Source organism: Apis florea, unplaced genomic scaffold, assembly GCF_048593485.1.
Source record: "Apis florea isolate Af1SG1 unplaced genomic scaffold, ASM4859348v1 contig_3772_pilon, whole genome shotgun sequence".
NCBI lineage: Eukaryota > Metazoa > Arthropoda > Insecta > Hymenoptera > Apidae > Apis > Apis florea.
The window spans coordinates 2055805-2198288 of NW_028256845.1; the positions used below are offsets into that span (position 1 = coordinate 2055805).

General features: G+C 37.4%; 13 protein-coding genes across 47 annotated transcripts; 6 read left to right on the top strand and 7 right to left on the bottom strand.

Moving 5' to 3' along the window:
- Window positions 1–6157: 6157 nt before the first annotated feature.
- TfIIA-S (general transcription factor IIA subunit 2) lies at window positions 6158–8858 on the top strand. Of its 3 annotated transcripts, none has more exons than XM_086915325.1 (5): window positions 6158–6306; window positions 7417–7593; window positions 7876–7980; window positions 8041–8170; window positions 8304–8858. In XM_086915325.1, exons 2-5 carry the CDS (start codon window positions 7522–7524, stop codon window positions 8333–8335), a joined length of 339 nt encoding a protein of 112 aa, XP_086771451.1. In that variant the 5' UTR covers window positions 6158–6306; window positions 7417–7521; the 3' UTR covers window positions 8336–8858. The 3 variants fall into 3 exon arrangements, with proteins under 3 accessions (XP_086771451.1, XP_003691351.1, XP_086771450.1); XM_003691303.4 differs by lacking the exon at window positions 6158–6306 and adding an exon at window positions 6947–7128 and having other exon boundaries at window positions 7248–7593; XM_086915324.1 differs by lacking the exon at window positions 6158–6306 and adding an exon at window positions 6953–7128.
- An 8-nt stretch (window positions 8859–8866) lies between these two features.
- S2P (membrane-bound transcription factor site-2 protease) lies at window positions 8867–11845 on the bottom strand. Its single transcript, XM_003691302.4, has 6 exons — window positions 11225–11845; window positions 10765–11043; window positions 10160–10510; window positions 9687–9845; window positions 9343–9600; window positions 8867–9244 (listed from the first exon to the last, which is right to left on the bottom strand). Exons 1-6 carry the CDS (start codon window positions 11297–11299, stop codon window positions 8876–8878), a joined length of 1491 nt encoding a protein of 496 aa, XP_003691350.1. The 5' UTR covers window positions 11300–11845; the 3' UTR covers window positions 8867–8875.
- On the top strand, window positions 11420–14168 carry LOC100862975 (8-oxo-dGDP phosphatase NUDT18). Its single transcript, XM_086915323.1, has 4 exons — window positions 11420–12063; window positions 12405–12936; window positions 13558–13663; window positions 13750–14168. Exons 1-4 carry the CDS (start codon window positions 11961–11963, stop codon window positions 13987–13989), a joined length of 981 nt encoding a protein of 326 aa, XP_086771449.1. The 5' UTR covers window positions 11420–11960; the 3' UTR covers window positions 13990–14168.
- Window positions 14169–15011: 843 nt separating this feature from the next.
- LOC100872999 (uncharacterized) lies at window positions 15012–17536 on the bottom strand. Its single transcript, XM_003691300.4, has 3 exons — window positions 17186–17536; window positions 16743–16958; window positions 15012–16560 (listed from the first exon to the last, which is right to left on the bottom strand). The coding sequence occupies exons 2-3, from the start codon at window positions 16956–16958 to the stop codon at window positions 15691–15693; spliced, it is 1086 nt and encodes a 361-aa protein (XP_003691348.1). The 5' UTR covers window positions 17186–17536; the 3' UTR covers window positions 15012–15690.
- Window positions 17537–18166: 630 nt separating this feature from the next.
- On the top strand, window positions 18167–23672 carry LOC100872879 (transmembrane protein 39A). 22 transcript variants are annotated; one of them, XR_015294488.1, is made up of 11 exons: window positions 18167–18268; window positions 18767–19085; window positions 19210–19349; window positions 19434–19532; window positions 19649–19758; window positions 19858–20110; window positions 20288–20495; window positions 20599–20658; window positions 20966–21076; window positions 21240–21375; window positions 21833–22129. XR_015294488.1 is itself a non-coding variant. In XM_086915338.1 (9 exons), exons 2-8 carry the CDS (start codon window positions 18825–18827, stop codon window positions 21050–21052), a joined length of 1158 nt encoding a protein of 385 aa, XP_086771464.1. In that variant the 5' UTR covers window positions 18167–18268; window positions 18767–18824; the 3' UTR covers window positions 21053–21076; window positions 21240–21873. The 22 variants fall into 22 exon arrangements, 14 of the variants coding, with proteins under 14 accessions (XP_086771464.1, XP_086771455.1, XP_086771459.1 ...); XR_015294484.1 differs by having other exon boundaries at window positions 18188–18268; window positions 18680–19085; window positions 21932–22431; XR_015294490.1 differs by lacking the exon at window positions 20599–20658.
- On the bottom strand, window positions 21595–23929 carry LOC105737465 (chymotrypsin-1). Its single transcript, XM_086915340.1, has 5 exons — window positions 23717–23929; window positions 23354–23504; window positions 22814–23054; window positions 22479–22622; window positions 21595–22047 (listed from the first exon to the last, which is right to left on the bottom strand). The coding sequence occupies exons 1-5, from the start codon at window positions 23766–23768 to the stop codon at window positions 21808–21810; spliced, it is 828 nt and encodes a 275-aa protein (XP_086771466.1). The 5' UTR covers window positions 23769–23929; the 3' UTR covers window positions 21595–21807.
- Window positions 23930–25476: 1547 nt separating this feature from the next.
- On the top strand, window positions 25477–30142 carry LOC100872759 (transmembrane protein 8B). 4 transcript variants are annotated; one of them, XM_012483305.3, is made up of 13 exons: window positions 25477–26055; window positions 26325–26496; window positions 26581–26794; window positions 26886–27013; window positions 27087–27370; window positions 27457–27731; window positions 27823–27951; window positions 28019–28224; window positions 28363–28520; window positions 28602–28834; window positions 28991–29185; window positions 29264–29404; window positions 29482–30142. In XM_012483305.3, exons 1-13 carry the CDS (start codon window positions 25974–25976, stop codon window positions 29671–29673), a joined length of 2409 nt encoding a protein of 802 aa, XP_012338759.2. In that variant the 5' UTR covers window positions 25477–25973; the 3' UTR covers window positions 29674–30142. The 4 variants fall into 4 exon arrangements, with proteins under 4 accessions (XP_012338759.2, XP_086771467.1, XP_086771468.1 ...); XM_086915341.1 differs by lacking the exon at window positions 25477–26055 and adding an exon at window positions 26061–26080; XM_086915342.1 differs by lacking the exon at window positions 25477–26055 and adding an exon at window positions 26062–26080 and having other exon boundaries at window positions 26415–26496.
- Window positions 30143–31837: 1695 nt separating this feature from the next.
- On the bottom strand, window positions 31838–35561 carry LOC100865016 (uncharacterized). Of its 6 annotated transcripts, none has more exons than XM_086915345.1 (10): window positions 35323–35561; window positions 35035–35111; window positions 34391–34637; window positions 33753–33983; window positions 33332–33614; window positions 33101–33266; window positions 32848–32990; window positions 32454–32781; window positions 32220–32392; window positions 31838–32073 (listed from the first exon to the last, which is right to left on the bottom strand). In XM_086915345.1, the coding sequence occupies exons 1-10, from the start codon at window positions 35435–35437 to the stop codon at window positions 31983–31985; spliced, it is 1854 nt and encodes a 617-aa protein (XP_086771471.1). In that variant the 5' UTR covers window positions 35438–35561; the 3' UTR covers window positions 31838–31982. The 6 variants fall into 6 exon arrangements, with proteins under 6 accessions (XP_086771471.1, XP_012338790.3, XP_086771470.1 ...); XM_012483336.3 differs by having other exon boundaries at window positions 33332–33410; window positions 33753–34085; window positions 34298–34637; XM_086915344.1 differs by having other exon boundaries at window positions 32586–32781; window positions 33753–34085; window positions 34298–34637.
- Window positions 34408–37948, top strand: DhpD (guanine deaminase). 2 transcript variants are annotated; one of them, XM_003691388.4, is made up of 9 exons: window positions 34408–35105; window positions 35686–35837; window positions 35989–36231; window positions 36314–36532; window positions 36618–36725; window positions 36915–37022; window positions 37085–37250; window positions 37319–37465; window positions 37534–37948. In XM_003691388.4, exons 2-9 carry the CDS (start codon window positions 35727–35729, stop codon window positions 37731–37733), a joined length of 1302 nt encoding a protein of 433 aa, XP_003691436.1. In that variant the 5' UTR covers window positions 34408–35105; window positions 35686–35726; the 3' UTR covers window positions 37734–37948. The 2 variants fall into 2 exon arrangements, with proteins under 2 accessions (XP_003691436.1, XP_086771474.1); XM_086915348.1 differs by having other exon boundaries at window positions 34943–35105; window positions 37573–37948.
- On the bottom strand, window positions 37750–38858 carry LOC116413839 (low molecular weight phosphotyrosine protein phosphatase 1). Of its 2 annotated transcripts, none has more exons than XM_086915350.1 (4): window positions 38722–38858; window positions 38531–38640; window positions 38235–38396; window positions 37750–38077 (listed from the first exon to the last, which is right to left on the bottom strand). In XM_086915350.1, exons 1-4 carry the CDS (start codon window positions 38759–38761, stop codon window positions 37985–37987), a joined length of 405 nt encoding a protein of 134 aa, XP_086771476.1. In that variant the 5' UTR covers window positions 38762–38858; the 3' UTR covers window positions 37750–37984. The 2 variants fall into 2 exon arrangements, with proteins under 2 accessions (XP_086771476.1, XP_003691435.1); XM_003691387.3 differs by having other exon boundaries at window positions 38450–38640.
- Window positions 38859–38968: 110 nt separating this feature from the next.
- Window positions 38969–40101, bottom strand: LOC100872518 (low molecular weight phosphotyrosine protein phosphatase). The gene is made up of 5 exons (XM_003691297.4): window positions 39820–40101; window positions 39558–39748; window positions 39335–39496; window positions 39159–39237; window positions 38969–39084 (listed from the first exon to the last, which is right to left on the bottom strand). The coding sequence occupies exons 1-5, from the start codon at window positions 39854–39856 to the stop codon at window positions 39077–39079; spliced, it is 477 nt and encodes a 158-aa protein (XP_003691345.1). The 5' UTR covers window positions 39857–40101; the 3' UTR covers window positions 38969–39076.
- Window positions 40012–42341, top strand: U3-55K (U3 small nuclear riboprotein factor 55K). 2 transcript variants are annotated; one of them, XM_012495641.3, is made up of 8 exons: window positions 40012–40190; window positions 40320–40432; window positions 40503–40597; window positions 40672–40899; window positions 40986–41095; window positions 41175–41371; window positions 41437–41774; window positions 41856–42341. In XM_012495641.3, exons 1-8 carry the CDS (start codon window positions 40140–40142, stop codon window positions 42086–42088), a joined length of 1365 nt encoding a protein of 454 aa, XP_012351095.1. In that variant the 5' UTR covers window positions 40012–40139; the 3' UTR covers window positions 42089–42341. The 2 variants fall into 2 exon arrangements, with proteins under 2 accessions (XP_012351095.1, XP_012351094.1); XM_012495640.3 differs by having other exon boundaries at window positions 40043–40190; window positions 40500–40597.
- Window positions 42342–51454: 9113 nt separating this feature from the next.
- Window positions 51455–96892, bottom strand: Ephrin (ephrin). The gene is made up of 5 exons (XM_086915349.1): window positions 95238–96892; window positions 58370–58511; window positions 57169–57472; window positions 54799–55104; window positions 51455–52454 (listed from the first exon to the last, which is right to left on the bottom strand). Exons 1-5 carry the CDS (start codon window positions 95354–95356, stop codon window positions 52297–52299), a joined length of 1029 nt encoding a protein of 342 aa, XP_086771475.1. The 5' UTR covers window positions 95357–96892; the 3' UTR covers window positions 51455–52296.
- Between the last annotated feature and the right edge of the window lie 45592 nt (window positions 96893–142484).

The following is a 142484-nucleotide window of genomic DNA, read 5'->3' on the forward strand; positions in this document are numbered from 1 at the left end:
CTCTGTTCGCGCATAAATGGACCGAACTTCAGGCAAAGCGGTGAAACCATCGTGTTAAGTACCGATTCAGAAACTCGACGACGAGCCAGCTTAATTCGTGCCTGCGCTTTTTATACGAACGCTTGAAAATCGTTTTGCAATTTTTTTGATTACAAATGGGTTGGGACGTTGTCGAATGTACGGTCGACATAATTTCCTGAGTTCGTATAGCGTTGCCATCTCGTAAACCGAACGATATAGATTTTACTTTCAAGCAGTAGGTCGCGTTGAATCAGACATTAATATAACTACGACAGTGATTTATCAGACATATATACACAAGGTAAGACGTTTGATCAACGTAAATTTTCGACGCATGCAGCAAATTTAACGCATTCACGAACACAGATTAGATCGTATTGCGGACGTTAATGCGCTATTATAGCCGTGTAATGCGCTAAATGTAAATGTATTATCATAATTGTATAATGAACGAAATATGATCAAATAAAAACCGATGCAAAATCTTTCCTCGTAACTCAATAAAATTTTGCACGAAAAAATTAATCAATTCAAATTACAAAACTTGATGCTCCTGAGAATCCCTTATAAGCTATAAAACATTTTCGTAGAAACTAATATCAAATTTTATTGCAATTGAAAAACTTTCGAACAAACGGCGCAACTTTCTTATAAAAAAAAAAATATTCAAGCAACTCATTGATAATAGAAATTTAGAAGAACATCCGATAATAATAATTTTCAAAATCGTATAAAATTAATTTAATCAAAAATTTTAATAGATTCTAGTCTTTGAGTAGCACGGAACATGATTTGATTCGACTCCACTATATTCATCGATGCTCAAAAAAGATGGAAAAAATTTTTGCAAATACGTCACACGGATCGAAGAATCGTGAAAAGCAGCGAACCAACACTTTCCACGTCAGAAAAATTTTACATGTGAATCATAATGCGGTAAATCTCATAAGTCCAACCGACTGCGTCGAACGAGAAAACGTCTATTGTAGTGTGCATGCCTTAAGCAGTGGCACGCTTCGACAAGGGTGGAAGGGAAGAGAAAACGGGGTGTGCGCGTGGCCGGACGTCGTGACGCCTGCGTCAATCTGCGATTCATTGCCCTGGCAACGGCGACGCTCATCGTCGTGCCTTTTTCTCTTTCCCACCGAGCTCAATCGCCGTTTCACTTATCTCTTTCGACATACGGATATTCCCATTTTCCTTTCCTACCGACTTCCGTCTCCGTCCCACTAGTCGCGTTTCTCCCAACTTAGCTAGCTACCTCCTTATCCTCATATCACGGGGACAAACCGTTGAAGTTTCTGCGACGTAACAAGTGGATATCCTCATTTCTTACACGATCATTTCCCGTACTTGTACATCTTTCACTGTCTTCGCGGATTTCGTTTCTTCTATGAGAATTCGATTCGAAGCGTTGCCAGTCGTATCGTTTTTCGATAATCGTCGGTATTCGATACAATTTTCGACGGATACGAAGCTATTCGGAGCACGATTTTGATTCAACAAAAAAAAAAAGTCGAAAGATTATTATTTCAACGATGTTTATCCGACGACGCGACTGCAAACTTAATTCCTGTGCAATTAAAGGAAACCGTGTTGCGTCTTTGTCCTTAAACAATGTAAAATAATAAGCTATTTTCACTTTTCTGATTCACAAAGGGAGTGCTATCATAAGAAAAGTGCTATCATTTTTCACCCTTTCAATGGGGAATACATATTTTCTATATTTGATAAATTTACAGAAAATAGTACGAGTTATTTCTAAAGAGACGTGATATGAATTTGAAAAATATCTTTATATACGATACGATAAAAATATCTTTATATACGATAAAATTCATTCTCATCGATCTTTTTCATATATAATTGAATTAATTAGATTCCTTTTAATAATATTTTCAAAAATATATTGTTATTTTGATAAAATGAAAATCATTTCGATGATAAAACGGGAATAAGACCAATTAAATTATGACTTACAAATAATATGCATATTACACGATATAATTCTATAATATATAACCAAAATAATATAACCAAAAAAAGAAGTTTTCCAGCCCAGAATTCGAATCTTGTTCCTTTTCGACGAAAAGATGAGACTTGATTTGAATTGAAAATTTCTAGCATGTTTTTAAGTACGTCATCAAAATTTTGTTTCAAATAAAAACTTTACTTTAATGTAACATATCCCGGACGGCCTTTAGAAGAATCGATTTAAATAGACTGCTCACGCTGCAATAGACTTATCTAAATTTATATATAGAAAACAGTTTCATCAGATTCGCAAAAGAAGAAAAGACTCTTTCGTTTCCTCTGCTATTATATCCAGCACTTTCAACTTCCATCGATTGAATAACGAAGTCTACCCCCCCCCCTGCCATTCCCTTTATCACAGATAAAGTTCTCTGTCATAATAACTTTGGCGTCTCTAAATGGTACGTATATCCGTAATAAATTGTTCTTGCAAACTTTCTGGATGGCAAGCTATATAAATAGTCTCGTAGAATCTTTCCCGTACCGTGCGTTCCCTACAACCCACCATCACCCCGAACCAACCTCAACCCCTCTTCGAGACGCGCTATACTACTCTTAAAGATGCTTTTCATTGCACTCCTACACAGTGAAATCCGATCGATGCGAGTATCTCGCTTTATCGCATGGCCAACTTGTTCCGTTCAATGTCCTCCTCCAACAAACCGGACCTCGAATCCTACTATACGCATCTTCCATTGTGTATTTCGCGATACTTATCTTCTCTCGTTTTCTCTATCCTTTAAAATCTCTCTATTTTCTTTCTGCATTTCGTTTTTCTTTTCTGTCCTATTCTTTACATATGGATACGAACTTTGGAGAAAGATAGATAGTTTGATGTGGTATTGTTTATTCCATAAGTTCTATAATTTTGTTATTATTTTCAAAAATTTTATCACGATCTGTTAAGCTTTCTTCGTTGGTTTTTTTCAACCTGGTTTTTTTGCACAAAACCTATTACGATTTTCCTTCTTGTAGCTACATTTTGATCTTCTTGCCCGACTCGTTTATTCATTTCCATTGTTACCATTCGTTACGGTTTATATCGATTTAATTGACTTTTACTTCGCTTCAACCTGTGAGATCTCGACATGGTGGTAATTGTGTGTGCGCGCGAAAGACTGATTGGTACGTGTCGTTGGTTTGTTCGAATATCAATTCGAACGATCAACAATTTGAATCGCTGAAAAGTTCAATCGATGCAGTATACACAGAGAGATATAAACGACGAACCATTTGCAACGAGGGAACATTTAAATAACTTCTATTAATAAGATATTGCTAACGATTCTATCAGAGTCGAGTACTCTTTTCGTACCTTTGATCAACACCTTTTATAAAACTGAAAAGCGATCAGGATTAAAAATTTCACACCTTTAATTGAATCGAATACAAAGAATGCTCAAAGAATCATTTGAATCTTACAATACGTTTTCAAGTGATGCGGTAATAATAAATCTGAAGGAATGTAAAACTCGTAAAGGGATGAGATACAATTTTCGTGAGCTAAATTCATGGAAACTGTCTATTCATTTCCACCTCAAGAGATTTTCTGCTTCTTTTGGTTTACCGAGAAAAGTTTTACACGCGCGCTGAAGTTTTCACCCGCAATTACTTGGGCATCTAAACTTGCTGGATAGTAATAAAGGCTCCCCCTCTTATACATATATCTACTTATCTGAATTAATAAAGTGAACTTATTTTTACTTATTAAATAGAAACTTTTGTGTCATATTATTCATCGAATAAGAATAAAAAAAATTAATGACACATTCTTGTAATTACATTTTTTTACATCTATTATCTTTTATTATTCATATAGCTTAATTCGCTGTTATAAAATTTGTCATGATGATTAAACCGCTTGAATATTAAAAATGTTAGTAATTATAATAAAACAAATGTATTACTATACTATATTAATGCAATTGTTTATATTATTATACAAACAAGAAATTAAAATAATATAAGTTATTAAAACAAATTCAAAAAAATTTTAAATTATTATCTTACAATCTAAAATCAATTCAACTATTATTATCATAATTTATCAATTCTTAAAGACATGAATAATCATGAACATGAGGAACTAATTCTAAACAATTGATGCATGCAATTATTATCACCAATATGTCATATTGCATAATAATTTATCAATTTAATGTATTTATAAATTACAAATTAGAGTTTATAGAATTATAATAGAATTGTTTATAAATATATAAATATATATTACTAATATCATATATAAATTGCAAAATTTTATTTATTTTATTACTAAACTTATTACTATTGTGTAAAAAAATTTATTAATATTAATAAGTTATAATTTATAACTTGTAAAATTCACTGATAATATTAGCTGTATTGTAAAATTCACTGATGATATTTTTATGAGAATAAATATATTTATTAATTTAAATTCTGGTGAAATCGCTTAACAGCGCAGAAAAAGAAATAATATAACTTATAAAAGAAATATCGACATTATCAATGATAATAATAATTCGAAATTTGAATAAGAAAATGATAAAAATACCAATCATATCAGAATATATTCAACAATATCACAATGGTATTAGCAATAGCAAAAATAATTACCTATCTAATAAACAATTTGTAATACTCAATTTCCTAACAAAAATTTTTAATAATGATTCATATTATAAGTAGAAAAGAATAAAAATCTTAAAATTCTTTAAGTTAAAAAACTGAATTTATCATAATATCTGAGAAATTATGAAAGCCAAAAAAAACCTGTCTAATAAAAGTTGCACGATACAAAAGACCTTGTGATGACAAGGATTTTTTCCTATATGAAGATACTAAGACATGAAAATCTATTTATCTTAAGTCCAATGACATAATGCTCTTATAAAATAAAATAAAAATTCTATAAAAAATATAATAATCTATATTTGTTATGCAAAAATTTAACTTACGCTTATATTACGATTTTAATGTATTTAAAGTATTAAATAATTCAAATAATATTCCGTTTTATTGCAAAACAATATTTAAGGATATATACACAATATAGATTTTATATATCATTTTTTAGAATTAATTTTTTAAGAAAAGTATACGAGAAAATTCTCGTAAAAAAAAAACTCAAATAAAAAATTAATCTTATAACTTTTAAAAATATCTATTTTGTCAAAAACATCTTTAAAATATATATCCAATACTTTTTTAAAATTTAATCAATTTGATGTAAATTTATTTTAGAAAGTAAAACAATGTTAATTCATCAGATTGTTTAAAAATAAATTTTTAAAAAATACATAAAATAATTATATATAAAAACAAAAAAACTTACCAAAATAGAATTTCAATTCGAGGAAAGATAATTATATTTGCTCTTGATTTATAATTTAATGTAGTTTAGTTTAATTTAGTTTTTTTTTTCTTTTGTAGCACCTAATAATATGAAATGTATGTTAGAATGATCTTCATGTTAGAATGATTTTCTTAGAATGATCATATGAATCTTACATATTATTGGCATTTCTTACAACCAGTATTTATTATACAATTTATACTTCCAACATAAATTTTCATTACAAATTATTAACATACCATTATAAACTTTGCGATAAACTTTTTTTATATTACTTTCTTCATTTTTCAATTAAATTCCAGATTCGATTATTAATCATCACTTATGAACGACTCTACTTATGATAGTAAACTCAAAATTAATAAACACGCAAACATTCAACACAGCAAAAACAATATGTAATTATAGCATTCTTTAAATTCCATTAATATATTTTATAATATTTTATAATATATTATTATATTTCACATATAAAAATAAAACAATCACACAAAACATTTAATTTAAATGTTCAAGCACAAAAACGTCACATTAATTGATATATTATTACTAACATAACCGCGTTACCGTTATAACTTGCATTTCACGAAAGTTTTAAAATTGCTCTCTAAATTTTGATTTGCTGCGCAGAAAATGGTGGGGAGCACCAGTAACGGAACTACCGCAGTGTTGCACATTGTACCACGTGTCTGCTTGAAAAGTTCGCGGGATAAGCAATGGCCACGTTGATGTTACAGTTACCTACCGTATTGACCATCTTCAGATAGCATTATTAAACATTCACAAGGTATACGTGTTGCATATATGACTGGAGGATAATGTTATACTACTTTATTGTGCACGTAATACTTTTACTTTATATTTTCAGTAGAAATATTATTTTTGATTTTTTATATGTATGTATATAATGACATGTAAGTATTATACATTTAAAAAATATTATTCGAATTATTACATTGACACTAATTAAATATATAATTTATCATAAATTATATTATCAAGCAAAGTAAATTTATTATTTTATTTTAATAGTTAATTATTAATATAATGTTTTTTTTAAAATAATTTTATATTTTAAAAAATATGAAACACTTTCGATTATCGCGCAGTATCATTCCATATATATATATATATATATATACATTTACAATACCATAGATGAAATATCAAATAGATTCACATTTCGCATCATAGATGAATTTTATTTGTGATTAATATATTATATTTTTTATAATAAATATTTTTTAATAAATTTAAAACATATAACTATAATAAATAGTTAATAAGTATATTAATAAGTATAATATAATAATAAAATTTTTATAAAATATAATAAGTTTTTTAATTCTAAACATAAAATAATGAAATCAGGTTTTAATTCTAATCGCTATTAACGCTATAATCGTTTTCTATACTGAATCGATAACATTGTACGTGACATGAAAATGGTAAGAGGATCAAATAATTCTCAATATAGATTAGATATAAATATAATAAAATATAAGAAATATAAAGGAATTTTATATTTAGGGATTTATATCTAGAGACTCATATATAGTCTATGCCATATCTAAATTCTTAAGACACGAAAAAACATTGCATATTATATCTATTTTGTATATTGTCTATGCCATTATTACTATACTTGTACTAAAAACTATACAGTTAAAATATAAATTTCTGAATATTCTTTTATATAAAAATTTTCGAAATTATATATAAAAAGAAATAGTTAAGTAAGTTTATTGAATGAATATATTATTATTAATAATTCCTTCTATCAAACGATATGTTATATATCTTTTTCTAATATTTTAAAATACTAACTTAATGATAAATAAAATCACATTTTTAGCATAAATGTAGTTTTGATATGATTATAATAGTATAAGATTTGTATTGAAGAAAACAACAAATTTTATCTTGAATTTAAATCTATCGCAATCGGCAATATCATTTTCTACTATTACGAATTCATTTATACAAATATCGTTCAAGTAATGTACAACTTTATCTAACAACAGTTAATCAACAAATATCGTTTCCTATTTTCGTTACGCATGAGGTTTACTGTTGCATTATCAAAGCTCAATTTACTATAATATTGTGCCTATTATACATTAAGGACAATGTCTTATCAATTATATCGAAACACAACATTAGGTAATACATTACAAGAAAGCCTGGATGAATTGATTCAGGTAGGTGTAAAAATATATTGAGGTTAAGATTGTCACTTAATCAATTTTTCTATTATTATATAGATATATAATTTCTATTATTATGTAGAATTTATTGTGTACATTTCATTTTAAAAGAAAAAGTATTTCATTGATATTATATCTTTACACAATGTCACTTAAATTTAAAATAGATAATAAATTTTAATTTTAATATGAATTTTTTAATTATAAATTAAATATAATCTAAAAAAATTATAAATTATATATAATCTAAAATATTCAATTTATATAATGTTGTAGTATGGACAAATTACACCTCAATTAGCAATTAAAGTACTATTACAATTTGATAAGGCAATAAATCAAGCACTTGCAACCAGAGTTAAATCACGACTTACATTTAAGGTATTGATATAATTGTAAATAATAATTATTATAATTTATTTATTAATTTAAATTTTTTAGGCTGGTAAATTAAATACTTATAGATTTTGTGACAATGTATGGACTTTTATGCTTAATGATGTTGAATTTCGTGAAGTCCAAGAAGTTGCAATAGTAGATAAAGTTAAAATTGTTGCTTGTGATGGAAAAAGTAAGTAATCAATAAGAAAATCTTATTTTTATAATTATTTATATAATATTTGAATAGTTTATAATATATCCATTTTAAAAAAAAAATTATCTCTAGAAAATATTATGATAATTATTGAATTTTTATATTACAGCATTGGATGGAGATGCAGCAACAAAGCGATAACATCACTTACACATTTGAATATATTATTATATTATAAATAAAAAAAATACTAGTTATAAAGAAATTTCATAATAGATAATCAAAACAAAGTATACATATAATATATCCAATATAGATATATAATTTTCATTTATTTTATAACAATTTAATTTTGTTATACACTATATCTTAAATATCATTAAAAGTGTGATCATAATATTATGTTGAAAATAGATATTTAAATATTAATTGCTTTTTTGTCATATCAAAACTTAGCATTAGCTTTATTTTTGTATTGTACCTACTTGGGAATGGATAGATTTTACATATTATATTTACTATAACTTATCTTGAAAAATATAAAAATATATTGTATAATATAATCTTTCTATGTGGTCCAATCTGTTGTTCCAAAGATGTAAATAATTTTTTAAATGAGACTGTAAGATTTATTAGGATTTAAGTGATACAAAGTGGCATTAAGGCTATATAAGAATGTAATTACAGTGTACTTTGTATTATAAATAGAACTTTTAAATATTAATAACATTCTTTTATTATTTATAATAATTTATTCATAAGTAAATACAATAAATTTATAGTAAGAAGTAATGTACCTATACTTGTTATCATTAATATAACAGTTTGTCTAATATTTTTATTATGAGGTGTAAAATTTAATAAATAAAGTATAAGTATATTTATGATATATTGTCCATCTAGAAAGAAACAAGGCACGATATTAATAACTGCTAATCCCGCAGAAAATATCGTAATATATTTGCAAAGAAGAGTTAAAGCTTCTGGTAATTTAGGATTTAAAAATGAGTATTTGGGTATCCAATCAGATACATCAATTGTCCTATAAATATCTGCTGGATATCCAAAAAATAGGACATCTTTTCCTTCTTTTCTTTTTATTTGAACAATCTACAACAGAAATAAATTTTTTAAATAAATTAATTTTCAATTTTATTTAATTATTATTTAAATGCTTTTCTAATTTTAAATTATTTTTATATACACACCTTAGTAATATTATCAAGTGAAGGTCTTAAACAATGAGTATCATGAAAAATGCATTGGTAACTAGCATGACAAAAATTTTGTGACTGATTGATCATAGTTCTAGCTGGAAGACAGGAATAGGGTGGTAAATGTAAAGGAGCTGCTTGTGGCCCTTCTATATATTCAAAACATAAATTTCCAATTGCTTCACTATCTGGTGTACAACAATTAATAACACCATTAGTTTTCTGTTTTGATGGGACTGATTCATCATATTCCTATTTATTAATTTAAAATATAAAAATGAAATTTATTATAATAATAAAATTAAATAATATTAAAAAAAATTATACACAAAGATTACCTGAATAAATGATTGTTTAACACAATACCCAAGAGCTGGTTGATTAACTGTATTCAATATACAATCATACCAGTCTTCAGCATGTTTTATAGAACAGTCATTTATCTCGTATATTACATCCTGTTCAAGAAGTCCTGTAGGACCTAATACAGGTGAATTCTATAAATTAATACATAAATTTTTATAAAAAGAATTTACAATTTTTAATTTTATATTTCATCATTGATTTTATCTTAATCAATTTTTTTATTTACATTAAACAATAAATTTATAATATAATTAATATAATATAATATAATTTTAAAATATGAAAATTATTAATATATTTATTATTTCAAAGATTACCAGCATTTGAAAAAAATAGATATTATGAAATAAGTTATAGCATTTTAATATTATAAATATATACATTAATTTATATTATTTCATATATATTAATTTGACAGTTTAAAATGTATAATTAATCAACTTACAGGTAAAATAGTTTTTACATAAATTCCATTTCCCACTGCATAAAATGGTGCCCACAACCATGTAGAAAGCATAAGAATAGTGGCAGCCACTGTAGCAAGTACTACATTATGCCAAATTCCTGCACAAGTAACTCTTAGTTGATTTTTTAATGGTAATGAACTAAGTTGTTCACTGCTTATATGTACATAAGCTATAGGTATTGTAAATGCAATTAGTATTCCTAGACCAAATAGCTGAACATCTTCTCTTGCTGCAGCCAATGCATGTCCTAACTCATGCATAATGCTGCAAACTGCTAATGTAATGATATAATATCCAATTTCATTAAAGGGTACGTCTATTCCAGGTAACTGTAAAAAATAAAGATGTATATATATTATTTAATTTTCAAATAAATTCAAATAAAATTTATTCTTTTATTAAATTTATTAGTAAACATAAAATATTATTAAATATAACTTGTATATTTGATATATTTTTACTATATTGAAAAAAAAATTAAATTTAAAATACAATTTTCTTACAAAAATTTATCTCGTTAAAATATCTTAAAAAATTATCTCATTAAAATAAATGTTAAAATGTTACATTAAATTATAATTACCATAGGTTCCAATAAAGGTTCAGAATTAGTATTATCAATAGATGGTCCATTAGTCCATATATTGAATGTCATTCTTAAAATTGCAATTGTAGCAATAGGTAAAATAATAACACTAACAATCACTCCTGCATTAAACCAAATAGTCCAAAATTTAGAACGATCCATTCCCCATTTAATTATCTTACGATTAAATGCTGTGGTAAACCATTTTATTCGTAATATTTGAACTTCTAAACCAGTATTTTTCAAAAAATATAAGTAAGGATAATGTGAACATGTCTGTAAAATAAAATTCATAATTATTTAAAGATATATAATTGAAAACATTATTAAGATTAATATCTTTTTTCAAAAGAATTATTTAATTTATTTAAATTAATTATTAATTATTTAATTTAAATAAATAATTTATTTTTTCATAATTCTAAAAATATTTGAAAATACATTCAATAAATTATACCTTAAAAATTGTATCAAAAAAGAATAGTGAACAATGAATGAGACCTATTATAATTAATACATTTAAAACTTCCATTTTCGAATATTTTATTTTTATTTTTTATATAAACACTTTTCATATCACATTACATCTTAAATGTTTCTTTGCTAAACTTCAGATCGTATAACTTATATAAAACTATCTGATTTGTTATATATAGTTGATATGAATATGCTAGCAAAATATAACTTTGTGACAGTTGCATTCCCTAGATAATAACTTTCTATTATTATGATTATATTTATATTAAAAACAATATTCATTGAACTTTAAAATAATATAACATAATAATTTAAAAACTTTTTGTTAACTAGTTTGTTTATAAATTAAATTTATTATTTATTTTTTTATTTCTATAAATATATTTTTCTCTTTTAAAACAATTTTATTAAATATTATTTTTTTTTTTTGTATTTTGTTTTTTATTATATTTATATATATATTATTTTATAAAAAAAACTTCTAAATATTATATAGGGAATTCAATATGAGAATAGTCTGACTGAATATAGTAGTAATAACTTAGATACATCTAGAATAGAATGCCAGTCGATCATATTTGATCATTATCACTTTTACTTTGTTTATAACCTTTATTATTAAATTAATAATGATATATGATATTTAACATATAATTTGGTATTTAATAATAATTTTTATTTCGTGTTTATTTTAAAATCATTATTGTTATACTGACATGCCGTTAACTATCGAAAAACAAATTGAATTATTATTAACTGGTCATCCTTTAGAAATTGATGATACGCATGAAACCATCCATGCCGTACAAAATGAAATAGGTAAAAATAAAATTTATAAATAATTAAATATCGAAAACGATATTTTATTGATATTTTTATACGTTATTTTATATATATATGTTGTTATATATATATATATATATATGTATGTTCATTTTATATATATATATATATAATTAATTATAATTTATTATATAGTGTTATAAAACTTATAAGTAAAAAATATGGTAGAGAAAAAGAAATTATAAAACTTTTTAATCTTTTTAATCTTTTTAATTTTTAATTTATATATTTAATCTTTATTTAAATGATTTTTTGATAATCTTAATTTTTTTATATAATCATTATTTATTATTAATAATATACAATAAAAAATATAGGAGAAACAGGAGTATCTAGTACTTATATACCAATTTGTCAGAAAACTGTAACATATATTGTTGCTGCAGTAATAATAAATAATCAAGGAGAAATATTAATGATGCAAGAAGCTAAATCTACTTGCAATGGAAAGTGGTATTTACCTGCTGGTCGAGTTGAACCTAATGAAAATTTATTAGATGCTGTTAAAAGAGAAGTTTTAGAAGAAACAGGACTTATATTACAACCAGAAACATTGATATTAATAGAATGTGCAACTGGTTCATGGTTTCGATTTGTATTTACTGGCAAAATAATTGGTGGTAAATTGAAAACATTAGAAGAAGCAAATAAAGAATCATTGCAAGCATGTTGGATAAGTAATATAAATGATTTGACACTGAGATCACATGATATTGTATCTTTGATAGAAAGAGGTAAAATTTATATCATGAATAAAGATGTTTCACAACATCCGAATTTAATGCCGATTAGTACACCATTAAACAAATTATTATTACGGCTAATAATCACCTCAAAAAAAAAAGCAACGTAAGTTATATTCATTTGAAACATACTTTTTTTAACTTTATTTTACACTAAAGTTTGAAATTTATTTTTAAATATATCACTGCTTATGCTTGATTCTTTAGTATTTACGCTTTCAGTAAGGTCACTGGTGATAGTTTTCATAACAGAACAGCAACAATCTGATTATGACTGTGAATATGGATGAAGGCTTAGGTTGGAGTATAGTAGGTACACTTACATGCACATGCACTTGTACATATACATTTATAACAATAAATATAATTTTTTATTTTTATCATTTTTGTTAAAACTCATAATACTAACAATTTAGATTTTTACAATTAAATCACAAATATCCTTAGATTTATTATTAATTACTATAATACATATAATATAATAATATAATAATAATATAAATTTTATTATAATATATATATTATGAAATTACTAATTATATTTTGTTATAATTATAAATTTGACTAATAAAAAATGTAAATAAATTAATATTTTCTTTAAAACATTTTTCTGTAAATAACACATTCAATTGTGCAGTGAAAATAATATTTATCAAAATTTACTATTTTATTATCTTTTTATTTATAAATTAATATATAATTATGTTATAATATATTTTATTAACAGGAATAAATTACATATTCTTGTATCAAATGCAATGCCATTTCATTTACCAATTTGTGAAATTAATCCAAATCGCAATCTTCTTTCGACTCTACATAATTTTATGAAGGTAAATTTTTATTTTAAATACATATTATATATTATTTTGATATAATGTAAATAATTTTATACTGTTATTTAATATAAATAATTTAGGAATTATTTGGAAATGAAGTAGCACAACATAAACCACATGGAGTACTTTCTCTAGAATTTAGTGGAGGACAAGGAGGAGATGGACTTTGTTTAACATTATTAGTATCATTTAAGTTACCTGTGGAAAATGTACCTGCTAATGAAAAATTTATTTGGTACGAATTGCCCGAAAATCTTGCTACAAGTATCACTCGTCGATTACCGCGAAATATGACTGTGCCTTTAAGTGTAATACGATAATCAAATATATAATCTAAGTGCACATTAGATGTGTATAATATAATTGCATTTCAGATTTTAATTTATTTTTTTAGAGATAAAAACATTTTGGATTAGCACATTATATTTTGATTAAAATTGTGCATTTAATTAAACTTTTATAATTATTTCCAAAAATATATTTTAAAATTTTTTAATTATTGCGTGTTATGAATTTTGTAATTGGAAACAAAATAATATATATACATGCACATATGCACATAATTTTATATATATGCATACACACTTTAGATATATTTATCTCGTATTAAAAGTATCTAACAATTTCTAATTTAAAAAATATTTATGTCACATATTTACATTTTTCCTAGTCTATACCAATGATTTTTTAACAAGAATGAATATATAACATTTTTTTTGACTTTATAATATTAATTAAATAATTAATTTTACATAATATAATATTATATATTAATACTTATTATATATAAGTTATATATATTAGTTTATTTTGTTAAAAAGAAGTTATAAAAACTTCCAGTTGTTACCAAAAATTATTGAAGATCTCTGTTTCAATTTTAAGAGTTATGTAAAAATTTTTATAAAAATAATCATAATCTAGAAAAATTGGAAAATTGAAACATTGTAGAAATTTATTTTTGTATATTACAAAAAAATATTCCAAATATAAATACGTAAAATATATATACATATATATAAAATTATAAAATAATTGTTATATTTAAACTCGAAAAATAATAATATAATACAAATATATATATATTATATGTTATATTATGGAAATTATGGAAATGTATTGTATTTAATAACAAGAAAATTTGAAATTATTTTTAATGTTACTTAAATAACATTTTTTTTTAATTTTTTTGAGATCTTTATGTAATAATAAGCAATTTTTTATAGTATATATATTATTTATTAACAATGTAATAATCGAAATAAAAAATATTAATTATAACTTAATATAATTAAATTTAATAATTCTTGTATATCACGTAAATAAATACATTATTAACAAGTCAGAATTTTTATAGCAATTTATTTAATATTTTATTGAAAAGTACAGGATATGTTAAAAGAATGAATATAAAACATTTATATCAAATTTAAAAATTTTAAATATCACAGAATGTACATAATTATTTATACAAAATTTTTCAGTATATTTTCGATTTTTTTATACATAACAATAATAAAAATAAATTTTGTACAAAAAAGTATATATTTAATATATTTTTTCATATTACATTCTTTAAAATAGAATATATATAATAAGAGTTTTTTAAATATTTAATATTTGAATAAGCATTACACATATGCATAAATAATAAAATAAAAAATTATTATTATATATATATAAATAAACTTATATAAATGCTTAATGTATTATATAAAATTGCACATATTTTTAATTATATTCATAATTATAACATGATTACATATTATATATTATCTAAGTAGATCTTACTTTTTATAATATAAAACTTACATATAAAAAAATATATATTTATATACTCATAATCATTGATATGATGTTAATAATAATTATTACAAAATTTAAACTCTGATAATACATTTTTACAGCAATTATAGTTATAAAATAAATTTATAAGTTGAACTATCATTAATATATTTACTCAGTATATTAAAATTTTTGTTGGTGGCAAAATTTTAATTATATTAGAATAGTTTACTATTATTTTATTCATCATTACTTTCATTTTTTATAGGAACAATATTGTTTATATTAGACATTATTTTAATATCAGTAGTTTGAGTTAATGGTAAATTATTGAATGAATTTCTAGTTGCATTAAGATTTACTGCATCACTCATTTCTTGTTTTTCATTGTTATCATATTGATTGTTAGTGTTAATATTTATAATATGTTTTTTCATATGAGTTGTTAAATTTCCACTATGATAAAAGTCTTTTCCACAAACTTTACATTGAAATGGTTTAATTCCAGAATGTATCCTTTCATGAATTGATAAATTTCCACTATGTCTAAATTCTTTACCACATACAGCACATTTATATGGTTTTATACCTGAATGAGTTCTTAAATGTGTTGATAAGTTTCCACTATGACTAAACATTTTTCCACATATTTGACAACCATAAGGTCTTTCACCAGAATGTGTCCTCATATGGATAGCTAAATTTCCACTATGGGTAAAACATTTCCCACATTGATTACATTTATAAGGCCGTTCTCCATTATGAGTTCTCATATGTATAAATAAATTACTTTTATGTCCAAATTCTTTAAAACATATTTCACATTGACATTTAAGTTTTTTTCCTACATTTAATTCTGAAGAATTTTTAGATGGTCTTCCAGGACGATTAGATTTTGTAGAAGATATAGGCTCAGAAATTGTTACTATTTGATTTACAAATTTTGTTGATTGTATATTGTTGATTTGAGGAAATTGTGATTGTTCAATTTTTTGAGTCATATCTATATGATGTCTTTGATTCATTTGATTCAAACTTTCTTCCTGATTAACTTGAAAAATTGTATTATTTTGTACATAATTTTTCATATATGCTAATGAATTATTTTCCTAAAATATTTAACATTTATGATTAGTTTCTTAATAGAATATTGCATAAATTATATGAATTTATATTTAGAATTATTTGAATTTAATATTAATAAATTAATAAATCAAATAATGTATAATTTTAAATGAAATTATATATTTTTAAATATTTATAATATTTATTGAAATTAATGAAAACCCACTTCAGTTTGAAATAAACTGCATTGACCATGGATTTGATTTTTGGAATGTATTTCATTAGATAACTGTGTATGATTCCAAAATTGTGATAATTCATTATATTTATAATCTTCCTCAATAAATGAATATTTGGAATTATTTGGAGTATTAACTTTATCATCAGAGTTAACATCTTCTATTCTCATACATTCATGTTTTATTTGTAGAGGATGAAACATCTATACATGTACATATATTAAAAAATAATTAAAATTAATAATATTTTTATGATATTTATTGAAAATAATTAGAAGAATTTTAATTTATTAATTGATTTATCAAAATAAAAAGGCTATATTTCAAAGAGAAGATATTTTTTTAATTAGAAATTCAAAATTATTAATATTGAATAATTATTTGCAAGACAAATAAATAAACATTTAAAATTTATATAAAATACACGTACATTTAAAAAAAGATATTTTAAAAGTAATAATCACTGCGCTATAAGTTTCAATTCTTCATAATTTAGTCAAAAAATCAATTTTAAAACAAACAACATGACTGACATACACTGTCACTTAAACACATTTATTATATATATATCTTATGCAAAGAAGTAATTACTTATAAACATTTTTGTAAAATATCAATATATCAAATAATTAAAGGGCTGTTTTATTACATTAAAAAGTTCAATTTATTTCATAAATAATGTAAATTTTTTATATCATCAAATAGTGCCATCTAGGAAACTACTATCTTTTGGAGGGTTAAATTACTAATTTTTGAATTTTATTAGCTTTTATGCTTAACTAAATATTTTAAGTACTTTTAAATTTAAAATAGATTTAATATACACATTAATGTATAATAAATCTTAGAATAAATAATATAAGCAATTAGAAGATAATTCTACGTAAAAAAATAAATTAAAGAAAAAAAATAAAATTTTTTTTATTTAAGATTTCAATTTCAAATAGATTAAAATTAAAAATTTTATTCTATAATTATTATTTATATAAAATTTATTATAAAATCAATAAAATATAAAATATGTATAATATATATGAATAAAATTCAATATATAAATATTTATAAATATTAATATATATAAATTTTTCAAGAAATCATTATATATATTCATATCTTTTTTATAATCTTATTTATAAAATGTCTTTATATCTGTTATTTTTTTTAATTATTTGATTAAACTATAATTTTTAATTATATTTATAAAAACAATATATAAATAGTATCTTTTTTTTCTTTTTATCTATAATATCAAGTATATTATAAAAATATTCTATAAAGAATAACATGTTAATCATTTTATTTTTGTTATTTTTATTTAAAAAAATGAATATATACATGAAAGTTTATTTAAAATCTAATAATTTTAGTTATATAAATAAATTAATAATATATATAATTATATATTTTTTTTAATCAAATTTATAATTTACTCACTTTCCGTATAGAGTGCGCTATTTATTATCGTATCATCGTACTTCAGGAATTCTATTTTATTTTACAAATTAATATTCTAGTATATCGTATATATAAATAATATATATAAATATATAGTATATATAAATCATATATATATATATATATATATATATATATTTTATTTGTGTACAAAACAAAGCGTAAACACTTGTATCGATTAATCTCGTATATATGAGAAATTATTGATTTTTATGTTTCTTTTGTTATTAAAAATAATGTTATATTAATACTCTTAAAAGAAAATAAAAATAGAAAAAGAAAGTAAAAATATATATAAATTTAAGTAGATAAAAATTATATTCTATATATATATAGATAACATATATATATAGATTTTGAATATTATATCTCTTATAATTGTGCAAAAATATAAATTGAAATACAACTTTGTTAATTAATGACTATTAAATCCAATTATATTGTTATAAAAACCATTTTTTATTTAAAGGCAATTAAAAACACCAAATAAAAGCAATAATAAATTATAATAAATTAGAATAAATATCTGAAATGTAAACTCATACATTATGCCTAGTGGAAGACGTAATGCAGCTAGTAGAAATGGACAAGCTAAAACTCAAACTAATTTTACTATGTCTTCAAATAATGGTATCCGAAGTAATAGTGGAGAAAGAACAGCAGGTAGTGGTGCAGATGATAAAAAATCAGAAGAACCTTGTGGAATAAAAGCATTGGTACCAAAACATGTACCTATACCAATTGTACCTGTGGATGGTCATTTATCATTTGAAGCATTATCTTTAATTATATCAATTATTGCAGCTTCTTTGCAAATGCTTAATTTATATAGAAGTGTATGGTGGTTACCTCATTCTTATAATAATTATAGTATGGTATGTAATTTAAAATATTTTATATTCAAATCAAAATTCATATTTTTCATATTTTTACTTCATATTATATTTATTTTATATGTATTAATAGAAGCATATAATTAAATTTTATTTAATTTTTCAGAATTTCTATTTAATAGATCCTTATTTACTTATATTTATTATAACTATGGTAGCAAGGCAATTTATTTATTCTTTATTGCGTCGAATTATTGATATTTCATCACCAATTCGTTGGTTATCTACTGCTCAAAAAATGATGAGGTATACTTTGCTATAAATTATATTTGTATTTCAAATAAATTATATTTGTATTTTAAATAATTCTAAATATTATTTATTTTACAGGATAACCTTGTTAATCATTGTAATGAATATATTGTGTTGGTGTCTTTATCATATGGCTGAAAGACATAACTCAATGAAAATTTTTTATTTATGTTATCCGTTTGTATTATTTTATTAAATTATAATTTTTCATTATAATACATTATATTAATTTATATGTGTAATATATATAATATGAAATATCAGAAATTTTTATTATGCATATTTTGTTTCAGAAGTTTATCTGTATATTTTGTAATGTTTGGTATAAGTGCAGCACCTTTTTTTGATATATCAGCAATACCTTTATATGGCAAAGATGAAAAAAAAACAAAATTTCTAATGGGTATATATTTTACATATTAATAATAACTATAATTATTATTATATTTCTAAGTTGATTTATTTATACATTTATAAAATATATAATTTTTTTCTTTTATAGATAAACCTTTACATAATTGTTCATTAAATGCATCGGCAATTAGAGCAGAAGTTTCAACATTAAGATCTGATTTTAATCGTCGTTTAAAACGAGCTTTATTTGCATCCTCTAGTAGTGCTTATGTATGTGGTATTGCACCTATCATATTTGTACCTCAACATTTACATTTTAATGTTTCATGGGTTGTGCAACATGTTATTATGTTTTGGCTTGAAAGAATAAGTGCTCATTTTACACATGCTTATCCTGTCAGGTATGTATTTATATGATCTTATCATGACCTTATTTATATAAACTTATATTTCATATAAATTATATAAGTTTTATAACAATTTTTTTGTTGTCTGATGAAGAATGTTGTATTAAACAATATGAATGTTGTATTAAAAAATTCATTTCCAGAAATTTGATGAATACTGTAATTATTTAGGTATTGTGATGTTTTACATAGAGCAGCATTACATCTTGGTCGATGGGTTAAAATTGAAAATCGAAATAGTCACACTTATGCTCAAGCCTGGAATGATTCAGTGTTATGGCCTCATGGTTCAGTTGTTAGACATAACAAAGAAATTTATCGTTCAGAAGGTTTATGTACTGTGGCAGAACCAGGAAATTCAAATCATTATAGATTTTATGTATGTGATAAACATTAAATTATTTCATTAAAAATTTTATTTTAATTACATTTATGAATTTATTATGAAAATTGTAAATTAACATTTTAATTATTTTATATAGGCCTTATTTAGTAATCCCACAATGTTACTTTGTTCAATGTTGGGCTTGCAGCTTCTTCTTGTATGTGCACAATTATTTATTTTATTACGCACAACTGATTGGTATCAAGTATTATCAATAACATTGCTTCTTCTGATTAACTATTATACTTTATTTAAAATTATTAGAGATTATCTTATTTGTTGGAAAGTATATCATGCTGAGCAAATAATACAAGAAAAATCGCAAATGATTGCAAATTCTAGTGTACAATAAATAAAACAAATTTTTAAAAAATGTTTGCATTATTATATTTATCATTTTTCAATATTAATTAATTTACTATTTTTATTTTATTTTAATTAATTTTAAATTATAATTCTTTTAGAATTTTTATCCCAAATTCAAATTAAAAATAATTTTGATTCCCCTGGCAAAGATATTCTTGCTATTTCAAATAATGGATATACAGTAATTCAGTTCTATGCAGACAATTCAGGTATATAGTTTATATTTATCTCTAAAAAATTCTCTAAAATTAAAATGTTTCAAATATATTTAAAAATGTTTGAAATATAAATATTATAGATATTTTAAAATGTTAACATTTATCATTTATTATTTATTATTATTGATAAAATTAAACGATATTTTTTTTCAAGGATATTGGTTACTCCATTGTTACTTCATTTATTATCAAATAATTGGTATGGAGATAGTTCTTAATGTTGGAGAACGAAATCATTTACCTGTACCTTCTCATTTTCCAAGATGTCGTAATTACAAACCTGAAATTAGGTAGGAAATACGAAAATGAATTAAATTGAATAATGAAATAGATATTTTGATAAATTGTATCTTATAATTTTATTTTAATAAATTAAATTGTACTAATTCGTAATTATTATTTTTTTAATTTTGTTTTTAAAATATTGTAAAAGAACATATCTTTTATAATATTATAAATAAGTATCTTTGTGAAAAAATAATTTTTCTTTTTCATTTATTATGAAATTATACAATATATAAAAGAATTTATTCACATATAAATTACATAGTACAATATAATTTTATTATAATAATATTTTCTATTGCATAAATTAAGTTATTAAAAAATATATTTATCTTTTCATTTTTGTTTTTCAATTGCATAATAGCTAATATTTATTCTGATTTAAACTTAATATTAATTGTATTTTTAATTATAACTTGTATTTTAATTATAACTTTTTATGATTTATATGAATGTAAACAGGATATCATCGTTGATGCTATAAACATTAATAAGACAATCCATATATTTGGATTTACTTGAGATCCTATATTCCAACTTTTTATCTTCTCTTTTATCCAGCTTTCATAAGAAAGTACACTGGTATACACATCGGGAAAATTTTTCGCGCATGGTATACCGAAGGAAACGATTCCCACTTCTGTGCCATTTACGACTAAAGGACCGCCAGAATCGCCCTAAAACAAGAAATTTTGAATACAATAAATTTACAATAAATTTAGAATATAATCAGTATTAAATAAAAATATGTTATTCGAATATGATATCATTCATTAATGATTAAGAACGAAAATTTATGTTATTTTTAAGAACAGGGATTTAATATTTCAATTCTTAGATTTTCAATAATATAATATTGAAAGTATAATTTAAAGAATGAAACAACAATAATACACAATTAAAAATATTAAATACCAATCATAAAATATTTTTCACAAGAAAATTGAATTCTATAGAATTTTAATAAGAATTTGAAGTTTCATAAAATTTGATTCTGTTAAAAGAAATACTTGTATTAAAAAGAAATATGTGAAATATTAAAAATGCAAAGCATAACAAAATTTTTCATTATTTAAAGTACTTAAATAATATATAATGGATAACTTACCATACAAACTCCTTCGTTTATCTTATTTAACGTGCATATATTATCTTTCATTGTTCTATTATATATATATTCGCATTTTTCTTGCGATATTACAGTCAGATTTAATACTTGCAATGCACGAGGAATTACAGGTTTTAATCCATCCTATAAAAAATATTAACATACATTTTAATAAAACTATTCAATATTTTAATATTTCTAAATTATTCATTATAGTAATAAATGTTTTCGAATAGAACTCATATATATTATAACAAAATACAAATAATTATATTTTATCATATAAAAAGTTACTTTTGTTCATATGTATAATTTATATTTTAAAAACCACTTACTAATTGTCCCCAACCAGTTAGCACAGCAATTGTATTTTCAGGTGTATAATTCGATGCAAGTGAAATCGGCTGAACATTTTTATTATATTTTATACGATTTTTTACACGTATTAAACCGATATCATTTATGATCATGGTTTCATTATAATTTTCGTGCCAAATTATTTCCTTAACAATATAAATAATACCAGAAAATAAATAATTGGTTCCAACAGCAACTGTTATTTCTGATGATTTTTTGCTAGAAGTATGAGATTAATGAAAAACTAAATAATAAAAACTACTTTGCTATTATTCTTTTTTCATTTTTTTAAATTTCATAATTCAATATTTTACTTTATGATTTTTCAATAGTAAAAATAATCTATAACAAGTATCTATAATAAATTTTAATATATATAATATATATATATCAAATGATTATTAATAATATTTTAATCATTGTAATATTCCAACAAAAATAGATGTAAAATTAACATAAATTGATTTTTTAATTATTATATTTTTAAAGCAATTTTTTTTTCTTATAGATTTTCTTACCGATAAATACAATGCGCAGCAGTAAGGATTGTATAATAATTAATAATAGATCCACCACATATATGATAATTGTTTAATCTAATTGATACTTGATAAGGATATTCACCATCTCCAGCATTATGACCGCCCACTATACGTGGAATTACAGATTCTGAAATTAAAAACATATTATTAAAAATATTATTAAATATTATATACTTACAAATGGAATTTCAATTTAAAATTAAGAACGTAATTTTTTTACTATTTCTATTATTATTTTATTATATTGTTTATGTAATTAAATATTTTTATAATATATTTTTAGATTTAAAACAAATAATTTTTTAAAAATTAACTATTTCAAATATCTTGAAAATTTACCACTGGTCACGTCAATAATTAAAACTGTAATTAATAAATGATAAAACGTCATGACGATAAAAATCAAAATCTATACTATTTGTTAATCTAATATTTTCATTATACTGATACTTTAACAGACATTTATAAAAAGTTATCTTATTCATTTTAAAATTCTCCTTTATATATTTCTTATAAAAATGTTTTAAATAAGATATCTAAATAATCATATCTAAATAAGATATGAGTGTGTCTATAGATAGATATTAGATAGATTAAAAAATGGATGTTAAGAAATAAAAAAAATTATTTTAAGATTACAAAGTTTTAGATAAAAATGATAAACAACTTAAAATAATCGATCAACCGATTGTTTATAAAAATAATCTATATCATTATAAATCAAATTTCATATATGTATTCTATATTACAAATATATATTTTCATTATTTTAAAATGTAATAAATTAATTTACACATCTAGAAAAATAGAAATGAAATAAAGAAGAAAAAATATCTATATATCCATTCCATGAAAGCAATTTCAAAGATTAATAAGAAGAATTCTGCATCAATTAAACATACCAAAATTGCAACAATTAAACGTATTATAAATATAATATTTAATAAATCAAATCATCAATCTTAAAAGTTCCAACTTCATTGGAAATTTTTCAATATAATCTTTTATTTTTATATTTATAATTTATATCAAGATTTGATAGAAAAAAAGAGTTACCTAATCGGATTACGATTTCATTATTTTATTTGTATGATAAATTTTATTTGTATATATATTTGTATATATATATATATATATATATATATATATATATATATATATTTAACAGACATATATGTATTATTGGACAAAGATGTAATTAAGAAAATGATGTGACTTTTAAATGGTATTTTTTGTGCATAAATTTGTACAGTATAAATAAGCAGAATAATGAAAGAAAGATAAATATAATACAAATTATGAAATCATCTCAAGAATGCCACAAATGAAATAAAATAGGATAACGAATATCAAGAAAGAAATAGAAATAGAACAAAAATTAGCAACAATCAACATTATCTCTAAAGTATTAAAAATATTTTTTCAAATAGGATAAGCAGATTAAGAATTAAAAATTAGCGACATCTTCTGAAAACTTTTAGAACTTATTCTGATTTGAAGAGATAGCATTCAAGAGATGGCATTGATCAATTTTTACTGTATTTTTATCCTTCTGTTATTATTTGCTCTTCTTACTTATGTTAGTTTCATTTGCGGCAATCTGGAAATGATATTGAACCCCATATACTTATCCTATATCTTTTTCTAACTATTTGCTTTTTTTATCTATTTATTCTAATTTTATGCGCTCAAAAGATGATATTGATTTCTGATTAACATTTTTATATTAATTCAACATATGGATTAAAAATCTTAATAAAAATCTTTTCCATTCAAACTTTATATGTCATAAAAATATATATTTTATATATGAAAATTTTTCCATATTTTTTCAATTTTGATGCAAAATTTTTGTTCAAATTTCAATTTTATATTATAAGTATATAATTGAACAGATGGCACAATTTTTATAATTCTTCTATTTCCAAATAGAATTTTTATTAAATTTTTCATTTTTTGTTAAATTTTATTATGATTTATTTCAAATTTTTTAGACTTATTTAATTTTTATGTTAAGTTTTTTTTTATCTCTTTCTTGTTTTTGTTTCTTTCGATATATTTAATGACAAAAATTAAGAAACAAACTAATTCTTTATGAATTTCTTTATTTTTTTATTCTTTGAGATGAATATGTCGAAATTAAAATTAACATAAAAAAATTATAATATATGTATATACATCAATAAATAATAATTTTTTTCAAATATGTTTGTATAAAGATTAAGTAAAAATAGAAAATATAAATAAATTTATAAATGATTAATTTGTTTCTTTGTCAGTAAATATATTTCTGTGATTTGAACTAATGACCAACATCATCTGTGTGTAAATATATTAGCCTGTCGGTAAAATCATTATATATCTATATTCCACCCTTTATTTCTATTTATATGTTTACCACTACAGCTGATCGAAACCCATATAAACTGTTAGACTAACATGCAAATATTGTAAGATAGTTATATACAGATATTTATTATCTGTGCAAAATGTACAGAAATTATCACAGGAATACAAAATGATTGATAATTAATAAAAAGTGAATAGAGACAATTAGAAGAAATTTCCATTTTTTTGTAATGTCAAAAAAGTTATCATGCTTCCAATATGTTATTTTTCTAGACGATATTTTATGATTCTACAATTTCACGTCCTTTTAATTTTATTATTTTTTCCAGGTAAATTTATACATATAATATATAGGTATATATTTTCTAAATATTTCTTTTCATCTTTTAAATTTAACTTTTTTTTGTAAATTTATAATTTATATTATTTTAAGAGTTATATTTTAAAATGATTTTATATTTCCTTTTTTTTGTTAAAAATTATATATATAATTATATATCTAAATATTCAATTAAGTATTAGAAATTATTATATTTATATATAATTTTATACAAATAAATTTGTTTAATTTAATATACAAATAAAATTATATTTATAGTTAAAGAATGTATTATGCCAGAAGCAAGTCAAGAAGGATTACTACATTCTTTTAAAAGTTATTCAGATGTAGTTATGTTTCATTACACAGTTCCAAAAGAGGTACTCAGAGCTACTTGGCAATTTGCAGCATTTATGGATGGTCAAGATTGCTTAGAAAGAAATGTACATATGTAAATATTTTTTTATTTTTACTTTCATGAATACATACATAAGAGATATAATATGATATTTATTTCTAATATTGTAATTTTTAGATACTTGCAATGGGGTAGTTACCCTGTGATATTTATAAATAATGATACATTTCCTAGTAATATGTATCCCAAGCGTAATCATACTATTATAGTTTCTACAATTACAACATTTGAACCAAAAACAACTGCAATTGTTCCAGTTTATGGGCCAGAAGCTGGTGATTGGTTTGTAGGAGCATATTTATCTCATTGGGATGAAAAGGTTCAACAGCAGGTTTGATATTTATTTTTATTATACTTTGATATTTATTTTTCCTTCAATGTAAGATTATTTTATATTAATTCTGCAATTTTTTATATTTTAGGGACTTGGTCATAAATGTCATTATAGTATAGGTTCGGTAGCTATATGGACACAAATTAATAGTATTGAAAATATTCCTATTGGTTATCAACAAACTTTAAGAACAAAAGAAACTACTTCTTACTATAAGTAAAGAGTATAATTTCTCTATACAGTTCATACAAAAATTTGAAAATGATTAATATATTCGATTTTTATCTAGGATATATATCCCATCAGGAACATGGAATTTTCGCTTAGATATTTGGGGTTGTAATTTTACTGTGCTTAAATTTCATAATATACATGAACCTTGTATAAAAAATATGGTTCTACAAGGACGTTCTTTGCCTGTTTTTAATCATTCTCAACCAATTAAAAATAGAAATTTAACTATGTTAGATTCATATACTTTTACAGAATCTTCTCCTTATGAAGATAGTTATTATTATTTGATGATTGTTTCAGATAGCATTATTGAAGTAAATGTCAAAGTAGTCACTTTTGGTAACTTTATTATCTTTATCTTTAATTATATTTATTTTAATTTATATGAAATTTATATATTTTTTTCATTGTATTTCATTTTACAGAATGTCCAATCAGAATAACAGAAAAATCTTTTGTAAGACAATATTTAGATGCGCCTTCATTTTCTAAAGCATTAGCTCAATTGCATATGAAAGATTTAATAAATCATTTACATTATAATGAGAATAAAAGCAATGGATCATTTTATAATGGAAATAACTTTATGAAAAATCAATTTCATGTGTTAGATGAAAATTTTGATGATTCATGTGTTCCAAGATATCAACTTGTTAGAATTAAACATTCACAAACATTTTCAGGATCCTATCTATTACAAGTATTAAATTTATAATAAATATAAATATAAAATATAACTAATAATAAATATAAGAAATATATTAATTATATGCATATAAAATGATTTTAAGGGTAGAGAATGGTTAACTTCATGGGTGATGTTAACTGATATACATCCAGTAATTACACAATTTAATATTTTACCATTAATTGATATTGGTGGCACACTTGATATAAGTGCTCGTTTGGAAATGGACAAAGTAAGCTAATAATAAAAGCTTTTCACTATAATTTTTTATATCATTTAATTTATTATATGTTTTTTAGATAATAACAAAGCAGTTAGTAAAAGTTATACTTTGTATTCGGCGTGGACGCATTCCAAATAGAATTAAGAATAATATTATATGTGAGAATTCAAGAATGTCAATGATCTTATCTTCATTTGATAAACATAATGAAAGTTTATTGATTCCATATCCACAACCAGATACTTGGTATGTTACTTTAGATGCAACATGTTATTTTAATGGGTAAGATTATGTTGTTATATTATTTATTAAATATTAAAAATACATTAGATACATATATATTTAATAAAAATAAATTTTATATATACAATTTATTTTTATTTATAATAATAAAATAAAATAATGTTATTAATTAAATAGAAAACCAGTAAATTGTGAAATGGAAGAAATTTTAGTATCATTAGATATAAGGACTAGACAATGTGTATTTCCTGGAAATTATCCATGTGGTCACCATGGAACCTGTCAAGAAATTCATCGTGATATTCTTTATTATACAACGTGTAAATGCTTTGAAGGTTTAATTATTATTTAACATATTTAATATTATAATTTATGTAATTATTATTTAAATATATATAATGCTATATATTACATAGGATATAAAGGATGGGGTTGCACTGATGGTACTAGTGCTAATTCTGAATCTTCTGTTCTCATAACAACATTGATGCTTACTTTAAGTAATGGTTTTTTTATACCTGCTATATATTTAGCTGTTAAACGTGGATTGTATACCGAAGGATTAGTATATTTAGCAACTATGCTTTTTTCCTCTATGTATCATGCTTGTGATCAACATGTTATGACTTATTGCATTGCAAAGTATGAAGTACGTAAATTATTTTATAAAACAATTTTAAAAATTGTTTCATATGTTTATTTTGCAATTATATAAAATAAAATAATATTTTTATAAAATGATTTAAAAATTTATATTATTTATAATATAATTAAATATTAAAGATTTTTGTTAAATTTATTTTAGGTTTTACAATACAGTGATTTTTTTTCAAGTATATTAGCATTTTGGGTAACACTTATTGCAATGGCTGAATTACCGATTCATTTTATATCTGTATGTCATATGTTTGGAGTTTTCATTATAGCTTTTGGTGTTCAATCCAATAAGACAAGTCTTATTAGTATATTAATACCTTTAGGAATGGGTATTATGATTCCAGTAAGTAATTTAAAAGAAATATTTATAATAATATGATTTCTTTTTTTTTTCGAATATATATATATTTTTTTTTTTCAGATGGGGACATATGTTTATCGATGTTTTCACTTTAAAAAGTGGAAAAAACCTATTAGAACTTCAAAATTATTAGCTGGTTTAACACTTGCAATTATAGGTTTATTGCTCTTTTCTTTAGTTGAAACAGAATCCAATTATCAGGTATACAACAATATAAATTATAAAATGTTAAAGAATAATTTATAATATTATATAAATTACTAATATTTGTTTTTTAGTATGTCCATAGTGCATGGCATGTGATAATAGCCATCTCATTGATATTTCTTTTACCTCCATCGCGATTAGAACAAATTGATTCTTCAGCTACCAGCTATGATAGTGAATTACTTGATTATAAGGATCCATCAAGTAGTCCAATTTTTACAATAACAAATGGTCAGGAACATTTAGTAATTGCATCAAATTGAAAATTACAATAAGAATTAGTAAGACAAACAAACCAAATACATACTGTTATTTAAGTTATTTGTGCCAAAATAGTGTTCTACTTCTCTAAGCGAAAAGAAGATTAAAAAAGATATAATATATATTATAGTCTATATAATATAATATAATATAATATATTATAATAATCAAAGTTGAAATTATTATAATAATATTATAATATATAGTATATTATAATCAAAAATGAATGTATATATACAAGTATCATATATACATATACATAAAATATTTATGTATAAATTTTATAGTTCCTAAAATAAGGATGTATAAGAAATTATAGGGTAATCTATGTTAGATTATATAATTCAATATAACATATAACTGTTTTGATTGTAAAAACTGAACGAACTTATAAATGGTGCTATTTTATTAATATTATGTTATTTTTAGAATATAATAAATAATTCTAATAAAATTATTTTTATATATTTTTATTGTTGAAAACTATATTATATAATATTGAATATACCAGGAAAGTAAAATAACATATATTTTTTCTAGAATGTTATCATTAAATATACCATTTAAAAATCGATGACGATTTACTGAATTTATTATATTAATATTAAAATTAATATTTGCATCTTATATGTATATTTTATAGTTTTTTTTTTTAAATATAATAGAAGAGAAATTTATTACAAATTTATTACATTATCAATACAGTTATAATATTTTCATAATAATTGGAAGTACTTAATATATCATTTTCTTCATTTTTTAAAATAATTTATTTCTTTTAAAATTACTTTTTGTATAACTCATATATTTTATATTTATCTCATATATCTAATAGTATATAAAAAGTATATTAATTGCATAGATTACCCTATATATATTCCTATTGATAAATATAAAAATATTTATTAATTATATTTTATTTCTTATTTTTTAAAAATATATTTTGTTATATAAATAATATATATTATGTGTGTGTTCTGTATAACTAGTATAACTTTGGGAAATATGAAAATATAATACATTATATCTTAATAATATAGAGATACATATTATATGTTAAATATTATTACATCTATTTTTTACATTTAGTCGTCTAAGGGACCACAGAATGTAATAAAAGATATTAATAACATATTAGAAAATGAAAGTATGAATATTGTGCCTAAATATAGGTAAATTATTCGGAAATAATATTCAAAAGTTAAACATCTTAGAATTTGCAAATTTTATAATTTTTTAATATATAAATCTTTGTATATAAGATATAAAAACATTCATTTTAATTATTTTAAACAAATATTATTTGATTTCCTATTATTTAAAAAAAACTTTTAAATAAAAAGTAAAATGTAAATAAAAAAATCATCAATTGCTATAGATATTATATGAACATTAAGTAATTGTTAAAAATTCTCAAAGTTAATTAGTTTTAATACAGAAGATTCACTCACAATTTTTAAAAATAAATTAAAATATTATATATATAAGTTTTACAATATTTTAATTTCATTATAATAAATTTCATTTTTTTATTTTATATGATATGCAATATTTTATTTACAAAAGTTTTTTTTTTTTAATTTAATAGAGTATAATTTATTATTATTATTAATTATAATTAATATTTCAAACTTTAAATATATTTATATGATTTCATTTTGATATGGTAAATCATTAAGATAAAATATTTATTTTACTATTCAAATACCTCATAATATGTAAAGTGCCATCTAAGATTTCTCTTTCATCCTATGCCTTATATTATAAATCTTATTTTTACACTATTAAAAAAGGCAGGATGATTGATAAAAAAAAATTCATACAATGTAAATCTTTAAGGGAATTATATATGGTATATTATTTTAAAATAAAGGAAGATTTTAAATATTAAGATAAACAAAAAAAAAATGTAGAATGGCCGTTAATCTTAAGGAGAATCATAATCTTGAAAGTATATTATCAATGTGAATTGATAATGTATTGTAAGTCTGTCATAAATTCAGAACAAATATAAATAATATAATATTTCATACAAATAAAATATAAGCAAATAAATATTTCATATTATATTGAATGAGTTAATTAACATATCAAATAAACTTTTTAATATTTACTGCATATTATGTAAAATTTTATATAATAACATAATGAATATAATATCATGTCCAAAAATATTATTATTTTATTATTATTTTCATAATAATGTAATAATTTAATCATAAAAAAAATTATTTTGATTCTTATACAAAATTTTTATAAACAATTTTTATTATTTCATTTATATCTTTTATTGTAATCTTAAAAAATTTCATTAGTATATTGTATTTGTATTGTAAATGTTAAACATCTTTTGTCTCTTGTCAATTACATTTAATACATGTTCATATTGTTGCAAAACACACCTGAAACCATGCATGATACGTCCTCTTTAGAGATATAAATATAGATAAATTCAAATAAAAAAGATGTTTAGCAGAAGTGAATAAAATATTTAAAAAAAAAATTTATCATTTAAATAAATCTGAATAATTTATATCTTCTTACTAACTTTTCAACATTACAATCTCCTATCCAATCTAATGCATTTATAATTATAGAATATTGATTTTTTAAGTATTGTGAAATGCATAACAAATTCACATCATTATTTATCTTTTTTTTTGATTGACGAATTACATTAATGTAACAATGTTCGATTTCATTACTAAATATTTTCCATATCTAAAAATTTTTTATTATAAATAATTTTTTCTAATTATTTAAAGATATATGTGAATTATACCTGTATCCATTTATTTTGTAATATCTCTTGTAAACTTTTTTTTTTTTTAAATTTTTGTAAAGCGTAAATTGCTTCGATTCCTTCTTCTATATTTTTTACATTTTTAAATATATTATTAATCAAATTAATTACCATATTTTCTAATTGTAAAATTGTATATCTAAATTGTTTCATTTTATTAAGCCATACAGGTTTTATAATAGTAAAAATGATATTGCGAGCTGTTATAATTTCATCTAAACTTTCGTAAAACAAAAATTCTATTTGTCGCCAGTATGCTTCATAATCGACTCCTTTTGGACCTCCTATTAATCTTATTTTACCATCTCTATAAAATATATAAAAATTACAATTAAATCTGTTTTATTTATTTATTTTTTTTCTTTTACTTTACCTTCCAAATATTGTTAATGCTTCACATATTTCAATGATATCATAGCATCTTTGTTGAAAAATATCAATTTTATTAAAAACTTCTTTTCGATTTATATTCCATTTTTTATTAGAATTAGTATAAGACGTAATGTTCGTCATAATCTACAATAAATTTTAACAAATTACTAATGTAACTGATATACGTGATATATAACAATAATACATAATGATTATTAATATGAAGAATATTATTTGGTAAATTATTTACATACGTGATCATAAATTGTTTTATAAATATTGCAACAAAATATACACTTTTTCAACATCTCTATTCCTATTTTAGGATCATCTCTAAAAGCAATATCTAAATTAATATAGTTTATACATTGTTCCATTATTTGTGAACTTAATGCTTGACATAATATTTCCATATTATTCCTAAAAATATTATGATTTTAAACATATTTATTTCATTATTTTTTTAATCGATTATATATTCTTACTTATTAGAATAAAATGGCGATTCTGTCCAAACAAATAATATAAGAAGCAATATTTCTGTCACAGAATTTTCAATATTATCTGGAATTTGTAAATTTTTACAAAAATTAAATACAATATTCAAATAAATTAAATTTGATGACGCCTCTTCAAATTTTGTATCAGTATACATAATTAATTCTTCTAATTTAAATGCACTTGGAGAACGCAAATTTTTTAATATATCAATAATTAATTGAACTTCTATGTTAAGAAATTGAGTACGTAAAAGGTTTAAATTTGAACCTATAAAGAATATATTTTTTATAATTTTAAAACATGAAATCAAAATAAATATAATTTGAAATAAATATTTTTATAATAATTGAAATAAAAAAATAGTAAATGAAAATAAAAAATTAAAATAACTAATGAGAAACTAACGTTTTGCATTCCAATAATCAACTTCATCTTGTAAATTTTTAATTTTTCTCCATTTCAATGTTATTGTTGCTCTATGCATTTGTCCAATCCAAAACCAAACTATTTTATCTAGTCTTTCAATTAATTTTCGTTTTTTTTCATCTTCTTCCGAAAAGATTGATGTTTGATTTGTATACAACGAAATATAATCATTTTTATTCGAAGATTTTAAAAGAGTTTGAAGAAGACGTTCTTTTGGTACATATAAAATAGTCAGACCCATTGGTTTATAAATTTCATCCATTAAACGTGAAATAAATTCATGTAAATTTAAAAACACATCATGTCTTAAAACTATTCATTATGGAAAATTTTAATTTCAATAGATTATTTTTTCTTTAAAGATAATAAATTGAAAATAAAATAATAAGCTTTAATGAAAAGGAAAAAATATATATAAAAGAATTCGAAAATAATATATATAAAAAATAATTCAAGAAATGAAGAATTTTATTATAATTAAATAATTTTTTTAATTATGATATTCTAAATTTATCTTTGGATACATGATGCGTAATCTTCACTGTGAAGCACAATCGGTGCATATATATTTTCCATAAATTTTAAAATATTATTTTTTATGTTTTTGTTAATATTACCAAATAAAATGGTCTTTAAAAAATTTTCTGGAGTATAAATTTGCCATGGTGATCTTAAGAAATATGTAAATCCCATAGATACATGTATCGGAATATTTAACATGGCATTTAATTCATTTTTATCATAAAATGTAGTTAGCATTATATGTGATGGATCTTTAAAATATTCTCTAATTATTTCATCCGATTGTTTGTTCCAACTTATATTATTACAAGAACATATTGTTAAATTTTTTACATATTTCACCTAAAAATATGTTCAAGTATATTATTAAATTATATTAAATCATTTCAGCAGACCGTTTATTATTATAAGTGAAATAGTATTAGTAAAAATAGATCGTATGAATAGTACTATTCTTATTACATTACGTCATTCATATGATTAGAGAATCTTAAAACGCCGATAGAGGTCATTACGATAAAATTATTTTTACTAAAATTATATTTGTAAAAAATCACATATTTCATATCTATAGATAAATTTATTTTACAATATATTATCTATAGAAAAATAAATATATGTTATAATATATTATCTTATTAATGCACATTAATGATTCATATTTATATGCGTATTAGTATATATAATTTGAAATATCAATTTGAATTGAAAAATTATTGATTTATAATTATATTCTTACTAATTCAATTAGATCTTCTTCAGAAAGTTTTGGTTTCTCAGGTTCTGAAGAAAGTTCTTCTTCAACTTCAGGTATTTCTAGAATATCATTAATATTATTATAATATCATAAATATTAAAAATTATTATTTCAATTATAAAAAATTAAAATTAATTAATATTATTAATAAAATTATCAGTTAAAAATATTTAAATTTAAAGTTTATTACATATATCAAATTTTAAATAATAAATAATTTTTTATAATATAAAGATGAAATTTCAAAATTTATATATTTAATTATTTTACCTTGGTGCCCAAAATTTTCTTCATCTGTATCCATATCTAAAAATTCTCGATGATTATCTATCATTTTATCCGATTTCCGTAATATTTCAGATTTTTGTTCTTTTTTTACGCTCATTTTCTATAATATATGAAGATAAATAAATGAATAAAAAAATAATAATAAAAAAATGAATATAATATTAAGTAAATAGTAATATAATTTGAATATAAAGATTCGTGTATCTTTTCGGCACAATACTGATTTTACTTTTTTGTTAAATCGATATGTTTCATATTATTATAAGTGATATATAAAAAATATAAATTAAAAATCCGCCATGAAGAAATCAATTATAAATAAAAAAAAAATATTTATAATTACAGTAAAAATTTGAAATAAGAAAAAATCAAGAAAATTTAATACAATGTCTTTATCCTCAAAAGAAAAAATATTTCTCGGTTCATTTATTCATACTAACGAATACGGAAAATTGATTGTTGTTGATCATGGAATGATACATGTTGAAAATGGGAAGGTATTTATTTAACTTATTTATCAATAAGTTTTTATTTACATTTAATTTTTAATTTTATTATATTTATATTTATAGATATAAATTAAATATTATATCTAATACATAATTTACATTATATTATTTATTATATAATATATTTGTTAATATTTAGATTACTAATATAATAATAAATCCGAAATTAAATGACATAAAAGATAAAAATGTGAGTGTTCTTAAAAACAACCAATTTTTAATACCAGGATTCATTGATTGTCATATTCATGCTGTTCAACTTCCTAATCTAGGAATTGGATATGATAAAAAACTTTTAGAATGGTTGGAACATTATACTTTTCCTTTAGAGAAAAAATATATAGATGAAATATTTGCTGAACAAGTATTTAATACAGTTGTAGTAAGTTTAATGTAATATTAAAGTATTAAGATTGCTATTTCATATAATTAACTATATTCTATAATTATTATTTTTTAATTAGAAACAAACTATAATAAAAGGTACAACAACAGCATGCTATTTTGCATCTTTATATTCAAGAGCATCTGTAATACTTGGACAGATAGCAATTAATATAGGTCAACGTGCTTTTATTGGGAAAATAAGTATGAATGAAAAACGTAATGATAATTATTATGAAACTACTGAAGAATCTATGAAAAATATAAATAAATTTATAGAAGATTTGATTAAATTAAATGTAAAACTTGAATATTATTTAAATTTGTATTTTAATTTCTTTTTTATGTAAATATCAGATCTTATTCATATAATTATCGTTATAGAGCCCTCTCATAAAACCAATTATAACACCAAGATTTGCTTTAAGTTGTGATATGACATTAATGAAGGAATTAGGAAATTTAGCAAAACAGAAAAATCTTCATATACAGGTATTATAAATATTAAAAAATAATATTTCTATTTGTTTAATGTTATGGATAAATAAATAATCTAGTAATAATTAATAATTATTATATATTTTTTAAATACGTTTAATTTTATTTTATATATTTTTATATATTTTATATCAATTCTTTTATATAATATAAAAAAATTTAATATAAGATAGAATATTTTAGACTCATATATCAGAAAATTTAAATGAAATACAAGAAGTAAAGAAAAAATATCCTGAATATTCTTCATATGCAGATGTGTATGATAATGCAGGACTTCTTACAGATAAGGTATGTTAAATATTTATATAATATAAAATATAAAAAGATCATAATGTCTTATCTACTTTTAGACAGTGTTAGCTCATGGAATATATCTTTCGGATGATGAAATTGCATTATTAAACGAACGTGGTGCAGCAGTTATACACTGTCCTTCGTCAAATACATGTTTAAAAAGTGGTCTTTGTGATGTTCAAAGACTAAAAAGTAAAGGAGTTAAAATTGGTCTTGGCACTGGTATATACATTACATTTACTTCATAATTTTGTCATGATGTTCATTATATTTTAATGAAATATTTTTAGATATCTCAGGTGGACAGAGTTGTAGTATCTTAGATGTAATGAAATCAGCTTTACAAGTATCAAGTCATTTATCTTTAATTAAGGATAATTATAAAGCTCTTGATTATAAAGATGTATTTCATATGGCTACTTTAGGAGGTGCAGCAGGTAATGTTTCCAGAGTTAAGAGAATTTATTATATTATTGCATTTTTATTTAATATAATATTTTTTTAGCACTTGCGATTGATAATCAGATAGGAAATTTTGAAATAGGTAAAGAATTTGATGCTCTTGTTGTGGATATAAATGTAAATGATGGACTTTTAAATACTTTTCAAAATAGTACTTTAGAAGAACAACTTCAAAAATTCATATATTCTGGTGATGATCGTAATATAGTTGAAGTATACGTAAGAGGATGTAAAGTTAAGTAAAAATAATATACATGTATAATATCTCATTTTATATATGTTTCATTGTTTATAAAAAACTATTTTAATTTATATAATAATAATGATGTAATCATAATCATTCATGTTATATATTTATATATATATATTACATATCATATATATATATTATATATATTATTTATTGACTATATAAAATAAATAATATCTTACTATTTCAAAACAAAATAATATAAAAATATATTATTTATTAAATTAGCATGTAAATATAAACATTATAAACATATATCCTTATGTTGATTTAGAAATATTTTTATGCTTCTTGCAGCTTGATCAAATGCTTTTTCAAATCCAATACTATCATCATCCTACAATTAAAAAAATATTTAAATATATATATATATATATATATCAAATAATAATATTAAAAAAATGTATTATACAAAATATAAATAATAATATAAGATAATATATAACGATATATAAATAAGTTATTATACTTAAATTAATATTACAAATACTTACGAATAATGGATCTTGTATATTTTGCTCTCCATTTGGATCATACTTTCCAAGGAGCTCAATTTTGGCTTGACTATCTTCTGGTTGAATTTGAAATAGATTATAAACTATTCCATTATCCATTCCAAATATCCAGTTAAATTTGTAGAAATCTTCCTTTGTTATCTGGAAATATGATAATATTTATTATCTTATTTTTTAAATACAAACTTAATTACCTGTCTTGCTGTGTGAGTATAATATATAATGCCTCTTTTTTTGAGTGTAGACATAGCTCTGGGTTCTGGATTGTTACCTACATGATATTTCAAAAGTGCAGCACTATCTACTTCCCAAGAATTAAGAAGATTTAATTTTTTTATTTCATCATAAAATATTGCTTCTGCTATAGGAGAACGACAACTATTTCCTAAAAAATTTAATATTGATAAAATATATCAAATTATTATATTACTGTAAAAAAATAATACTTCTTAATCCAAAAATATACCTAAACACACCATTAATACTTTCTTTTTGGAGGCCGTCATTCTTAACTTGGAAAAATATTTAAGGTTATGTAAGAGATTTTAATAAGATGAAACAAAACTTATATATTTGATTATAAATAACTTTTGGGTATAAATAGTTACATAAATATATGCACAAAATTAACATAATATTAAAAAAAATTGATTTAGATATAAAAAAATAAAAAAAAATTGTTTTAGAAAATGATAAATAATAACAAATTAATATTTTAATTTTGTAATGAATATTTATTATTTTTAAGAATCTTTAAATATATGTATATATAATATTTCAATAATATTTATTATTTAAATTACTTTAAAGCTTCAATTTGATTATTTATCTAAAAATAAAAAATATTGTTATTATATTTAAAAAAAATATGAATTATAAAAAATTTAATAAAATTAATAATACCTTTATGTTTTTCTAAAAATGCTTTTGAACTTCGCAAACTTTGTTCATATACCTTATAAAATCCAGCAATGTCTACATCCTGTAATAAAATATTTATCAATATAAGTTTCATGCAATAGACTATTATTTATTTATATGTTACGATTTTAAATTAACATCTTAAAATAATTATATACATAAAATGGATCTCGAATTATAAGTTCTCCTCGAGGATCATATTTTCCTAAAAGTTCAATTTTAGCAGTAGAATTAGGAGGTTTCATTTGATTTAAATATTGAATATTACTCTTGTCCATTGCAAGTATCCAATCAAATTTAATAAAATCATCTCTTGTGATCTATAATAATAAAATATATTAATATAAACATATATATAAAACATATAATACATTTACTTACTTGTCGTGCTTTGTGAGAATAATTGGTGATACCTTTCTCTCTTATTATAGACATAGATCTATGATCTGGGTTTTTACCTATATGATATCCTATAATACCTGCACTTTCTACTTCCCATGAATCACTTAAGCCTAATTTATTTATTTGATCATTAAAAACTGCTTCTGCTATAGGAGAACGACAAATATTTCCTATAAATAAAAATCATATTACTACTATAAAATTTTTTATATTTATTTATTCAAATAATATTTTAACATACCTAAACAAATTATAAGTACTCTTTTTTTTTCAGTCATGATTTTTTTTACTTCATACAAAGATTAAGTTATAATAAAAAATAATTTTAAATATAAAAAATATTTGTAATTATCTGCATATTATAATATAATTATAACTACATATTTTATGATCATGCAGGTTTGCCAATGTTATATTATTTGAAAAATTTACTAGATATTTTATAACTTTATATTATAGTGTTATTTTGATTATAATTATTGGCAGTACTTATTTATATGAAAAATATGCCATGTGGTTAAAATAAAATAGGTTAAAATTCACTTAAAAATATTTTTAAAAATGTCATTTTTTATTAGAAATAAACAAAATAGTGGAGGAATTAAAAGAAGGGTATAAAATATATATATATATGATTTTTAATAATTTTTTATGAGATTATTTTATTGTAAAACAATAATTATTTATGATATTGTACAAAAAGTTTATTTTATATTTTAATTCAATATTATTATATTTTAGTTCAATCAACATATTAAAAAAAAAGGACAGAAAAAAAATATAAATAAATCTGTACCTGATGATAATGAAAGTATTGCAAGTACAGATGAAGAAATTGCAGAAGAAAATCAAAGGTTTTTTATATTATCAAATTTACATTATCAAATTTTTTAAGTTTTTCTTAATTATTATTATTTCTAGTAGAGATGAAGAATATGAAAGTGAAGAAGAAGAGGAAACAGCTCAGGAAAAACGTATAAGACTCGCAAAGCAATATCTTGCACAAATTGAAGAAGAAGGTAAAATTTGAATAAAATATATTTCTGTATAATTATATTATTCATATTTTAATATTAAATTTATATAAATATAGAAAAAGATAGAGCAGAATTTGAAGAAGGAGCAATAACAAAAAGATTACATGAAGAATATTTAGAAGAAAAAGGAAGATTAAGGAAAACTGTAGCTTCAAATTATATTAATTATGGCGAACCTATTGTTTTAAAATGTAAAGAACATAAAAGTTCAATTACATGCTTATGTCTCTCTAGTAATGGAAAATTCTTATATTCTGGTTCAAAAGATGGTAGTTTAATCAAATGTATGTTATTTTTGATTAAAGAATTATATAATAACAATTTGTACTATATAATTATATAATAATAATGAATGAATATTATATATTAGGGTGTTTGAAAGAAAGAACAAAATTAAAAGCTATAAAAGGAAAAAGAAAATCACAGGATGGTATAAAATGTGTTCAATGTTTAGCAATTAGTACTGATAGTAAATTTTTGGTAAGAATATATAAATTTTCATTTATAATATTTCATTTATATTCAAGAATTATATAAATATTTATTTTTCTGATTAAAGGTAGTAGGAGATAATGGTTCTAAAAATATTATGGTATTTTGTGGAAATACATTAAATCATATAAAAAATTTACAAGGTCATAGAGGGAATATTACTTGTTTAGTTTTTCGTAAAGAGACGCATACGTTGTATTCTGGTTCCGAGGATAGGAGCGTAAAAGTATGGAATTTAGATGATATGGCATATGTTGAATCTTTGTAAGTATATTTTTATCTTTTTTGATTTAATTTAATTTTATTTTAAAAATTTATCATTTTTTTAGATTTGGACATCAAAATGGTATTACATCGATCGATGCACTTACACGAGAACGAGCTATTACCAGTGGTGGTTTCGATGGCACAATTCGAATTTGGAAAATTGTTGAAGAATCGCAACTTATATTCAATGGACATGGCAGTAGCATAGATACTGTAAAACTTATAAATGAAGAACATTTTTTAAGTTGTGGAGCCGATGGACAATTATGTGTTTGGGGTTGTTTAAAGAAAAAACCTTTGTGTTCAGTGTTAGATGCACATGGAAGAGATAAAAGTAATAATCAACCAATGTGGATTTCAAGTATAGCTACTCTTCTTAATACAGATTTAGTTGCATCAGGTATTTTTTTTTAAGTATACGAGCATATTCATTTATAAATTTTAATTATCCATATATTTTTAATATAATTATTGAATACAGGATCACAAAATGGTGTTATTAGATTATGGCAATGCGGTGATTCTTTTAGATCACTGAATCCATTATTTGAGATTGAATTAACAGGGTTCGTAAATGCATTGTGTTTCACTCCAGACGGAACTCAGCTTATTGCTGGAATTGGCCAAGAACATAGGCTTGGAAGATGGTGGCGTATACCAGAAGCAAAAAATGTTATTGTTGTAATACCGTTAATTCAAACAAAAAATAAATAGTTTATAATATATAAAAAAAGATTCTTTGGAGTTATAAATTGAATTTAAAGTTTTAGACAAATATAAATCATATAATTTTTTTATATATTTAATCTGAACAAACTTTATTATTATTTATGTACATATATTAAAAAATGTTTGCTATTTCATAATTTTTTGTCTATTCCTAATATGCTATCTTTGAATGTCTCGTTCACTGTGAAATCGAATCATAGATATGCGAATGAAATAAAAGAAATATTGGTCCACAGTACAAGTATTTATTTATTCTGTACAAAAGTTGAGTTATAAAATATTATGTCCCCATTTTAGGTCTTGTTTTTAGTCTTGTATACCATGCCTTCTTGAGTTCGTTCGTATAATAACAATGATCGCCATTGAGGACATTAGCGTTTATGAGAATAAAGCGATTCGGTCATTGATTGATTACTGACAATGAACCAGAAAGAAACGAGTATCGAAGATGAAAGATCTCTTTCTCATTTCTACACAAATACACCTATTCTCGCACGAACCTCGGGCTCACCGTGTACATATACAAATCAAATCGACTTTTCTTTTTTTAATTTGCATATTTATCCGTAGCAACGAGTGTACAGCAAGTGTACGCTACTTCTTGTATGCATTCTTGCAAGAAAGTTTTTTAAATGATTGTAACAACCTAGGTCTTTCAATATGGCTTTCTCTTCACGTACTTTTCGTTTCGCTTTTTCCCTTTTTTTAGGATCTCATAATCGCAAGTATGCTTTTACGGGGATGAATGAAGCAGCGTTGCTTTCCGCCCGATTAGTTTCTTCTCCATTGGCTCTATTTTCGCGAAAAGTCCCCGACATGTTTTATTTAAAATGCTTTTCTTTCATTTATTTCTCTTATTTCACGTTTCTCTTCTCAAGTTATATGATTCTTAAGTTTTTCACATCTCAAATTAGATATCGCTTTCATTCGATTTTTCCGCTTATTCTTATTATTTTTTCATTTTTTTATTTCCGAGAACTCGTTTAATTTTTAGTAAATTAATGAAATTTATTAATAGAATTATTACTTTAAATTATTATAAAATTCAATGATAAATAATTTTTGTATTTATCTTATTTAATCTAAGAAGAAGGAAAGCGATGACATAAAAATAATATCGGTAATTCTTGAAACTTAATTCTAAAATTTCTGATATAGTATAGACCAGTTTCTCGTTGCATATTTTTCTTTTAGAAGTGCCGTTTGGAGAAGAAATACGTATCAGTGTATTTCTTTGGTGATTTAAATACAATGCGTGCGAATGTGTAAGACAAGACTTATTTAGCGTGAATCGCAAATGAATATTGTAAATGCCAGAAATCATCATACAACACACTTACAAGCACACTTAACATTTTTTCGCATCGTTCTATATAATATAAATTCGTTCTATATAAACAATTGTACAACGATTTAGGCTCCAAATCACGCGTATAATCTCAACACGTCACAGAGGAACTGAGTTTTTATAGCAAATGTAGAATGTTTGCAAAATTTTGCCTCTCAATAATATTTTGTTTCATTTTACGATATTTCGCTTCGGATTTAGAATTCATAAATAGCTCTAAAACAACGCGACTAACAGATCTTGCAAAATTTCAAGTAGAGAAACGATTCGAGCGTATATTTTTTCTTTTCTTTTTTTTTTTTTTTTTTTTTTTTGACATTTTATTTTCAACGATAATTATAAGTCCTGTCCTACGTGATAATAGTTATGCACTTAAAATAATTGTATTGAGGAGATTGCAGAAACTATTGCTAGTCGCGAGTCGCTTAGCAAGTCGAGAGATTCGTTGTCTGTGAGGCATACACGGTTGAAAACCTTAGGCGAATCGAATGGGGTTTTAATTAATCGAATTGAATCGATTGAAACAAGTGGCATGGTCGCATGCCTTATGAATGGCAACGCGGCTCGAAACATAATTATCTTCTTTTTCGGCATCGCGAATCGTAAGGTTTCGTATACTACACGCCGATTTTTCTTCATTATGTATACGCTATGTACATTTGATCTTTTAAAGCACATGATATCCAGATTGACGATCGACTTTCTGATCGAAATTATTATTTTATATCTTTTTTCGACTCGATGAAAGATTTCATTGATATGTCATCAATAAGCTTAACTGATCGAAATATTTTAATAGAGTTCATTTAATACGAAAAATTAAATGAAAGAGGGACATTTATTCAAACATTTATTCAGAGAGTAAAAGATGAAAGATGATAGATTGATGAATTCAGTCTTAATTAAATTCAGTCATTATCTATATTGTTATTATTAGCACATTAAAATATAGAATCAAGCAATTACTTTGCTTTAAATATTTTTTTCTTCTTTCAATTATATTTGTATTAATGCAATTTTTAAGTATTTTGTACGAAATGTATTAAAAAATGTAAAATATGCATATAAAAGAGTATATTTATCTAGTATTTAAAGCAAACTTTAAGAAAATAATTTGTTTAATTTTAATCAATATCTAAATTATTGAATAATCATGGATATTATGTGCTTTTTTAAGATGTACTACTCGTGAATGCGCGCTCGTCTTCGAGAGACTGTGCTTCAGCTTCAATAGAACGTGGAATGAATTAGCGATTTGTATATGTAATTAATATATTAATACCGAAAGACTCGCGAAATTCAAGAATGCGAACCGGACATCTGTTTTCACTGCAAACTCACATTCCTCCATACTATATAACTTTTCTCTCTCTCTCTCTCTCCATTTTTTCAACATTCGTTTTGCAGAGTAGGACAACGAACAAATTATGGCTACGATAATTACCAATTACTTACGAGATTATCGACGACGATAATTAAAAATGATAGTTTTTCATTTTATTACATTTTGCCCGACGTTTCACGCGACGCAAGAAGAATCATGATTTTACGTCTGTGCGTTAGAATACGTTATCCACTGATTAAAATGGAATTTGGAATCCGTCAAATCTATCAAAGCGTATAGATATATAAAAAAAATAATACGAGATTCCACGAAAACAAGTTTGAGCTTTGAGAAAAACATAATTCAACCTTTCTTTTTGTATCTCATATTCGCAGCGTTTAAAAACAACGATAAAAAATGTATAGATAGATGTAATATTAATAAAGCCGAAAAATCAGCGCAACAAAGCGTATATATATTATTTGTGTTCAGCGTTTTTTAATAAATATTCTTTGAAATAATATGCGAATGTACTTTTTATTCGCATATCGTTTTCATTCATTTAAAAAATAGAAGCATTTTTTAAAACGAACGCGAAGGGATTCGCGTTGCGTATACAACCTTTAGAATTGAACAGGCAAAACATCGTTTAAATATAATTCTTACAACCAATTTTATTCCAGGAACTCATTAATGCCTGTCGGGGATTTAACGAAAGAGGCGTGACACGCGATTTCCTCAAATTTACCACTCAGCATCGTGAATCCCTCCGATTCATATACAACCCACGCAAAAGATGCTCGTCGCTGATGGCCTCAAACACAAAAAAGGAAACCTGATTTCTTCACCGAATCCGCGAATTAATACTCAATACCCTGGTTTCTGAATCGCGTGGAACGTGGATCGCACGCATCTCGTCCATCGAGACAGCATTTCTTCTCCTTCTTCTTTTCCCTCTTTCTTTCTTTCTTTTTATTTTTTTTATCTTTTTGTACTTAAACGATTCGAGACGACTCGCGCAAGGTACTTTCAAAATGAAACGTTTCAACGCCGACGTAATGTACGTCGTACGCGTCGATGTACTCTGTATGTGTTATGTGAGTGAGTATGTACGTGTAATTATTATTTTAATAGAGAGACGCCCGGTCTCCCTGTCCGGCATTTTAATTTTTTTCACTTTTTTTTTTTTTTTTCATTTTGTTTCATTTGGTTTACTTTCATTTTCCATCGTTATATGTGACCGTATATCGACATGCATAATACAATATAGCTATATAAATCGCGCGACGCCGACGGATCTACGTTTAGAACGTCCCTCGACCCTCTTTTCTATCTTTCTTCTTTTTACTTCTGCGAGTGAATTCGCCTTGCATTTTCTGTCGCGTGGTTCTTGTCGAAATCGCGTCGCTTTCGTACATGTGTATATCGTGTCTTTGTATTTGTGTCACGAGTGTATTTAAATATATAGTTTATTTTTCCTTTTCTTTTTTTCATATCTTTAGAGCAACATCGTTTTTTTTTTTTTGCGACGCGCTTGAGAATGAACTTGTATCGCAATATGTGCCAATATATGTGTATATAATACATGTGTCGTGTGCATGTGTATATGTGTATATGTATGAGTGTGCGTGTCTTGCACGTACTTTACGAAGATCGATTCACGTTTACTTTTTATGGTTACCTGCAATTTTTTTGACGATTATGTCTTTTTTCCGGTTTTTTTCTTGTTGCTTGTTGTTTGCTTGGACTGTTTAAACACTATTTCGCTACAAGTGGACTACCATTATGAACACTACGCTACTTTGTATTGTATTTGTAATGCTTTGTAATGAACGACTGTACTGTACTGAACGTGCATACTTAGTGAATACACGCAATCTATAATCGATCTCGTTCACGAATACCACAAGTAATGAACCACGTTATTTTTTTTTTTAGCTTACTTTCTCTTCTTTTTTTTTTTTAATATTTTTACATCATAATTGAAAACTAAAAATCTTGACTTGATTGTCAAACAAAACTAATCGATCGAACTATATAAATTGTTGGTTTGTTTCTCCAAGCGGACTATATAATATCTATATCAATTTGATTAATCAAAAAAATCGTATGTCATCTTTGGAAATTTTTTATTCTTTGTATAAATATGATATCGCAAATGTTTTTTAATTTATATGCTCACATATCATGTTCAGGAAAAAGAAAAGAAGTCTAACGATCGCTTCGTGATAACGCGGTGCCTCTTATATGGTTTCTGTGACCGTGATCATATGTGTTATGTAATGTACCTGTTACAAAAGTAATATATGCAACGTGAGAAAATTCATGACCTGGCTAAAAAGTGTGGTTCTGTATTCAAACTCTCTCTTGTTTAATTAGTATTTGTGTTTCTCGGTTATGAGTTAATAATCATAGTTTAATAATAATCACTTTGTGTTTTTCTTATTTTTTTTTTCCATCTTGTTAAAAATCTTAGACATCAACGTACATTCACTTTTATAATAAATCGTTATTAGAAACCTATCCTCGTACTTGCTATGTATTTAATATAAATTTCATCGTGTTATCGTTTATTGATCGTAATCTTTTTTGTTTTTTTTTCTCTTCATTTTTTTTATTTACAACGACGTACCTACGAAATCATCTCGATTCCATTTTTACGCTCAATAAATCCGCGGTATTATCAATTCGACGCGGTAAATCTAATTTAATCGATCCTTTCATATCTTTCCTTCCTCATTTCAATTCTTTCTTTCTCGTTAATGCTTATTTTTATCTCATCTCCTTTTTTATATCCTTTGTCTCGAGAAGAGAGGAACAAGTCCATTCGTGAACGTAACGATAATCACGTGCTGTGATCTCCTTACTCCAAGATCTCTAATCTCTTGGCATTGTTCCTAAACACGCACACGAGAGGATAACACAATGAAATAGCAAAAATAAATCATAAAAAAAAAAATCATTAATGAAAAGAGGTTCGAACGTCTTTGGATTAGAAAATCGTGAAACCTGTTCCTCATTTTGTTTTTCATGTATTTCTGCTCAAAACGTGCAATTTGCAACGTGTATATATATTTACCTGTGTGTATACAATGATGTGTATACATGATTAACAATGAAGACTAATCTTAACGCGCGATTTGATTAATCGTAATCTTCGTTGATGTTACGATTATTATTGTGTTCTTTATTAATATCGGTATCGTTAAACTTCCTATTATATCTATATACATATACTTTCTACTAACGACTTAAGTACCTTATGGTACAATGTTTGTCCCTGTTCACGATTATAAAAATAACTTTCGAGGAACAACGTTTCACGTGGTCGGTAGTGATGGGATCGGAGTGTGGTTTACGGATGGAAGTGCTTTTGGAACAAATCGGTTAAAACAGATTAAAAAAAAAAAAAAAAAAAAAGATAAAAATAAATGAAGGAAAAGAGAAAAATAAAAATAAATTGCAGTGAGTGACCTTGTCTATTTTCTATCGATAGTTCGAGTCTATATTATTGTTATATTGTATTCACCTATCGTCCGTAAGAATGAGTACCATTCACATTGGATCTATGTAACTTTGCTGCATTGCTATTGCATTTATGTTTAATTGATTACGGGTTTTCACGCTGGTTCTGATTAATTCGCTATCGAGTCGATCGATAATTTTTGCCGTCCAGAGCAGTTCAATCGATACATCCACGATTTGAGATGTATAATTGTTACATGGATCGTCGATTATAACGATTAAAAACATAAATGCACTCTATTATTTGCGTCCCTTTACAAATGTATGTACTGTATGTGTAATATCCTCCGAGACCCGCAAAGCGAACTTGTATATGAGAAACATTTTGTACAATCGTGTGTTAACTACTTCGTGTGAAAAGGTTAACGAACCATATATATATCTAATGGATATTGTGATGCTATAATAGACGATTGATCTACGCTGAAACTCTTTGAACGCTTTTCTTTACAATGGTGCAGGTGATTGTCTTTGGATTTCGATTTGCGGGTTGATCAGCGGTTCACAAACAATTCCACGTGTGTAAGTACATGAGTGCAAATGAAAAAAACGACTAGAGAGAAAACTAAAAAGAAACTTTATCGTATAAGTAGCTATAATTAATGAAACGGAAATGTGATTATGTGAATCTATATTCTATATGAATCATGGAATCGCGGTATCGTCGTGAACTGCTTTCTCATCATCGATCGCTCATATGTACGAAATTGCTATTGCGGTTAACACATGGGTAAAAAGTATAAACTGTAGACAGACGAACGGACAGACAGACAAACAGACGTGGATCGGAGGCATGTAATACTTAGGCTTACAATACTGTAATGGATAACATTATACACGCATTTGATTTCCGCCGTTTCCCTCAACATTCCCGGCTAATCGTGGCCATTGATTTTCATTTAATTGCCGCGTATAATCAAGGACGATAAACCATCAATGAACGATGAAAACGAGTCGGTCAATCGAGCAACCATCAGAATACATTTCTTTTTTATTATCTACGATTCGGAATTAGGGGTCTCTTTTTCTCTCTCTCTCTCACTTTCATTCTCTTTCTCGCATTCTATCGCTCTGCCTTATACAATATGTAATTCTCTCCGCATATTCGTATTTACAATAATTCATTATTCTAATTGTCGTTCGGTCGAATTCTTTTCTTGTGGCCAACGCAAAACGATTATTTGCTCCTTGTTGTTTTTATCCTTCGCATCCTTGAACGCTCTTCGGCCATTGTGTGCATTTTCATACGCGCGAAAACAATTATACGCATCTATTAAGCTTCGTTTACACTGACATTCACGGATCCATTTTTGAGACTAGGTTATATATATATGCAATTATATTCGCTGATTTTCGTATCATTAATATAAGCTTAATAGATACGATTTGTCAATTATGATTAATCAGTCGTCAGATATATCAACACGAAAAAATATATAATATTAATGCACATGTGTTACAAAAACGACAATTTTTCTGAACTATACGCGTAAGTATTAGTTTTATATACTTGTACAAAATAGCGCTATCGTGATCGTGTGATCAATATTATATTGGCGGAAAAAATTCAAAAGTTATAGATTACACGACAACGATGCACATGCATTGTATACTGTATTACCAAGATAACATGTTTCGCGTGATTAAAGATTCAAAACACATATTTGACGTTTGCTGTGTGACTATGCCAATATTGTGAACAATAGAAATGTAGATCCGTGATTGCGATCGAGAAAAACGATTACGTTTAAAATTACATAGAAAAACCGCTTAGAATTATATTAGCGTTCATAACGACATCGTTTGCGATTTCAGTGTGAACGAAGCTTGACGAAGAGAGGGCGTTGTTATCGGCGCATGCGTCAGACCGGAGCGAAATCGCGTGTAACGAATGTGACCACTGTGCATGTATATATGTAATCCCGTATGTTTTACAAATAAATGCGATTTTCATGCGCATACGTTCGTTAGTACGCGTATGGAAATGAAATCTGCGTGGCGGTGTATAATAAATAGAATATAAAAAAGAAAGAAAAGAACTATAGAGACAATGATGTAATACGAAGGATGATACAAATAAAATCGACGATCGCACGGCTAATTTGTTGAACTCGCGAGTACGTGTTCAAGAACGCATTTGAACGCGCACATTCAATATTTTCGAACGATACAATACGAGAGAATAAAAAAAAAAGAAAAATGAAGAAAACAACAAATAGCGGATTCGATGATTATAGGAGTCAAGAATTCATCGTTTTACTCGCATCATGTCGTTTTTTTTATCATTACCCCGCCGAATACGCAATTTATTCGCTATTAAATTTGATATTTCTTTTACTAGTAAATATAGAATATCGAGTGTGATTATTCGTAGCGTAATGATAGCGGATAATAAATATAATACAGATCTATAGATAAAGTTCGGTATGATACAACTATAATACAAAAATTTTATTTTTTATTTCTCGCTTCGTAATCAGTCTCTCTTTCATACATTACCATACTTTCGTTCGTTCGCTCGTTCTTCTTTCGACGAATTCGATTGAAGCGAGGAATTTCGGATTTTTTCATGACAATACTTCACATATTCGTGAAAGTGTCACGGTTGCAAGAACCGCGGTCGGAACTTACAGATTTGTCATACCTTACATAATTTTGTAACACTCGACTATCCAATTCTGCGATCCTTTGTTTTCGAATGTCACACGTGTCTCATAACACACACACACCATACTCTATCACACTTGGCCATTTTCACTCACGCACTCTTCACGTGTCATATATAAGATTTTACCTATTATACGGCACTCTCTTAAATTCCTCTGCCTCTAAGATGAGGCAAGAGTCACTTGTACATATTTAATTAGGAATTTATTTACACGCGTGCTAATTATCCTGTTCGCGACTCTTGGCAGTGTATGAACGATTCTCCGCCATTACAATATTATTCGATAGATTTCGATTCGATTATTGGCGCTGATGTCGCGATCAATCGTAACTTATCGTTTAATTCGATTATCGCAACAAGTACGATCAGTGTTTGACAAGCTCTTCATAATGAAGTAAGAAAATGTGCATTCGTGACATGTGATTGGGAATATTATAGAGAAAATAAGTGGTAAGTACTATATATATATATACTAAAATAACAAGATTTAATTCGTATTATTTAATAATTAGTTTCTTATGTAAATTTTAAATTAAAATGATTCATTGATTTGTTACAATGTTATTTCCATAAGCGATAAAAGAATAAGTGACAAAGAACCGTTCGTCAATCAATATTATCATCAGTAATTTAACTGAAATTTTCACGCGCGAGGTTATGGTCTTTAAAAGAAAAAATTTTCGCGCTTTTCTGATGTATATATTTATTATTATTACTATAGATATATTGCATCTTGCTTGAGGATAGTTAGCACGCTGTTCACTTCGTTCTTTTTCTTCGTATTTCCAATAAATACCTAGAATTAGCGTAATGATAAGAAGGACAACCAATACGACTACCATTTATAGTAGTGATAATAGTGGGCATACTATAATAATGTCTAGTAGTAGCGTTTCTCCTCATTTCGTCTTTCTTCGTCTTTGTAATCTTAGCTACATCTTCGTTCTTCGTTTTCGAATAGTTTCAATATGGCGTTGCTGCTCGTGTGTCGTGCGTGTCTCTTCTCTTGACATTTGACGTTTACTTATTTTTTACCAACTCTTCGTTCTTCTTAAATCGTATTCTGTTTTATTTTCATTAAATTTTCGTTTTTTTTTAAAGTTGTTCGTTTTTGTCTCTCTTCCATCCCGATTAAATTTTCTCGTTCTCTTTTTCTCTCGAGGCAGTCCGACCATAAATCGTGCACGTTTTATTTTTCACGATCGAGGGGCGGTCGCGCGAGTGCGCGTGCACACGCGTGCCTCAAGAAATTAATTAAACGTAGGATAATCACAGAAAAAGGGGTTTCGACGTATGAGATATACGTTCTCGTCAGTAATGTTGTCACTTCACCGCAATAATTGCGGCAGAATGGCGCTGATCAACAAGCTTCCTATCAACGCCACCAACAATTGGCTGTACCGATCTTGAACACGGCTGGAACTCGCTCCATTATAAGTCAATTCTTCGTTCTTCACTACTTCGTTCGGATGATCTGAATATTCCTCTATAGGCACAAAAAAAGAAAATAATTATTAATAATTGTATGTAATCGATAACTATTTAATTCATTAAATATTAAGAAAAAAAAAATAGGTTAAGAATTTATGAATATCTTAATTATTAGTTTAATTTTAATTCAATAATTTAATAAATAAATTTCAATTTTAAAAATAAATTCATATTTAACGATTAATTAAACGAAAATATTTAATAAATATATGTTCTAAAATTTTAATAATGTGAAAATTAATATATCAATATTGTTTTTAATTATACATTATAACTATAATAATTCCAAGATCTTAGATTCTTATTTACAATATTTTAAGTTTTCGGACTTTTGCTTTCAAATTAAATTTATTTTATTTTTATTTAATGTTTAATGAACAATAATGTTATTTTAATTTCAGGGAAAAAGGTCAAGAATATCTCGAAATTTCTTCAAATTTCTCCAGTTTGAAACAAAACTTCCACGAGCTTTGGTAGAAAAAGTTATTTATTACAAGAACCAACGAACGTGTCAATATCAGTGCGGAAGCTTCAACTTCAACAGCTTCAGGTTCCGGTTATAGGTGAGTAATTACTATCAATTTTTGCTTCTGCATGAAATGAAACGCATTACGATATCGCATAGATCGATATCGTAAATCACAAATAAATGCATGAGATTTACGACAGAATTTCGAAATTAGAAATACAAGCAGAGAGAAATTCAAATCGTTGTTATAAATAAGGACGGAATAATTCGTCTCGAGTTATTTCAATTCGACATTTTGGGAACACGAATTTCTTGTTGAGTCTCGAACCAAGCAGATCACTTTGTTAATAATGTCCTAGCTATCGATGAAATGCAAATGTGTGTGCATCCACCACATTGCATTTTCAAGTCAAATTATCATAGATGATAACATAAAAAGAGTATACAACATAAGCGACAGATGGTCGTCGAGAAAGATGGTTGAATTGAAATTTTGACTACTTTTGATTATTTTCTATCTTGTTTGATTATTCTCTATCTAGCACATATTTGAAAGGGTCTCTTAATCTATTATTTTTTAGATGAAATTTTTTAGATAATTTTTTTCTACTCCCCACGATATTTTTTTTAACCTTTCTTGCGTATGCAATAGATATTTGAAATTTGTTATCCTACTTTTAAAGATTTTTAAATCCAATTAGATTACCACTTTTCAATTCAAGTTTCGATTATATTTCAAGTTTCGAATTTTGTTATCAATTGTTAAAATTAATGAATTGGATCAAAAATTGGATTTAAATGCGAGAGAAAAATCATATTTTACGGGTATTTTACACGAGTGATAGGTATAGTTTCAAAAGTTTCACATGCGATCAACCAATGTAAATGATCACTCATTTTGACATAATTCATACAAAGTATCAGGCGATTGTAATAAGTAGAACGAGGGACAATATAATTTTAAAGCTCATTAAAATTTATTTGCTCGTTATTTACTTTATCCGATTTAATACGACCGAACGATAAGCCGAATAAATTACGTAAAATGATTGTTTGGCACGCAATGGACCGTCACGTTCAACTACATAACGGTAATTTAATGATCGAAGCGTCGACGACGTTCCTCTTTGACTCGATACTCGTGAAAGGACGATGGAAAAGAAAGATTTCGCACGATCATGGACCCGCGTTTGCCGTATTTTCAAAAAGAAAAAAATATCAATTGTGCAACGCTAATAACGAACCGCGTTGATTTCTTCGCCCGAGAAAAAAAAAGGAACGATTTACACAACGATAACGAGCAGTAAAGTCGTCGGGTACGAGTGGTTTATCTTAATTTTATGCAACAGTGATGCATAAATACAAAATGATAATTATCAAAATTGGACAAAAAGGAAGAGACGATTGAAGACACCTTCTTAACCACATATCGATAAGGGACACATATAGGATCATTTTGCCTTTTAATATACAAGTATTACTTAATTATTTAAATCGTTCATTATTTAACTCTATATAACTTCTCATTACTCTATTCGACAATTAAATTCGGCCAATTGAACGGGTAACATCGTGGACGACTTGATTCGCACTCGATTAATGAAAAAAAGACTCTTCTTTTCCACGATTAATTTCGACGAGACGCGACGACGAGAGAGAAATTTCGCGTAAGAAAATAAAAGGAGTATGAAAAAAAAGAAAAAGGGAGAGGGATTCAACAAGTAGGGAGTGAAGGAGATAGAAGGAGGGAGAGAGGAAAAAAATGAAAGAATCATTGGCCGAGATAATGGTCGCGAGGAGCACGGAGAAACTCGTTTCGCGGCAAAGAGAGCAGGTGGCAAGAGTCGGTGGGGCGGTGTGTTATACGTACTGTTCTTCTTCTTCTGGCCGATCGAGGTCTTGGGCGGCGAGGAGGACGGCGGTCCATTGTGAATCGGAGGCTGATGCGGATGCACGGGGTAGATGGCCGGAGGGGGCACGTGGGGCAGGGTCGGCGCCGCCGTGGCCGGTTGATGATGATCGTGATGATGATGAATGCTGCCCCCTGGGTAGAATCGATCTCCGCCCTTGAGGACGCTCGGTGGTGGCGGGGGTGGTATTCCAACGGCTCCTCCACCCAAAACAGCGGTGCTAGTCGAGCTGCTGCTCGGTACAGTGCTGCTGGTTACGGCCACGGCTGAAATACGACACGGATCGGCATTAACATTTTCCTATCTCTCTAACATTCTTATTACATTGTCATGTTCGCGAGTCGGGACGGCCTTTTTTCACCGTCGCCTCGGGTATACTCTGCTGCGGCTATTGAATTTTAGCGTGTAATCTCACCGCCACTTTTTTACCTGGTTCACGAGTTGCGTGCAATTTCCAGCCGAGTCTCGATTACTGTTGTTACGCGCGCCCGCGCAACATCGTCGTTGTTCACGTTGCTGTTTCCAGCCGAATGATTTAGGATAACATCGCCTCGGCGAACAAGTTTCGATTTTAACTCGTGGAAACGGCAAATCGCGCACTGGTTTTGCGTAATTTTCAACGGGGTGAATCGCGCGTTAGAGAATCGCCACCGCGTCGACGATTGCTCGGTAAATGGGACGAGTGTCCGGTGAATAGCCATCGATTTCAATTACCTATGTGTGTATACATGGCGCGAGCGTGTGGTGTAAGGTTCGGTTATTTTAAAACCGGGCACCCAATCGAAATACAGACGAGGTTATGATTGCGCCCGTTAAAGTTTATTTTATTTAATCGGACTGCCGATCATTTGCCGATCCGTACGTAATAGTAGAATCGCGCGTAAACCGTTACAGTTATAACCGTAAACGCGGTATCGTAAAAATTTGATTTAGGTAGGATTTGTGGTTCCCGCAACGTGAAAATCGATGGGATTCTTGATTCCGCGTGTGACTCTTAAAAACGAATAAAAACATATTTTTACGCTGTATATTATAAAAATTTATTTTCAAGGACTAATTTAATTATCGGCTTATTTTTTTAAAACCGATCGACTGTTAATTATAAAAACTATAAAAAAGAAAGAGGGGAAAAAAAGAGAGAGAGAGAGAGAGAGAACATGGTAACCATAAGGAATGACAAATATTCCGTATACACGGTCGAAAAACTTCACGAGCACAAAGAGAGAGGAGGAGAACGAACCTCCACCGGTGGAATAAAGTCGAAGATTAATTTCGCATTTTCGTCGGCTAATTGCCGGCATAAATGTCTTTCGCCGCGGTCGCGCTCGCGGCGCAAAGAAGAGAAGCCCGTCTGAAATTTTCCGCGAGATTAACATTTCTCGCGGTTCGTGGCTGTTGATAGTAATCGTAGAGCATCGTACACGAGCGTGCTCACGCTCTGATCCCGCAATGAACACAACAGTGGATAGCCGCGGAAGGATTTCGAGGTCGGGAGAGCCTCGTGGAATCTTGAATGCCCGAGACTCGATGGAAGAAGGGAAAGAGAGAAAGGGAGTTCAGAGTTCTCGGCCGGCGAAATAGCTAGTCATTATGGCGCATGAATCGTCTCCGACGAGTGTTGGGCCGGTGGCAGGGAAGAAGGTGAAAGAGGTGTCTCGGGAGGAGACGGTTGGAACGAATTAGGGAGGGAAGAGATCGCGGGCTAGAGTGAAATAGTGGAATTTATTGTGTTCTGGGTCAGCGTTGGTCCTCTAACCGCAACAAATGATGCACGAGTAAGAATTATAATTGATAGGGATTATTTAAGAGAGGAGGAGCAAACAGAGATTGGCGAGGGACGAAGAGAGGAGCGGAGGGTGAATTGTGCACGAAACGGAAGATCAAGGAATCGAGCGTCTGTCGGAAGGTCTTTCCCTTTGTAACTGATTAGGAGATAATGGATTTACGACGTAGACATACTTTTTTTCGCTTCATCCCCCTGTTGCTCGATGAGCTGATGCATTGACGCGAAACCGTGAAGGTCTTAAACGTGATTTACACGCGAAATGAAAAGGCGGCGCGGACGACGTAGACAACGACTATAATTTCAGATTATGATAATCAGACCCATTAGAATACCGGTCGTACATGTGAAATGACTCCTTGCTTGCGGTAGGACAGAGGTTTTTGTTCGTTGCACGAGGATTTAAGGATAGGTTTCAAAACGATTTTAAACGGGATTTGATTCACTTCCCATTTAACTCTTTGTAACTGTAAGAGATTATTACATTTAACGAGGAGATAGAAATGAATATTGATATTGCTATTCGTTGAAAAAAATGAATACTCACAATTGTTGCGCGATGTCGCTGATGACGACGAGGTGTCAGCTTCGTTGCGGCAGCACACTTTGAAGACCACCTTCATGTTGTTACTGGTGCATCGTCCACCGATGCGTTTGTGGAGGTCGTCCTTGGACGAAGTGCTGATGAAATAGTAATCGTGGCCTGGCAGGAACTCCAGGCCTTCGGGTTGCGGTGTGAACGGCCTGAAGGTGATCGTGAAGTACATAGTCTTATACGGGTTGTTACAGACCGCTATCACTCGCGGATTCGGATTTGTTATCCGACATGTTTCGTACTCCTCTTTGGACACCTGTAAATACATGATGCATCTAAACACAAGCTACTGATGCGACTCGAATGGCAACGTTACTTATTTGTCACGCAATCACCCTTCTCTTTCAATGTTTTTTCTAGTTTCATCGGGTCCTATACAAACGACAATTCTTCGTAGAAAGAAATTGTAGAAAGAAAGATTTTCTTGTAGAGAGGATTCGTTGTTTGACGACTTTCACAATTCTTTCCCGTAACGCATAGCTGTAAAAAGAGCTGATTCGTGTTTCTCGGCCCCCTCGACATACAGTTAAGAGGGAGAAAATATCCGTTGTTGGGTTCGAACGCTATCGAGACAATGCGAGGAGGGAAGGATATCGAGACGGTGATTAGATCTCGACGATGATTCGTGGTGCTTGCGTCGTTGCTTTGGGATATACGGCGTAGAAAATCTCAGATAAAAGCGAAAGAAGGGTAAAACTTTCCCTTCTGGAAACGATTCTGATTTATGAAACGTGGTGATTTTCGTCCCGTGTCCTAACAAACATCAATACGAGTTTCTCTAATTAAGGAATGATCGCTACGCGGGTAATTCGTTATGAATATTTTTTAACAGCGGGTTCGAAACAACGTTCGAACATCCCCCTTCGAGGGGCCGACACGGCGTGAAAAGTTGGCTACGAAGCGGAAGTCGTTCTGGGGGTCTGATACGAGCGAGTTAACGAACGAGTTTCGAGTAGTAACAGCTGTCTAAACAACACGGAACACCCTTTGACAATTTTTTATTTCGCATAATGGGTCAACAGTCGTGTAACTCGATTTATCCGTTGATCCCACTATGGCGGGCCAGGGATATGACGCTCGGACTCGTGACAATCATTTTTCACCAACGTCGAGATTCTCCGCGTTACGATACAATACAAAGTATGCGACTTACATTGTAAATAATATACTTCTCCGCGTCCTCGTCATACGTTCCCGGCTGGTACACGGGACATATTATGTTCACTTGATCGTACTCGAACGCCGCGTTGTTCTTGTTCACGTCTATTATATGGTCCGTGTTGTCTATTCGAAATCTGTAACAGAAAAACATTGATCGTCAATAACGAATAATATTCAACCCTTTCGAACATAGCACGAGCCTCGGCTCGTGTATCAAAAATTGAATCTGAGTCTAAATAGCGGGCCCACATACATGTGTACTCATACGCGTGGATCCAACACGGAGAAAAACCATTGAACCAAGTTCTCGACAATAGCCAAAAGAATCATTTATATTTCCAACGCCTCCGTCTCCGGAGTTCAAAACGTATGAGATAAAAAATTAATCATCGGATATCATCGGTACAATTAAATATATGTTAACGTTTCACTCAACCATGTTCCCTTCACCGCGGGATATCCGCGCGAGTCGGATATACAATAGATTCGAGAGTTTCCGCGTATCGGAAACGAGGCTATCCGCGAAACGTTTGCGAAATTCCAACGCCTTCGAAGGGTTCTCGGGAGGAAGGAGTGCACGGTTCCTCCGGATCCGTCGGTAGCCAGGTCAGGAAAGGGAGAAAAAGAAACGACACGAGGCTCGCCCTCGTAGGCACCCAATGTCAGATAGGCAGGCGCCCGTGGTGTCGGGACCCCACGTAAGTGTACATACAGCCTCTGCACCTATGTACACGGAGGCACGCATACAATCGGGTTTGTATATATGTATATAGGCTCGATTGTATTACGTAGCGGGGCTTGCTGGATACTTGGCGAGGATGGAACGAAAGGTCGGCGAAAGAGTGGAAGGGAAGGTAGGGTAAAGAAGAGGAGGAGGAAGAAGTAGGAGGAGGAGAAGAAGAAGAAGGTGGAGAAGGTGGAGGACGGTTTCTATATAACCGGTTCTTTCCAACAGCGCTCACACACGCCAATACACACGTCTCTCCTACTCCACGTTTCACGGTATACAGTAAAGTTTCCTGCTGTTCACACCGCCCTATTTCGGGTCTACGAAACGCCTGCGCGAACTATTTTCTTGCTTCTCGCTCCACTTGTTTCGTCCCGTATTTATTTTCTTTGATGCGACCACGTTGTACGTACGCGCGGCCACGAGTATATTTGTTCTGTGTTACATAAATTAGGCGCGGGCGAGTAGTGATGCGGGAATGTTAAGACACAGTTGAAATACGGTTTTCCCTGTTTTCTTAGCGGCCAATCGGGCGTGTCGTTCCTTTTCGCAACGTTCCATTTAATTTTATCGCGAATACCCTTCGTCATCTAAGTGCCCTTGCTCGGCCAACACTCGATTATATTTCTCCGCGTTATCGAGCCGTTTGCGCATACACGAGATATCGACGAGAACATTATCCATATCGCGTTTATGGAATTTTTTTTCTTTTTTCCCCATCACCTTGGAACACTTTGGTTTCTCTTCGCAATTTTTTGACATGCCTCCTCTAGAGAATTTTGCAATTCTAATTACAAGACTCTCTCTCAGCCGCCCTTTATAGAACTCTTGAAATTTTAGCTTTAAAAATTCAACAAAAAAGAACTCTATTTAAGCTCCCAGTAGCTGCTACGCTCTCTCCAACGGTCTAGAAATCTCTAACACCTGAAGATCTGCTATCCTTCTAAGACACGGCTACTTGCCCAATCGACTCTATTTACTCTTGCACGTATACTCACTGCGCTCTTTGAACGCACGTGTGTGTCCCGTACAAACCTTCTTTCGCCGAGGGCTTCTAGAGAAAGAGAGAGAGAGAGACGCTCGTCCACGATACATACATACTTACATACATGGCCGTCGGCTGTACGCGGCGAAGTACGCGAAGCTGTTCTCCGTGGCGGTAAAACGCGGGCGTCGAAAACGCGTCCCGACGTTTCGGAGCATTAACGGACAATCTCGTAAGTGGGCGTGTAAGGGCTCGAAAATTGGAAGGTAGGCCGGGCCTCGGCCAAATTAACGTTTGGCGATAATATCCGCTCTCTCGGTGCCCCCATGTCGGTTGGCCGGTACCCACCCTAAGCGCGCAACCAACGCCAACAACCTCGAGTCCGGGGCACGCGCGCGCACAACCATGTCGAAACATCGTGGGGAGAGGAAAGAAGAGGGGCCCCTTCTCGTAACGCACGTACCCGGCGTTACTCGTGTGCGTTAGGCGTGGGTGTGTAGCGACATTTCAGTCGCTGCCTGCCCATTCACGAATTTATTAGACACCGTATACGTACGATCGTGGCCCGAATTACTCGCGATAAAAGCACGGCGTGGCTCCTTTTGGTACTTTGGACCGGGCATCTCGGTTTCCTCATGGAGGTTGATGGCTTGCCATGCCCGTCGTCTTCCCTGCTCGTCGACGCGTTAATGGCCGCGATGCGCGGTGAATTGCGATGTATAAATTTGCCGGGACATACGTTTTGAAGGGGAAAGGATTCGCTTCGTGTGTCCGCCTTATTTTGCCAGTTTTCGGTTTGAACGGGCGGAGAGATAAGGGAAAACGTTTGACGGGTGGGAAGAGAAGAAAAAATTTGAATAACCGAGATCTTTGAAATCCCGTCACGGTAATTTGTTCGCGTGTCTCCTTCATCGTTGGCGATTGTATAATTTTGTAAGTTTTTTTTTTTTCCTTTTCGCGAATCTTGTATCTTATGTATTTATATTTTTTACTTTTTCCTTTTTTTCTATTTCAGCATAATAAGATGTAAATTCGAATGATGTCGATACGATGTCGCGAAGAAGTACGAAACCGCTTGTTGTCCGTTTAGAATCGACGAGATATCAATGGCATGTTAATGTACGCGAGAATCTGGTTCTTTGGGAACGATTAACAGACTTCGTTCCTATGAAAACTTGTCGGTACACGGTCAACAATATACGTTGATTACGTATAGCGCAACACGCGTCGCTCTCTCTTCTATTTGTTATTTTAATCCTGACTCGAATTATATCCGATGAAAGGCTGTTATTGCATGTTACGGTACTTAAAACGCGATCCTTTTAAACTCGAGGACGAACGTTTTGCTACTCTTGCCGCTACACCGAGCATAAAGGCTGTCTTGTATTATGACCGTCGACGTGTTATTGGTAGCCTCGATGTGTGATTTAAAGGTTTCCCCGGCGGGAATGGTGTCATTTGCATATACCTACGTATTCGTAGGATCTCCGAGGACCCTCGTATTAATGCGATACGTTGCTTTCGTTCTTAACAGTTCTTTTCTGGCCTTAAGTAAATATTCGCCATGAATATGTATGGGGAATCCTCTAGTGACCCCTTCGAACTTAAAAACTTGCGCGTCTGCGAATATCGGACGCAGACGTTTATACAGAGACACGAGTTTTCCTTATAATCGAGATATACGCACGATAACACTGTTTAACCATCGAATCATCGAATTATCGAGTCATCTTTTTGCTCTTCCCCTCCTATTCTTCCTCGAGTGTTAATACGCGTTTACTTCTTGCTTTCGTTAATTGATAAATAACTCAAATAACACACGACACGTGTTAAAGATATCCGTTTAACGTCAATTTTAAGTTTAAACATTTTTTACGATATTAATTTGGACGTCTTAAAAATGTTTGGCGCAAGACAAGATTTTGAATATTATTGATATTATAAGTTTTCACTTAGGTTGTTGTATATGTATATCTACGTTCAGTTTTTTTTTTTAATATATCTCGATGAATATTATCGTAAATAAATATTTATTAGCATTTAATTTACGTGGAAAATACAAATGTTCAAGTAAACTGTTCATAATTTCTATATCTCCTAGAACATTTACTTCAATTCATCGATTCCCATCTTTCATTCAATAATTTCCGTATCGATCGTATCACTGGTGTTAATTGCACAGTCGATTAAATGTCTGTAAAATCCGCGAACGTTGGCGGAATTATTCGAGGGCCAATAATTGTTCGGCGCCAATGTCCTATCCCTAAACCGTCTTCATTAATTCCCACTACTGTCCCCTCCGCATCAATCAACTACCAAATAAAACGTGCGCAAGGGTTCTGGACTGATTGGAACAGCGAAAAAGTGGGCGTGTTCCACGTTCGAGGAGACCTTCATCGTTTCGGGGACCCCTGGAAACTCCTGTCGATCGTTCATCGTCCAGACCAATTTTACACCGTCACCCTTTTCCTTTCCTTTCCTATTTCATGTTTCGTCGAAAGCATCAACTTCCCCCCCCCCCCTCCCCTCTCTTCTTCGTCCAATCATAGATCGAACCTTATACTCTTTCCCTCTCTCGCGGAATCTTTGCCACGGAAAGAAAAAAAGGAGAATCGGTCACGAATCAGCTGAAAAGTTATTCGAACCGCGTAAATTATGCGAGATTCTTATCGGCGTAATTACCAGGGTTCCTCGGTAATGTTCGTGGTATCCAAGAATCGCGTAAGTCTACGGCACGACTACGAGGAAGCAACGAAAACCGCGAGGATTCACGTCAGCGTGTAAACGACACGCTCTTCTCGCGAACGGATCCTTTAATCGACGATCCTTGACCCGCGTTTCGTTTTAAACGCGGATAGATACACGCGCGTTGCAGCTTTATCCACGCGAAGCAACGTTTCATGCGGTTGAACGTCATCCGTAGACGACGGGACGGGACAAAGAGTCGGTGAGAAACGTCGAGAAAACCGTAGGGCCACGTGTGTTAGAATGTCTCCGAGCCGGCGAGGAGAGGAGGAAGGAAAAGCTGGAAACGCGTGACGGGGATAGTTGCGAGGTTCGAAGAAAGAGGGTGCGAACAAGAGAGAGAGAGAGGGGGAAAGCACATGGGGAGGAGGGAAGAGAGGGGGACAGAAAAGCTGTTAGAACGATGGATAAAGAGGGAACGCGACTAGAGAAACGGAGGCTTATGCACTAACTATAAGTGGGATATTCTGGCAGGAATATCAAAGCTGCGACTGCGTCAAAGAGGGCGAGCAAGGGGGTGAGGGGGTAGGGTAGAGGTAGAGCGAGAAAGAGAGAGAGAGAATCAGAGAGAAAGCAAAACGACCACGCGGATGGATCCTTGGACGTTACCGGCTTCGGGGCCATCGTTTGACTCTTTCATTCATCATGTTCATTCCTTGGACAACCATTGTGCCCGTATAATGCATATTTTTCCCCCTTCTTTCTATTTCGTCGCCGAAGAGCCTCGCGGTTGTAATGTCCGCAGGAATTAGTATTGAAAATTTACGGCGTGACTGAGAGACGCGTATGAATTATTTAAAAGAAGTAATGGTTCGTATTCTTGATTTTTTTTTTTTGAATCGTTTCTCTTTTTTAATCTTTTCGTGTCTTATTCAAAGAAAAAAAAAAAATATCAATTTTCGATACTGTTCTCCTGTTTAACGATAATTCACGCGTTGATCGCGATAAGTTGATCGCTATAGGCTAGATATAGGTGCGTGGAAGAGGCACGATTATTCCTCGTTCGTGTGTGAAATGAGAATTTCTGGGAACAAGGCAAACGTAATAACCTCTTTTACATGGAACATAAGAGAATACATCGATCGCGTTTTTGGAAAGTTAAGTGTTACATACGGCATTTGCACCTGCTTCTCTTCGCTCTTCGGTCAAATACAGACCATAATTGGTTCCTCTCGGGTGATTTTATTTTTACATCGGTCACACACTCCACTCCTTTGTTCTTTCGTAGCTGGCAAGCGTGGCAAGTCTTCGTACCATACAAAATCGACGTGAAACAGCGAGACTATGGATCGAGTTTATTATCGTCGTTTTTATGAGCGTAGATTTAACGAGTCTGAATGGGCGCGAGCAGTTCCCAGCTACCCAGCTGATTTCCTTAATTCAGTCCTTACTCTGAAATCATCGTGTTGTGAAGCGTAACTATTTCTTCGAAGATTTGAAACGGTTCTCATAAATCAGTCAATTTAATCGGTTAAACGAGCGGGATCTCTTGTCACGGGAAAAAGCCAACAGGAAAATCAAAACGAATTGCTCGTAGTAGTTACCACTTTACACGATATAATGTAATCGTATAAATTTACAAATTATCTTTTATATTTACATTTAATTACGTGAAGTGATCGAAGAAAAAAATCTAAATTTTTTTTTCCACCAATTCCGATTCTCTTCTCGTTCTTTCCTTTTAATTAACAACACTTTCTTCTACACTTCTATATTACTTCTATACTTTTGTACGCAAGATAATAGCACGCTACGATTCATTTTCACGTTTCGTAACGTAATATTTTCTTATAAACGTTAAAAGAGAATTCGCGACAGAGACAGGTGAAGGGTTTCCTACACGAAAAGCGCGACCATCAAAAGTGTTACAAAGGGGACTGAAGAGTACATACGTTTAGTCAGCGACAACACGAATGGTGGAAAACATAAAAGCGGTTGGTGCTGTGCACTCGATTCCGTCAATCTATTTCCAACCCTGAGAGGGGGGGAGGGGACACAGGCATTTTTGCCGAAACGTGTCCCCCTCGCCCCTTCGTTTCGTTCTTCGAGCGGGGCCCCTTGAACTTTTAAATTATTTATAAAAGAGAGGGCCGGGTCGCATTCCCGCGGCTTTCCGTACCGTAACGAATTCCACGGTCTCGTGCCGTATTTATAATAACTTCCTGCAAGATGGTCCAGTATACGAAGGCGCAGTCGGTCCATTTAATGCACGACATTAATGCGTTATGTAAAAGCGGTGCGGGTGATTCTCTTCTGTTCCGTCGGTGTGGTTGGTAGGCCCGGTCGTCGTGGTCGTCTCAGTTGTCGTCTTCGTCGTCGACGGCGGCGGCGTCTTTTCGTCTCTTGCTGCCATTAGGACGTGCCGGCGTTATTATTAGTTAACTTCAAATATTTATCGTATTCTTCCTCCTCCTGGCGTCAGTCGTCTCTTACACGTGAATTTTTTTCCCTCCTCGCGTTCGATCTATTCCTGTATTCGTGGATAACTGGGATCGCTTCCTGATGTCGCATTCACTTCCTCAAGTTTTCGCATTCTTCGTATCCTCGAGGTACAAGTACGTTTAATCAGCGACGTTGATCGTTTGAAATTCTTATTATCATGATCTTTCGTGAGGATAATCGTGAATTTTAATTCGTGCAACGATTCATGGAATTATACAAAGTTCTCTTCATCGAATACGATTGAAAAAACTTTGAACATTTTGTATATATTATGTTATACCGATTCGCTGTGATTTTTTTTTTTTTTTCTCAAATACCGATAATACGGAGCGATTTAGAAGCGCGTGAAAAAGCAGAAGAAGAAGAAGAAAAAACGATTCCCGTGAAAACGGAACAAGATGGAAGAAGATGAAATGAAAGTTAACGAGGCGCCTGATAATTCTTCCCTCGGGGAGAAATTTCGTCCCGGAGCTTGTCCGTAAAGAGCTGAACGATTGTGGATACGGAACCTGTTAGCGCTGATAATTTGATTCACGATGGGAATTCATTGTGATTGCTCCCGTCGAATCGTTCTTGATCAGCTGTTTTGTCGTTTCACGTGGTCAATTCATTTGTACGTTTTGTTCAATATTTCGAGAGAATCGCAAATCTCCAAGGAACGTTTTAATTCTTACAAGGAAAAGAAAAAAAAAAAATGAATGGTGAGGCTTTTTTCTTTTTTTTTTTCCGTATCATAATATCATAAGAAATATGTCGTAAATATTTAATTGGATTCGATCGACTTCCTTCCATTTCGATTTCCCATCTCTTCACATTTGTCAAAAAGTTCAAAGGAGCAGCGTTTCAAGAATTAAAAACTCCTCTTAAAATACAGCTCCATCAAACTTGTTAAAAAAATCGTCGATGTTTCGCGAAGATAAATCTTTCCAAGGAAATACACCGCATACTTTATGAATTTAAAAGAGGGAACAAAGTGATTATCGTCGAGAGCATTCAGGAAATTTACGACACTCCCAAAGTCGTCACAGATTATTCTCCGCCCCACAGAGACCTTCACGATATTAACTATTCCCCTATAAAAACATCCAATCCGATCGAAATAACCGAAACGTATCTCTTTCTCTCTCCCCCTCTCTCAAAAAACAAAACGAACAAAAAAAAAAAAAAATATCCAGAGAACAATTTCAACATCCACACCGCGATCTTTCGTCCTCGAAATCGAATTAACACGTGCGATTCGAAATGGTAGACAATCCGGGGGACGAAACAACAACTCGGTGAAGGGAAAAATCGACGAATTGTCTCGAATCTATTCGAGGGCCGAGAGGCACGGTCGATCGTTCGTGTACGGAACAGACAACGCACGACGGTCCCGTCGTGGCGTGGCGTGGCTTCTAAACGGAAAGTTCATCGATCCACGCGTACCGCGACGTTGTGTGTCCTATTAAAAGCCGTGCACAGCGTACAAACGCTCTCGTCGTTCCACCTCCCTCGCGAGGCGTGGAATGGAGGCACTAAAGTGGCTAGACGGAGTGTCAGAGCCGGACGGAGATCAGAGGGCCGCCGTTGAAAGAAATAGTCCGGCGGGGACGTTATACCGCAGCCACGTCCGCGCACGTGTTTTCGGGGTTCCGTCTCGTAGCGTCGATTTATCAACCGCGTCGAAAGCCGCGACACGATCTCCTTCCTCTCCTCTCCCCCGATTTCTCCTCGAACAGGTGACAGAACTTTTCTTTTATATCGCGCTCGTTTCGTACGAATTTATCGAATCGTAACGAATCGCAACACGATTTATAAATATTCGTTTGGGAATTGAAGATTATAGATTTTTTTTAAGGCCAGGTCATTCTAAAAATCTTATCAGAGTGAGAAAAACGTGATACATCATATTTGCTCATTTTAATAGGTGATAATACGAACGATCATAAAGTTTGTGGTAAATTGCAAGATATTACATTTAAAAATCTCCCTTTCAAAATCAACACAGGTTATCGTAAAGATATCGCGATAAAACAATCTCGGGATAACAATTAATTATCCCGAATGATACGAGACGAGACGAGAAACGTTGAAACAGTTTTCGCTTATTCTGTTTCGGGAAACAGTGTGGAGTAACGTTTGAGAATAAAAATCGCGGAACAGGCTATGATTTGCCTATTAGTCCGGCCCGTGTACAAATACGGAGTAACATCGTGAGTTAAGGCATGCTCGAGCTCGATACAATTTAGATTGTCCCGGAGAGCTCGTGTAATTTATGTGCAGCGGCATGCCACTCCTTTGTAATTGGACTAACGGCGTAAGTAGGGGAGTGTCTGTCCCGATCGGAGATCAAATGCTCGTCGTTGAAAGAAAATAGTCGGGGCTGAACCACGTGGTCGCGACGGCGAAGACGCGTGCTTTTCGTCGGTGCTGGCTGGGCTTGCCTGGCTGGCCAGAGATTTATCAGTCGCGGCGTTTCGAATGTGTCGAAAGCGACCACAGTTTTCACCCTTTGAACCTCCGAGTTGCAGCCAAGTTGGTTAATGCGGCGGAGACCGTGTATACGCGCGCGTTGCCGATGCAAAGACGTATGTAGGTAATAGAGTCGTGCGTATCGTCGGCTCGTTAATTAATTTTAACTACCAATTAGCGTTCGTAAGCGGCACCACCTTCGGTTTACCATTACTTCTCGAATATATTCTCCTCGAAAGAAACGATCCTACCGAATAGCCTATAAACATCGTCGTTTAGTTAAATTCTTCCTCGTGGAATTTGTGACTTTTTGAAAATTTATGCCTATTATTATTATTATTATTGTTATTATTATTATTATTATTACGAGCATGGCCAATGTTGTAACGCGAATCGTTTTCGAGGTATCATTTAAAATTTAGCGCCGAGAGACATCGGTAGAGATCTTTTTGTCCTGATTCTCGTGGATCACGTCATTGTTGTGAAAAAAAGGAACGAAAGATGGAGGCGATCCTCTCGAGCATTTAACGACGATTTAATTTTACGATCGGCAACTTTATGGCGATCTCGAACGTCGATTAGACGGAGCCACTCTTTGGGCAAGTTCGGTATATTAGCACTCGAGTTTCGGAGGAAAGCGTGGAGAGCTTGCGACCTGACCTTGCCACGTTATTGCTTCTTCAGTTTTATGGTTGATACCAGGTTCGGCGCGCGAGGGAACCGATGAAAGGTTTACGATTATGGAAATGTTTGCCCCTACTGCGGGAAAACGCCACGTCGAGATCAGTTTCGAAGCTGTCCCGATGTTACGGCGCACTCGATACTTGGCTTTGATATCTTTCCAGGTAGCTACGCGTATTCGAGAAATATTTCTATATACCCGTGTAATCTTAGTGTCCTCAATTTTTTTATTGAACTTTCGAGAACGCATAAAATCGAGGGGAAATAAATAAAGATAGATGAAATTTCTTCCAATTCTATCTTCTAAAATCATTAAATTTCAACATGAAAATGTTGAAATCCTCATTACCTTTGAACTCTAGAGAAGAGAGAAATCGAGGGAATTTTTATAATATACGTATATAAACGTGCTATTCGTACCGATAATAAGATCCTCGTACACAACGAGAAATAATTAATCGATATTGAACAATTCCACTGCCTTATTTAAGACAGTGATTATTCAATACACACACACACACGAATGTAAGAGATCGAGCTCGTCGAAGCTCGATGTCAATTTCTATTCGAAGAATTCGTTGTTCGTTGAAACAGATTATAAAACGGACCGTCGAATAATAATACACTGGCAACAGTACAGTTTGCTGTTCCAATTTACCCGAACAATTGTAGCAAAGGTATAATCACATCACAACGTGACGACGGAAACGAGAATAACCGCGTCAACGATTCTAAAACCAGCCAGACCTAGAAACTGATCCAACTTCTAATCTAACCGTCAACGAACGTTCGATCGAAAGATGTCTCCTCGTCTCCACTTTGCCAACATCCTTATGCACGAACGTCCATTGCTCGATTATCCGAAACGAGCGACGAGGCTATCATCGATCGCGTTATCTTCCGGCCGCACGATCCCATAATCCTTATTATTATTAATCTGTCCCGAGGCGGTTCGATCCGGCCTCCCCTGGTCGAAGGGGAAGGAGGCTTCCTTGACAGAGACAGAGAGCGGCACCACGGTGTTTGCACCTTCGACAAAGATCCGCATTGCGCATTGAGACATTTCTGTCCGGCCGATATGGAAGATAACCCGTGTCCCGGTGCACGTTCGGGGTCAGGTCCCCGTTCCTGGGTCAGATCCACGGCCTGGCCCCCATCGTGTTGATATCCCCGAGATAGCTCCCATTGTTTATGGACATTGTTGTCGTGCACAGGTACGCGGGCCCAAGCGACAGTTCGGGGTCACTTCCTAGTGCCGTGACGTTTCACACCAGCGTGACACATCGTTCGAGATTCCCGGGATTCAGTCACGAATTCGCGTGACTCGCGGAAAATCACCGACCCGACCCTTTCTACCTCCTCAAAGGGGTCTCCTAGGTGTCTCCTAGCCTCACTCGCCATCGGCGAGATCATCTCCGGATGGATCACGTTCTACCATCGTTTCTTTCGTGTCTGGGAAAACGGGGGGCGTGTAACCGGCGTCTGCCTCGCGGGTTCGCGCGATAGGCACTGTACGTTTTACTTCTTACAAGGTTTTTGCAAGGTTTTTTGTATACACGTTACGGTTAAAATGGGATTTACCAGGAAAGCGATCGAACCGTGTGAAAGACCGGTTAAAAGAACTGCCTGACCGATTAGGAGTATAAGTAATAAGTTTTTCTTTCCGAGCAAACGGAAAGAAATTTCTTGCTTCGTTGTGTGTACGATCCCGTTTGTTTATACTTTCGTTTCACGAGAAATTAGGCGTTCTAATGTTTGGAAACACGGTCTAGGAATTAGATTAGGAACGGTTCACGACGAAACTTCGAAGCGATCCGTTAGTTGGGCCGGGATCCAGCCTGAGAAGCAAGCTATTCATTATACGCCTATTATACATAGTCGGTGTCCCATCCCACTTAAACGCGATAACATTCGGCCCGCCATTGTCGAGATTTCGAGGCGCGTTAAGTTGGTCCAACTATTACGCAGTGCACCGATGAAACGCATGGATCCACGAGGATCCGCGCATCTGTCGAGTGTCTATGCCGCGTCCCTGACGTCCCGCCAACGTGTAAACAAACAGAGTGTACGCGAACGGCACATGTTGGAGTCGTGGTTCGTATATACGAATTCCTCGGTTTGTCGTTGGAGCGAATCAGGAAGTCGTCATCGTTTACTCTTCTCGGCCGCGCCAGATCCTCTTCTCGCGGCAGATAACTTTTTTTCTCCTTTTCCCCCCTCGACGACTCGACTGTCTTTTCGTCTCAACCCCCTACCACTTTCCTCTTTGCCGCCTCTTTATCATCTCCCTCCTCCTCGCGGCTTCATCTACCCTTCCCTCTGTCAACAACTCAAAGATTTCTTCGACAAGTCCTCTGCACATACATCAATTCCTCCTCCGTTAGCCTGCGCGTCCCCCGCCATTCGTTTCGAGGAAATAGACTCGTCACCCGTTTACGACGTGCTAAGCAATCGAGTAAACACGGAGAAACCTTCGTCCTCGTTGAAACTCGACGTATCTCCTCATTGTGCACACCTTTACTGCTTTCCGCACGTGACTTACCCGGCCGGAATCGTCGCGGAAACAGAGTCGGTCAGCGCTACCTGGTCGCACACCACGTGCGGCTTCCTTTGGGACAAAGGACCTCTGGATAATCGGGGGATACTTTAAGGAGGGGTTCCTCTGTTTGGCCGAAGAAAGCGACGTAGAGAGAAGAAAATGTCCAAACGCGATACACGCGAGTGGCTCGTAGAAATCAACCTTGAGGAACTCTCTCCTCTTCGCTCCTCTTTTATATCTCGTCTCCTCTCCCCTTCGACACCGTGGACGCTTAAGCCGTGGATGTGAATAGGCCAGGACCCGAGGCTGGGATTCAGGGCGGGGTTAGCTTCTTACGGATCCCGTCGTTACAGACAAATGGAGACCGAACGGTGCACGAAAGATTCCATCCGCGTAAAGGTATTCGGTCTTTGTTCGAGCGCGGATGACGCGTATTTATCTTGAGGTCTGAGCAGGGACCTTCGATGACTGGGGTAAATGAAACGGAAGAAAAGCCTGGAGGAGGAGCTTGGCGTCACGTGAAACGGAAAATCTGTCCCGAAGAAACCCGGAGAATTTAATCGTCGAACATTATGTCGCTCGGAGAGCTTCCAAGTCGATAAAGTTCATTCGAACCACCCTCTTGCGCTCGTTTTTCACTCCCCATATGCATCGTTGATTCAAGGAAGAATCTTGTGTCGCCGAATCACGATACAATTTCTTCTACGTCGTCTCTTCCATCTTCCACCTCGTGTCCCGCAACTCGTGTTCCCCCTCCTCTACCGGTGTAATAGAGGCGGTAGTTCTCCCTTCCTCTAACATTTTCTCTTGCGCAACCAAGAGTGAGTAGCATCGGTACGGGCAAGACTTTCTCCCCAGTTCCTCGTGCCGGGTGTTGCTAGTACGGGGGCCATAAAAGTAAATCGGTGGAACTCTCGAAGGCCCAAGGGCGGAGTAACCTCGGCATAAATCCTGATGTTCTAGACAAATGGGGCCTAACGGTGCGTATATACTCGGAGAAGACTCTCTCGCGCTTGCACAAGAAGCTACCATCATCTCGCTTCGCTTTTGTCCGACACCAAGAGCGCCGGCTTCTTTTGCTCTTTAGTTCCAAGGACCCGTGCAGAAGAACAAGGTCGCGACGTATACCTGAAGAGAAATAGACTAGGAATAAGAAGAAGAAGAGGAGGAGGAGGAGGAGGAGGAAGAAGGAAAAAAAAAAGAGAGAAGACGCCACGTTGACCCAAAGATATTCGACGCAAGTTGGTGCGCTGCGAACAAGTACCCGATTTCTTTTCTCGTCGTCCCTTTTATCTTGGACGATTTTCCTGTTGGCTCTCCCCTTCTCTGTTTCGCGTTCTGTCGAGTTTTTCGACAAATAATGGCCTACTCGAATGGTGAATATCCTCGGTTCCAGGGCGCAAGGACAGAGAGAAAGCGCGACCCGTGAGGGTCGTCACGGTGCACGGTTGATCTGGATCGTTCGACGCACCGGGAAAGGTTCGCTATTGTGAGCCAGATACCAGAGGCAGCAAGGGATAAAAAATTATTGCGGACAGAAGTGCAGCGTTTTGTTTGCTCAGTATTGTTGCCGTGAGTTAATAGTTGGTGGGGTATTTTGTCGCTCCGAGTTTTTTGTCGAGTGTTTTCGAGCCGAGTGCTTTTTTAGAACCTCGCCAGTTTCTATGACGTAACAGTTTAATGTCTATGAATAGGGGATTAGAGACGGTAATGATCACCGAGAGGATCGTTTTGGGGTTTTGTGCTTATGCTCGAAAACAAACGGTCTCTCTAACTACGAATTCTGAATGAGAATTTTCGTGTATAGAACTCGTCTATATACATCGTTGTTATATAGCAGTACAATAAGCATTCGATATTTAATATATAATTTGATTTCTTTTTAAAATAATTAATTAAAATAACCGTAATTCTGCCTGCCGTTATTTCGATCGTTATCTAATTTCTTTATTGGAGCATTCTATCGTTTCAATCGTTAACATTCGTCTTTCGAATCTTTCGACAAAGGAGACAAAGTCCCAAGTAAGGGAAAACTAATGAACTCGTGTCAGCGACGATCAAACCCATCGATACGTAGGCTACTTTTCTAAATCCCGCGGTCGAGAGATCACCGATATAACACCGGGGGTCGGTCGCTCGAACGACAAGGAGCCCCCATCGTTCGTCATTAGACATCCAACTGTCTGTCGACAATACCGTCCAACCACCGGTCACCGACATCTAAGAACGCGTATATATACCTCGGCATCAATCTCTGCCCCCCCCCCCGGTCTCGAAAATTCAAAGAATCCGATTCTCCCTTTCGAAGATTCTAGCAAGGACATTCGCGCACTCGTGGCCTCTTTCTCGCCTCTTATTCTCTCTCTCCGCACCTTCTCGCATCCCTCTACCGATTCTTTTCTCTGCTCGACCGTGTCCTTCTTTCTCCCTCGCCGCTCTTCTCCTCCTCACCTTCGAGGATCGACCTAAGGCTGTTCTTTTGGAAACCATATATTTTTCGTTTCACAGTTCGCGGCGCCGTTGAATGCCCTGCCTCCATTCAGACGAGGGTGCATCTCCGTAGCAGCCGCCAGGTATAAATTTTGGCGTCGGTTCGAAGGACCTGGGGTAGGGAGGCCGAGAGAAAAAGAGAAAGAGAGAGCGCGCGAGAGGAGAGTGTGGAGGAGGTAGACGAAGGGGAGAAAGGGAAAGGAGAGAGAGAGAGAGAGAGAAAAAAGAGAAGAGAGGAAGGAGGAGAAAGATCGGTCCCATGGTAATCGATTACCTCCCCCGTATCCCCAGAATCCCATATAGTGACCGGCCCCATGGCCCGAAGATTGAACCTTCGATAACCGGTGTTCCACACTCTCTCTCGCTCTTTTCTCCCTCCCTTCGCCTTCATCCACCTCTGTCCATGGATCTCCCCGTCGCTATCGTCTATTTTTTTTCCAAGGTGCACGAACACGTAATTTCGAACGGCCTGGGAAACGAGTTGCGCTAATTAAGCGCGCACAGATTTGGCACCTGCTGGGTACCTCGAACAACTCGAGAACGAGAAGAATTTTTCTTCTTCTTTTACGGATACGCGCCTCGATGGTATTCGGGAAAATTTGTTTCACATGAATAACGTCGAGGACGAGGATTTAATTAGTTTTTACAATTCGACGAGTTGGAACAAGATTCGATTCGATCAAAGATCAGAAAACTATTTGATTATTATTTCTCTAATAATCTTTCTCTATCGTGACCGATTCCGTTCTTTCAAATTCACCGCCATTATTCATAGGATGACCTAATCCCCGAGTCGACTGGATCGTTCGGTTAAATTCCTCGGGCTCGTCAAGCTGCCGCTTTCCTGTCGTCACGTCGTTTACACACACCGAGTCTCGACGAGTTAATCGGGACCCGGGGGTCGCGCCTCGTAACGAGCGTAATTTGATATCGTCGCGACACGTTTCTCCCGGCAGTGTTTCTAAATTTTCGAGACAACGCTTGATCGAGGAAGAGGAGGGGAGGACGATACATCCCCCCTCCTGATCCACCGTCCTGATCGACAAATTGTAAACGTTCAACGATCCATGCGTCGTCCATCAAAGACGAAGTCAGGCCGGTCGATCCAACTTTATCGCGCAACACCTTTTATAAACAACGTGTTCGATAATTACGAGCGCGAGGGACGAACGTGGGAGAGAGCGGACGGAAAGGGAGAGAGTTGGGAGGGGAGCTTTGCTTTTAATTCGATGTCAGTTATGATTCAGTGTAGCTTGACGATGAACGGTGGAGAGGATAGAACGAACACGAGGAGGGAACATCGCTCGGGACTAACAAGCTTATCGTACATCGGCAGATTGTTCCTTCTCAGAAGCCGGTTATCCTTCGGCGTATTTGATAACGTTCGACAAGAAATATAGCATAAGTCCGCGCGCGTCCGTGAGATTACGGATCCGAGATATATTTTTATGCTTATTCTGGAGCTTGGCCAGACACGCGCAATTTCCCTTCTCATTTCCCGCTTGCCTCCCCTCCCCCTCCTTCTCCTCAAACTTTTAAGTACATCGAAATATATCGATCCCTGTCGAAAAGATCGCCTCTCTATTTATCGAGTAATCGTGCCTCGATATTCCCTCGATATTCAACAACAGTTTGAATATAATTCACGTTAAAGATTTTTATTCGATTCTCCTCTTACTTTTTAGAAGAAAGTCAACTATTTTTCCAATTGAATTTTCGAAAATTTTACGAATTCGCACACACTAATTCGCCGCACATAACACACGAATTCATGAATTCAAAAATTTCACGCGGTCAAGTTTCGAAACACGGAGCACGGCAAAAGCCTCTTCGCGATAAGAAAGCCCCTTTTCTCCTTCTCCCCGCCCTTCTCCTCAGTGTACACGAATCGAGATATTTCGTAACGCGTATATCGTTTCCTTTTGGTGAAAAGGAGGGTGAAGAGAGGGATATAACGCTAACGTAGAATCAGAAAGCAAGAGTCAACAACGCAGTGGGAAAAAGAGAGAGAGAGAGAGAGAGAGAGAGAGAGAGAGAGAGGATAGTGCACAGGGTGCAGCTGCTTCTTTTTCTGGATCTTTGCATCTGCCTCTGCCTCTTCTTTCCCCTCTTTTTCCCCCTGGTCGGTTCACCGCGTTCTGGTCATCCTCGTTTCAGGCCCGCGGCGCATTACGTGGCATATTTTCTTCGTGGTACGCGCATATACGCAACTCTCTTCCTTTCTTTGGAAGTCCTCCTCGCCCTTCCCCGATCTCCATTCTTGGTCTTATGCACGAAGAATGCCGGGTCCCGCGTAATAACATCTTTCGCGTATTTCGGGATCCATGTAATATACGAAATGTATTCATGAATATTTCGGCTGATCACACGGTACGGCGGGGTACACAGTGTGAGTGCGCGTCTATATGTTTTATGAAATTCAAAGGGGAAAACGCGTCGCCGTGAGGAAAGTTTCTCTTTCTCGGGAAGAGTCGAGGAGGGATGGCGGACGATCCCTGTTGGCGGCGTTGCCTCGGGTCGGCGCAACCGATAACGAAAATGCCGGGGATCGTGTGATGCCGGCGACGAGAAAAAGGAATGTTATTCGTTGCGAGATCGAAGATTAAACGGACCAAGGTTGGGCAAAATCGTGGTTAATTTATTATCGAGCACGTCGTGGAGTAGTAGTAGCGTACGGATTTTATACAATACGAACATAATAATTTCAGGGACGATATGTAAAGTACGTTACTCTTAATTACAGTCGCTTGCATAAAATCACTGCACCCTCGACTTTGATTGAAAGATCGTCCTCGTCATTTTCGCAATTTTATGTGCACATGCCACAAAACAACGTGCATCTCCTCTTCGTATACTTAACGTTCGAAAGCTGTCATCATCAGATCGTCAAAATTGCATAACGTCCCTTTACAACATCTTCTTCGAATATATTTTTCACGAGAGGCCAATCTTCTTAATAAACACGCGAAATCCCGTCCCACAACCTTACAACCCCTCGCGAGGGGGGGTTCAATAAAGTCGTTAAAATTTTCTCTCGATCGAGAAACGATTCGTCCGTGTTTCGTTTTCGAGAAAAGGTTAGAGAAAATCTTTTTTCTCGAGTGTGCCGCGCAACGTTTCAATGCATAGTGTTTGCACCGATCTCGAGAGCACACTTTGCGTTATTTGGCCGGTCGGAAAGTCGTCGAAAAGCGAGGAGAGGCCGAAACTTTCGCATTGTAACGGGAGGGAGGGGCGCCTTTTAACCTTGGTTGAACGGCGCGCGATTCCCTGGGACCCATTCAGAAAATGCGAACGTAAGTCGTTCAGCAAGCACTCAAGCCGCACGAAAATCTCGGGACGGATGTAAACACGCACCCGACGGATCCTCTTTATCTTTCTCTCGGCCCGGAGTTCTGGGAACGAGGAAGTTTTGCGAGGAAGACGTGGACGAGAGGATGACAAACGCGCCACTCGAGAACCAGTCTTGGAGCACGCGTGAAAGCCGGGTGCGCGTGACTGTACAGGAAAAAAGGATTTCTGCTCCCACTTCCGCCCCGTGTGTACACGTTCCGCCGCCTTTTGACCGAGCAACGTTTCCGACCTTCTCTCTCCCATCACCTCTACATCACAATCGCATTAACCCTTTCTGGCTACGCAATGAGACGACGTTTTTGCCGGCTCCAGACACGCGCAAACATTGATTTCTTTCGAAACAGAATCACGATACGAGTGTTGCTCGAACGATAATTGGAATACTCGATTTTTTTCGAGAACGAATAATCGTAAAGATTGGATGTATATGTATACATATACGTTGTAGATATTTCGTTGAAATATTTACAAGTGAAATAATCTCTAGCGTAACAATGTTCTTCGCGTTTTTTCAAATCTCGAAAATCGAAAGGGGGTTTAAGATTTTTTTCTCATATTCCATAAAGTATTTCGCGAAACCTTTGAACGATCATCGAGTCGTTACGGTAATTGTAGAGAAATTACATCGTGCGTTGTTTCCTTAAATCTTGGAAACTAGTTGCTTTCCATTATCCTCTGGCGTGTTCACGATTCGTTTAATAAGAAGATGGCTTACGAGGGAGGAGGAGGAGAAGAAGAAGAAGAAGAAGAAGAAGAAGAAGAAGAAGAAGAAGAAGAAGAAGCAAGGAGAAGGAACGCGATACGACTTTATTACCCCGAGGATAGGGTAAACGCATCTCGTGGAAAGGAAATGCAACTACGTACTATTATGACCGTGTGTTGGAGAAACGAAGGAGAGGAGGGGGACGAGAGGACAAGCGTGAAGATGCGTGAGCGCGAGTGGATGAGAGATTTTTCGTAACCTCCACGTATGACTGGGGAATTATAGTCAATTGTCGATAAGTTATCGATAATTTTAGAAGAACGCCGATGGGAAATGACGCCGGCTCGCATTTTGTATCGAGCAAACCCGACAATTTGCCCGATATTACGGACCGCTCGTACTACCACGATCGCTTGCTTTTCAACACTCCGTAGCTGTCCTCGTTGCCGTTACAGATACGATATCCAGTTTCGTATGATCAATATACGTTTTTATAACCCCGAATTGGAGGTTCAGAGAATGGATTGGAGAAAGGTGCGAACATCATAACCAAGAATTTTGCCTCGATGCGTTCACGATGCCGCGTAATCAGCGTGTCGTTTAATATAAATTAGGTTCGGTTTTCAGTTTACCGGGAACGCGATGTAACGGTTAACGAGAATAATTCGTTGAGTGACGATTAAACCTCTCGTTTTCGCACGAGAACTTGTAAAAATATGTAATCTTGGAATCTTAAATATCGTCAAATCCAATTTCTTAGCGGGAAGATTAAAAAATTTATTCCAACTTATTGAGAACTCGAATCGAGAGATCCGAAGGTATATATTTGATCTAGCGAGAACTTTAAACTTTAATGTATTCATTGAATTTAATCAAATGAAATTACTGAATTTGAATTTAATCCAAATCTAATTTCAATTCCATTTCTTTGAATCTTTGTTTCTTTCTTCTCTCACTTGTTATCTATATAACAGATCGCACTGTCGAAAAACAAATTTTTCTACAAAGATCCGAATTTACTGCCTCTTGTACAGCGGTCGATACAAGTACGTTTAAGTCATCTAAGTGACAGGCGAGGAAAAGAAATCACGGGATGAAAGGAAGGAAGCGGAAGGAAAAAAGAGAAGAAAAAAACACCCCTTCTCGATCTAAAGTAGCGACACAATCTTCCCCGCGGACTCGCCCATAATTAAATATTACAAATGATCGCGCATCTGGAGTCGGCCAACTCTTTTTGCCCTTTTTTGCCGAGCCAAGAGGGAGGACTACTCTTCCACGCGATAACGATCCACGATCGCCCCGAAGGGAACCCATTCCGTAACTCGCTCTCGCCTTTCTTTCGCTCTCGTCACGCTTCGAGTGTACCCCCCCTCTCCCTTTAACGCGCCTCTGATAAACGAACGAAAAATCGCGAAGAAATTAATAAATTCGAGGCTGAATCTCTTCTTCATCTCTACGTAACGATCGAAATCGAGTTTAAATTTCGATCGAATAAAAAAGAGAGAGAGAGAGAAAAAAAAGAAATGATAAGCCAAAATGAGGAGAATTTTAGCATTTAATGCCGATTGCGATCGGAAGATTAGATTGGATGAAATTTTGTACGCGTTGAAAATCGATAGTTCGATTACGCAAAGTGTAATTAGCGGTTGGTAATACTGTTAATGGATTTTCTTCGTGGGAGTCGAATACACTTTCGCGATGATTATGAAATCGCGATCTGGTTACGGTAATCGTAGAAAAAAGTTTCGCACATTCACCTAGCCCATTCGTTGCCCATTTCGTGATCGGGATGATTGTACGAACACGAGTGTAATCGGTTTAAGAAGCGGTATAGCAGCGTGTTTAAACTGCGACTGGTTGGATGTTGTAACGATGGTACACGGTTTAGAGAAGCCAAGAAACGTATTGAGAACATTAGTGAAGGAAGAGGAAAGCTTGATGCAATTTCTTTAATGCATACTCAATGTAAATTCTCTTTGCTTGCTTACATTTTAAATATATTTCAATTCAAATTTTTGGAAAAATTTTTTTATCCAAATGTTTGATGTTATCTTAAAATCGATATTCAATTGCATACCCATACTTTTATATTTCGTGTGCGCGTATTAAAATAATTTTACGTCGATATGGAATGATAAAAACAAACGCGGTATAATCTTTAATAAATGGATAAAAAAAGGGGTAAAGGATAACTCGCCATAATGATGGCAAAATGTCGAGATGTTATTTTGTATTTTGCATAAAATAATAGGGATGAAAAATAATAATAACGATAATATGCAATGGTATAGGGAATAACGAGGATACAGAGCATAACAATTAGACGAAAAGCTATCCGATTACTTCCAAACATTTTATTTGGCCCCCGAATCGTTATTATAATGTTCGTTAAAATCGCGCAAATTGCGCAAAAAGCCGGAGAATTACTTTCATCGCGTGCCCGTGGTAAATACGACTTCGCGTTAAATTCGAAATATTCTGTCCCACATAGCACACACGCGTCCACGTACATTGTCAAGTTTCGCGCTTAATTACGCGAGTCACGTACCGTTGCTCGACCGCGTCTATAGAATTCTATGCATGGTTCATGATCGTTTTGCCAAATCAAGGATGATCGACAATCTCGCGATTTCTGTATAGAGGAAATTGACGAGACGTTCGATAGGGGGGGGGGGGGGGGGGGGGAAATAAAATCCAGTCTCGTTGAATGTAAATTGTGCTTCGTTAACTTTGTTCATGGATACTTATGAAATTTTGAAACTTTGCAATTATACCCACTTTCCACGCGCGAGAGGAATCGTTAGCTTTACATTACAATCGAATTCCATTTTTCCAACGAAACGAATAGAAATTCTTCATTGTTGCAATTTCGATCTCGCTCGATCGAGGTTTTCTCCAATCTCAACACCAATGAATAGAATCGGTCGTGTATTCTCAAGTTCACCGAGTCACTCGGTCAAGATTCGTTCTTAGAAAACAGGGATCCGGAGCGGAGAGGCATCGACTCGGCATTCTCCATTTCTATAACACGTTTCAATACAAATCCGTCGTCCCTCGTCGTTCGAGAAGTTCATTCCGACTAAGCGATACATGGCTAAACCAACGTCGAAACGAACAGGTTTCTCGAACGAAAGATGCACACGGTTCCAGGTGCAAGCATCGTCCCTTCCTACTTCCTATATCAATATCATTCTCCTCCGTTCAAGGTTTTGCTCCATCAGCGTAACCGGAAGGGAAGTGTAGTAGTGCCAACTCTTATCAACCGGCTGCGATTTCTAGTCGAACGTTACCACGCTTCGCAAACGACGACTTCGTAACTCGATCTTCTCTACGCTTCCATAAGCGATCGTCGCCGAGAGCTTCTAATAATCGTGGCGAGAATTCTTTTTCCGCTTGGAAGCGTTTAATTATCCCCCTTTTGCTTTCCCCTCGATAATCTTGCGGAATGAGACGCGGAGGGAAACGCGCGAGGATTAGAGGGACAGAGAATGGGGGAAAGGAGAAGGAGAAGGAGAAGGTTTGACCTCTTTGCCAGGTTGGTGGTTTCGTGGTATGGCGCGGCGAGTCGAGATCCATCTAGATAAAGAGTCGCACAGGGCAACGATCCGTATCGGGCGGAGTGGAAGGACAATTGGAACCGAGATTTCGTAACGGCGACATAAACGTAAAGGCAAACGATCGCGGCACGACGCCTTCCCCGTGTAGACACAATCCCGGAATGCTGGTGTATCGTTCGTTCCGGCGTGCTCGGATACGAATTAAAATTCTGTGAATGCCAGCTTGTTCGTGAACGGTTCGTTAATGGTGCGCGGTGTCGAATCGATTTTTTTCGCCAGGCCTCCGTTTTATTCCCAAGATGTTCTCCCGAGAGAAGGAGAGAGGAGGCTGCTCGCGAATAATCGAACGCCAAATCACGTTCCCATCGCTAAGTACGTACGTACTTCGTACAGAATCGATCCTCCTCGGCTAATTTCCAGTATGAATTATCACGGAAGGAACGAAAGCAACACGTCGAGACAATAATAATATAATTTCTTCTTCCATCGTATCTCGTTGTATCGGATGGGGAAAAGGAGGGAAAAGTTTGGACGAAAGACGCCACCGCGGGATCCGATCCCACGGAACGGAATGGACGTTTGAATTATCGTCGAACCGTTAACAGGGAAAGAAATAACGAAGAGCTGGGTGCCTCTCGGTGTGTTCTCGAAAGAACATTCACGAAATTTCTTCTTCAGGACACGTGTGTATATATTCGTGTGGGGCAGAGGCCAGGCCCGAACTTCTGATCCAGCCGAGAAATCCGATACGATCGTAGTTTGGTAGGTCTTACGGTGCCGACAGGATTTTTCCTTGTTTCGGTGGTCGGTAGTCCCTTGGAAAACACGTGTCCTAGCTGCAGGACATATATCGAGAGGAATGTTCCATCCTTCTCGCGTGTCTTGGCATTTCTTGCCGGCCACGAGGAATGCCAACTTTGGTCCTGCCCCGTGTCGCATTCGGGAATACCGGGAGGAGCAGAAGGAGGAAAAGAGGAGGAGAAGAAAGAAAAAGGGCTACGTGTTATATATATATATATATACACCCACGTGTCATGATCGAGGATCGCGTTGGAAAAGCTGGATCCTGCACGCTAGCCAGCCAGATGCAGGACGAAAGGAAGTTGCGCGAACGAGAGAAGAAAGGACGAGGCAGGGAACGAAGACGAAGAGTAGTAAAGAGGAGCAAGGAGATACGAGCTGGCACCGAGAAGGGAGAGAAAAAAAAAGGTGAAGGTGCAACGAGGTAGAAAGCAACCAGTCCAGGTCCAGGTATTCTATTATGCTCGGTTATCTAGATTATGGCATTCCTGCTTCGAGGAACCTGGCAACCTGGGGTGGACGGAATGGGGTGTTTCAGGATACCCGGCTCGCTCTCCGATCTCTCTCTCTCTCTCTCGCTTCTCCTCTCCTTCTGCGTCACGGTTTCGTTGCTTCGGAGCACCCATTAATCCTCTTCTGTCGGGTGAAACTCCGAAATTAAAAAAAATATATATGTGTAGATATGTATGAAGGAGGATCTCTCCCCTCCCTTTCTCTCTCTCTCTCTGTCCGGGAGGGCAGAGAGAGGGAAACGAATCGGACACGGGGAGGCGAGGTAGGATTCAGGTAGGCCGTTCCGAGGCGATCCCTTTTTCTGACTTGGAATCGTGGAATTTGTTATACCCCATTGAATTGCGTTAAACCTTTCTTAAAATGAGTGTGGCCAAGCGTCGCTCGGAAATAACCACGAACCGCTCCTCCTTTTCGGCCTCTCACAAAAGAGAATCGTTCGTTAACTTGACGTGATTAGGGATCGGGTCTGCATCGGCGTTCCAAGGCCGCGTTCGCGCCAAAATTATTTATTTATCCCGCCGATCCCATTTGTTAACGTCGCATAAATCGACACGAGGTATTCAAAATTGTTCTCAGGAATACAAAATAAAAAGAAAAAAAAAAAGAGAGATATTGTATCCGCGTGCACGCGGATAGGTAAACGCGTGTTAAAAAGGAGGCCGTACAAAACGGTGCGGAGGGAAAAAGCTCCGGCAGCAGGTAGCCCGGGTCCAGGTGTTATGTTGCCGTATCCTAGGTCTCTGCGTCTTTTGTTTTTGTTAAACCTCCTATCGTATTACACTAGTAGATTCCTTAGATCCGCGATCGGAGATTGTTCCAACTCGGGGCACATGGCGCCCGCCTGTGACACGGCACACCTCACTAAATTTTCTGACGGAGGGAACAAACATTTTTAGGCAGATTGTTTTGCGAAGATAAACGAAAGCAAGCGGCGACAACCTTTCCCCGAGACAAAAGCGAGGTATTTCCATTGTCTTACCGTGCGAGGGACAGGAGAACTTTTAAAGAGCCGAGTGTGATTAGTCCGTTTGCAAATAATCTTGGCGCACGGCGCCTCTAGCAAAGCTGCACAAGTGTTTGCGTACCTTGTATCCGTACAAACAGACCGAACTCTCTTGTCAACACGCCGATCCATTAGCAGGAAAATTCTGACTGTGTCAAAGTGTGCCCATTATGAATCCAATGCCTGGCTTCAGACCATTAGCGTGGATCTCCGAGGAACACGAGGTTATATATACCGGTTTTGTGTACCGCCGTCAGATAACTCTGTTGGACTTCTTTGTCTTGTCGAGGCGCAGATAAGGGGATATGGAATCTAACGCGATGATTAGAATGGACGACAAGAGGACGCTGGAACAATGGCCGGGGAGGGGAGAGGGAAGGAGGAGTAAAGAAACTTCGGGGAAACGCGATGCTCGTAAAAGAGATTAGAAACGCACAAAGTCCGATCCAAAGTGGGAAGGGGAAGGAAATTTCTCCGTTTTTCGGAATAGATAAAGGCGAACAGGATAAATAAAGGGGAAGAGATTAGATCGATAAATAAAGAGCGGATTCATCGCAAGGGATATGTTATTCCGTGGCGTTTTATGGGAACGCCGGTGAATAGTTTTGCGATGATATCTTCTCGGATATTCGGTTTCACTTTGGCGAATTTTTTTAAGGGATTTCTTTTTCTTAAAGAGCGCCACGGTTGGATGGAATCAACACTCGGCGTGAAATTTTTAAAAAGTTTTCTCTAAAAATCTCTATTCGCGTTTCTATTTCGCGAGAAAGAAAAGGAAATATTTCCCCAACTATAAAATATTCTTTTTCATTTAGCGTCGTTAACCTCTTTACCGCCACTCTATGGATAAAATATCTTGCGCTTTAATGAAAATACACGTGAGATATCTCGTGCACAATGTCCCAAAGAACCAAGACACGTCGCGATATACCTCGGTGTACCGTAAAAACGAGAGAAGAATTAAACTCCTCTTCTTATTACTCCATAAAGAATAACACTCGTACCGATAGATAACCGCGTCGTATCACGGGAGAACAAAGAGGCTGGTCGATCGTCGTTAACAAATAACGAGTATATCCATATACGAGAGCGGATACGCCTAATGAAAATCCTGTTTTCCAGCACCGTTCGCGGTGCGAGCAACGGTACCCAAGACGCGGAGGAAAAACGAGGAACGAAAGATAGATAGGATCGGGGAGGAAAGGATCGTTTCGGGTGTATCGAACGTCGGCAGCAGCAGATCGGTGGGAAAGGTAAAGCGTGTGCCTCGCTCCTCGATTAATGAGGGCCGATAACGGGGATGATTACTTCATTACGCTTACCGTCCGGTAAACGCGAAAGTCCTACCTACCGTTCGTCCAAGGTATGTCGAGGACTGTGAGGTGAACGCCGGCAGGGACGGCGGTAGGGGAGCAAAAGGATTTAGCGCGACCGGGTCCTTGAAAGAATCGTGAACGAGCGGGTGAGCGGTTTCCGGTCGGCTCCACAGATGGCGCCGCCTGTATCGTTAAGGAGCGCTCTCCGCCTTTCCTACGCCAGGTTCGAAGACCTTTCCAACATCCGTTCCATCCACTTCGAGAATTACCCCTTGATCTTTCTCTCTGTTAGTTTTCTCCTCGCGAGAAAACTACCTTGATGCGCTCTATTTTTTCTCTCTCTCTTCAATCGTCGTTTGAATTAGGTTTGGTTTGGTTTCGCGGAGTGGAAAGTCGTTTCGAAAAGGTTTGGATTAATCTGAAGTCGATCCGTGAGCGAAATTCGTTTGGATCGTGACGGTAAAGTAGTTGCAAACTCAACGATAAGCCTTTTGTGGATTTGAATAATATTCGTGATAAGGTTTTTCCCTCCGATTCTTTCAAAGTTGAAGTATCGAGTTGATTGGAACGATCTTCTAGTTCTTTCGAAAAGAAAAAAAAGAAAAGGTCGACGAAGATATTAGATTGCGTTTGATTTTGTTCTAGGAATTGCGCGACTTGTTGAACCAGTAAGATAACTTAATATCGCTTGGGGAAGAAACGGAATAAGTTAGTAGGATATTTGGGGCGAGATATTTAATGTAATCGGATACCCGGTGATAAAGAAATCTTTAAATGATTTAGAAGCGGTATCACAGACTACTCGTATCCACTCGAGACTGTACAAAGGTATTATTTCAAACTACAAAAAGTAAACTACGAATCTAGCAGAGATTAGAATATCTACTTTCCTAACTATCGATCGGTGACCATGTCGTATTCTATTCGTATCTGTGCCGTATGCATACTTCTTCCGCGAAGTCTATAAAAGTGGCGGTTCGCTAGATGGTAAAAATAGCCTCGTATGTTCACATTTAACTCAGAATGAGTGTTGCTTATGGCCTGCTTTAACATTAAACGAGTCCAACTTTGAAGAATCCATACACACACACACACACAATAATATCTGTGACAAATTCGATCGCCTATACTTTACTTTGCTAAACGCTCTCCAATAATTTCATCGCTAGGATAACATTAATGGAATCGAAGAAATTCTTCTTCTCTCAAAAGCCATCTCAAATATTCAATCACGCCTATTATAGGAATTTCAAGAAAAATCAAGACGGCTTTCAATACACTCCTGTAACTCTTTACAGACCGAGAAACCGGTAACACAGTTTGCACATCGGTCGAGAGGCTCGACCAGCTACTCGATGCAATGTAAATGTAACGTCATTGCGTGTACGCAATCCTCACGGGCGTGTACGGCCAAGAGGAAATACGCACGCACACGGGGCCTCCGCCGCCGCGTACATCCCCGCGTGGACGTGAATGCATCGCTCATTACGGGATAATGGGTTATTTCGATCCTCCTCGAATTACCGAGTCGACAATGAGGGATTCGATTCGAAAAAGCCTCGGCTGCTGTTCCTTCTTCCCTCCCTCTCGCTCTTCTTTCGAGCTGACGGAGCCGCGAACCCTTTCAGGGCCCCAGCAGCGATGGATTGGAAGCGAGATGGCGCAAAGAAAAAAAAAAGAAAGACGAAATGAAAAGGAGGAGGAGGAGGAGGAGGAGGAGGAGAGAACGAGGAGCGCGGTGGCAGCGAGAGAGGCTCGCTCGGGCGAAACAGGCACGAAAGAAAGGCACGAAGAGTTTTGGCTCCGAAAACCGAGGAGACAAATGAGGACGAGCGAGCGAGGATACGCGGTGGAAGAAGAGCGAGAAGGCAGCTTCTCTTCTCCTCCGGTGCTCCTTCCAGAGCCTTCGTCCTCCTCTTTCTCATATCGTGTCTCTCCGTGGAACGTGCACCGCAGGACCTCGAGGTGCAATCTTCCGTACGAAACGTGCACTTATACGCGCTCGTCGTGCGCATATCCTTCCCCCCTCTCCTTCCTCTTTTCTCCCACGCGAACACGCGTGTCTTTCCGCATCTCAAACGGAATCTCCCCCTTTCGTGCGAATAAGGAAATCATCGATTGTTCAACGACTGTCTTTTCCTGGATGGAAATCGGTATTCCTTTGGTCCTTTCCAACTCTCAAGATTCAAGTCGTTCGAAATGGCGGAATCGAGTGACAAAGAGAAATAGGATTTGGGTCATATGGACAAAGGATTATGTAACGAGATTGCTGTCGCTTTGACACCTTACCATTTTTCCTTTTTCCGAGCAGATCGATTCGCTCTTCCTTTCGCATTCTTCGCATTCGTTCGTCCCGTCCAAGGCGATACAAGATTTCCATTTTCCGACTCGATTCATCGTAACGTACATATAGAGCTTCGTTAGAGATCTCAAACATTGCAGTCAAACCCAGTGCGAAGCCTGATATCTCATAACCGGATAGCATTTTTAACATCGATTACGATCGATAATTGAACCGTTATCGAACATGATTCGAGGCCTTATTAAAATTCTTGGATACAAAAAAAAAAAGAAAGAATAAAGGCGTCGATTATGAGGCCTAATTGGGCCAACGCGGGACGCCTTCATCGCGACTTCTCTCGTGGGAATGAAATTATTCCTTGGTTCGGCGTACATATACACCTACGGTCGGACAAACGCGGGCCTTCCTCGTCCGCACGCAACTCACACAGGCACGAGGCTCCGAGTGTGTCCGAGGCGTGGAACGCGTGTCCGTACACGGCGCACGGGGCCCGCAATTATTTTAAGTGTACAGCGATATCCGAGCAGCTATTAATGACGTTCCTCCGCAGATGGAATCGCGTGCTGACCACGGATAACGCGTCAGACAGTGCATACATATAGGCGCGAATTAATTGACGTAATAACGATCATTACGCATCACCGTCTACGATATACTTTTTCCCTCGCGATCAACGCCAACTTCTCCACTTGTTTGCCACCTGCCGAGCCGTGGAAATTTCTCATCTCGCCGATTATCCGTTTGCCCTTTGAGGGGGAGGAAACTTACGATTCGCGAGCCCTATCCGACCGACAAACACGAGGGTAGGGGGATGATCTCGGAAAAATGGAATGCGTGGGCAACGCGAAATATCGTTCACGCACCGTGCGGTAGATGATGGCTATCTGTCGGCGCACAATACGCGATTACTTTGTAAGTCTGATATACGACCCACCCCGGTTCCCATATCGATCCCTTTCCCCTCGTGTTGGGCAAATATTAATTTCCATAGGCGGGAAAATTGATTTTAACCGCTGACACGATTCGATGGGGGCGCGCACACCGGTAGATATAAATTGCAACGTCACGACATAAAGAAATTTTCGGAAGAGATCGAATTCTTAATCGAGTGCTTAACTCTGATCGATTATACCATTATCTCGCCCCTCTGCATATTTTTCATATTGAAAGTTTACGGGACCATGAAATTCACCCTAAATACAATTTTCCCTCTCGTTCCTTTCCGCCCGACAATAATCCATCCATCGTCCATCTGCAGTAATGTAACGAGGCGAAGTAGGAATTAGGCGGGGACATAAATATTCCCGTGGTGGAATGCCAGAGTTTTATGGATCACGATGTCGTAACACGTAACGGGGCACGGTGAGAAAACACGTAATCGCATGTAAGTCGTAACCGCAAGAGGAGGGTTCACCGTTGGCGAGGGTGCCCTTCCTTTTTCCTGATCAGAGTAGAGAGACCCGTGTACATATATATATATACATATATATACGGTTTTTGTAACAGGAAACAGCTGCCGTTCGAAAAAGGACACACTTTTCTGACGATTTTACCGGGCAGGGGGGTCCCCTTTTCATCGAACGAACGCTGTAACGCCGCCGGCAACTCTCCCCGAACGTGTTTTCTCGACGCGTCTGGTTTCCAGTTTCCAGCCGATCCTAGGTTATTGGCCAGAGGTTCCCGTTTGCGCTTAATTAACCGTAACGCGGTCCTCGTAGCTCGTAACGCTTCGACGTACGGTTTTTCTCCCTTACGACGGTGACTCTCGAGTGTAAGGCACCCGGTATTGTTGCCGGAGCAGGAAGAGAGGAGAGAGAGAAAGAGAGAGAGAGAGAGAGAGCACCGGTTGCACGGGACACACCGAGTAATGATGTACACGCGTGCTTACGCTAATAATGATCTTTTGTTTCTCGGCCTCTTTGCGGATTTTTACGGAAGATATTTAATACTGATAACGTCGGGATTTATTGCCAGCCGCCAGACTACGTTGGAGATAAACGTGCTTCTCGGAGCAACCTCTCTCTCTTTCTCTCTGCAGCCACCAAGAGGGAAAGACACGCACAACGAGAGAGAAAGAGAGAGAGAACTTTTTCCATCGGTTCGAGTAGCTTCGCCGGTAAACGCTAACGACTAAGAAAACGGAATATTCCTTATGGTTCCTCGATATCGAGAGATACGGGCATGGGATTATCGGCGTAAGTCGCGTTAAATTAATGGTACCGAGTTCGAGTATATATACCTTCGATACGCATGTAACAACAAGATTGGACGGAATGCGAATCCTCTCCATGGCTCGCATGGACCGCAAGATCGCCACTTCGACGCGTATATATATATATATATGTATATATACATATGGGGAATACCTTGTAATTATTTTCTTTGATTCTTTTATCGAGTTTAATTAACAGTCGATAAACGAGAAATAATTTTTTCTCTCGCCAGTGGCAGTGTCATCGATCGTCATCCTTCTCGATTCCCGAATAAAGTTTACTTTTCGGGCGAAAAATAAATCAATGTGGGGGGAAATGTGGATGTAAAAAGGTTCATGAATCAGTCGGTGGACAGTTTTCCAGTTCGTCGTTCTTTGCCGCGTGGAAACGCGGCAAAGAACCGATCGCTCTCCACGAATTACGCGTGAAACAGCGCAAAACGCGAGTCTTGGAAGAGGAACTTTCTCCTCTTCCTTTCTTTTTGATCCGTCCAACTCGTGGAACGCGAAACACGTGGTAACAGGAAGAAGGCGTCCCGCGAGTTCATGGAGATATTTACGCGCTGTCCGCACACTCGTAAACGTCACCGGCGTGTCTCGCGTCTCGTTTTTCTCGCGTAGACTCGCGTTGACGTGACGCCACTACGGCCCGTTAGTCTTTAATGATGAATAATTAATTTGCGGCTCGTTAACCGACACGCGACGGTGTAGGCGCACGCGATTTAACGCTCCTTGCAAATACATACGTATTTCATTTTACGATGACGTTTCTTCCATGAATCGCTGCCTTTTTTTTTCTTTTTCTTTTTTTCTTTTTTTTTTTTTTCTTTTACGATTATGTTAATGCTGGATTTATAACGCGCTTCTGTTCATTTTTATCGCCGTTATGCACAATATTATATTCCATAGTTGTTAGGCGAAATATCTAAAATTAAAATTAAAGGAACAATGGGATACGTGCGAGCTTATAGGTCGTTATTCACCGCGTGTGGTTTTCAATCTTTCTGTACGAAGGGCGTCACTTTAACGAGGGAAGAACCGATGATTCGGGGCAGGCGGTGCTCGCAAATGTACGAGATTTCACACTGTCCGTAATGATACTTTGCGAACCGAGCTATTTGCCGGTGTACCATTTGACTTCCGTGCAATTTGCCCTCAGCGTAAGTTTCGTCGTTTATTTTCTCGGGCTTCGTGATTAAACGGGGCTTCTTCCATTTCCCCCCCTCCTTTTTTAGCTTTTCAGAGGAGAGAAAATTTGTACTTGAGCTTTTTGTTGCACTCCGTCCCGAATAATTAAGATTCACGATTCGTACGTGATCCACTCTTTCGTTTCTCTGGTTCCATTCCTCGTGACGAAACCGTTTCTTTGTTTCCGTGTGATTCGACACGGCATCGGCGTGGTTATTTCCACGAATCGGGCAGCGAATTCTCAATCTTCGGTACGAAGGGTACTAGTTTCCTCGGGGAAACCGCTGATTTGTGGCCGCTGCAAATCGATGTTGCCTTAATACACGAGGCTATAAAGCGCCACGAAACGGAGCTACCGAGGAGAGGATAATAGGAACCTCCGGTGGTTTTCAAAAACGAGCTTCTCCCTCCGCGGTGTGTACACCGGCAATTTAATAACGGTACCGAGGCCGTGTTAAACTGTAACGGTTTACGAAATTAAGATTTTTCGGGGTAATGCGCCTGCCACACTATCCGTGCACTCTAATTTCAGCCCTGCGTTATCGTTAACGCGCGGCTTGATAAAATCCACCGTTTTCGCGCAATTAGCAATTTATTCGCGCGTACATCCCGTGTGCGGGGAACAATGATTTTGCTTTCGTAAACACGTTATCCGTCCGTGAATCATGCGCTCGAGAAGAAAGAAAAAAAGAGATTTTTCAACGATTCTCGCCAACACGTTCCGTATTAACAGTATAAACCTGACGAGCATGAATTAATTCGAAACGGATGACGATTCTCTAGGGACGACGATCGAAGACTCATCGTATCTGACGGAACGTGTTACGACCGCCATTCATTAAATTTCCTCGTGCTTACTGTAAGCCTACGTGACTTACTGTACGGAATAATTGGAATACTTTCGTTAACAGTTGCTAAGATTTCGCGACGAAATCGTTTCACAATTTCTCGGAAGGTGTCGACCAGTTTTTATTGGTCTCGAATTTTTCGATTCGTGTCACGAAATACACGTTCAAAGTATTATATTTTCTTTTCTTTTTTTTTTTTTTTCCGGTCGAGTTAAAAATAACGGAGGAAAAAGTGGATAGATCGTATAGGAATATTTCTTATTCAATCGCATTTATATAAGATATTTATATAAGAATCAAAGGTATCTCGCAAAACGCGAGATCGAAGTTATCGTTAGTCGGATTATGATGAATATTGTGATTTCAATATCGTAAAACGTCAGAAACAACAGGGTGCATAAATATTTTAATATGGAAACGAGTTTCATAAATATTCCGGACTACACGTGGCCGTAATCGTCTTTGGAATATCGACAATATCGGGACTGTTATCGTGAAATATTAGGTACAATTTAATACTTTGTCAGCACGTTGGTCTTGGCCGAGAATTAACGGCGAAGCCGGTCAAAAATACGACGGGGCCGGTTAACGCGTACAATACGCGCGAAAACGTGTACGATACGAAACCGTAAGCGCACGATAACCAGAAATACTTATTGCACCGTTCCATGCCTTCCTGAACCCGATAGAATCGTCTAGTCGTGCGCGCGCGCTCGGGAGAGTAGAGAGTTCAATAATCTGCCGCGGCAGATCTTCTTGTCCGGCATTGAAGTCTCCAGCGGCGCTGCAGCATCTGCTGCCGCGATCGTGCCTCTGTCGTCGTTATTTCGCCAACAACATCGTGATCGTTTAAAATTCTTCTTTAAATCAATTATCTCGACCAAGTTTGCTTACGGTAATTGATTGCGCGATGCTTCGAATCGGCCTATTGCCATACCTTAATTAAAATAAAAAAATAAACGAAAAAAAAAAAAAAAGGGAAGAAAATTTAAACGATTCATTGCCCTCTTTTTTTTCTTGTTTTTTCCCGTTGTAACGCTTCTCGTAAAAAAATGTTACAATGTGTCATTACGCCACATGCAGCAGTGCCAATCGTTTTTAATGCACTTCATCGTAACAAAGAGTGATTCCCCTGTCGAAAATACAACGAGGCAGTAAACGTCAGGCCTGGCGTGCTTTTAGGTTCGCCAGTAAAAGAATACGCCTCTCCCAACTTGCAACTTGCGGAAACAGATTTATGATAATCAAGAAGCCACCGGTCTTCGTGCCTCGCTAACAGCTTTTTTTCTCTCTCTTTACCCGCGCCCCCATCGATTCCTTACCCTTTTTTTTTTTTTTTTTTTCGCCCTCAGTTCCTCAAAGCGAATTTCGATTTTCCAATAAGCGGCCGAGATTTACAACCTTTCGCGAGCTGCTCTCCGGTCTACCGTCCGAGAAGAACACACTATCCTTTCCTGCCCATATTTTTTTCCTCAATTTTTCTCTCTCTCCCCCTTTTTGCTCGCTATATACGTGTTACTTCCTTTTCGATTTTTTTTCCCGCGCGGGACGTGTTTTTTACTGCCCTTCGTACGTCCCACGAGGAAGACAGTCTGACAACGTCCTTCTCCTTCGCGAAATGGATTCTCACACGTACAGGAACGCACACTTGCGCACGACCACCTCGTCCCGGCTGTAAGTAATGCATGCGCGACTTCAAACCGATCGTCAAAGTCAGCCGGACGTCGGGGGCCTTATACGAGAGAGGAGAATAGGGTGCCCGGATTTCGTTGTGCGGTGCACGCATACGCGCGCGCAACCCACACTTTTGCAACCTGAATAACTCGCACCGCCGTGTTTCCAGTGCGCACACGATAAAAAGTCGGGGAGAGAGGAATTTTCTCAAAATATCCGCACGATACTCTGGAGGATTCCCCTTAAAATTTCTCGCGCTATCCTATCGGATGTTTAACGAGATTCTTTACGAGCCAACTTCAACGATTATCCCTTTCCGATCGTTCACTCGAGTTTTTTGGTAATTTTCCTCGAACTTCGACCGGTCTTTAAAAGGTATCGTCCTTGAGAGAGTTCGATGACGGGCAAAAATTTCGCTCGTTTTACGAGCGTTCTCCTTCGCAGATCGAATTAACCGAGTGGGATATGCATCTATCGAGAAAACGATCGGCAAGAAGCGTCGGGCGATCGAGAAAATTACGAGGTTAGCAAGTTTTTCATCCTCGATCTAAAGTGGGTAAATAAACGAAAAAAAAAAAGAAGAAGAAGAAGAAGAAAAAAAATTGATATCGCGCCGATTATGATGTTGACGCGATTCGCCTAGCCTGTTCTGCTATCGCGTAGATTTACGCGTTCGCCGTTGAGAATACTAAAAAGTAGTGCGAACTACGCAAATTGCCGAGCAAAAGAAATTGCTCGACTAACAAGCTGCTTATAAGGACACCGCTTCCTCGGCTATAACAAGAAAAAACGGGAGTGTTACGGGGCTCTTGCGAGGCTCGATTCGAGAGTCGATATTTCTACTGTTAGTGGTAGTCGACGACGACGAGGATTTTAAAGCGAAATCTAGCCGAATTGCACGCAAATATTACGAATTTTCTCACACACAAGAAGGGGGACACGAGCAGTTTTTTTACCCGTTATATTTCGCACGCGAAGGCGGATCGGAATAGCAGAAAAATATCGTGACAAATTAGATTAACCACCTAATGTGGATTTAATTGGCAGCGTGGTGAATCGGTTTCTGCCGCTCCGATTTCGTACGAACAGGAAGCAAACGTGGTTATAGATTTTTTTCCCAGATAAAGTAACGAGCCTCATTACGAGAACCAGACTTACGCGTATCGCGCGAACTTACGATGATGCGCGATACCCGTCACGTGGAATTTTGATGAGTGTTACATTTGAATTATCGTGTGTTTCTTTCTTCTTTTTTTTTTTTTTACTCTCCATTCTTCCCTTTTTCGCATAATTTACGTTTAAGTTAACAGCTTTATAGCCGATTGTTTCACTCGGCTGGTTGAGTTACCGCGTGGCTGCGAATAATATTTTTTCTTTTTTCCATAAAATAACGTCGAGTCAATCGTGAATACGTGCAAAAAAAAAAAAAAAAAAAAGAAATATCGAATCGCCGCGATATTTGATAGGGGTTCGTCAACATAGATAACACATTCGAGGGAAAAAAAATTCCCACAGACGATGCATTCGGAGTTAAGGCACGCGCGTTAACCTATTGCCCTATAATACACAGTCACACTCGCGCCGCAAATTATAGTCTAAACGCGGCTTAATATATCTCGACATTTTTCACCTGTCATGCTGTTGGAACGGTTACACTAGCCGCACGCAACCATTAAAAGAAACCGTATGGAAACCGCTTTAAACTTGGGAGGAGTGGAATATCCATGTGGAAGTGGGACAACAAGGGAACTGACGAATTCCACAACCAAGATCGGGCGAACTTTAACCCATCATCCCAGCCTGGAACTGGAACGGGAAATTGATCGGTCGCACGAGCAACCAGAACGCAATTTCCCGTCCTTTCTGCTCCCTGGAAATCGCCGTTTCTTCGCTTTTATCGCCGACGATTTGGACGACGTCGAAACGATCCCCGCGACTCGGTCCATTTCGCCAACGTATTAAACCGTGCGCAACCGTGGAGAGAGAGACGGGCCCCTGTAATTTTGGCAGACACGATATCGCGACCTCGCCGCGATAAAAGCTCCGCCGGAAGCGGAGGGTCGTTACTCAAAAGCCAGGACGCCGCGAGAAATCGATTCCCCGGCGAGCACCGCTTCGAGACGCGTTTGGCACGCGTGCCAACGCGCGTGTACGCGTATTTGCACGAGACTCGACGGGCAGAAATGAGTCTCGTCTCCGTCTCGTCGAGAAAATTTGGAAAAGTCACGTGAGAAGGGAGAATCGAACGAAGAGAATTCTTTCTCGTGTAAAGAAAAAAAAAGAGAGAAAAAAAAAGAAAATAGAGAGAGAGAAAATTGGAGACACTTACATAGAATTGGTGGTGTTCCAGTACATGCTGATCGTCTTTGCGCAATTGCTCACGGTCGAGAGTAATATCGTTTGCAGGCAGACGAAGAACACCAAAGTTACAAAGGACGTGGAAACCATCGTAACAACGTGGACGAACGAGCAGCGCGCACCGCGTCACCACTGCTCACCGGGAATACAACAATCAACAAACAAACGACGACAACAACAAGAATAACAACAAATACGTTGACGACACCTGCACCTTTGTCGCTGTCGTCCACAACCACCTTCCACCACCGTTGCACCACATCCACACTTCACTATCCTCCTCGTTAACTGTTAGTTCTTGCTTTCTTTTCACTCCTTCTTCCCTCTTCTTCCTTCCTTTCTTTCTTTCTTTCGTCGAACAACCAAACTATACGCGGGACCTCGCCGTATTACTCGTCCCTGTTTATCCTTCCAAGAAGCATTCCCAACCGATGTTCCAACGGTACAACACAGTTTATCCGCACAAGTTGGTACACTCCTCCGGATTCGATGTTTTCGAGCGAGGAGAGTGTCTAACGGAAGAGAAGAGAAGGTCGTGGAACGTCGACTTCACGAACAGCGAAATTCTTTGGTGAGATCCTCGGCGAACGACGATTGCCCGTTAGAACCGATTAAATTTCTCCGGTGTTCGATTGCTTCCAACGGTGTCCACCGAGGTACGCGTTCCATGGATCCACCCCGTGTTTCTCTCACCTGGAGCGCACCTTGCTTCCCCTCTCATTGGTCTAACTTTTCTTAAATCCGAGCGGAACGACGAGAGACTATCGGCGATAGATAGATTGCTTCGACGAACGGGTGACGCATTGGAGGGAGCAATTTTTTTCTCTTCAAAAATCCATCGAACGAAACTACATACGAACGACTTCCTCGACACTTCTTTCACAGACAGTAAGAGCATCCGACGCTCAGCGACGGAATCACGCGAATCACCGTGCAAGAGAAATCCTCCCGAGCATCTCACCAATCTCGATCCTTTCCCTCGGATCGACGCGGATACGTTGTTGGGTTAAAAAGAAGAAAGGAGGAATAGGTTTCACAACAACAGAAAAAAAAAAAAAAGAAAAGAAATATCGATGATTTCTCACAACTATGAACGAGATCTCTCGAGACACTGAATAATAATAATAAAAAGCACCAGTCTCCTCCTCCGGGGCTATCCTGGCAGCCACTAGGAACAAGAAATTCCGATCGTAACAGATCGCACTGTGAAATCTCACGCTAGGAGCACAAGAAAGCTAGCGAAACGAAGTGGTACCCTTTTTCGCCCGAAGCACACCCCCGTACTTTCTCACGTACTTGCGATTCGCACGGATCGCGTAGCAAGCGAAACGGAGCGACGCTCTCTCTCTCTCTCTCTTTTTCTCTCACTGTCCACCGCGCGAACGTCGAGAATCCTCGAGAAGGAAGATGGAATCGGAGCAATGCCGATCCTTGATTAAATCCAATCGGGGCCGATGCAACACTTTGTTCTCGTTCGTTTACTTTTCGCCTCGGAACGCGTTAAACCGGTGTGGAGGAGCGAGCGGCCGAGAATGATCGTTGCAAGAGGCACGAGCTGCGTCGAGAGACGAGCACCGTGAACGCAGAGAGAACGGTACCTTCCTGTTCGGTGTCGCGGACGCGTCTGTCGGCCGAGCGGACTGTCGCGGCCGTTCGTCTCGCGTCGGCTGACTCGAACGGCGACCGGGGGTGTCGGGGAGCGCCGAGCGGCGGCGGAAACGCACGAAGCCCGAGGACCCTCGTTCCCTCCGTGGCTTCGCCGACGTGTCTTGCCTTGGTCCGCGACTACGCGGTATTACGCCGCCTGCTCGCGAGACGCGAGTTTCCGAGTGGCTCTCCCTAGTCTCGCGCGTTCCCGTCGCTTTGCCGTTGCTTCGCCTCGAACCTCGGTGTTCCAAGCTCGAGAGTGCGCCGGATACGACAAGTGTCGACGCGAGATCTCACCGTTTCTCGTGCGATTCCCCGTGTATTCCTCTTTCGTTTCCTTTGCGCGGGAGAGAAGAAGTTTCGAATCTTATTCTCGATATCTCTTCACTGGCTCTCGAGATTTCTCGACCGTTTACTTCGGGATCCAGGTGATATCCAGGGTGACAAAAGGATTTTTCGCGTGGACGACGATTCAAAGGTGGCGATGTTGGTTCGATTGTTTGGTCGACGGTGAAGTTTCGTACGGATCGTGGACGTGAGAGTATTCGATCGAGACAGGCGGCGAGAGGCGTGAATTTCGGTCGAATTTCATCGCGGCGAAATCACGAGGTGTGGGGAATTGGATTTTTTTAAAAGCAATTTTCGCGGGGGAATTACGTTTCGTCCGGAGAAATTTTATTTATCGCGTGCCGTGTTTGGCTTGTGGGCCCGAGTTTTTGGACTCGATTGAACACTATTAAACGAATTCTCATAATTACGCAGTCGCTGATAAGATACGTAACTTCCTGTTTAAAATTCTTGATTATCGTTCAACGCACTCGTTTAATATCGCCGGGGTGTTTGTGCAAAAAAAAAAAACTTTTACTCGAATAATACTTTTCCCTCGCCTCCACTTTTATCACGGTTGTAATAAAGTGTCTTGGATCTCGTTACGACTTTAATCGCGATTAACTTCTTCGAGTCATACCGATACGCGAAGTTTCGTCGAGCGAATTAATAATCTATAGCAATATAATTTATTACAACCTTAAAATCCCATTTTTAAGGCAATTAAAAACTTAATTACAATTAAAAAATTCCTCCACTCTAAAAAAAAAATTGCCTCGAAAAAAAAAAATCAATCCATTCCACTGTTTCGCGCATCCTTTCCCTTTCCTGATCTCATCGAGGTCGATGCGAAACGTTGATGGAGACGGAGGTTAGCTCGTGTTTAGGAAAGTTCGCGAAAATGTGATCCAGTGTTTTCGTTTAATCAGGAAGTCTGGTAGGCCGCCTGGGGACCGCTTCACGGATTTCGCGCGGCCCGCCTCCTTCGAAAAGACAGTTTGACACTCGTTAAACAAAAGCGAGCGGCAGTGATAAATAGTGCGGCGAGGACATTAAGCGTGGAATTTAATTTCGAGAAACGGGGGAAGAGAGAGAGAGAGAGAGAGAAACATTGTTTCCATCGAGTTGGAGCGCGCACTGATTACACAACCTCGTCCCTTAAGCCTCATTACTGAAAATTTCCATACGGCTTAGAGCGGCGCGAGTGCAGGAGCGCGCGCGTGGTGGAGGAGGCGCGTCCGCGTCACGATTCGCCTCCAGTCCCTCGCGAGCTATGAATTAGCGTCCCTTCGTCGTTTCCTTCCCTCCCCCTCCCTCGTCCATACACACGCGGAGGCTTTTAACAGAGCGAGAGTGCTTTCTTGACTTACGATCGCCGTTAATTTCTCTCTCGTTTCCTGTTTCAATTTCGGCACGCGTGTCTTAACCGCGTGTTTCCCTAACTCAAAGCGCGACCGTGTGAATTCTTTTTAAAGCGTTCTAGCTTTAGATTTTAGATTCACGGGATTAAGAGCCGTGGTAAGGGAACATTGTGGAAGTGAAAGAGAAATATCGTATTTGGATCGGAATAATACGTAAGTTAAAAATCACGAAATTTTGAAAAGCAACAGGCGTAATTATTCCCTAGCATCGATATAATTTTTTTTAATCTTTGTGAAAATGATTGAGATAAAATAATGGACGAGTAATGGTAAAAGTAAACGCATGAATAAAAATTGGAAAAAAAAAAAAAAATTTTCAAACGCGTATAAACTCGTATTCGTCTATGTAATGTAACGTTGGTCGGAAAATGTAAAAATCGGAGGAAACGTCGCGTGCTTTTTCAACGTTCACGTGCTTCGAACGCGCTCGAGTACGTGGCGCCCTCCTTGCGAACCAGATACCACGATCATCCTCCTCCGTGTTGCTCTCCCGTACAGAGAGATCTTCTCGGGGGCATCTTCTCTCTCTCTCGAAGAACCGGTATCTACCCACGAACGGTCATGCCGGTCATTAGTCCGACTAATGTAACGCTTCAAATTCTATCGAGCCACGGCGCCATGATTCGTTGCATCCTCCCACTGGAAAGTCGATGAATCGTTAATATAGGGCGGGGAACACGCCCGATTCTCGAGAGATTCCAATGCTTTTCACTCGATCCATTTTTTTTTCTCCACCGAATCGATTATGTGATCTCTCTCGAGTATTTTATATATATATATATATAAAACCGTAATTTTTCTTTCTTCTCTCTTTTTCCTTTCGTTTTTTTCTTTTTTAACGTCTCGGCGTTGATTGTTAGCCGGGTTTTTACATGTTTTGAATTAATCGACGATCGAGAAGAGTTGTGGATATGACTCGTTAGTTGAATAGAGTTTGCGCGTTACTTGTTTTCCACGGGGATGAAGCGATCTCAAGTCTGATAGAATCGTCAACAAGAGAGTGGAAACACGGACAAGGAGTACAACGAATCGATTATAACCGGCGGCTTGCTTTTTCCCTCGTTATGGGTGATTAAACAATCGTGTTTCGTCGCGTCTGTTCGCGTCCGTGGCCAAAGTCTCGAGTGGCTCGTTAATGTTCGAATGGTGTGTCTGTCTGTTTTATCCACGAGAGGCGACTAATGTTAATATCGTGTATTTATGTGAGAAGAAATTCGTCACGAAACGTATTCATCGTGTAAAATAAACGGACGCCTGTGTAAAAGTGTCGATTGAAAAGTTACAATAAAATCGAGGAATCATCGTGAAAAGATACAAGAGTGTTGTTTATTCCGTATCGTTTCTTCTCTTGAAAAAAAAACTCCTATTCGTTCACAATACAGACATCCTCCCTCTACAAAGTAATCGTCTTTAATAAATAGACGGGATGCAATAAATATCGTCTCCTCTTCGACTGACTCTCCTCTTTCCTTACCTTCTTCGGTTATCGTATTACGAATCTAAAGATCGGAATAAAAAGAATCTATATTCAACGAGTGTAAGGAAAGAGGCAAAGAGTTTTAGGGTTAACCACGGCATTAATAGAGTCGAGTCACGTTCCATACCGCGATATCCTTAAATCGTCCTCAAACAGAGAAGCCTCGATCGAGGTCCCCGATCGTTGACCCACGATCCGTTTGTTACACATCTCCGTAGCGATTCCCCGGCTACTTTCTTCCTCGTTATCCTTCCTTTCCTTTTTTTTTTCTCTTCCTTTCTTTTTTTTCTCTTCTTTTTTTTCTCCTCGACACGGTTCGATCGCGCACGATCGAGAAAAGAAAGGGGCGAGAGAAGTTGAGCCGAGGCGATGAAGATATCAAACGGATGCACGTCGGATAAAGAGGTGAAGAGGCACTCCGATCTCTAGGTTGTATAAATACCACCAGTCATGGAGACGAGAGTGCTTCGTAAATATTGATCGTTATTCTTGCGGTTCCCGTAGAATACTGCGGGAAAAAGAAAGACGCGTCGTTGGAAAAGCCAAATCCTATGTACACACGGGGAAAGGATGCCCATTTCGAGGGCCTTTTCACTCGCGGTCGAAACGATTCATCGACAACTGGCGGGATTCTCGTCGAAACCGCAGACATTCCGGAAGGCAGGTGTGTCCACGTCGGTTTAGAGGCAACTTCGAAGGGTACTGTTTACGCGAAAACCTGCCAAATGTTCGGTTTGTGTTTCCATCGAGACTCATGCTCGAACAATTTTCCACCACGAGTTTACGAGCGAACGCGTTGATTACCCGTCTCCGTGGCTCTCCGCCACGGATCGATAAAACCGCGCTTCTTTCGAGACTATTTTGAAACCGGTCGACAGTCTTCGTAACATTTTAATTTCATTAATCGACGTAAAAACTACTTTTTTGGAAATTGAGATGTTTCGTCGTTCGACGTTTAAATTTGATTTCCCATGTGGCACGAATTGGAACGAATTTATTAGAAATTCGCTGATTCAGCGCGTATATGCCACGTCATATAGAGCAGATGGCGTTCAATTCTTGGCAAAAGAAAGGAACGTGTCACCGTCAACGCGGATATCACGAAAAATTTATACATCGAACGTTTCGATCCTTCGAATCCTTTCAAAAGAAAAACTCCTTAACGTATCCAAATCGAGAACACCGCAGTCACGCAGAAATAATTCTAATTCCAAACCGACGCACGATTCCCGTGGAAAGCACCGTCGAAACGAGTACATAATGGGCCCCATAATGAATTTTCGAGTGGTTTCGGGAAAGGGAGGCTGGTGTGTGGGACAGTGCACAAAATCCTGTGCCCACATTAGGGGACGCGCCACGCTAGGTTTTCAGCTTCTTCGGTCCTCGAGGGGTCGGGCCGAATCCGCAGTCATTCGGCAAGGCAGGTGCAACGATCCGGAAATGGTAATTCCGTGGAAAGTCCCCGAGCGAATGCCAAATCCGAAAGTTACACTTAACGCTCGGCCGAGCGTCGTCGCTGGTGTCGATAATTCAACGAGGCGGATCGTATAATCACCTAATGGTCCTTGACTTTAATATTCCGCTTTCATTATTTCCACCTTTCCTTCGCCCTTCCTCCCCGGGGATAGGGAATCAAGAAAGTTGCAGCGTTGTTATTAATGCATCGGTATCGATGACGTTACCGTTGCAAATAAATCAGCCCGAGGCACGGACCGATGATAAATTAATCCATCGCCGTTGCAGCGATTTATTGCACGGATTTCGACGATCGAAACCCGCGATAGCGGTTTCCTAGAGAGGCTACCACCTCTCGCGCGTACGATCTCACGCGACCGCTCTCCGCGATTCGTTGCTCAAGTTTTGATTTACCGATTTCCGCGCCGATCGATCGGATTAATATCGACGAAATTACGAAAGCCTCGTCCTTGGCAGGCCTACGGTAGACGTTCGAATTATCATATTTTAATAAGTTCGATCTTGCGAAACGGCCATCGATCATCATTATTGAGCCAAATTCGTTAGCCGTGTTCCAACACGCTCCTCGTGTAACGTTTTCAAACGCTCGCCGAGTCGAATCCATTTCGCTTCGTTACTGATCCACGTTGACCCAACCTTGAACCACGGCGGATCGGACGGCGTCCGATATCTCGCCTCTAACCACCGGTTCCTCCAACCAGGCAACGTCCGTCTGGCGCATACGCGTCGCTACCTTCGTCAAGCGGATTATTTCTTTCTTTCTTTCTTTCTTTTTTTTTTTTCGGGGAGAAATAAAGGCGGCCTCGAGAGGAAGAGGATGGCGAAGATTCATCCTCGATAACGGGGAACGCTAATTGATCCGGGCTGGGAGGAGATCGACACCTGTGGCGAGTCGCAAGATTTTTGGGGAAGGCGCGTGTGCGGCGATCGGTGAAAGATCGCGGGGATCCATTAGCCATTAGCGAACGTTTACGCGCGTCAAGGTGTCCGGTGGAACAATGGGAGCCACCGGTACAGGAATCGATTTCTACGCCTTTCTTTTCTACCCTACCGGTTTCTCGCCTCTCCGGATGAGGGGCCATCCTCCTTTCCGCTATCTTTTTCGCATAATGCATTAACTCCCGGGACCCCGTGAGCGAGTACGTATTTAATTTGTAAAACGATCAGCTGCCCTTGGAAGTGGTGAACACTGGCGTGGAGAATACGCGAGTCTGATCGGCCCATTGTTTCTTTCCGCACACCTTCCAACGTTGCGAAATTCTCTTTCGACGAGATCGAATCTTTCGTACGAGCTTTCGACATGTAACGAAACGAAAATTCCCACGCGACGAAGATTTTTCTAAAATTATAAACATAATATCGAATTCGTGGATCGATACATGTAAAGATACGATCCCCGGAAGGCAATCTTTTGCCCCCAAGTTTCGAAAAATTACACGTCTCGGATCACTCGCAGCGAAAATTCCTTGATCTTAATCTTGCGTTTCAACAGACAAAGGTATATCCCCGGAGATGTGAGACGTCGAGACAGACCGGCTACGCCACTGAGCGTATCCAGGAATTCGACACACGGCCGATCTCGAGGCGCCGAGACAATGGTTCCTCCCCTCATCCCTCATTGTTTCGACCACGTCTGGAATCTTAAAAGACTATCCATTATTATACTCGTATCGAGGAGGAACGAAGAAAGAAAGAAAGAAAAAGGAAAAAAGAAAAAAAGAAAAAAATAAATAAAAAGAAATCCTCCTCCTCCGGATCGTGTCCGCGTAATAATTGAAAGGGGCACGAGACACCTGCCCGTGAAATCGACGCACGTAGCCGCCGGGGGATGGAAAATCTTGGAGCCCACTATCTTCCACCAAATAACCTCTCTCTCTCTCTCTCTTCTTTCTTCTTCTTCTACGATCCTGCTACGAGTATACCCGCTACGTGCTTAACTCGCGTTATTACGCATTTCAATGGCCGACAAATTATGCTCGTGGCGCGCGTGGTTCGTTCGCGTGTCTGTCTCTGTTTGCGTCTGTTCCTGAAACGAAGGAAAGAAAGAGAGAGAGAGAGAGAGAGAACGTACGTCGCGACGTTTGGAAAGCGAAGGTTGGTTCGACGGGGGACACCTTTTCAGGAGTTGGCGAGCGACGATACACAGGTTCGAAGGACGGTGCACAGGATTCCACGGGAATTGAACCGGGCATAATGCGGCCCGTGTGCGGGCTGCATAATCCTTGGTGAAACGGCATAATGCCCCTTCTGCCGCCCATCGTAGGTGTGCCGGGGGAGGAAGGTGGCTGCTGCACTTTATCTACAGGTCTCACGCGCGTCTGTTTGTATCTACGCGTATTTGTGCACGTTATATATACCTGCGTGAGGAGGGGGAGGGAGGGAGGGGTTGAAAGGGAAAGAAAGAAAACGAGAGAGGTGGAGTGGCTCAGGGAAACGGCGAGTCCCGTTCGCGGAGAGGAAGAGAGACGGAAAGACGGGCACAATGGCAAATGGTATTCTATTATTCCAGATGGCCATCGCGGTATCTCCCTCGCTCTTCCACCAACCAATGGTTGCTGCCTCGTGAAATCATTCTCCAATATCTTCTCACCATTTGTTTTCTATATATATACTTATATCTCCTATCCGTGGCCGACCGAAACTATCGAGAAAGAAAATCTTCTAAACTAATACGTCAACCTCCCACTCGACTGCGATCATTCCCGGTTTAATAATCCTTCTTACCGCGATTGCTGCACATTAATCGCGAACTCAATGGATCGAAGATCGATAGGGTTCAGATCGAACGGAGTGTCGCGTCGAAAGAGATAGCGGAAGAAAAAAGAAGCACGATTGGTTTTATTTACGAGTATTATTTACCAAACAAACGCATCGGGATCTTCTCGTCTCGCTTTCGTCGCGAAGAGTTATCCATTTTTTCTTCGACCCTCGAGAGATGTACTTTCGATCGGTTCGTTTTTTCCTTTCTCTCACTTTTCATGCTTGCCAAAAGTGGATCCCAAAGTCTCTGCGGTCAGGGGGAAATAAGAAATTGCGCGCAATGATTCGGAACAGGCCCCCCCTCCCCTTGCAAACGGTTCCACGCCACCACGTTTTTTCGTGTCTCGTCGTTTGTTTGCGCCCGGTTACTTCGCGCGCCGGCACACAGGAAATATGCGGCCCGTGGAACGAACGGCTGGTGTCGGCGGGCAGACGGATGCCCTATGCTCGTTCGTAACGCAACATTTATGCTTTCGATCCTGTGAACTTTGGCAGATTCAACACGGTCGCTTTTGCCTCGTTTTTTTATCCTACATCCGTTCCAAACGGATTATCGGCTTCGAGGGTCTACTTTGGATATCTCACTTTTTCGCTTAACTCATTTTTTACCGGTGATCTATTACGGTCGAGATGAAAATAAAATTTTTCACGATATTTTTTTTTTTTTTCCCTTGACTACTCCTCGTAGCGATATAACAAAGAAAGCGTGAAGAAAGATCGAAGAAAAATGTTAAGAGTTCGAGTAAATGATTTGAATCAAATTCTTTTCTCGATGGAAAAGGAAAGATAGAATATTGTTGAGAATAATCAACTTGGACAGCTTGAAAATGGAAGATGCTTTTAGAAATGTCCAAAGATAGCATTTCACGCGGGATTGCTTCGTAACTGTAACGGTATTTCGAATGTTTGGCATTCAGGGATTAACCCCACGACTTGGAAGGGAGAGGGATGACTAAGAGAGCTCGTAACTTCCAACAGGAGCAGATTTCGAATCGATTCCAATCTCCTATTCTTTTTTAAGACAAGAGTTATCTCCATTTCCTTCTATTTTAAACATCAGATGAATCAGATAAAAGTACCAAAATAATTTACGAGAATTTTCATCCCTGAAACTAAAATAAGAGGGGGAAGATTACTGAGATAGAGACGTGAAAAATAACAATTGCAATCTGTATGTTATTTCGAATAGGATGATGAAACGAGAGGATGAATTCTCGTCGATAAATAAATCGTAATCGTAATACATCTATACAGATATTTGCAAATAACTTGCAAATAATAACAATCGAGGCGTGTCAACCTGTATAAAACCGTGACGGTTCGCCCTTTCGAATCTATCACAGTGAAGAAGTATCACTTCGCGTGTACGACAGGTGTGCAACGCGTTAAACGAGAGCTGTTCGGTAGCTTTCTCGCAGAAGGCGAGTCTAAGCCTTATTTCACCTGCCACAACCTCTGCCAGTTGCCTCTCAGACACGTATGGATGCGCAAATTCTCTCCTAGTCGTTGGGTCGATAAATCAAGCCAATTCTCGTGCTCAATTCGCTCGAGAAAGTTTCGCCGATGAATAAAATTGCCATGTCGAACGTATCGAAAACAAAAAGCGAAGAATAACACGATTTTTTCTTTTTTCTCTATCGTATCTCTCGTCACTTTAAAAATATTCTCGATTCGCGATTAAAAATTTAAAACGATTCGATTCGCGCGGATCGCAACTAACCGTATTCATCGATATTTCACCAAGATTTTAACGCAAATCCTGTTATCCCAAATTCGATCCGAATATCCGAAAGATCCACTCTCTGTTATATCCTATTGCGAATCGTTTCACGAGCTACACTTTCGTTACAAAAATGGGAAATGGCGTTAGTTCAGTTTGAATGAAAAAAATTATAAGCCGTATCTTGCCGAAATTCTGGCGAGCAAGGTCGAAGAAACGAGGCGAAGAGGGGGGCCAGCTTTCCAAAGTAGCCAAACGAGCGAGCCACCGATTCCACGACAGGCGGCGATCAAGCTCACGATGCTTGGCAAGATTTATCGTCTCTCGATACCATCTTGAACGTAACCGACATCCGCCGTAAGCAGTTAAAAACAATTACGTTAATCGTCCGCGCGGAGCAATTAACCAGGATCGGAAGCGAAAAGAAGACCGTTTCGCCTCTCGTCGAGTCGCTCTTTCCCTTTTCCGTGTGATCCACTGCATGCAACATCTGCCTCTTTTTACCTGGACGGGGGAGGGAAGGAGGGGTCACTCGAGGCTTCCATCCTGTCGCCTCGATGCATTACAAGTTCGAATAGCGGGCGAGATAGCGATCGAGAATTCGCACTGGAACCACCTTCCCCCGTCCGGAGATTCCATAAAGAGCAAGAGAGCTGGCTAGGTGCGGTGAACTTAAACGCAACCGTGACCGACTTCGTTCTCTTCGCAAGAGAAGCCTTTGTGCACGCGCTACTCGACTGATTTAGCCTTAATTAGGTCCACGCTTTAATGCATACACCGTTCGACTCGTGTGCTCTCTTGCCTCTCTTTCTCCTTTGCGACATACGTGGTACCGTAATAGTAGGAGCAACACACGCCGAATAGTCGTGTCGGCGTAATGGCTGGATCGATCGATCGACGGGACGGAATATCGAACACTTTCTCCCGCTTCGTATCGATAATGCCTCGATTTATTGGCCGGTGTTTTTAACCGGTGGCCCAGATTCTTCCGTGCCGCGATCGGCACAATGCGAATTAGGTTTCGCACGTTAATAGTCCGTATATAGCGTGGGCGTGGTAATAAGCAAGGTTTATGCCTTCTTTCGGCTATAAAGTCGATCGATAAAGCTAAAAACTACGTCTACGTCTACATTCGTATGCACCGATTCAGTTTCTTTTTTTTTTCTTTCTCTTTTTTTCTTTTTCACTCTCTCTCTCTATCTTTTGATTCATAATGGCCGGCTACATTGGACGCCGATATTTATCTTCTTCCGCTTCGGAGTCGGGTCTCCCGGGAACATGTGCCTTTTAGCTTCTATCGTGTACGCAAATCGATTGCTGGCGAACGATCGTGAAGTGAACTTTCTTAGGCGGAGACTAAAATGAATTGTTCGTTCCAGTGAAAGTTTGGAATTTTCCTACTGGATTACTAGAACGATCACGCTCTAATTTATTGATTCCTAAATGTTTTCTTCTTTTTTTTTTTTTTTTCAATTTATTTCAACGTTGTTCGTACACGTTGTTATTACGAAATCATGTACTAATTTTACTAGATTGTTGCGATTGTATACTCGAAAGGAAAAAAAAAAAAATCCTCTCGACAACAAGCTATTGGACTCGTTAAATTTGGTATAAAGGTATATATTGATTTCGAATTATCAGTATAATTATGCTTTTAATTACTATCACGATAATGATAATTTCGCGGTTGTAAACGAATTGCCATAAATAAACAAATTACTGAAAACCATGCTAGTTGGTTCTACGAATTAGTTACTTGTGCGGAAATTAACGATTCATTGTTATACAGCGGGAGAGCCGGCGCGAAATAACCTATAATAATAACGGCAATATTCAATTGTCAGGATAACGTAACGTTTAATTAATTATATCCGCGTGAAGCGAACTTCAACGAGATACACACGGGTATTTCGGTGCCATTCGAACTTTGTTTGGAAATATTTGGATAAATCGTTCTTCCACGGACGTTCACTCACACACGCAAGCACGAGTCAATAAAACGAGAATTTGTTCCGACCGTCGGATTGGAGCAAAGAATGATATCATTATGAATTTTATCGACGCCACGCCAGCTGCTCGTATCGTGTGCACGCTTGATGAATGAACTAGAAACCAATCATTCGGTCTCGGAAAAGCAATACAGGATCCTCGTCGTGTCATCTGGGGCTTTTGTGACCGGGGAAAGTTACGCGACCGATCGCAGGTGGTCAACGGTGAAACCGGCCAAGCAATGAATAACCAATGCAGCGGCGATACGAAACGAATAATTTCAGACGAGCGATGAAAAAGATACATCGTTTCGTATCCCTCGTATCTCAACGGGGAGAAGTTTTAAAATTTTAACCTGCCAATCAACTACAACCGTGTACTACTGTTTCCCCGTTTAATATCGGATAATATCGAACTTCACGATCCGTAGTTCCAAGTATCGAAAACACTTCGCGTTTTACGACCCACACCTACACCTTATACCTTTTATCGCAAAAAATTTTACCAAAAAGGAATCGACGACTCTACACCATCGACCAAAAGCCTCGGATTACACAATTTCTACCTACCTATCTACCTCTCTCTCCACAGTCGATCCCTCCCGACAGTTTTACGCGAAAGCGATAAGTGGTGGTTCAGCTTGTGCCGATGTTCATAAAAGGGAGTAAAAAATTTTCCATCGAGTAAGTAGAAGACGCGGGCTCGAATCGAGCTCGAAAACGATCCCCTCCGCCTCGATCGAGTTAAGTTCGACCGAGTTTCGGCCGTTCCATCGGACGTTTACGAGCCCGGATGGAACCGGTTGCTACCGAGCGCGAGCCGATTCCATCCCCACGGATCGTTTATGATAAAATAAAACCTGCGAATCGTGGTTCCGCAGGTGGGTAACGTTTTAAGACGTCGTGGCGACGAGAGGACGATGTCGGAAATCACCGCGCCAATCGAACCACGGGGCCTAAAATAAAAGGGGACGAGGTTGAATTATCGTTCGATTTCTTTCCACAAGTTGGGGCGAGGTGTAAATTCACCGGTGTTATTACACCGGTGACGGAAAGTAAGGAGGAGATAAATTCCCGAGAATAAATAGCGATACGCCGTTGAAACGAGTCGTTGTTTTACGTCTATGATATTCCGCCCGTATTTCACCGCCGGTTGGTTGCCCGCACCACGGAAAGTCGACCAAGTTTTTCAACGATCGCAGCGCGAAACCTTCTCACGGGACCCGCGAGATATCCGGCCCGGCGGAGGGATATGCTGATCACGTAGCCGTTTCGCCGTCGGCGCTGTTTTTCTTTCCATCTTAACAACGTTTTGCGCCCCTTAATCTCTCCTCGTCTCCCCGCGTGTGGAAACGCAAAAATTTCACGATGCGTTTCACGGAGCGTGCGAGTGGCGCTTGGAAATTTTCACTCCATGCTTTCGAAGTGAGAAGCGAGTTAATTTATCTTTTGGAAGAAGAGAATTCGGTGAATGTCTTCTTCGTATATCCGATACAATATAAATATATTTGTCGAAGCAAGAAAACAAGATTCGTATGTACACGTCACAAATGTAGTTGTGTAATTTTGAAAAGATAGAGACAAAACGAAATTCGACCAAGTATATCCAACGAACGTATTCTCAAAACGCACGAGGCAAAAGATAAATCGACGAATTCCGTGGACGTAACGCTGAGTGGGTCCACGTGTGTCACCGACTCGAAATTAACATTCAACGCGACCCCCAATTATCATTCAACTGCCAGACAATCTAGACGTTACGAACAAGCCCGGCCGAAACGGGCCCTCCTAAACGATGTATAAAAAGTGAGTGTCGGAATATCGACGAACACGGCTAGAATCGATTGATTTCACGTCACGTACGGAACAATCGTCACGACGAGACAAGGAGGAGGCGTTGGGCCACGGTCAGGGCCGCGCCGGTTTCGACACACGCCAGGGGCCAGCTCTCGAATGGCATTCCTTGTAAAATTTCGCGATTCTCCACGCGTCCACGTGGAACACGAGAACTCGTTCGTGGAACCCGTGGACAAAAGAGACGAGTCTAAGGTCGCTCGTCTCCGCGGCCGACTCGATCGATTTCAAATCACGTAGCCACGAAAATATCGTCTTCTTTCGATGATCGTCGGGGAAAGTTTCGGGTTCGAGTGACACTCGATGGCGAGCAAACAATTTTTACATAACCACCAGGATTTCTCTGCGATTGCGTAAACCGCAACCGCGTGAATACGTCGTTTTCGAAAAATCGAGTAACATTTTTGCGTGGAGAGCGTACGGGTACTTTGAAAAACACGATGGCGAGCAATAATGCAGATGTATTTCTCACAACGGCTACGCGAGAAATACGATGTCACGTTGATCATTGAAAATTATTCTTAAAAATTCATTCTTAACAATCGTAAATCGGTTCTACGATTTCTACGAAGGAATCAAACGCGGGAGGAGGCGTATAATCGATGAATTAGCAAGCACACAACGATAACACAACGTGCGGCGGACAAAGAAGAACCTTGGTAAACCTGTCCGACCCTTTTTACCCCAGATTCCCGGGGTTCATGAGACGGTGCACGCAAAGTCGGCGGAATTTATGCATCGACGGCAAAAACGACCTCCTCCTCCTCCTTCTTCTCCTCGTCCTCTTCTCGTCTTTTCGCGCGTTCCTCCTCGCGACACACGTGTGCGAAGAGAAAATCACGGCAGATGTGTATTTTCCCCGTTCGTGGAACCGTCTCCATCTCCGGAGAGGAATCGGGTTCATGTGTAACGCGTGTGCCGCCATCCATCCGAGAGTTCACGAGAGTAATATTCTCTTGATTGCGGGAGAGGATTGCGCAACGAGGTCAAGCTCGAGAGTAGAAGCGCGGAACGACGACGATGATCCCTCGAAAATGGAGGAGGAGGGCGCAGAGGGGCGAGGAGCCGCTCGATTGTCGTTCTTAATGTCAATAGGAAGTGACTCACTCCTTAACGCCGCAATGATATCACGCTCCGGTCGTGGCAGAACGAGAGTGAGCTCGGCTGGTTCACGAGATCGCGATTCGATACGCGGGGATGTTGGTTGCCTGCTTGGTTTCTCTCCTCCTACGAGCGTGTACGACTCGTGTTATCGAGACAAAAGTTCGCTCGGGGAATTCGGATTAGAGATGGCGTTTTCGTACCGAGCGATTTTATTTCACGAAGTGGTAGCCGAAGAGAATCGCGACTAATCGTCGCGTGGATTCACGAAGATTTATTTCTCGATACTTTTATTTTGCTCTCTTGTTTGACCTTATTTTCTTCGACGATGCCTGTGATGTATTTATAATCGTGCGTAATATATACACGTTGCTTGTGTATTTAGGACCGAGCTGTTATGAGACCTTTCTAAGAAATTTCTATTTCCACGAAACGAAAATTATGGAAATAGGATTTCGAGCGATAATAGAAAACACGTCGCTTCAAATGAATCCGGACATTGTTTTTATAACGAGGAAAGATTTATATACAGGCGGATGTTAAACGGGTTGACAAGAGAAAGAGAAAGGAAAGGAGAGGAAGGAAAGAAGAAGAAGAAGAAGAAAAAAAGAGCCAAATCGATCGCGTTTACTCGCGAGCGTTTATGACGCTATTTGTCGCGGCTAATTGTCAATTAGAAAGCGCGACACGCGTAAATTATTCATAGAGCGGCGAGATTTAGAGGCCATTGAATCGGCGCGGTTCGCGCCTGCGTACGCGAAAACCGAGCTGTGTAGATTGTCCGAGCCGCTGTGTATCTACATAGAATGGGGGGCCTGCCTGCCTGCCTTTCGAAGGCCCGGTCGAAAAATAAAATAAAGGGCGGTTACTATTATCGGGTTCTAGAAGGGTGAGCTCCTCGGCTATCGTTCGCGCGGATCTCCATTGTTCGTTAGATCCGATCCGCGCCGCTTCTCTAATGGCGGGGAATTCCCTCGAGCTTCTCCGCGGATGGAGGGTGAATGTGGGTCACACGGCTCGCCTATCGAGAGCAAAACGAGACAAAACGAATGCAAAATCGTGTCTAACGCCTGGGTCTAATCGCAGAGAGAGAGAGAGAGAGACTTTTGAGACCGGCGGCGTAGGTGTTTCTCATAGGCGTCGTTAGGAATGCCGATTGTCTTTGTAATTATTTAGGTCGTGGAGAGACTTGGCATTGTGCAACGAGACGAAGCGATATTTAAAAAAGGACGAGGATCGATGGCGGGTGATCGACTTTGACCGAAAAATCGACGCCTCGGATGAAGTTTGTGTGTGGTTTCGTTGCGGCCAACACTGGCGTGAAAGCTCGATCGTGCTCGATTAAATCGTTCGTGTCTCGACCCGGTGTAAGAAGGCGCCGGGGCGTCTTTCGCGAGAAGCAAATTGCAAGCAGTTCTGATTGGTACAGAAGTTGGCTCGAATTTCACGATGGGGGCCATCTTGGCCATCCGGCTCGAGGAGATCGAGGTACTCGCTCGATACGGGCAAGAGGAACACGCACTTAATAAATTTCTTATGTAAAACGACGATCGCTTATTTGTCAGAGTTAATTGGCAACTTTCTACGCGGCGTGAGTAATTTAAAGATCGGAGAGGAGTCGGATCGACGCGTGCATCCGTCGGTGGATCGGACTGGAGTGGCGAGCCATCGTTTCGTTGCTACCGTTTCCATCGTTTCGACTCGAATGAATTCGCATGAATAACGCCAATTTATGCACCCACCACCATTGTATTCGAACATTGCGCAACTTAACCACCGTTTACTTTCCCCGAATCGAACGATTCTCGGAGAGAGAGAGAGAGAGTTTCATCGTTTCCTTATTGCACGAATTTTACGAGAGAAGACGAGAAACTTAGGAGATTATTAGGGATATAATTTACCCCGCGAAACCATCTCCGAGCTACCGTCATAAAGATTATTATCCATGCAGCGCGAGACGCGGGCATAATTCTCGGAGGGATCTCACGTAAATTATCGAGAAGCGAATGGATATTCGGATCGAGTCCCGGGGACAACGATGTATCTCTCATCACGATCGCGAGCGTAACGGGTGTCGCGTCTTTAAGGAAGCCGATTTCTTGCAAGCCCCGCTGTGTGAAACCGCGGATCGTGCGCGTCCGAATCCTCGTGGCAAACGAGCTGGCTAGGATAGAGACGAGAAAGCGCAGCGTGTCTCCAAACATCGCCGGTATATCTTGGAACGAGGTGAGGTAAGCGACCGATTCCGGAGCAAGAACGCTCGTAAAAACGGCAGCTAGCAACATAGAGGCGCATAGCGAACGAGAGAAAGAAGACGAGAAGCGGCGAGAAGTGTTGTACGTGACGGTGGTAGTGGTAGCAGACGCGGAGGGGGAGCGAGGTTGGACGAGGAAGAAGTAGATCTACATAAGAGATCATGACTCGAAGCTAGCCGAGTTTCGCCGCCAGTCGAGAGGAGAAAGTTAGCAGGAACTGCCTGAATCTGCCCGATTGGCAGCCTCCTTTTCCACGGGACCGGGTATTGTAGTCACGAGCGTGCAACTATACCGTAACAGCAACGATGCTCGACGACGACAACGAGGAGGAGGAGGAGGAGGAGGACAATGATGATGAGAGCTCCACGATGCGTCTTTTGTTTCAGCTTTTACTTACTACTCTCCCTCTCTCTCTGTCTCTCGATTCCCAGATATCTCCACGTCTATCTTCGATTCTCCACCAGTCGTATTTACACTCGATCATCCTTCGTCTCCGTGTCGTTTCGCTATGTCAAGCTCCCGTAGCGACGCCTTCGAATCGGTTTTCGCAATCGATCCTCCTCCTATCCTTAACCCCTCGACCGATCTTAGGTCCCAGACCATTAGTCGCAATTAGTCTCAACGATGAATTTTCTATGAGCGAATAATCAGCCACGTACGGTGTACAACGTAACGTGTACCGTACGTACGGTCTTGTCTCCGCTCCGGCAATTACACTTTCATGATCATGAGTGGCGAGACGGCAACAGAGGCGGCTCAACGCTCCAGGAAACGCGCGGCCGCGAACAAATCGATCCATCGACCCGGCAACAGCAGCCACGACTTTTCGACGCCGACGTTCTCGAAATCGAAGCCACGATGCCCTCCCTCGCCGATCCTACCCAAGAGTTGAATCGATTTATCTGCGCGGAACGGCCGGCCGTAAGAATCGCTTCGCTTAACGAGCCACCGATTACGATCATGCAAATTTTCTTAATTAACGGCGACCCGTCCGCGGCCGCGTGTTTCAAAAGCGAAAAGCGTTTCGTGCCGGTTTCGCCTCGATTTCAATTACCTCGCCTCTCTCGACCTATTGTCCGCGAACGATTCGAGCATAGAGAGAGAGAGAGAGATCGCGTAGATCCTTCGCCATCTCTCACGCCTTCTCGCGCTCCTCGATGAATCTCATCGGCCGCCTCGACTTTCGACATTGCGCAACAAACGTAATCGTGATAATTGGGGGACATTAGCGTGTGTTGGCCAGTCGTGATGCGCGAAAAAGCGCCATCATTTCCTCGAGATGAATCGAAGGGAAGGGAAAATTGGTGGAATTCGCGACGCCCACGTATCTTGCGGCGCGTTAGACGCGCGGTGAGCGGAGATCTCAGCGCAACAGTGTTGTACCAGTGTTCTGAGAGAAACTTGGGCCGCGTTGGGCTCGAGATAAGATAAGGGTGTTGCGTAGGAGTGGCAATTAAAAGCGCCAGGGTGCGATTGCGAACGACATTATGCAAAACAATTATGGAAAAAGGGACGCATCTTTGGTTCGATCGATTTGGACCGCGGTTGGTTTAATTAAGAGGCGAGAAGAAAACATTTGTTAATAATAAACGCGAAATGACTTAATTAGGAAAGGAATCGTCCAATAATTTGGCGGATATTTTCATTACATAATTTTTAAAAGCGAGATTATTTTCTGTTTTTATAAAAAGGTTGGGATACTTCGATTGAAATGTTTGGAGAAATTTTATGCCTGGCCTGAATAACTTAATTGGCAGAAAGATCGCTTGATTTCTCATTTTTTTTTTTTTTTTTCACTTATCCGTTTAATTTCACGTTGGACTGAATGTTCAAAGCATACTTCGTGTTTATGCGGTTACAAATGTTGCAATTTTCATCGGTAACTAGCTTTGAACATCCAATAATAGACTAAGTAGACTTTACGAGTCGATAAAAAGTGAGTGGGATAAAATGTATATCTTAATAAATTCGAAAACTTGTCGCTTAAATTTTTTTAAAGGAATATGCGAATTCTCGCGTAATATCATATGCGGATTTATATATGTATTTACAATGTCCGAATGAAAGTGAACGAAATTGCATATATATTCTTGGCTGTTTACGACTTTTCGAAAAGATATTCGAACGCGTCATTTCGAATATTTATTTTCCGAATTTACGAAGATATCGATTATGAAGCGAATATAGAAAACGTCTAAAGAGTTATAATAAATTGATCGCGTAGGTAAATTTCCATTAATTCGAAAGATCGAAAAGAAGAAAAGGAAGCAATGATGTTAGACTGTCTGGAAATAAATCGTGATTTTTTTTTAAGATAAATTATTAATAATTTAATAATTTAGAATTTCATTGAACGTTTTCGAAAAAATTTTAATATTTAATGTTATGCCGTTTCTTTAATAATTCTATTTTTTTTTTACATTTCATTCACATTAATTTAATTTGACAATGTAGCAATGGATAAAAAAAGGAAACACCATTTCTTCGCGTGACAGCAAAAATTTTTTAAAATATCAATCATTTTTTTTTTTTTTTTTGCAAGAATGAAAAAAACTCTCCCGCATTTCCATCAAATAAATCCATTCTTAAATAACACCGTAGAAATTTAAACATCACTGAAAACCAATTAATTCCCGAGAACGTAATACCCGCTTGATTTACAATCAAAGTTAAATTGTTACCCTCCAAAAAAAAAAAAAAAAAAAAAAGAAAATTCTCCAACTCAAACACTCGTTAAATAACCAAACTTTTCCCTCTGCTAAAATTTTCATTGCAATCCTTCATGGAATATTCTTTCTTTTCCTTTTTTTAAAAAGAAGTTTTTCAATCATAATACAAAGATTCGCGAGATCTCACGCTACCCGGAATCTTTCGAGTTTTCAACCGATTATAGATTGCGTATGCATCTCTGACTAACTAAACAATGCGAATAATTAATCGTTTCAACGTCCCAATCGTAACTGCACTTTCATTGCGGGCCAGCCACGTGCAAGAAGTAGGCCTGTCACAACGAATGGCTATTAATAATTATTCTTTTTTCCTTTTTCCAAGCCAACAACGAACATTCACTACCGAGTTGACCGAGTTTCGATGTTTGTATCATCTCGATGCACTTAATTACGACGTAACGTATTTCTGCTCCCGAGAGATAGAAAAATATTCGTAACGATCTTTCTACAGCTTTGAATAGAGGCGAACGGCCCGTGAAAAATGCATCGCATTAACGATAGAATGCCGTCGAGTTGCGTTAGAACTCGGTCCAGCCTTACTGGACTGGTTTCGTACTTATGGCTGGTCTTTTCATTTTCGCATAACCGGCGTACACCCGCCTGTAATCTAATTAGCATATCCTAGCCTTTGCCCTCTCCCTCAACTCTCCTATTCACCGGCCGTTAAATTAACCAAACGATTTTAGAACAACAGCCGCCATATTTTAGATTTCAGACTCCGCTTCAGACTCACCGTATTTATGCGATATACCCGCTATAAAATAATCGACGCGAAATATAGCGCGAACCACGCAATAAAGGAGGAATGTGAGAAGAAAAGTCTATCGATGAGTCATCGAACACCTTCTTAACGACGATTGTCGTTAGTGGGCAGCAACCGCTTACAATTTTCCCAACTCCACCTATCGTGTCTCACCTATTATTAGGTATTCAGTAAGCCTGGTATCCGCATTTTATTGAACATTTCTACTCGAAGATTTCTCGCGAGAGAGCATCGTGTTGCATTTGGGCCGGATGACATCCGTTACCTGTTGCGGATAAATAACGGGTTGTTTCTTTTTCTGGAAACGACTCCTACTCCTACTAGTTTTTGTTCAACCAGATATGCACCTGGTATGGTACAGGTCAGTTAACTCAGGGAACGGTTGAGAGGTTGAGATTGTCGACGAGGAGGAACAGTAGCCGGCAAGCGAGTTTATTATTCTCTCCATAACTTTTATTATACTCTTTCTCTTCCTTTCCATCCACGTCCTTTCATTAATGGCGCACACGCAATTCCTGCGCGATTATTCACCCATCGGCCAACCAACAAACATCATTCACGCCCAATGCTTAAGCACCGACCGCACGCTGCACAATCTTAGCTACCGCGTCTGTGGAAACAGGTCATATCACAGGCGACTCGGTCCAATGACAGCCGAGATATAAATACACGGTGGAAAGTATCGTGAATGCAAAGTATTTGGAGAGGGGGAGGGGGGGAAGAAAGAAAAAAAAAAAGAAAAGAAAAGAAAAAAGAGGAAACGTACAACGCGAACAAGAATTTCCTCGTATCGCATGGCCCCACGACGATATAAAATATTCGTCGAAAACAAATTTTCCCCGGCTGGAAATATTATTCGCCGAGCAGTAAATAACGCATAGTCGGTGGCGCGAAAAGTATCGGGGAATCGGCGGCGGTCGTAACGGCGTCGTTCGTTAACGCGTAGTTTTTCCCCTGTTAAATAAAAGAACGGCGGATCGTAAAACACCCGTAAAGCGTCGGTTATCGGGCGGCGAAATGGTATCTGGGCCCCAGTGTTGCGTATCAATGGCTTATTAATAATTTACGCGGTCGGATTCGATCCGGATAACCGAGCGTTCGAAAATGTCAATAAGATCGGGTGAAATAGGTTTTTCGAGAGCGCACGGTAGTCGAACCGTGTCGGCCGTTCAATATTTATGTCACAATAACGCGAACCGGTAATGTCCTTTTTCGATAACCCGTAACCGTGTCTCGAGGAAAGCGAACACGGTGGTTAAAGGCTACCAAGTTGGGGGCCACCGGCGAGAGAGAGTCACGTTGTCTTGCCTCGGCCGAGATCTTGTGTATACGATTCTTTTCTCAAAAGAATAGATCTCGCGTGTCTCGTTTCGAATAGTTTTAAAATTGGAGAAATTTGTCCAGTTCGAAAAATCGTAGGAAAGATGTAATAATAATAATAATAATAATAATAATAATAATAATAATAACCGAGGATCGAGGATGGGATTTTTTTTTTTTCGCCACTTCTTTGAATTAATATAATCTTAACGGAATCGTATTTTTTTTTCCTCGCTTTAAGCGTTTTTTAAACGCCTATAAAATATTCCAACTAAACGTCCTCTTAATTTCACTTAACGTCTGAATCGAAGTCGAATCATTGACAAGTAATTACATATCGAGGAAATAATTTTATCGATGTATATTTTTCCAGAGAAGTGGAGAAGTATTCCGTGAATGTACCGTTCCTTATTATGTCATGGCGGCACGATTCGCGAGATCTGTTATTAATAATAACACACATTAACGATTGCACGATCGACAGTTATTAATTCTTAGAGGCACGATTCGACGTCCGTGTGTCGACGGATTTGCCTCTGCGTGACGATTAAACGCATCGTTGGCTACGAGAGTCGATCCGGGCCTGGAACTTCGATAGTGGGTTGCGAGGAGGCTGTAGGTAAGCCCTGTAATGTTCTTACGCGATTACCACGACGTATCTGTCTCTCTGACAAGAGAGATAGAGGCCAGTGGTCATGGATATTTAATGAGGCCTTTGCCTCGGATGCAGGATCATCGATCTGCAAATGACGTAATTAATACCGGAATTTCCTCGGTCAGTTTACTGACCCGTGTGAAAACGAGTATTAATTGTTGAAATGGACCGCGGTGCTCTCTCTCTCTCTCTCTCTCTCTTCTCTATCGTTGTGAAAGCAAATAATCGGAATAAATTATATTTTAACGTATCACAAATGAGCCAATCCCCTGCCCCCTTTTAATCGAATTTCATTATCCACGATGAAACATTGATTTTAACGAATATAATCTCTCAAAGTTCAAAGAATCACCTTTAAAAGCGATTTATTACCCTATAATCAAACTTTCAATCATTGATTACTTCCTATTAAATCCCAACCTTCCGCAGTCGCAAATCCCCACTTTACAATTTTATATATTTTATACATTTTTCAATCGTGACAGCTGGTATCAGCTCGTCAGCATGCAAAGTGGTGAACGATTAAACTCGTATTTTACAGACTCGGTTAAACGACGTTATAATCGTGAAACGAGACGACGAGGAATGGACGAAATCCAATTACGCCGAGTCACGACGCAAGGTCGAACACGACGGTCCAATTCGAGGGTTGGCAAAACCGGTGGTTAAGGTAAGAGTATCACACACTTTGCTATTATAAACCGACGTCGTTTTCCATTTCGATCGACGCGTCTTGTTCTCGACGCATGGCAAAGATCGATACTACGCCATATCCGACAACTTCTTCTTTGTATCGGCCGTGTGCCCATTTAAACAGTCGGTGTTCGTTAATCGTGCGTAAACGCGCGTGCACCAGGCCTCGGGATCGATGATTTCGCCAAGGTAAACCTATGGTTATCGACATTCGCACGATACAAACATTCACGGGATTGTATTTAACCACGATACACGTAATGACATCCACACGGGCTCTTAAATCACGTCTTCCGGTGAACCAGGTATTTGCTTCTTTCTGAAATGATATAATGACAAGGTTGTCGATAGCGGGGCAGAAATTTGTCGGCGCATGTTTCCACAAATTATTTTTCTGAATTGTCGTGAGTAATTTTTCAGCCTCGTGAAACTTTTAGCTTGGATTGTTGGGAATGTTTAACTCATAATTATACGGTTATTTTTCACAATGTGAATCTATCGGCTCGGTTCGTTTCGTTTTTCTTCTTCTTCTTCTTCTTCTTCTTCTTTTTTTGGGTTTTTTTTTTTCGATTCTCTTCTCGAACGAACGTTTTGAAACGATTGAGAAATTGTGGAGATTTGCGTATCGTTGCGGTCTGGAATTGGAGTGGACCACGTCATGTCGAAAGTCTAACTTTAACGTTTGATCAATTTCGCGTTTGTTTTTCTTTTCGTTACACAGGAATGTTTAATTCGATCCTATTTGTTCAGTCCGTCTATGTTGTATAGCCTGTTTTACTTTCGGGTACAGCTGTTCATTTTCTAAAACGAATGTGTAGAGTGAGATAAAATTGCTCGAGTGCGATCTTTGATCGAGCATTTGAGTTATTATTTTATTTGTACTTGATATATTTTTCAAATTCATATAACTTTTATAATGATAATTAGACGATGTTTCATCGACCCAAATTCGACTCTACCCCACTCTACAAATGTTTCATTAGCGATCGAGTCTTCTTATTCTAACGATAAAAGTAGTTGAAGCTAAAATGGAAAAGATGGGAAAGCTGTAAATGGTTGAAATGGGACGAAATGGGACGAAATCCGCCATAACTGCGGTAACTTGCAATTAGAGATACCGATGTTTCGAGCTGGCCAGTCGAAACGCCAAGAACAACCAGCTACGATTCGAGCAAGAACCGTTCCACTAATCAGCGTAAAGCTGCTCAGCCACCTGCTCGATTTGAATTTAAATAAGATGGCGTACAAACGGGTCTATAATGCGGAGTGCAAAGCAATAGCTGGCGTAACGAACATGTCGCGATTCAAAGTAACACGTGCACACGAGCTGCATTCCTACCGAAAGGTTCAACAGAAATAGTGGTTGGAAAATAGTCGAGTTCGTGCCCGTTCGTTTGCGTCTGGGTCAACGCGTGGACCAACCATTCCAGTCAAATGTACCGTTTAAATTCAATCCCGTTCCATCTCTCTATTTCGAATCCCTTTAATTCCAAAGAAATAAACCACGGTTATACGAGAAGAAATTATATCGATCCATTTTCAACGAGTTTTCTTCAAGGATGACAAATGTTCATCATCCAATAAAAATCCTGTAGAACAAAAAAAAAAAGAAAGATACTCCTCCCACGTATAGATACATAGATGTATCCTTTTCTTGTATGCAATTAGAAATTCCCTTTCACCAACTCGTCGACACTAATCACACGTGGCTCTTTCTCTCTCTCTCTCTCTCTCTCTCTCTCTCCTGTTTTCCTCTCCCACACCATGACGAATTTGACCTCGGCCGTCCATTCTGCCCGTGCTCGCGCCAATTGGTCTAACGATCGCCTCTTAAATATCAAATCAACGAAACGTTTAATTACATTTTCCGCGTAAAAGAACATATATATAAATATATATTCGTGATCGATGCGTTTATGAAAAGACCCAAAGTATCGGAAGAATATTCCTGCTCCATTAAGAGAAACGGAGCTCATCAACGGTGGAATTTCTTCACCGAACAGCTAACTCGTTTCTAATAAAATCCGGCGGAGAATCTCCGGTTCCCGCCCCGTTCGAGGGGAGAAAAGAAATCCGCGAAGCGATGCAGTCTCGAGAAGGATTCTCACGGCGTGGTCCAAGATTCCCTTGGCTCACCCATGGACTCTGTGGCCCGCTACCATAATAGACATTCGCGCACCAGACGGAGAAGGACGCTTCTTCGCCCGATGATTGGTTTCCAAGACGAGGCGAAGAAGAAGTTGGAAGTCGAGGGTAAAAGGACACGAAGGAAGAGGCGAAAACGTAGTAGCGTGGCACGCTCTAATCTTGGCCCTGATGGCTAATCGGGCTGTTCAGCCTGGGGGCCAAGTCAAAGCGAAAGCGGCAGCAGCAGTAACAATCGCCGGATCCAGCGACTAGGAACGGAGGAAACGGGGCAACAGGTATTAGCAACAGGCTAAAATGAGGCAGGGAGTAGAGACAAAAGGTTGGAAACGTTGGGACCAACGTATATTTTGACGACTGGAAATCGGCGGGTATCATCGGGGCGCACGAGCCTCCGGGGCCCGGCCGACCAGTTCAACTGTAACTTTTGCAACCATGGATTCGAAGGATATTTTTTTCACCGGTGGAATTTCATCGAAACGAAATGGATGGCTCACCGTGTTCCGTTTAAATATCGGGATCAACTCCTTCTCTATCATTTCCTTGAGACGATCGTCTAAAACCGCTCCCTTGCCGTTTCCTCTCTTCTCTCTTCCCTCCCGGTTTCCTTTCGTTTCGTTTCGTTTCTCCGAGTCGATTCCAGGTGCATAAAATCGGCCACCAATTCGACGGACGGGCGCCACCCCTCCGTGTACGAGGCGGCGGCGGCGGATCGCATATATAAACCGATACGAAATTACACTACGCACGAACGAAACCGCGAATTTTCGGTCTGTTCCCATTGGATCCAGACGTAGGCCTCGTGAAAATGGTAATGAAATGGAATTAACCATTACGAGTGGCAACGAAATTCTGCGAAAGGTTTCGTTTTCAGGCTTGTTTTCCTCTTTTTTTCTCCCCTCCCTCCCTCTTTCTTCGCATCGTGTCACTGACCTCGTTCCGTTTTATCACGGGATGCCAGGGTTCTTCGCAGTTCTCAAGATTCCTTTCTTTTCACCGTCTGGAATTTTTCGGCCTATAATAACGATCTCGCTGCGATTTGCTGGTCGGAAAGATAGAATCTATTACGGACGATTCTATCTACTTCTTGATTCATCCTACAGATCTTTCGATCGGAATCTTTTAAAATTGTTTATCGCTTATCGAAAGATCAACGTGTTTTTCCTCTCTTTTCTTTCCCCTTTCTTTTATCGAGCATCACTGTTGTTCATTGTTAATCGATCGCCGAGTTTAAATTTCTCGTTAAATATCGTCACGATAAAATTGGCGACGTTGGACACCGATCGAAAGGAAGAGGAAGATAAAGGAGGGGGAGGAGGCAAGGGGGAAACGCGCGAGAAGAAACCCGCGGCTCGATGAAAGTACGATTGCCGTACGACATCGGGGACAAGAATCGGCTTGTATCGGTCCGTACGGTTAGATACTCGCAAGAAAATGTCGCAACGATGTTCGCGACTTTTTTTCCACGGTCGTAGAAGGTTCGCGTACACGTTTCGAAACAACCTTTTATGTCGGTTAATTCTCTGCCTCGTTGCCTCCACTGTCCACGGTATCAAGTTTTGGGGAGGGGGAGAAATAAGTGACGTAATTTCGTTATTCTCGCTCGTTTGGAAAGGTGGCACTATGGCAAACGAGTGGTACTGGGTATAAAGGACACACAGTGTAGAAATAGGCAGTAATTGATGAGAACAATCGGCGATTGAGATCGGTGCTGGTATAGGTAAGTGGCTTTCGATCAATCAAATATTACGTTTCGACGGCCGTTTCTTTTTGTTCCGTTTAAAAAGAAGGGGTTACGTCGTCCCTGAACGATCTGTCCTCGATACGTGTATACCTACGTGTACATTCATCTTCGATACAGTTTCGAAAAATTTGATTCATTTAGAGGCAAATTATAAATCGTACGAACGAAATGAAAATCCGTGCTGTTCGAGAAGGAAAGAGGAGACGTCTTAATTTAAAAGATTAAATCTCAGTTCGTGTGTAGCTTAGGTGTAATAACTTATCGATTTCGTCTTCGCATCAATTACCACCATCGTCTCGATACCTCGAACACCGTCTTACGCAAGATTGCAGGTTTCGCGGTTCACCGGCCGTTCCTCTGGGAGGAATTTCAATCGGGTAGCCTAACTCGAGTTATCGCGCGGCGGTAAATAAGGTTATGCAAAGTGTATTAGAGCCCCGGAGACAGGGGAACTGTCTCTAAATCTTTCACGAAACGGTGCTTCACGATCTATGAAAAGTTTCGTCGCTCGTTTCGTTGCCTCATCGAATCTGCAATTTAGAAATCCGAAGCGTGCGCCGCTTTAAAAGGGCGATCGAACTTTCTCTCCTTTACGGTGTACCGATTTCATCAACATTTTCTGCCTGGAATTTATGCGTGTATACCGCGATGAAAAGCGCGTTCCCACATGCGACACGTCCCCGCGATTCCTTCAACTCGATTGTGTGCTCGCTTTTCTTCTCTCTCTCTCTCTCTCTCTCTCTCTCCTTCTTCTTTTAAATTAATATATTTGATTCTCACCGCGCGATATACGCTGTATTATTGTTCGGTTCGTGTAAACTGTCACTTTTAATAAACGAGAGTGGAACGCTCGACGCGCCTTATGGCCGCCGACGAGCCCAGCCACTTTCCACTTGCCGTGATTTCGTCGAAGGATTTAGAGTGACCAGAGGAGGAACGGAGGAGGCACCTTCCACGCCGGTGGTACCTCGAGGTATCTAATTACGGCCGCTACACGAGTTTCTACTTGCGTGATGCTCTAAACGGTTCCACTCACCCTCCAACATCTCCTCCTCTCTTTCTCGCTCATCCTTCTCTCCATCTATGGACGATTCGAAGCGTTTTTAGGATGGATGCCTCCGATCTTGTCCGCTCGAATCGTTGTTCGAAACCTGCTTAACGTCTCGTTAATCGAACGGAGAACACGGCCAAGAATTGGTAATTAACATTGTATCGCGGCTTGCTCTCAGGGGAGTACGAAGTTCGTTTCCGAACGTGATGAACGAGGTGTACGGAATGCTTCTATTAACGATGCCATTAATCGTAAATTGTTCGTTACGTTTTAACTTGGGGTAAATTTAGTGAGAGTATGTGTATATATATTTAAAACGACTAGACTTTGAACGACTTACTTCGAAATTGAAATCGAAATTGAACGAAGATATTTAAAATAACCTAACCTGTCGGAATCGTCAAATACTCGTTTCGCTTGAATTCCTTCAAATGTCTCCCAAATTCTAAAAGCAAATGGCTCGCGCGATAAATTATCGACCGATTGGGTAATCGCAATCCGGGACGAGAGAAACTCTTGAACACAGCGATAAGAAATTGAGGATGACGAATCGAACGATTCCTATTGATTTTAATTACACAACACGGGTATCGACTTTATAGGAAAGAACGATTATTTTCGTCGAATCGTCGCGCAATGGTTGTGACCCGATTGGCCATAATTTGTGGACGAAGAAGTCGATTTGGAGAACGAGAATGTTCTTAGTATTCCATACCGAAACGAAGGTGTGGCGGATTAGGTTTTCGTAACGTCTACGAAAGAAGAAGAAGAAGAAGGAAAAAAAAAGCAACGATGGACCCTACGTTATTACACGTTCGCCGACGCGACTTATGAATTATTGCCGCCTCGAGGACGTTTTCAAAATATAAACCACCAAGAATTCACGTAACGTTCCGTCCCTCTAACGTGTTCCAACGACGTGTTTAAACGACTTGTTGCAAAGTAGCGCGTAGGCCCTCGATCGCGTTTCGCATATTTCATTGCTGCCGTCTCGGGATCATCCTGTCGATTAGAAATTAAAAATGGCCATAATTAAATCAGCCGTTAATTAATTCCGAATATAAATTTATTAGCCGGTGATGATATGGAAGGAAGGACTCGGCTGGCTCGTTAGAGCCAATTCAATCTCTCGTCGTTAGGCCTCACCGTGACCTCGACTTTCAAACGTAGAAATATACGACTGCCATCGGGAGACGAATTCCTTCGATTCGTCCCAGTCTCGATCCCTCGAGTGTCCTCCCCACACTTTTCACCTTCCCCCCCCCCCGCTTTCGAAATATTCGAAATCGAGTCGGTGAAGGGGGCAGAAATAAAAGGGAACTCGATCAACCCACTCCCCCTCATCCGACCTATTAAGAAATGTTTCTCCACGAATATCTCTCTCTCTCTCTCCTCGGCTCCGTCACCCATTTCCCCTTTCTCCCTTCCTCTTTCTTCCACACACGCGTTCGAACGCGCCGGATCCAGAGAATTCCACGCTCGGGCTCCCCCTTTCTCCCTTGCTAATTTCTCGTTTCGAACGAACGTCAGGTAAACCGTGGGTGGTGGAGGCGGCGAGAACACGAAGGGGATGTGCGTACACCGAGGAGAAGGAAGGAGAGTAGTGGTAGTAGTGGTGGTAGGGAATAGGAGGAGGAGGGAAGGTGAGAGGCGGTCGAAGCTAAAGGGCAACGCGAGGCGCTCGAAGCGTGCGAGGCGAGGAGGAGCGGATTCCTTCGGTTCGGCTCGAGTTAGCTGGATTTGGCGAATACGGCTCGTTTGTAGTCCCCGCCGAGGGGCCCCGCGGCGACCGCCACTGGCGTCGAGCGGAATGAAACCGAGCGAGACTACTACTACTACTACTACTACTACTACTAATACTAATACTACTACTACTACTGGCAGGCGCGAGAGGATGGAATCGAAACGAGACGACGGAGAGGATCCACGACCGACAGAGAGACGGGGGAGGGAAGGGAGGAGAGGACACGAGCCGAAGCGGACAGAGGGAATTACGGACGAACCTGTTGTTCGTAACACGTGTTTGCGTGAACCCCGTCCGCCGTGTCTCCTCCCGTGTCTGTCCGCACGTCCGTCCGTAAGAGGGCAGCCACGAAGGCGACGATGTATTACCATCGGTGACAGTCCATCTTCGTCCTTCTCTCCCTTTATCTCCGTCCGTAACGTCCGTCGCCTTCCTCCTCCTCCTCCTCCTCTCTTTCACGATACCCTCGTCGCGGCTCCCCCTCGTTTCGCACACTCGCTCGAGGGAAATGAGCAAATAAAGGCGGCACCGGCGGGCGCCTCGATTCGCCGCCCCTGTTCCCGATTTCGGAATGCGGCCCCTAAGGAAACGCGTGTATACCTGTACGTATTCCACGCGTTTCGCGGACTCGCCAGATCCACGATGGATTTCGTTCCGTGTTCGAGAATTATTCCAATCTCGGATAACGAAGCCGAGGAGAGATTGGATTCGAGTCGATTTTTTTCTTTCAATCTTTCGTTACATAAGGCGCAATTACAGTTAGTTTGGTAAAATAATATTTCTGGCCACGAAAGTTTGTTGGAATATGTGTACAAGGAAAAGTAGATGAATTGATTCGAGATTGTCGAGATCGTTCACGGATGGAAGACAATTCTTGGGGATTAATTTCACGAGAACGAGGCATCGTTTCAACGTTGAACGATTGCGCGAGACGTTTTAATAATAAAAACCATACGTGGATTGTGGTTCCAACTGATATATCTCAACAACGGTTTCACGAACGATGATTGCGAACGATTTTTCTCGACCATCGGTTTGCAAACAACTGGATGAGTTGAAACGAATTTCAACAAGGACAGAGCTAGCCAGAAGGGAGATTAATTTTTTAGAATCAGCCACCGATGAGTCAGCCGAGTAGCTTCGAATCAAAATAAAAATTCCCCGCACGGCTCAAAGCGATTTCTTCTTCCTTTCCATTCTATTTCATCCGTGCCGATCCTCGAGAGAAGAGAGGGAGGGGGAGAGAGAGAGAGAGAGAGGAGAGAGAGCTCTCTAGTAAGCGAGAACGCAAAGAAGCGCCCTCGTGTAAAAACTCCCTCGGAAGAAAGGGAGGCTGCTAGTCACGCTGGTATATGCACTCTCGGCCCTCGACAATGAGCGTGTTCTATCGTTGCGAGGGTTGCGAGGGGGCAGCGAAGGGGAGGTCTCGGCCAATGAGAGCGCGCCGATACGGCGGCCATTTTAATGATCGGCCCCAAGGTAAACAAAAGGGGGAAGAAGAAGGGGGAGGGGGGAGACCGAATGACTTCCAGCCCCTCTTTCCTTCATGGGGTTGCTTGCATGCATGCATGCATGCACGCCCGGGTATAGTAACCCCTTTTCTCGGCACGCTACGCGTACACACCGTTAACCGAGATGCGTGCACGCGGCCGCACCGACACGTTTCAATACCACGTATGCACGCCCACGTTCACGCCAAGGGGTGCACCATCGACCAATCGTTGCCCCGGATCTTCTTACAGGGCCCATGCTCGAGAACACCATGGTTTCTCGCTCGTGATATTCTCGCTCTTCCCTCGGGTCTGCTGTGCCAGTACACCGGTCACGAACCTCTCCCCCTTTGCCTCGCACTCGCGACACCCCTCTTCTCTTTTCTCTCGCCGCGAGTGTGTTTTTTCTTCTCTTCTCTTCTCGTCCCGACTCCCCCTCTTCTCCCTGTCACTCGTTATACATTTTATACCTATGGGAGGAGGGGAGGCGAGGGAAAGTTTGATTGGAAAGCTGGAATTCGACGAGGAGTTCCCGCCGCGGACGTCCCACGGCGGACGGAAGCGGAGGGAAGGAAAACGAAAGGGATTTTTATCCAGGGGACCCGATTAATTAATGCACGCGTGTCGATGCTAACGAGAATGAGAGAAAAAAAGAGGAGGAAGAAGAAAAAAATCATCGGTTAACATAAGCCGGATCCTCTCAGTGGCTCGGTGATTGAACCGACCGAGGGAACCGTTCTGTCTCGCCCCGCCTTTGACAACGCGGTCGAAAACAATGATTTCTTGCTCACGGGCCTTCTATGATGCTTGATGCTGACTGAGTAATGACTCGATCCCGCTTGTTATGTTCCATGGAAAAATAAATAAACCGTCCAAAGAACGAACGAGACGTTCCTCTTTGGTCGAGTATCATCGCTTTTATATATAGGAAAACTATACTTTCGTTCTTTCGTTCCTTCTAATTGCGCGTTCTACACGCTCTCCACATGCAGCTGTAGTATACGCGACGCGAACAATTCTCGTTAGCAGATAGAATATTTCCACGAAATTGTTCAATTGTCCATCGTCTTTCCTTCCTTCATCGCTATTAATCCATTGACATGACGCGGCTTATTCTTCGAGCAAGAGGCTCAAACCCACCCTCTCGTACTCACCCACGTACACCTCGGCAATCTTTACTTCATCGCGAAACTTATTCGCAGAGTTCTATTTTGTCTCTAGTAGCCAAGCTACGATCTCGATGTACAAGTGTAGTGCTCGCAAGTACGTTGCCACGATCCAAAAAGAAGGGACAAAACACGGCCAACAATCCCGCATGGAGATTCGAAAAAGGATCGCCGACAAGTCTTCCGACTCGGTTGTCGGCTAGGTAAGAAGACGACCGTGGAACAAAGCCGACCCGCGAGCAGCTCACGAGAGAGGCGATATATTTTACGCGTCTACCGGAAGTACGGTGGTATGCGTCAGGAGGGGCGCAGAAAAGGAGGGAAAAACAGAAGAGGGAACGGGTACGTAGGCAGGGTTTCCAGAGAATACGGCGTGCCTCGTGAGAATGGCGAATACGGAGGCGAGAGTATATATACGGGGTGGGGGCGTAAGAAGGGTTCCAAGGGGTGCGTTTCTTCGCCTCCATCCATCCATCCATCCATCCATCCATCCATGCATGCATCCATCCTCCTCGTACCTTTTCTTCACTCGGTTCGAGTGTCGGCCGAAGTGAGGCTGATGTGATTTGACTACATTCACACCTATGTCGACGTCCTGCTCCCACTCGTCCTTTGATGCCACGCAAGCCAGACCGTTTCACGTGTTCACCACCAACCAGCCACCACCGGTCTACGACGAAGCTGCTGCAGCCTTCCAACTTGGGGAAAAAAAGAAAAAAAAAAGAAGAAACGGTCGGCTCTCGTGGCCTCTGGTTGTATGGCGCGCACAGTACCTCTAACCGACAGTACCTCTGCCTCACCGAACCAGGTAATATGGTAGTGTTGTCGCGAGCTATAAGGGTATATACGATCGAGGGTTCACTGCCATGGGTTTCGCGCCGTTGTACCCGCGAAGAATGCGCGTGAACCAAGCGGATCCCGGGAAGAATACCGTAGGAAAGAGACGGAGGATCTCCCGGAGATCCAGTTACTTCCAGTTTCGCCCGACGACTCTTTCTGCTCGACTCTTTTGCAGATATGTCCAAACTTCTCCTCTCTTTTCTCTTTTTTTTCTTTCTTTCTTTCTTTTTTTTTTTTAATTCTCCCTCTTTATTTCTTTCTTTATTCCCTCGCTCGGTTGGAACAGGTTGATGCGGTGACAGGGGACGAGTCTCGTGGGGTCACGGTCTCGTAAACTTTTGCTCCCCTTTGTCACCATGAAATTCTTGCTGCGATGTAAATTATCGGTGGCCTTCTCTTCGATAAAGATCGGATGCCATTAGATGTAAAAGTATCTTTTTAACTCTTAGATATCCAAAATCTCACAATATCCGGAATAAAATACATAAACGTCATCGTGGGAGCTAAGGCGATTTCACCTTAGGCGATATCATCGTGACCCAATATCTTAGAGATAAGAGTTAGAGCTTTGATTTCACGGATGAAGCGATTGCTCGATAAAGATAGAGAGAAAGAGAGAGAGAGAGAGTTAACGAATGGCCGCCAAAAGCATTTCCTGACGTCTACTCGACAGCACTCCGGACAAGATTTTATTAATCCTATTCATAAAGTAGTTCAAGTTTCATCGTGAGAGAAACGGAGGAGAATATATACTTCGTATATAATCTTCCTTGCGGCTGCTACTTCGCGTTTCACGGAAATGCGTCTTCATTAAGGTTTGTTTCGACGCGAGTACGCGCTCGACGCTTCTCGGAAGAGATTCGAGCCTCTCCACTGAACACGTTGTACTTTCGTTTTTAACGAGCTCTTCGTCATCAATGGTCCGACAGTCCAGTCTCGTTAACATGTTCCATAACACGCCGATCATTGATGCTACGTGATAAATAACAGATGTACAATTATCATTTACCAAATTATTTCTTGGAATTTTCTTTTCTCTTTTCCTCGACTGATTCACCGAGAGATTAAATTCTTATTCTCAAGACGCGTCGAGATATCGATTTCCTCCTATTTTTATCTTCTAATTATTGCCCCTATAATTTAGAGAAGAAGGAACGAGAAGAAACTGCTTTTCTTGATGTGAAAAACCACGAATAATCCCCACGAATAAGTTTCTCCATCTCGATACGTATCACGTATTATTCAAATACACACGTACCCGCTCGAATTACAAATTGCTCGCCATTACAAACGGAACAATCGTATTATCGTTAATTGCCGATCGTGATAGGTGAGAGGCAGAGCTCGTGTATATCCACTCGTCGCGGAGCCACGGTTTTAAGACCGTGATGCCGTACAATTAAGACCAAACGCGATTTCGTGGATCGGATTTCATCCGAGGATGGCCTCTATTATGGTTCGTTACAATATTCCTCCGCTTTTTCGCCGAGCTAATAAACTCGTTTGCGCTCCCAATCTCGCGTCCTCTCGAGCCCTCTCTTCGCTCTCCTCTCTCTCTCTCTCTCCTTCTCGCGAGATTGGACGCCGATTGTACTCCGCTATCCTTGATTTACGTTCCAAAACCGGTAGTGAGTTGCGCGCACCTCCCTCTCTTCCACCCAACACCCACACATCCTCTCTGTAACACGGCCCCTCTGTCGGTCTCTGCCGGTACCGAGAGTGCACGCTTCGCCCGGAGTACATTTTACAACGCTATTCTTAGATTTCGATTGCGAAATCAATCTCGGTTCTCGCTCGTAACACGCTCGTAGCGCGCGCTCGAACGCAAGGCGAAGAGGGAGGGATAGAGGGCGCCCACTCTCTCGTGGCGGTATCGGCCACGTCCTCGTCGGTTGTTATATAGCCGGTACACGCCGATATAACTACTGTACGTCCCATAATTCATTAGAGCGGTATTCTTGCCTTCACAGTCGGACGGGTAAAAGCTGTTATCCTCGCGAGCCTCTCCTTCACGCTTCCCGTGAAAAGAGTACGAGCTTTAGGAATAGCGTGTCGGTATAGGTAGACGACGAAGAGAGAAGGTTTTCCTCGTGTTAATTAGTGCCTGGGAACGTTTATTCCGCGTAATAATCCGATCGTTTTCCAATCGAACGTGTATTTTGATAAACGTGTAGTTGAAAGTTTATGGGTTTTGGAGATTTTGATTAAATATCCGTCCGTCTCGGAGGAAGAGAAAAATCCAAATGATCCAGACGCTGTATTCTGTATGAGAACGAACAATTGGATCTCGCATCCTCTTCAAAAACGAGCCGCCATCCTCGCCACTCATTGATTTACTCATCGAATAACAATGGCTTATATAACTACATCGCGTGATTCATCCGTGGAGACGTTCTCGATCGTCCATCTAGACTCCTCCTTATATCCTCAAGATCCATAAAGAACGACAATTAAAAACGAGCGTAGAGACGCGAGAGAGGCACATCATGCATGCATTAATTATAATCGGCATCATCGCCACGAGCGTCGAGTCCAAGTTTCTCCTCTACGATTCCATCGTGCGTTCCATACGCCGATATCGCGTGTGGCAAATTGAATCGACGTTACACCGGTGCAAAATACGCTCTTCTCGGGAGGGTTACGTCATCCACGCGACACCGGTGTTTCTGGATCACCGTGTGGGCGTTATCCACCGATGCAACCATCCTGTACACGATCTATCATTCGTTAAACGTTCGAGATCTTTGCCCTAATAGCGGCTGTTATGCACGGAACGGTCAGCCTTCTCGTGGCCGTTCTTCGTGGCCAACGAGGATCTCGAGGGATCTACTAGCGGGGAAGGAAGGGGCGTGTTCGAGGATGGATGGAAGAGGAAAGGAAAAGAAGGCGCGTATTAATTATCGGTCGAGTCTTCCTCGAACGATCAAGAGAGAAAAGGAGGAGGAAGATCAGGGTTACATAGGGTCCAAGTAAGAATGTGGTACACAGTGATCAGGATGGTGAACAAGAAAAGAGGACCGAAAGAGGAACGTCCTCGCCATTGGAGGAGAGAGGAAGAGGAGTTTTTAATTCCGTGGCGGGTCACGTATTTCAAATAGGCCGATAGAGGGGCAAATTGCGAAATGACGCAATCGATACCACGATAATGAGGGTGATCGGAAATATTCAAGTACGAGATTAGAGAGCGCGATCGTTTTCCCATCCCGTTGAGCAACGATCGATCAAATCAGCCGGTATATTTGCGAATTATCATGGATCATCTCGTTTTTCATTTCTCCGCCTCTTTCACTGCAATCGATTTTACCAATAGGAGTGGAAAGGGGGACGGGTTGGAAAAGTTGGCGTTGAAACGGTCAAGGACACGAGGAGGGTATACTCTGGGCTCCACTCTGGCCCCGAATCCTCTGGGAAAGAAGCACGCAAAGCGTCCCAAAGATGGCTGATGCCTGTAACTAACACCATCCAGGGCAGCCATTTACGAGACACAAGGAATCCGATCCGGGGTTTTGATCTCCATAAGCCCACCCTCGATCGTGTTACCCGCGGACACCTCACCTCTGCTCGCTCACCTGCACGCCGCGCGGCCAACAAAGATGGCCGTTGCTCCTTCGCCGCGATATTCGCCATTATGCGAGCGACCACAGCGCCGTGGATCATCCTCGATGCCCTTTTTTTGACCTCCGCTTTCAGGTTAATCATCCTCCTTTGTCGTCCCAGCCTTCGTCTCGTCTCTCGGTTACGAGATCCTCGGAAACTGGACGGCGAACTCGGTCGCGAACCAGGATATATTTGTTGGATTTTTAACAAAGAACGGGGATATCTTTTTCTGCGAGAGAGAAAAAGCTTCGTTTGGGAAAATTTCACGTATTCGTGTTTCGACAAATGAGAAGTAGGGAAAGAAAAAAGATCTTCTTCGGATTATTTCTCTTCGTAGCATTCGCCCGATCGAAACGAATCCCGCTTCATCGATCCGACAAACTTGGCGGCCATCGAAACAATTCCCACCCTATTACCCGCTCTTCTCATTTACACAATCCATTAAAGTCGGTGGGCAAGCGGGGTCTAATCAGTTTATCGTCCCTGTTCCACGGCAACCCGTGTCCAAGGGACCCGTTATCCGGCCGATCGAGCGCGATCCACCGTTGCGCGGCGTCGACCACGAAAGGTCACCGGGCCTGGTCTCGTTTTATTTCGTACAACCGCGGCGGGAATGCCTCGGAAAATAATCCTTTAATCTCACGGTCATCGTTTTCACACGGCGTGCCATTAAAACGAGTCGGTAATTTGTCCGTCGATATCGCCGCTCGATTTAGCCTGGCCACGCTCTTTTAAACCGGCGCTGTTCCCGTTACTAATGCCTTGACTTACTCACTGTAAAATCGCAAAAAACAGAAAAACTTGTTATCGGTCGTCGCCGCGGAGGAGGCCCCGGGACCGGTCGCGAAGCCGGTTTTCTCTCCGGCAAAAATCCACGAACCCGTTTGTATTTTCAGAAACGACACAGTCAGAGTCGCCTCGATTAATAGAGTTCTCGGAGGAATACGAAGGGGGATCGAGGACGTGGCCAAGGGGGTTCCTCTTATTCCAAGGTCATCACCGCCGTTTCTATTAAGGGATGAAGAACACGTTAGTTAGGATAAGCGCGTTTCTGGATTTCTTTAATGATGCTTCTTGCCGTGTTCTTGGAGTTTTTCAAGACGAACGAAGTTCGATGCTTTTATTTCGTTAAATTCGTATCTCGAAGGATAAAATTATTCGATTATTGGATTTTATCGTGGAAACAAGAGAATTATTTAATAAGAAATTTCATTTTAAGATCTAATCTTGAAAGAAAGATGAACAACAGGACAGTAAATGGTAATTTTTAAATGGTCATCTTTTTTTAACATTTTTTTTTTCTTTTTTTAAATAGACTGTGAGGTATTTTGATTTTTAGAAGAAATATACTTACGCGTGTAAAATTAATTTTTTTATATTTTTCTTCAACGTCGTAAAAGTGAAATTCAAGTAGTGTCAAATTTCCGCATTCTAAATTTTCGTCCGAAACAAACAAATAAATTTTGCCTTTTATAATTGTACGCTGCAACACGATTTATATACCGCTCTTGCATCCTTTCAGAAAAAAAAAAAAAAAGGAAAAAAATAATTGCTTAAAATTGCTTGGACTCTTGATACGATCTAACATTGAAGTCTCTAAAATGTCTGCATACCTTCGTCTTATACTTGCATAAAATTGACGCAAATAGAAAAGATACGATCAGCATAACGATATTCGTCTCACCAGTGTCGAGGAGATCTTTAAAGATACGTAACTATGTAATAACAAAATTTATTCACGTGCACGTCAAAAATGATGAAATTCATATATTATCATTACTTTTATATTAATTTAATTCCTCTTATTTTCTGAAATTATACCCGTGCGTATCACGTATAATTGCAACGAAATAATAAAGTTTGCAAAATTCCATCTTTGAAATTAATTACCGTTGCTGCTGTTATGGAATCAAACCATCTCGCACATCCAATGTGAAACTTGTTTAACGCGATCAACGATCCATATCAGTCGCATTCCATCCCCTGTTCTCTCAATTCTTCTCACACTTTACTAGCCATTAAATTCCAGTTCACGAGATATCACAGAGCGGTAGAAAGATTTCAAATCCCAGTTTAATCATACCGATAAGACGATATGAAAATCGCTTTCGATTCGATTATTAAACGATTAACAAAACGATCCACGCTCATGCCTTACCTAAAGATACGGATTTACAGTTTCGTAAAAACGTTTCGATTTCATAAGAAAACCTTCGATATAACCTTCTCAAAACGCACTCGAATAAACGATATTCTTCGATTCTCCGTTTCGAAAACTCTTTTCCATACGTTTCTTCTTAATTCAAGACACGAGACACAAGAAAAATCGCCGAATCGATCTAATTATCCCGATAAGGCGACCTCGAAAAACGATCACGGTTAAAGCCAATCAGATTCGCCCATACGACGCGATTCCTCCGCATAATAAATATCGATCGTATCGATCAGTCTCTCCCCTCGCCGATTTATCTCACGCCGATTATTCGATCGCGTATCTTAGCTTGGTGGAGGCAAAAGGTGGCCGGCGAGTTTCGCGAAATGAAAAGCCGCCGTTAAGCGATAAGGCTGAGCCGGCCGTTAAGAGAGATCGGCCGCGCGAGCGTTTTTCACGCTTCGTTGAACCAATCTTACGCCACACTCGTGTCGAGATAAAGGGTTGACTCTCCGTTAAGCCTGCTTTCGTGTACTCTGCCGTACACCTACGTAACCGGGGCGTATATAAAGTGGGAATATCGCCCGTACCGCCCGCTCGCATTATGCTACGGCTGAACATCGGCAACGGATTTGTAATGAGGTCGGCCGAGGGTCCGCCATTAACACCGCGATCTTATTTCTCGGGCGAATTTTGAACCTTTAAGCCTCGTGGTTAAGTATGGTATAAAGTTGCCACGTGGAATCGTGCGGATCTTATGTTGCTTCTGGCCAGGCAGGCGAACAAAAAGCGAGGAGCGATTTTCGATCCCTCCTCGAGAAAAACGATATTTTGAATCTAATTAGTAGGAGCGATATCGAGAGATCCGGTGATATATTTATACCGTTAAATATATACGTAAATTTTAGAAGAATGAAAATTTAGAATCGATTAACTGGTCTAATATAATAGGCTTGAAGAGATCTTTTAATTTTAATTTCAATATACGACGAAACGGGAATAAGACTCGATTCAAAGCAAGGATGAATAAGCACAAGATTGATTCTCCTTGCCTGTTATTATTATTAGAATTTATGAAAAAGAACGAGCCTGTATTCGTCCAAACGTGCGAATGTAACGTGCTCTCGTTGCCGAGTCGTGCCATTTCGGATCATTTTTATCGCGGATGATTCGATCGGGGCGAGAAGCTTTTCCAGAGAAATTTACTTCTCCTCGCGCGACGCTCGTAAAACAAAGAGCAAGCGGGGAGTATCGACGATTCCTGCTTGTTCGCCGCGAGCCAATTTTCCGGAATACCCGCCCCGTTTCGAACTCTCTTTCTCCGATCGAGCTCGCGCTTCCGCCGTATCGTATTTTACGATTCCCAATTGCGGCAGAAAATCGAGAAAACGCGGGAGAGCAAGATGTATCGCGCGAGAACGTGAAACACTTGTTTCTCACGTGTCGACGATTCCCTTTTCTTTTTTTCCACCTTTTCCTTCCTTTTCTTCTTTTCTTTTTTATCTCTCAGCTCGTCTGGCGCACACAGATGGACAATTTTCACCGTTCTTCCGCTTCTTCTAAAGCGCGCCAATAAACTGGAAAGCTTTACTTGGTATTACGAAGGCACTAAAGCCTTATTCGTAGCCAGACCCACGATGCCATAGCGGACCGTATTACATCATAAAACCATGTTGAAGTACATTCACTCGCACCTCTAGTCGAACGATGTACCTGAACACGACGCTCATACTTGATATTTTGCTCGTCGCGAACAACGAACCGTCGTTTTTTTTTTTTCTTTTTCGATAAAGCGTTGGATTGTTTATTGAAATTAGATGTTAGATTTCTTTAAACGATATTTCGATGTGTCGATTCGGAGTAATTATAGGAATTGTTGAAAGATTGTGGAGAAATATCTCGTGAATTGGAATTTTTATCAATTCGTTTCGATTGTACAAAGTAGTAAAGACGCACTTTTAAATCTCTTCGAATTTGGAACGAAAAACATCTCCATTACTACAGAAATTTTATTCCAATATTACAATCAAATCGCGAGACAATCTTGAAATTTTCGAAATCCGTCTATTTCGAAATGTCCTTCTATCTCTCTCTCTCTTTTTCATTTCATAAATCCTTTTTTCATCCAAGAAAAACGAAACACGAGCAATTCTGGTTTCCCTCACACGAGCGCCATCCACAGTCCCCAATTACTCATCCAGCCAGACGAGTAGAAATCATTGTTAAAAAAAAAATACGGATAGATGTTCGAGTGAATGGAAACGAAGAATACGGAGGAACGAGTCCTTGTAATGGTTGGAATATGTAAAGGGGACAAGAAGGAAAAGAATGAGGTGGCGTGGAAGAGAGGGGTTGAAGTAGATACAGCTAATCCGTTATTGCATTACGCACAACTAGGTAGGTAGTTAATTTAGCATGGTGGCATGCCTCCATCGCTGGCCGATTGCTTCTTGTATTGCCTTCCACCAGTCATATGCATAATGTAATTGACTTCATCCCGCGCTACTACGCTTTTCGCTCTGTCCTCTCCCCACGCGCCGGCCTGCCCCCATCCTTTCCTTCGTTCTTTCATCTCTTTTTCCTTCCTTTCCATCGAAACGAAAAATGGATTCGTTTGCGGTCAAATATCGATGTTCGCCGCAGAATTCGGTGGAGGGCTCGAATGGAGTGGTCTTGAAAGATGCATGAACTCGAGTTCGAGAGGGTTATCTCTTTCGCTGTGCTTTATTTAACGATAGAAAAATCGTTATGGTTAGAGCTAACAGGTATAACGATATAGTTCAGTAGCATTTTTTTTTTTTTAAAGAACCGATTCTTTTCCTTTTTTTCGATAAGCTATGCATCACTCGACTCGCGATACCCCAGATACACTTACATCATCGCAATATTTGTCGCAACTTTCATCCTTTCCCTTATTACAGAGGGAACAAAATTCCTCTCGTCCCTCTATCGTGGCCACGAAACGAATTTCTTCATCCAAATATGGCGGGCACACGCGTTCGGTTCAGTTTCCAAGAAACTCGACTCCGTCGTTCTCCATCGATTGTTTCCGATTCTCCCCTTTAAATCACCGTTTAACGAAAAGGGATAGGAAGGGAGGGAAGGAAGGCCGAAAGGGAATTTCATCGAATCACGGTTATGCTCACGACGCGTGACGGAATTCTGATGGATCGTGGTCGTGGATCGTTACAGCGTAATTGTCTCACGGGTATATACCACGGGCTACGGGCCGATATATATGCCCAATGAACCGGAAAGGTCAGTTTAATGTTTCAACGACTCTTTACGCTGACGGATATATCGTAGTCCTCCTCTCTACAACCGGCCGATGCAACGGCGAACCATTTCTCGTGATCCTCGACGATTGCAGCGATCGTCCCGAGGTCGTTCAGAGATGTCGGCCCGATTTCGTTCCCTCGTTTATCCGCCGTCCCCTGACACGAACGAAACGACGCGTCGTTTCTTTCCACTTTAACAAGTGGAATCCCGAATCCATCATCTTTTATTCTTTCTTCTTAATCCGTCGCGAGAGCCAACCGAGTTTCTGTATTCGTATATTCGAATAACCAGGAATAACCTTCGAATCGGATGTTAAATATCGACTCTCGAGGTCGAGGTGTGTAACCAGTGAGAGGATGTCTTCACTAGGAAATGAATATAAGATTCATAGAGTTTCAAATCGATCGATTCGCAAGATAAACGCGAGGGAAAATATATGATTGGGGGAGAACACAAAGGTTAAGAGCATATCGAATATTTTTAAGTAAAATCGTGTATCGCGTATATAATAACAGAAAGTTTTAACTCGCGATTGATCTTGCAACAAGCTACGTAACACTATCGTACACACACACACACACACACATATAACACCACTTTCTTACGTTTCAATCATTACACTGGCGCCCATTCAGATTACTCATGCTTTTATATCTCCCGCGAGATACCGCTAACTGTTTGTAAACACCTTCATAAACGTTCCATTTATCAGCTCGAATCCGTTCCCGCGATTAGAACGGTCGACAGTTAACAATTTCTAACAACGCTTTCCGCGAAGACATGCAACAACAACGACGCGGGCAACGAACAAGAGTCAACGGGGAACGGGATCAGATAGGGCAAACCGCGTATATAAGGTGTATACGCACGTTTTTCTTCTCCTTCTCTTATTATTATTTTTCACCTCGTCCATATTTTACGTAGCACCCGGCCACAATGCATTCCAACGTTAGCGATAAGCGGCCACAAGTCGCCGCCGCTCTTCTCTCTGTCGGCCCCCTCGCCCACACGGCCTCCACGGACAACACTGTATCGCTAATTATACCAGTTAGTCCGGGGCCAAAGCAGAGTCCTTTCTTTTTCTTTTCTCTCCCCCCCCTCGGTCCTCATCGATGCTCGATCCGCGATAAATGTCTTTATGCGATCGGCACCCATAACATCCATATCTCTCTCTCTCTCTCTCTCTAACGACCGTCCCTCGAAACGTAGCCGAAGTAAACTGTTGCAAATTAAGGTTGCACAAGGAGCCAACGGTCATTTCTCAAGCTGTCTCCCCGCATAAATTATTGCAAACGAAACCCCGCGACGAAAGAAACGCATAAACCGTTCTCCCTCCGCTCTGCTCTCTTTCTCGCCCCTCCCCCTTCGTCTCTTCCTTCCCTCCTTCTTCCAACCCCGGCGGGTTCCATCTTGGCGCGGAACGTGCAGGACGACAGCGTGCATGCATTGGCCGATATCGCTGCTAATCCGGCAGGTTAAGAAAAAAAAAAAGAAAGTCGCGAGAGAGGGGGAGGGTTGCTATTCCAACGACGTGGTCCTGATTATCGAGGCCGCTTCGGTGGCGTCGTAAATTAAGAGGGAAAAAAAAAAAAAAAAAAAAAAGGAGAAGGAAAGGTAAAAGCCAGAGAGAGAGAGAGAGAGAGAGAGAGAGAGTTTCGGTGGTCGAAACGGGCTGGTCCCCCCTCCCCCCCCCTTCTTCTCATTGTTTACCTGACTTAATTGAGCGTCGACGGGGAATAGGAATGAATGGGCCCTTGATTTCGAACTTACGCGTGTACGACGGCCTCCGTTAAATGACCGATCGGGGGATACGTACCTGGAACAGAGAAAAAACGGACGTTGTAATTAGAAATACGTTCGAGCCGAGAAATTTTTTAGGTATTGTTGTTTATGGGGCTGGGACTTGGGGCTGGCAGCTTATTACCATAAATTTCGTGGGTGGGTTATTTATGCGGGGGACGAGTGTGCACGGGACGAGTGAGGAGGAGTCAGCGCGTTTCTGAAACTCGTACGAACAGGTAAGACACGGCAACTTGGCGTAATTTGGCGTAATTCGTTAGGTCACCAGCGATTGGGGATTATTTAACGTGGTTGATTCAATAAGTTGGAGAAATTAGTTGGTAACTCGGGAAATCGTAAATAAGGAGTATTATTACGTTCGAAAGTAATCTGATAAGATAGATGTGTTAAAAGTATGAGCCCGATAATTTCCCCTCTATATTGGATATATACGAAAGATACGAGAGAACTTATTAGCGTTAAAATTGTATAATGGGATAAAATCCTGCAGCAAAGCCGCGAAACTTTTTAACGCTAATAAATTCGCGTCTCGTTATATCATAGGAGATAAGAGCTAAAAGTGCTATTAAGAAATGAAACTAGCGCGTGTTTCATCTGAAGATATCAGCTCGTTAGAAGAAGAAATAAAGAACGAGTCGAATATCTTTGTTACGGAAGTCTCGCGAATCTGAGTCGAATAAAAGATGATACTCGGTAGAGAAGGACGTTTCCAAAAGAGTAGTAGCGAGCGACGTAAATTAGAAAAATCGAATATGTTAATAAGAAATCTTGTTAGAGATAAAAGTCACTCGAGATGAAGAAAAAAAAGAAGAAAAAAAAAAGAAAAAGTTACTCTTGTTACGTTACGAGAAACGAACGAAACTTTTTTGATTCCAGAATGTTTTCACGTTTTCTAGATTTTTCGTTCTGGATTCTCTTATTGACACTCAAATGGTATAAAATAGTTTTATTTAGGTCGCTATAAATACACCAGGGGTTATAAAACGTTAAACGAAAAAGGCAGAAATTTTTCTCGTTAAGCTTTGGAAGAAACGAAGCGACTACGCAAAGAGACCAATCTCCCAAAGGCCCTTTTCAAAACTTGCTGAATTCAGTTTGAAATAACTACAGAGTTGGGATACGAATAATTACAACTTCTTTTATCGTTGCTTACAATCCTCCTCTCCAATACTTTTCCCTCTTTAAATTTCGATAATCCGTTCTTCTAAAGCAATTAAAAAAGAAGAAAAAAAAAACTAAATAAAAATAAAAATAAAAATTACACGCCCATACGTCTCATACGTATCGTTATATAATTCTACGAAATATTTCAACTAAATTCTCGGAACGTGTTCCAATAAACTCGATCCATTAACTCTCACTTACCCGTCCATATATGAAAACAAATAGCAGATCGAACCCGGGCACAGGTAACGTACAGGCCATAAATTAATTACTTACTCCCGAAGGATCGACCATCTCACGACGTCCTATTATTAAAACCTAGCTCTCGTTATATAAAAATAGGTTGGGGAGGAGGAATACTCGATCAAAGACGAATCGGCGCGCGAACAGGCGGCAACAAGACTCGCGCGACGAGTAATACGGCTCGGCAGGAAGGTTAATTCGATGAAAATTGCGAGGCCCGTCTGCCCTTATCCATCAATTTTAATTCAACCGGAGGCCCACCCACCGAGGGTGCGCCGCCCCTGGCAACTTCCGTTCTTTCGCGGTCTTTCCCTGAAAAAAAAGGACCCCTCTCTCTCCCCTCCCCTTTCCTCGTTCTCCTTCCGCACTCTCATTCTTTCTCGGCCATTCAGCGCGTCGTGGACGCGAGCAGAAGCGGGCGGGGGCTGCCACGAAAAATCGTTATTAATCGTCGGGTCGCCGACCTGGAACGGGCCTCCCCCACTTTTACAACGCGTGTTACGTGAGACGTTCGTGGCCCTCTCTGTCCCATCCGCCATTAAAAGCCGCGAATTGTATTTACGAGTTATCCGAGAGGAGCAGCGACTGGTTGCTCACTCGCCGACCCATTAGCGCGA

Excerpts from the sequence above, each read along its gene's own strand:
- LOC100862975 (XM_086915323.1), top strand. The coding sequence starts at position 11,961 with ATGCCGTTAACTATCGAAAAACAAATTGAATTATTATTAACTGGTCAT. Across the intron at positions 12,937-13,557 it reads ACCTCAAAAAAAAAAGCAAC|GAATAAATTACATATTCTTG; the intron begins GTAAGTTATATT and ends TTTTATTAACAG. Across the intron at positions 13,664-13,749 it reads CTCTACATAATTTTATGAAG|GAATTATTTGGAAATGAAGT; the intron begins GTAAATTTTTAT and ends TAAATAATTTAG.
- Ephrin (XM_086915349.1), bottom strand. The coding sequence starts at position 95,356 with ATGGTTTCCACGTCCTTTGTAACTTTGGTGTTCTTCGTCTGCCTGCAA. Across the intron at positions 55,105-57,168 it reads AGCGACATCGCGCAACAATT|CCGTGGCCGTAACCAGCAGC; the intron begins GTGAGTATTCAT and ends GTCGTATTTCAG. Across the intron at positions 52,455-54,798 it reads CGGCCAGAAGAAGAAGAACA|AGGAATATTCAGATCATCCG; the intron begins GTACGTATAACA and ends TTGTGCCTATAG.
- LOC100872999 (XM_003691300.4), bottom strand. The coding sequence starts at position 16,958 with ATGTTTCATCCTCTACAAATAAAACATGAATGTATGAGAATAGAAGAT. Across the intron at positions 16,561-16,742 it reads GCAGTTTATTTCAAACTGAA|GAAAATAATTCATTAGCATA; the intron begins GTGGGTTTTCAT and ends TAAATATTTTAG.
- LOC100872879 (XM_012483302.3), top strand. The coding sequence starts at position 18,759 with ATGCCTAGTGGAAGACGTAATGCAGCTAGTAGAAATGGACAAGCTAAA. Across the intron at positions 19,086-19,209 it reads CTTATAATAATTATAGTATG|AATTTCTATTTAATAGATCC; the intron begins GTATGTAATTTA and ends TTAATTTTTCAG. Across the intron at positions 20,496-20,598 it reads CAAATCATTATAGATTTTAT|GCCTTATTTAGTAATCCCAC; the intron begins GTATGTGATAAA and ends TATTTTATATAG.
- TfIIA-S (XM_086915325.1), top strand. The coding sequence starts at position 7,522 with ATGTCTTATCAATTATATCGAAACACAACATTAGGTAATACATTACAA. Across the intron at positions 7,981-8,040 it reads AATCACGACTTACATTTAAG|GCTGGTAAATTAAATACTTA; the intron begins GTATTGATATAA and ends TAAATTTTTTAG. Across the intron at positions 8,171-8,303 it reads TGTTGCTTGTGATGGAAAAA|CATTGGATGGAGATGCAGCA; the intron begins GTAAGTAATCAA and ends TTTATATTACAG.
- DhpD (XM_003691388.4), top strand. The coding sequence starts at position 35,727 with ATGTCTTTATCCTCAAAAGAAAAAATATTTCTCGGTTCATTTATTCAT. Across the intron at positions 35,838-35,988 it reads TACATGTTGAAAATGGGAAG|ATTACTAATATAATAATAAA; the intron begins GTATTTATTTAA and ends GTTAATATTTAG. Across the intron at positions 36,726-36,914 it reads AGAAAAATCTTCATATACAG|ACTCATATATCAGAAAATTT; the intron begins GTATTATAAATA and ends AGAATATTTTAG.
- LOC105737465 (XM_086915340.1), bottom strand. The coding sequence starts at position 23,768 with ATGACGTTTTATCATTTATTAATTACAGTTTTAATTATTGACGTGACC. Across the intron at positions 23,505-23,716 it reads AATTATTGACGTGACCAGTG|AATCTGTAATTCCACGTATA; the intron begins GTAAATTTTCAA and ends TTTTAATTTCAG. Across the intron at positions 23,055-23,353 it reads GCTGCGCATTGTATTTATCG|CAAAAAATCATCAGAAATAA; the intron begins GTAAGAAAATCT and ends TCATACTTCTAG.
- LOC100872759 (XM_012483305.3), top strand. The coding sequence starts at position 25,974 with ATGCTTCCAATATGTTATTTTTCTAGACGATATTTTATGATTCTACAA. Across the intron at positions 26,056-26,324 it reads AATTTTATTATTTTTTCCAG|TTAAAGAATGTATTATGCCA; the intron begins GTAAATTTATAC and ends TTATATTTATAG. Across the intron at positions 29,186-29,263 it reads GAATGGGTATTATGATTCCA|ATGGGGACATATGTTTATCG; the intron begins GTAAGTAATTTA and ends TTTTTTTTTCAG.
- LOC100872518 (XM_003691297.4), bottom strand. The coding sequence starts at position 39,856 with ATGACTGAAAAAAAAAGAGTACTTATAATTTGTTTAG. Across the intron at positions 39,749-39,819 it reads AGTACTTATAATTTGTTTAG|GAAATATTTGTCGTTCTCCT; the intron begins GTATGTTAAAAT and ends TTTTATTTATAG. Across the intron at positions 39,497-39,557 it reads ATTCTCACAAAGCACGACAA|ATCACAAGAGATGATTTTAT; the intron begins GTAAGTAAATGT and ends TTATTATTATAG.
- LOC116413839 (XM_003691387.3), bottom strand. The coding sequence starts at position 38,761 with ATGACGGCCTCCAAAAAGAAAGTATTAATGGTGTGTTTAG. Across the intron at positions 38,641-38,721 it reads AGTATTAATGGTGTGTTTAG|GAAATAGTTGTCGTTCTCCT; the intron begins GTATATTTTTGG and ends TAAATTTTTTAG. Across the intron at positions 38,078-38,234 it reads ATATACAAGATCCATTATTC|GATGATGATAGTATTGGATT; the intron begins GTAAGTATTTGT and ends TTTTAATTGTAG.
- LOC100865016 (XM_086915343.1), bottom strand. The coding sequence starts at position 35,437 with ATGAGCGTAAAAAAAGAACAAAAATCTGAAATATTACGGAAATCGGAT. Across the intron at positions 34,638-35,034 it reads AAGAAGATCTAATTGAATTA|GTGAAATATGTAAAAAATTT; the intron begins GTAAGAATATAA and ends ACATATTTTTAG. Across the intron at positions 32,393-32,453 it reads TACAAAATAAATGGATACAG|ATATGGAAAATATTTAGTAA; the intron begins GTATAATTCACA and ends AAAAATTTTTAG.
- S2P (XM_003691302.4), bottom strand. The coding sequence starts at position 11,299 with ATGGAAGTTTTAAATGTATTAATTATAATAGGTCTCATTCATTGTTCA. Across the intron at positions 9,846-10,159 it reads ATGTAAAAACTATTTTACCT|AATTCACCTGTATTAGGTCC; the intron begins GTAAGTTGATTA and ends ATTAATTTATAG. Across the intron at positions 9,601-9,686 it reads TTAAACAATCATTTATTCAG|GAATATGATGAATCAGTCCC; the intron begins GTAATCTTTGTG and ends ATTAATAAATAG.
- U3-55K (XM_012495640.3), top strand. The coding sequence starts at position 40,140 with ATGTCATTTTTTATTAGAAATAAACAAAATAGTGGAGGAATTAAAAGA. Across the intron at positions 40,191-40,319 it reads GTGGAGGAATTAAAAGAAGG|TTCAATCAACATATTAAAAA; the intron begins GTATAAAATATA and ends ATTATATTTTAG. Across the intron at positions 40,900-40,985 it reads AGATGGTAGTTTAATCAAAT|GGTGTTTGAAAGAAAGAACA; the intron begins GTATGTTATTTT and ends ATTATATATTAG.